Source organism: Dendrobates tinctorius, unplaced genomic scaffold (genome assembly GCF_039654945.1).
Source record: "Dendrobates tinctorius isolate UK_male_01 unplaced genomic scaffold, ASM3965494v1 ptg000098l, whole genome shotgun sequence".
NCBI lineage: Eukaryota > Metazoa > Chordata > Amphibia > Anura > Dendrobatidae > Dendrobates > Dendrobates tinctorius.
The window spans coordinates 32,694,766-32,838,944 of NW_027361766.1; positions in this window are offsets into that span (position 1 = coordinate 32,694,766).

Here is a 144,179-nt window from a genome sequence, read left to right on the forward strand (position 1 = left end):
CAATCACTTGCATGCCCTTCTGAAAGATGGTGGTGACCCGTGCCTATGTCATCACGTTGCCCACAGTGTCCGTGGATCCTGATTGGCTGAAAAAGAGCGCAAAACAAACTTTTGAAACGCGACTTTGGCGCGTAAGTCGCCGACCTCGTGGCCGACCTCATCCTAGGGTCGGGTTTCATTTCATGAAACCCGACTTTGCCAAAAGTCGGCGACTTTTGAATTTTTTCGACCCGTTTCGCTCAACTCTAGCGTCTATATATTCAGGAGTAGGGTTGAGCCACCCCGCTAGTGTTCCAGTTCGTTTTGGTTCGTCAAATACGAGGCAAGTTCGTAGAATGTTTGTCGAACGTTCGACGAACAACGTCGAACACCATTGAAATGGCAGGCAAACACAAACACATACAAACACATAGAAAACAATTACAAAACACCTTAAAAGGTGTCCCAAAGCAGACAAAATGCTCAGAATACAAAAATAACATGGAAAACTGCAACTACATATAGAAAAGAGGTGGAGGAGTAAAAGGAGGAGGAGGAGACACAGATAAAGGCATGTCATGCCCTTACGAAGTCAAGAAAGGCTGGAATAAAAATGTAAAATACCAAAAAACAGTAAAAATCTGAAATCGTAGACGATCATATACCGTCGGACTTCCCACCATAAATTAGGCCAACTGCTGATCAGGCGGCGTTATTCACACGAACCTCCGAACAGCGTCCATGAAGGCAAAGTGTTTGGTTTCCGGGGGCAGTATGATTGCAAAGTTGAACCTTAAAGGAATGTCCAGAAGGGCACCACCTGGAGTGGCGCCCGCGGCTTAATTCAACTCCACCTGGGAAACCTCAACCATGCCAGCTACAGAAAAGATTGACAGATTGCAAGCTTTGTTGATTCTGTGGGTGGTGGTGGATGTCCGTTTTTAGTTGTGCTAGCGATTTGTCAGCTTAATTCCGTTAACGAACGAGACTCCAGCATGCCCCCGCGGTACGCGTCAAGCTTACTAGAGGGACACGCGAGGCTCTGGAACGCGAGATCTATCAATAACAGGTCTGTCATGCCCTTACATGTCCGGGGCTGCATGCGCGCTACACTGAAAGGTCGAGCGTGTGTCGCTTACAGGTGCAGATGACCCGCTGAACCCCGTTAGTGATGGGGATCTGGGATTACAATTCTTCCCCACGAACGAGGATTTCCCAGTAAGTGCAGGTCAACCGGAATTCCGGAATTAGGCCTAACCGGCATTCCAGAAAAAATGAAAAAATTAAGTGTCCAAACCACAGGTGCTGTAGCTTGCTTAACAGCTGGGCTCCTATGCTGAGTAGCACCCAGTTCTTACATAAACAGGTGGCATAGCTTGGTTCACTGGTGGGCTCCTCTGCTGAGTAGCAGACAGTGCTACAAGGCAGAAAAGGATTTTCTGGACAAGATGCGGTAAAAAATAATTAGAAACACACACGGTGTAGCTCCTTGACAGGTGTACTACACCGCTTGCTACCACACACCGCTACTATGCCATGAAACAGTCTATTAACATTGAAAACCATTATTAATGTGAAAATGAAGTTACGCTTTTGGTGAACGAACCTTTTTCGAACGGAACCTCGAACAGCCGAATTTTAAGCAAAGTGTTCGAGTTCGACGAACGGCTCGAACACCGCCCAAAACAGCTGGAATTTTAACTTCGCTAACAGGTCGACTCGAACATCATCTCTAATCAGGAGGCAGACTCAGACGTTCTCAGGCCCAGTATGGATTCAACAAGATTGTAGAAATTTGAGAAAGGGTACAGTATCACCGGTAAAAGGTATATACAGTGGGGCAAAAAAGTATTTAGTCAGTCAGCAATAGTGCAAGTTCCACCACTTAAAAAGATGAGAGGCGTCTGTAATTTACATCACAGGTAGACCTCAAATATGGGAGACAAACTGAGAAAAAAAAATCCAGAAAATCACATTGTCTGGTTTTTTTTCATTTTATTTGCATATTATGGTGGAAAATAAGTATTTGGTCAGAAACAAAATTTCATCTCAATACTTTGTGATATATCCTTTGTTGGCAATGACAGAGGTCAAACGTTTTCTGTAAGTCTTCACAAGGTTGCCACACACTGTTGTTGGTATGTTGGCCCATTCCTCCATGCAGATCTCCTCTAGAGCAGTGATGTTTTTGGCTTTTCGCTTGGCAACACGGACTTTCAACTCCCTCCAAAGGTTTTCTATAGGGTTGAGATCTGGAGACTGGCTAGGCCACTCCAGGACCTTGAAATGCTTCTTACGAAGCCACTCCTTCGTTGCCCTGGCGGTGTGCTTTGGATCATAGTCATGTTGAAAGACCCAGCCATGTTTCATCTTCAATGCCCTTGCTGATGGAAGGAGGTTTGCACTCAAAATCTCACGATACATGGCCCCATTCATTCTTTCATGTACCCGGATCAGTCGTCCTGGCCCCTTTGCAGAGAAACAGCCCCAAAGCATGATGTTTCCACCACCATGCTTTACAGTAGGTATGGTGTTTGATGGATGCAACTCAGTATTCTTTTTCCTCCAAACTCGACAAGTTGTGTTTCTACCAAACAGTTCCAGTTTGGTTTCATCAGACCATAGGACATTCTCCCAAAACTCCTCTGGATCATCCAAATGCTCTCTAGCAAACTTCAGATGGGCCCGGACATGTACAGGCTTAAGTAGTGGGACACGTCTGGCACTGCAGGATCTGAGTCCATGGTGGCGTAGTGTGTTACTTATGGTAGGCCTTGTTACATTGGTCCCAGCTCTCTGCAGTTCATTCACTAGGTCCCCCCCCCCGCGTGGTTCTGGGATTTTTGCTCACCGTTCTTGTGATCATTCTGACCCCACGGGGTGGGATTTTGCGTGGAGCACCAGATCGAGGGAGATTATCAGTGGTCTTGTATGTCTTCCATTTTCTAATTATTGCTCCCACAGTTGATTTCTTCACTCCAAGCTGGTTGGCTATTGCAGATTCAGTCTTCCCAGCCTGGTGCAGGGCTACAATTTTGTTTCTGGTGTCCTTTGACAGCTCTTTGGTCTTCACCATAGTGGAGTTTGGAGTCAGACTGTTTGAGGGTGTGCACAGGTGTCTTTTTATACTGATAACAAGTTTAAACAGGTGCCATTACTACAGGTAATGAGTGGAGGAAAGAGGAGACTCTTAAAGAAGAAGTTACAGGTCTGTGAGAGCCAGAAATCTTGATTGCTTGTTTCTGACCAAATACTTATTTTCCACCATAATATGCAAATAAAATGAAAAAAAACATACAATGTGATTTTCTGGATTTTTTTTTCTCAGTTTGTCTCCCATAGTTGAGGTCTACCTATGATGTAAATTACAGACGCCTCTCATCTTTTTAAGTGGTGGAACTTGCACTATTGCTGACTGACTAAATACTTTTTTGCCCCACTGTATAGCATAGTGTACACCTGAAAAACCTATGTCTATATATCTGGAGGCAGACTCAGAGGGTCTCAGGCCCAGTGTGGATTTGACGTGATTGTACAAAGTTGAGAAAGGGTACAGTATCACCGGATAACAGGTATATATAGCATAGTTTAAACATTAACAACCTATGTCTATATATCAGGAGGCAGACTCAGAGGGTCTCAGGCCCAGTATGGATTTGACGTGATTGTACAAAGTTGAGAAAGGGTACAATATCACCAGATAACAGGTATATATAGCATAGTTTAAACATTAAAAACCTATGTCTATATATCAGGAGGCAGACTCAGAGTGTCTCAGGCCCAGTATGGATTTGACGTGATTGTACAAAGTTGAGAAAGGGTACAGTATCACCGGATAACAGGTATATATAGCATAGTTTAAACATTAAAAACCTATGTCTATATATCAGGAGGCAGACTCAGACGGTCTCAGGCCCAGTATGGATTCGACGTGATTGTAGAAAGTTGAGAAAAGGTACAGTATCACTAGATAGCAGGTATATATAGCATAGTTTAAACATTAAAAATCTGCGTGTCTATTTCTGGAGTCCGACAAAGACACTCACAGGCTCAGTATGGATTAGACAAGAATCTAAAAAGTAGAAAAAGGGCTATTTATTCGAAGCATACACCAGTATACACTGTTGGGGTATTTTTCAATCTTCATATATATTTCAGTCTCAGTAAGACAGTAAGGACTCTCCGCAAGAGGAAACAAGATGGATACAAGTACAGATGGAAAGTCGAGTGATTGCAGAAATTTTGGAATTACTAATCACGGTAAAAACTCCCGGGAGAATTCTCAGAGGCGATGCTGACCCTCAATTACTTTGTCTGTGGAGACAGCAAAAACAGTTCTTGTGAAGAAAGGTTTGCTGTATCTCAGTACCGTGGAACCTGTTATGAGCTCATTTTCTGCTCCACCAGCTGGGAGTTCTCCTTCCGTTCTCCCTCTGGTAGTGACAGGAGGTAGTGATGTTAGTTTAATTGGTAATGGTCTGCCACCTGACGAGGAGTTGGTTGACTCAGTTTTTGTGTAGTCAGCTAGCCCGGCTTGGCTGTGCTGTATTTCCACTCTTATTTATCTCTATTTGCCAATTTGCCTTTTTGTCCTTTATTAGATTGGCCTCTTTTTGCTCTGTCTCAGAATATTCCAGAGTGCTGATATAGTGGGAGAAGTCTAGTGACTTCAGGGTTAATTTTGTTATCAGAAGCGTTGGCCATTATTTTTGGTAGAGTTTTTTGGCAGATTGCAGACAGTATCTTTCCTTTCCTGTCCTTTCAAGTTAGTTTGGCCCCATCGTTTGCTCAGCCTATTTTTCTGCCTTTGTTTGTGTTTTCATCTTGCTTCACCGTCAATACATGTGGGGGGCTGTCTTTCCTTTGGGGTCTGCTCTGGGGAGTTAGTTTTCCTCTTTTCTTACTTTAGGCTTATTTAGCTCTCCGGTTGTGATGAGGCATCCAGGACCACCGTAGGCACGCTCCACGACTGCTTCTAGTTGTGTGTTAAGATCAGGGCTCTGCAGTCTGCATAGTTACCAACCTCTCTGGTTTTCTGAGACTTAGCGTGTGTTGCTTTTTTCCTCCTCGGTGACACATTCATTACAGAATCACCAGCCATACCGCAGATTCTAGGGTACTCAAAAGCAGGAAGGAATTGTTTAAGAAAAAAAAAAAGGGAAAGAAAAAAAAAGTGGCCGAATTTTTTTTTTTTAACATTTTTTCCTCTTTTTCTCTGGGGCCATAGGAGGATTTTTTTCTCTCCTAATGGACAATAAACAACTGTCTGATCGTGTGGAGCAACTTGCTGCTAAAGTGCAGGGAATTTCTACCTACCTCATTCAGTCACATGTTGCTGAACCCAAGATCCCTACTCCTGATGTGTTTTCTGGGGCTCGGTCTAAATTTCTGAATTTTAAGAATTGTAAATTATTTCTTGCCTTGAAGCCTAACTCATCAGGGAGCTCTGTGCAGCAGGATAAAATTGTCATCTCCTTGCTGCGTGGCGATCCCCAGGATTGGGCGTTTTCTCTGACACCTGAAAATCCTATTCTGTCTAATGTGGATGCATTTTTTCAGGCTTTGTGGTTGTTGTATGATGAACCTAATGCCGTTGATCAAGCTGAGAGAACCCTGTTGGCATTAAGCCAGGGTCAGGATCCTGCAGAGTTATACTGTCAAAGATTCCGAAAGTGGGCGGTCCTTACTACATGGAATGATAGTGCACTGGCAGCTTTCCTTCGGAAAGGGTTATCAGAGACCGTAAAGGATGTTATGGTGGGATTTCCTGTTCCCTCTGGTCTGGATGGCTCTATATCATTAGCCATTCAAGTTGATCGGCATTTATGTGAACGTAAGACTACACGGGAGGTGCTGCCACTTTCTGAACAAATGCCTGAACCTATGCAATGTGATGGGGTGTTGTCTAGGGCGCAACGTCAGGAGTTTAGAAGGCGTAATAAGCTGTGTTTTTTCTGTGGAGACACCTCTCATACTATTTCTGTCTGTCCTAAGCGAGAGAAACATTTTGCACACACATTTGCTGTGGGCAGTGTACAACCTAAGTTCCTTTTGGCAATTACTTTGATCTGCTCCTTGTCCACATTTTCCACAAAGGCTTTTGTGGATTCAGGAGCAGCTCTGAATCTGATGGATTTGGACTTTGCTAAATGTTGTGGCTTGTCCATGACGCCTCTGCAGACGCCTATTCCTTTGAGGGGTATTGATGCCACTCCTTTGGCAGAGAATAAACCTTAGTTTTGGACCCAGGTGATAATGCGAGTTGCCCCAGACCACCAAGAAAATTGTACATTTTTGGTTCTGCATAATTTACATGATACTATTATTTTGGGTTTCCCCTGGTTGCAAACTCATAACCCAGTTTTGGACTGGAAATCTGTGTCTGTGGTGAGTTGGGGTTATTAGTGTGTTCTTAGGGACGCTCCTGTTTTCTCCACCTCTCCTCAGTCTCATTATATTCCTGATTATCTGGTTGATTTCTCTGATGTATTTAGTGAGAGTATGTCTGCGTCTTTGCCTCCTCATAGAAGTTATGACTGTGCAATTGAGTTGATGTCTGGGTGTAAATTTCCCAAGGGTCGGCTTTTCAACTTATCAGTACCCAAACATGATGCTATGTGATCCTATATTAAGGAGTCGTTGGAGAAGGGTCATATTAGACCATCCTCGTTGCCTTTGGGCGCTGTTTTTTTTTTTGTGGCCAAGAAAGATAGTTCATTAAGACCGTGTATTGATTATCGTTCCCTTAACAAGATGACGGTTAAATAACAGTACCCGTTACCTCTGATGTCTGATTTATTCTCCAGAGTTAAGAGTGCCTGCTGGTTTACTAAGCTTGACCTCAGGGGGGCATATAATCTTATTCGCATCAAGCACGGGGATGAAACGAAGATGGCGTTTAATACTCCGGAGGGACATTTTGAGTACCTGGTGATGCCTTTTGGGCTCTACAATGCCCCTTCTGTCTTCCAGTCCTTTATGAATTATATTTTTCGAGACTTTGTAGATAAGTTTTTGATCATCTATCTGGATGATATTTTGATCTTTTCTAGTGATTGGGATTCCCATGTGGAACATGTCCGGACTGTGTTCCGGATTTTGAGGGAGAATTCCCTGTTTGTTAAGGGATCGAAATGCCTCTTTTGTGTACAGAGGATTTCATTTTTGGGATTTATCTTGTCTCCATCGACTATTGAAATGGACCCGGCCAAGGTACAGGCCATTTATGATTGGGTTCAGCCTACTTCGTTGAAGGCTCTCCAGAAGTTTTTGGGTTTTGCTCATTTCTATCGTAAATTTATAGGTAATTTTTCTAGTATTGTCAAACCACTGACTGATCTGACCAAGAAGGGAGCTGATGTGCTGAATTGGTCTCCTGAGGCTGTCTCAGCATTTCAGGAGCTTAAGCGGAGATTTACTTCAGCTCCAGTTCTACGGCAACCTGATGTCTCACTTCCATTTCAAGTGGAGGTAGACACTTCTGAGATTGGTGCAGGAGCTGTTTTGTCCCAAAAAGATCCTGTGACTTCTAAGATGAATCCCTGTGCCTTCTTTTCTCGAAAGTTCTCCCCATCTGAACGCAACTATGACATGGGGAATCGGGAATTGTTGGCCATGAAATGGGCATTTGAGGAGTGGAGACATTGGTTGGAGGGAGCTAGACATCAATTTGTGGTCCTCACCGATCACAAGAATCTGATTTATCTGGAGTCGGCTAAACGCTTGAATCCTAGACAGGCTAGATGGGCCTTGTTTTTCAGGCGTTTTAATTTTGTGGTCTCCTTTCTTCTGGGTACTAAGAATGCTAAGGCAGACGCCCTTTCTAGGAGTTTCTTTGCTGATTCTCTTAATGTGACTGAGCCTACTACTATCCTAGGTGAGGGGGTAGTTCTTTCTGCCATTTCGCCCGATTTGAGACACACCCTGGAGGAATTTCAGGAGGATAAACCTGAGCGTTGCCCTATAGGAAGATTGTATGTTCCTGACCAGTGGAGAAAGAGAGTGATGTCTGAAGTCCATTGCTCTGGTACCAGAGATTTGGTGAGTCAGTCATTTTGGTGGCCTGCCTTGTCTCGTGATGTCAGGAATTTTGTACAGTCCTGTGGGACTTGTTCTCGGTCTAAACCCTGTTCTCGTTCTAGTGGGTTGCTGATGCCCCTCCCGGTGCCCTGGAAGCCATGGACCCATATCTCAATGGATTTTATTTCTGATCTTCCTATCTCTCAGAGAATGACTGTTATCTGGGTGATTTGTGATAGATTTTCGGAGATGGCCCATATTGTACCACTCCCAATGTTGCCATCTTCCGCTGAGTTGGTGCCCTTGTTTTTACAACAGGTGGTTCGGTTACACGGGATTCCTGAGAACATTGTGTACGATAGAGGGGTCCAGTTTGTTTCCAGATTTTGGAGAGCCTTTTGTTCCAATCTGGGAATTCAGTTGTCCTTCTCCTCCGCGTTTCATCCCCAGACCAATGGGCAGACAGAGAGAGCAAACCAGACCTTGGAGTCTTATTTAAGATGTTTTATATCTTCTGATCAAGATGATTGGGTCTCATTTTTACCCTTGGCCGAATTTGCGCTGAACAATAGAGCTAGTTCTGCCACTTTGATGTTACCCTTTTTCTGTAATTTTGGGTTTCATCCTCGATTCTCTTCAGGACAAGTGGAGTCTTTGTCCTGCCCAGGTGTGGACACTGTGGTTGTGAGAATGCAGCAGATATGGGACCAAGTGGTGGATAAGTTGTCACGCTCTCAGGAAAAGGCCCAGCGTTTTTCCAACCGGCATAGGACCATTGGTCCCCGGTTTAAAGTGGGTGATATGGTTTGGTTGTCATCTAAGAATATTCCTATGAAAGTTGCATCTCCAAAATTTAAGCTAAGATTTGTTGGACCTTATAAGATTTTGGAGATTCTTAATCCTGTTTCTTTTCGGTTGGCTCTTCCAGTTATGTTCAAAATCCATAACGTATTTCACAAATCACTGTTGAAGAGGTTTGTTGAGCCAGTAGTTCCTGTGGCAGCTCCTCCTGACCCTGTTTACGTTAAAGGTAATGTGGGATATGAGGTAGAGAAAATATTGGATTCTCGCTTGGTCAGACGGGGACTCCAGTATTTGGTCAAATGGAAGGGTTATGGCCAGGAGGATAATTCTTGGGTCTCTGCCTCGGATATTCATGCCGATAGATTGGTTCGTGCTTTTCACCGGGCCCATCCTGATCGGCCTGGTGGTGTGGATGAGGGTTTTGTGACCCCTCCTCAAGGGGGGGGTACTGTTATGAGCTCATTTTCTGCTCCACCAGCTGAGAGTTCTCCTTCCGTTCTCCCTCTGGTAGTGACAGGAGGTAGAGAGGTTAGTTTAATTGGTAATGGTCTGCCACCTGACGAGGAGTATAGTGATTGGATCTCTGGAGTATCAGACTGGATATAAGACAGCCAACGCCCTATCCTGTTGCTGGTGATTCAGTCTGTTTCTCAGGTCTTGGACTTCAGCTCTGCTCTAGTCATCTCAAGTTAAGTTTGTTTTTTTGCTAATGTTCACACTTGCTCTTGTTGGTTAACTCAGTTTTTGTGTGGTCAGCCAGCCCGGCTTGGCTGTGCTGAATTTCCACTCTTATTTATCTGTATTTGCCAATTTGCCTTTTTGTTCTTTATTAGATTGGCCTCTTTTTGCTCTGTCTCAGAATATTCCAGAGTGCTGATATAGTGGGAGAAGTCTAGTGACTTCAGGGTTAATTTTGTTATCAGAAGCGTTGGCCATTATTTTTGATAGGGTTTTTTTGGCAGATTGCAGACAGTATCTTTCCTTTCCTGTCCTTTCAAGTTAGTTTGGCCCCATCGTTTGCTCAGCCTATTTTTCTGCCTTTGTTTGTGTTTTCATCTTGCTTCACCGTCAATACATGTGGGGGCTGTCTTTCCTTTGGGGTCTGCTCTGGGGAGTTAGTTTTCCTCTTTTCTTACTTTAGGCTTATTTAGCTCTCCGGTTGTGACGAGGCATCTAGGACCACCGCGGCACGCTCCACGACTGCTTCTAGTTGTGTGTTAAGATCAGAGCTCTGCAGTCTGCATAGTTACCAACCCTTTCTGGTTTTCTGAGACTTAGCGTGTGTTGCTTTTTTCCTCCTCGGTGACCCATTCATAACAGGAACCCATCACCGTTACTCATCTCCATCAAATTGTGATCACAGGGACAGATGTAAACATTGTCCTCACTGCCTATCATGATCTGTCAGGTAACTTTGGAGTGCAAAAGACACATGCCACAGGCCGTAGGCGATTCTATTGGATTGGCATGAGAGGACACATTTAAAAATGTGGGCAGGAATGTCACACGTCTGTGAGTCGGAAAACCATGAAAGCAGATGATAAACCACCACTGCATCTCACTGTGAGTTGACGTCCATAACAAATGGAAGCCATTGATCATCTGAAGATGGAGCCCAGCAGGACAGGGCATACCTACGTCTTAATCATCATCTATCATTTCACCAAATTTGTATTGGCAGTCCCAGTAAAGTATTTAACAGGCCTGACTACACAGTGGTGGAGCAGGGAGAGGTAAGTATTGCAAGTGCTGGTGCCCTGAGCAAGCAGGGGGGCCCACTCGTGGGCGGCGGTACTGGCATAGGGCCCCTCATAGTACGCCGGTGTGTCTGACGGCGGGTGTGCACCCACACCGTCAGAGACACTTGATCCTGCTATGAAGGACCTTGTGCCAGTGCCGTTGCCAAAGAGTGTGCCCACCCACCTGTCCAGGGCAATGGCACTCGCACGGGTGCATGCGCCAGGTGGTGACCCCGACCCTGTGGGGGGAGGCAGCCCAGTTAGGGAGGTGGAAAAATTGGCATATGTTGATGTACGACATTCAGCAGCTGCAAATGGAGTAATTGGAGAAGTCAGCGGAAGAGGAGGACAAAAGCAAGCCATTTTTCTGGCAATCTACGTGTCAGCAGGGGAGTGTGGGACAAAATCCTTTGAAACCCATGCATGGTTCATTTTAATGAAGGTTAGATCATCAACATTTTGGGTCGACAGACAGGTCCTTTTTTCTGTCAGGATTGATCCAGCAGCACTGAAGACTCGTTCAGATAACACACTATCAGCAGGACAAGCGAGCTCCTGTAAGGCATATTGTGCCAATTCAGGCAAGGTGTCAAGTTTACTGGCCCAATAGTCAAAGGGGAATGATCGGTGAGGGAGAACATCGATATGGGAGGAGAAGTAGTTTGTTACCATAGTTGACAACTGCTGTCACTTTCGATCGATGCAGTATTACCAGTCGTGTGAGCGGTAATTGAAAAATCAGTCCACAACATGGTCATGAAACCCCTGTGTCAACGCCACTTCAGCTGTGTGCACCACGAACACCTCTTCCATGTTGCCCCCTACGGCTCGTTGGAAAAACATCACCGCCGCTGTGTGCTGGGAATGCCTCAAACAAATGGTTTACCAGAGTTGCTTGTTTGTTAGCCAATATTAGCTCTAGGTTCTCCTGTGGCATGATGTTTTGGAATTTGCCTTTATAGCGTGGATCCAGGATGCTGGCCAACCAGTAGTCGTCATCGTTCATCATTTTGGCAATGCGGGAGTCCCTTTTTAGGATCTGCAAGGCATAATCAGACATGTGGGCCAATGTTCCCGGTGTCAATGATGCACTGCAAGTGCTGGGTGGAGGAGCACTTTCTGGCAAATCTAAACCCCTCCAGTCACGCACAAACCCTGTACCTGACCTTGCCACGCCAACATTTTTTCTTGCCCCCCTGAGAAGCATCCTCCTCCCCAAAATAATCATCCCCATCATCCTCCTCCTCTTCCTCTTCTTCCTCCACCTCATCCACGAGACTTCCCTGACCAGACAATGGCTGACTGTCATCAAGGCTTCCCTCCTCCTCTTCCTCCTCAGCTGCAGACACCTGCTCCTTAATGTGCGTCAAAGTTTGCATGAGCAGACGCATAAGTGGGATGCTCATGCTTATGATGGCGTCGTCTGTGCTTACCAGCCATGTGCATTCCTCAAAACACTGAAGGACTTTACAGAGGTCTTTCAGCTTCGACCACTGCACACCAGACAACTCCATGTCTGCCTGCAAACTGCCTGCCCATGCATCCTCCCACAAATGAATTACAGCCTGTCTCTGTTCGAACGGCCTATGAACCATGTGCAGGGTGGAGTTCCACCTTGTTGCAATGTCGATAATTATGCGGTGCTTAGGAAGGTGGAGCAATCGCTGCAGCTTCTGCATAAGACTGGAGTGTACCGGCGACTGGCGGATGTGCGAGCACAGTCTTCGAACCTTATGGAGCAGGGGTGTTAACTCCGGATAATTATTGAGGAAGCACTGCACCACCAGATTCAAGGTGTGAGCCAGGCAAGGTATGTGTCTGAGTTTTGAAAGGGTTATGGCTGCCACTAAATTCCAGCCGTTATCACTAACTACCTTGCCTGCCTCAAGATGTAGACTGCCCAGCCATGACTCAGTTTGTCACTGCAAGTAGTTGGCCAGTACCTCTGCGGTGTGTCTGTTGTCTCCAAAACACATCATTTTCAACACAGCCTGCTGGCGCTTACCACTAGTTGTTCGATAGTGGGACACCTCATGTGCAACACTGGCAGCTGCGGATGGAGTGCTTGTGCGACTACGCTCTGTGGACAAGCTCTGAAGGGTTAAATGTTTTCTAATAAACAAATTACCATATTTTACGCATTATAAGACACACTTTTTTCCTCAAAATTTGGGGGGAAAATGGGTGTGTGTCTTATAATGCGGATATACCATATTGGCACGCTGCTGCGCTGTGTCCCGGTGGCGGTGCCGCGCTGTGTCCCCGGTGGTGGTGATGCGCTGTGACCCTGGTGCTGCAGGGGGCTCTGCCAACATTTTGTGAAAGGCCAGAGCCTCTGGAAGTTCTTCCATGGTTTCTGGAGATGAGATTTCAGTGCTGAGATCTCATCTCCTGAAATCTTGATGCCAAGATTTCCATCTGTGCAAATGCTGTCTCCCGGCGGCCATTTTCCCGGAGACCACTGCACAAGAAACCATGGAAGATCTGCTCGGGGGTCTGACCTTTCACAAAACATCTGCAGAGCTTCCCTGCAGCACCAGGGACACAGCGCAGCACCACTACCGAGGACACAGCGTGGCACCGCCACCGGGAACACAGTGCGGCACTGCCACCGGGAAACATCGCGGCATCGGACACAGCGTAGCAGCGGCACCAGACACCCACAGAGGCGTGAAGGACATTGGAACATCTCCTCATTCCAGCCTGTGGCCTGCAGCAACGCTCCACTCTTGTCTCCTCCAACAGCGACCATGGGACCGCGCTTCACTGCAATAACCACCCCCAGTTAAGCAATAAGATAATAAACAAAACCATTTTAATAAAAAAGTTTTTTTCCAATTTTTCTCCTCAAAATTTGGGGTGTGTCTTATAATCTGGAGCATCTTATAACCGGAAAAATACAGTATTTTTTATTCACTTTCAGTTGACATTGAGTTATCTGGGACTCTTTCATCTATCCTTTTCACGATATGGGATTCCATATGTTTTCCCTCCTTAATTTGAACTTAAATCTGGCACCAATACAGAATCCTAGGGAGCAAGTCTATAAATACACACGTGGTCAAAATTGTTGGTACCCCTCGGTTAATGACAGAAAAACCCACAATGGTCACAGAAATAACTTGAATCTGGCAAAAGTAATGATAAGTCAAAAAATCTATGAGAATGAACAAATGAAAGTCAAACATTGATTTTCAACCATGCTTCCACAGAATTAAAAAAAAAATAAAACTCATGAAATAGGCCTGGACAGAAATGATGGTACCCCTGAAAATAATGTGACAAAATTGGCATGTTAAATCAAGGTGTGTACACTAATTAGCATCACATGTGTCTACAATCTTGGAATCAGTGAGTGGGCCTGTATAGAGGGCTACAAATAGTGTGCTGCTTGGTGACATGGTGAGCATCACACTCAACATGGTCCAGAGAAAGCAAAGGAAAGAGTTGTCTCAAGAGATTAGAAAGAAATTTATAGACAAACATGTTAAAGGTAAAGTTATAAGACCATCTCCAAGCAGCTTGATGTTCCTGTGACTACAGTTGCACATATTATTCAGAAATTTAAGCTCCATGGGACTGTAGCCAACCTCCCTGGATTTGGCTGCAGGAAGAAAATTGATGACAAATCAAAGAGACGGATAAGACAAGTGGTAACAAAAGAACCTAGAGAAACTTCTAAATAGATTAAAGGTGAACTTTAAGCTCAAGGAACATCAGTGTCAGATCGCACCATCCGTTGTTGCATAAGTCAAAGTGGCCTTCATGGGAGAATACTAAAGAGGACACCATTGTTGAAAAAAAAAATCATAAAAAAGCCAAACTGGAATTTGCCATTCTACATGTTGACAAGGCACAAAGCTTCTGGGAGAATGTTCTATGGACAGATGAGACAAAATGGAACTTTTTGGTAAGGAGCATCAGCTCTATGTTCACAGATGGAAAAATGAAGCATATCAAGAGAAGAATACTTTGCCTACTGTGAAACATGGAGGAGGCTCTGTTATGTTCTGGGGTTCTTTTGCTGCATCTGGCACAGGGTGACTAGAATCTGTGCAGGGTACAATGAAATCACAAGACTATGAAGGGATCCTAGAGAGAAATGTGCTGCCCAGTGCCAGAAAACTTGGTCTCAGTCACAGGTCATGGGTCTTGCAACAGGATTATGACCCAAAACATACAGCTATAAACACCCAAGAATGGCTAAGAGGAAAACATTGGACTATTCTGAAGTGGCCTTCTATGAGCCCTGAGCTAAATCCTATTGAGCATCTGGAAAAGGCAACCAAACACGAGACAACTGGAGCAGTTTGCTCTTGAGGAGTGGACCAAAATACCTGTTGAGAGGTGCAGAAGTCTCACTAACAGCTTCGGGAATCGTTTAATTGCAGTGATTGCTTCAAAAGGTTGTGCAACAAAGTATTAAGTTAAGGGTACCATCATTTCTGTCCAGGCCTATTTCATGAGTTTTATTTTTAAAACATTCTGTGGAAGCATGGCTGAAAAGCAATGTTTGACTTTTATTTGTTCATTTTCATAGATTTTTGATTTATTGTTATTTTTTTGCCAGATTCAAGATATTTTTGTCACCATTGTGGGTTTTTCTGTAAATAACGAGGGGTACCAACAATTTTGACGAAGTGTGTAGGTGGTTCACTTGGGAGGACCATACTCTGAAGAAGAAGAATCTTGTTTCCTTTGAAATGCATCATTTCTTTGGCCAATCCAAGAGCCTGTAACACTTTGCCAGTGATGTCACGCTCTGCCATGCCCCCTGCTTGTTCGCCAGTGATATGGAAGGGTTTATGTTTTTCCTCCTTGTTCTAGAATTTGTTTTTATATTAGGGTTGCAGCTTTATAGTCCCACATTCAAGGATTTTGTACTTTTTATCTCATATGCAATATTTTTAAGATTTTGCACAAATATGTTTTGGGTACATGGTAAATAAAGTCATCATGACCTGGGAAACGGATGGCTACATGAGCTACATTGAATTACATTGCTGTAAATGGTATAAGAGACAGCATTCTTGTGTGAACAAACAGAAAAAGTGACTTGCTCACAACAGGTGTGTATGCTTTTCTCCGAACACTCGTTATTTCAGGGCATTATCTCTTAATTTGGCCTCACTGGTGATTCGGCATATCTGACTTTGGGTCAGAACAAAAACAGCTACAACACCAGTCAAGCAGCATCACTTCCAGCCCCAGGTATGCACGCAAACAGGAGGACACTCCAGAAATACACCGCCCGCTCCATTAAGACCTTGCCAATATCCAATGCTAGGATGGAAGCTGCAACCTATTCATCACAGTAAGTGCCTCACTTTCAATAGCGATACTATACAGTATATGTGGAATTCTATATACACATTTCTAGTGGTTGACAGTCTTTTCTCAAACTGGTTCTAGTGAACATTTTAAGTACATTGATTTCCTTAGACCTGTTCACTTTATCTTCTCTGTGTTATGGTTTCCTTGTCTAGTGATGCTAATCATAGCACTAATATACTAATTTCTTGAATTATATACATATTTACCGGTAACACCGCAGTTGGTTATCCCTACATCGCAGATGGTTAGCCACAGTGAACAGCTGTGTTTATTATTTAGTTAACACAATCCTACAGGATTCATCCACTTTTTTGATCGCCATCACATATTGCCTTATCCAACTGGAACAGGATTAACTGATTATTGATATTGTGAAGTAGAGCTGTCATTTTTTCTTTGAAAAAAACTACCAGCAGCTTCAGGCTCCAGCAGCCTGTGAGCGTCAATGTATTTGTTTCTGGTTTTTTTTTACATCATTTAAACATATTTAACGTAACAAAAAGTTCTCATCGGAGAGTCGGTAACACTTTTATCTCTCATTTTCTGTGCTCATTCTAGCTGATTTATGACCACAAAATTGAGCTCTCACTTGATGTGGTTTATGGTCATATACCCAGAAAAAGACAGATGAGTTGCAAACTCTTCTTTCAGGTTGAGCTGTCTGATAGATTCACAAATGACTCAATTTGTAGCCAGCAATAGATGACAAACGATTGCAAAATTTTATCCTAAAATACATGTAAAAAATCATAAATTCTATACTGTCGATTAATTAAGATTAGCATTGCACAAGCTTGCGCTATGCCAGTCTTGACATAGAACATGGTGCATAATTAAATAAGAGACGCATGCTCCTTAATGAATTTAATTTCCCTAGTAAGTGACATTTGCCTCCCTGCTGTGCTACAGAAGCAGTAATTCTGTCATAAAAAACGATGGAAGATTTGTTGAATTCGACAGAGCCATGTCCCTGCTTCTCCCTACTTCCACCCAGACATTTTTGTGCAACTCCACCTTGTAGAAAAAATGTGTGGTTTTTCAAAACTTATCACGTAAAAGCTTTTAGAAATAGGTCCCTATCCCAAAGGTGTCCAAACTAGTAATGATCAAATCACTTTGACGAAAATTAAATTTATTGTTAATTTCACCTAAAATTCTGATTTTTCAGAATCCAATTTTTTTTTGCAATTTAGTTTGCGAAAATGCTGCAAAATGGCAGCCGTGGCAACATTTTTGTACATTCAAAAAGGCCAGGAAGGGATTATTTATAAATACCTGTCTTCTTTGGTTTAATTAGTGGTGCAGTCTTCTTTGGGCCACCTTTGTCATCTTCCAGGGATCAACATCTTTGATGTCTCCACCACTTACCATGCATATCAGGCAACATTATAATGTCACATCTTGGTCAGCAAAGAAGGTACCAATATACAATAATAAGAAAGAATACCCAAAGGATGCTGTAAACCGAAAGATGCAAAGTTGGCCTAGTAAAGACTTTACTAGTGACTGACCAGAAGAAGATGACAAGAACCTAGCTGGGCTCTGCAGCAGGATAGTATAATTTATGCACATTAATTTTTCTGTATGTCTATTATGCTCTTAGGTCTAGACAGACCTCAAAATTAGGGAACTGTGAAGTTCGGGGTTCATACCAAATACCTAGTGTCTGGTAACCAAATCTGAACATAGACTTTTTACCGGAAGTTCGAGTTACTGTTTGAGTTTGGATGCTGAATAAAGTTTGTTAAAAGGCTGCAGTGCAGTCAATGAACAAGCTTTTAGGCTGTGGGCACTTCTAGAATGGACACTTCTTTTTAATCTGTCTAGACATTGTTTTTTTTTTTTTTTTTAATTATTTTACTCTGCACCTGTATCTGTGGGAGTAGTGTGCCAAAAAATAAATTGTTATATTCTGATTAGGATGCCTAAAAGCAAATTATTCCACTATGTCCCTATGTCTGTGGGAATAATATGCAAAAAAGAAAAATGTTTTACTCTGCACCCTTGTCTGTGGGATTAGTGTTCCCACAGACAATCTTTTCTACTGTGCACCTGTGTCTGTGATAGCAGTGTTACTAGAACCATTTTTTTCTACTCTGCACCCATGTTTGTGGAAGTAGAGTTTCATAAAAGTGCCGTCGGCCACAGTTTTGTGCACTTCTGAAAAGAATGAAACCGCGGAACAGAGGCCAGGCGGAGTCCAGAGTAATTCTGCTGTCTGATTATAGTGAATGGATCCATCGGGGGTTTCATCTGAATCATGTCACTCAGAGATTTAGATGGAAACCACAAACTAAGTGCTCAACGTAGAGCGACTGATAATTGCGATCTCAAACATTATGTAAAATGTTCCCAATAAAAGCTTCCACTCAATCCGCAAAATAAAGCAGGTCACCACTCAGATCTGTCATCTGTTAATGGAAATATAGGGGCTTCCACGTTACTAGTAGCACAAAGGCTCTGGAAAAGCTAAATGGCTCCTCGCCCCCCCAAAAGAAACTCAGCAAATTCTCTGCTCCGAAATTCAAATGTCTCCCTTCCTTCTGAGCCCCAGTGTGCCTAAACAACATATAGTACCCACATGTTTGGCATTTCTGTAGTGACAAGAGCCCACCTAATTTACAGGTGCCTTTCTCCAGAAGCATGAACTAGGCATAATGTACTGGTCACTATAGTGTACTGGTCTCTACAACGGCAGTTTGCAATTTTCACTCAGCAACATCCACTGCTGCCTGTTTCTGAAAATCACCCATGGAGTCAAAATTGACACTACATCTGTAGATAAATTTTCTAAGGATTATAATTTCCAAAATGGGGTCACTTGAGGGGGATTCTGCTTTTCTAGCACTTAGGGGCTTTTATATGGAATCCACAAACTAGTCTAGGAAAATCTGCACTCCAGGAGGCAAATAGTGCTCTGTCCCTCCAGAGTCACTCCATATGGCAAAGTGGTACTGTACTGCCACATCTTTGGGTATTTCTACATTCAGCAGAAATTGTGGGACAAATTCCGCTGCCATTTTTACCCCTTTCCTAGTGTGAAAATGTAAAACTTGGGGTTAACATACAATCTTGGTGGTAAAAATGTAAATTAGTTTTTCTTCACTGCCCAATGTTATAAAAGTTTGTGAAACACCTGTGGTGTCAATATAACCACTACACCCCTACATGAATTCATTGAGAAGTTTAATTGGTAAAATAGGGTCACTTATGGGGAGTTCTGCTGTTCTGGCTCTTCAGGAGCTCTGCCAATGTGACATTGCACCCTCAAACAAGTGCAGCAAAATCTACACTGTAATATGGCGCTACTTCCCTTCTGAGCATTGCACTGTGCCTCAAAAGTAGTTTTCGACCACATATGGGGTATCGATGAACTCAGGAGAAATTGTACAACAAACTTTGGGATACATAACAACCCAGCAGCATAATCGGTGTTAATGGGTGAATGCAGAGTAAAAAGCCACCCAAACACCTAATACCAACTCCAATTAATCATGAAGACACGAGAGGACCAGGAATATGCAGTAAAAAATACTACAAATTTTATTTGAGACAATGCATACTATAAAAATACACACATGATAATAGAGTGAAACATGCTTCCAGGAACGTCCCAAAGACACGGGGAAAACCACCCTCAAAAAAGATATCAAACAATTCCATGATAATGAATCCCGTTATCATAAAGGGTTACTAAGTCTAAACAAATCTATATGCCATGAAAAGGTACGTGATAGTAGCTCCCTTATAGTGCCCATAATAAAGTGCAAAAAGGTATATGACAATGTAAACAGCGCATCAGGGAGAAAAAAGGAAGCTTACCGGTTAATAAGAGGTTAAGAGAGGGGACCCCACGCCAGATGTCACCCCGATGTGCGTTTCGCTGACCTCACACACAGCTTTCTCAAGGGGATGATTGTAAAATACACTTTGGGATCAATTTTTTCCTTGTACCCTTGTGAAAATACAAAATTTGTAGCTAAAAATGATTTTTGTGTGAAAAATGTGATTTTTTTTTTACATTTTCACGGCTTAACGTTATAAACTTCTGTGAAGGTGCTCAATACACAGCTAGATAAGTTCCCTAAGGCATCTTGTTTCCAAAATGGTGTCACCTCTTGGGAGCTTCCACTGTTTAGGCACATCAGGGTGTCGCATAGACTTGTCCTGTGTGACGCGACCCGTAGGTCGGTAACTAAAATGACAAGACAAACAAGGGAACACCAGGGACACAGTTACAACGGTTGGCCCTGAAATAGGGAAAGGGGACGTGGAGACCTCCTGCACTCCCCTGAGGCAGTGTCCCTGAACACACCTAATGTTCCCTATACAGGCTCTTCACCTGTCGCCGACCAGGATACCTGAATCCCTCACTAGCCCTGCACCTATCCCTTACTAGGGAACTGGTTAGTGTGGACACTGGTCCCACCGCTGTACTAGAATAACATTAGGGAAAACAACAAACAGGGAAAACACACAGCTTAGCTTTGCTCTGCTGCAAACGCTCCAAGCAACAGAGTACGGCACCCGGATACAGCTTCCACCTGAACAGCTGATACCCCAAAGCTCTGGATAAGCTGCAAAACACTGCTCCCAATAGCTCCTCTCTCCTCCAAGGTTGGATGATTCAGAGCACCTGACACCTTTTTATAGGAAGGAGGGAAGGGTGAACACCTGCTGGCTAATTTACACATGTAATAACCCCAGCGGCCACCAGGGGCAAAAACCCATTAGCAGCCACTAAGGTTGTAATAATATCAGCGGCCACCGGGGGCAAAACTAACATTAAGCCAGAAGTTTGAAGAAAAAAAAGGCTATATATGAGCCAGATCTGCCACAAACCAAACATGGATTGTGACACAGGGGCTTTCCAATCGCGACATGGCAACTGCTAATCATTCCAGCATACAGTATTTTGCATTCAAAAAGTCAAATGGCACTTCTTCCCTTACGAACCCTGTCTTGTGCCTAAACAGTAGATTTCCCCCACAAATGGAGTATCAGCATGCTCAGGAGAAGTTGTGCAACAAAATGTATGGTCCATTTTCTCCTGTTACCCTTTTGAAATTAAAAAAATTAGGTCTAAAGAAAATTTTTGTGATAGAAAAGTAAATGTTTATTCTTTCCTTCCACATTCCAAAAATTCCTGTGAAGTACCTGAAGTGTTAATAAACTTCTTAAATATGGTTTTGAGTACCTTGAGGGGTGCAGTTTTTAGAATGGTGTCACTTTTGGGTAACTTCTGTCACATAGACCCCTCAAAGTGACTTCAAATGTGATGTGGTCTCTAAAAAAATGGTTTTGTAAAATTTGATGAAAAACATGAAAAATCTCTGGTCAACTTTTAACCCTTATAACTTCCTAACAAAGAGAAATTTGGTTCCAAAATTGTGCTGATGTAAAGCAAACATGTGGGAAATGTTATTTATTACCTATTTTGTGAGAAAAAAAAGCCTTTTTGGACATGCGCACTCCCACTCCCATCAGCCACAGGTGATTTTAAGTAGTTAGCTGGTCCATTCCTGCCCCAAAAATTTGTTTACTTTTTTGCCCAGGAAAGGTGACAAATCAGGACAGTGACCCAACTTTCGACGGACGCCTTGACTTGGCAGTTGAGTTCACATATATTGGCCAATCTTTGCACTAAGTACCTTCTTTTTTTACTGTATTTTTCATAGCAATTTTTGCATATAAATATTTCATATATACATTATATAGCACTTTTCTTTTTTTTTTCACATTTTCTATGGCAGTAATGCAGTTTCAATGTTCTACTGTAGAGTAATCATTCTTGGTAAATCATGGTGCACCCTTAATCGTTTTTCAACTTATATGCTTTTTTGGTTGGTACCTGTTCACACTAGCTTTGAAGTGCTGGCCTTTTTCTCTATTTGTATTAATTTAAAAAGACAGCCATGTTCATGATGAGCTCATAGACGAACATTTTCTTTTTATTCTCTCAGTGTGGATTTATGTAGGCTATGTAGTAATAATCATCTGACTTATTTATAATATGTTGAATGCCAAGTAATTGCATGCGCTAACAAATTGTAGAGCTATCTACATAGACAGATAGGGTGTTCCAATATGAAGGGTTGCAACTGCTTTCCAAGAGCATTTATTAGTTTTCTCTCATTCAATTCATGTTACGCTAAAGTTACTAGGTGCATGATTTCAAAAATTACTTTCTTACATTCTCATAATGTGTTAAATAGTACAAATACATGTAAAAAGTGCATCAAAATGGCCTCCATTTTCTTTGGGTTAGTACAACTCTCTCTTACTTTTAATTGCGCCTGCGGTTTATTTTTTCATTGTTCTTCTTTGATTGGGTGCACGGCCTCGACTACCGTGAGTCCAATATTTACTGAGGCTCCCTTGCAATGAGAGGCTTTAAAACATCAATGCAGGTAAGTAAATGTGTTGACTTCATTTTATGTGACTCAAATAAAACAGACAATTTCAAATAAAAATATCCCAAGTAAGAATAAAAGGAAGGTCATATAAAGCGCTGAGAACTTTGTCTATGTGTAATAAGTTTCAGCACGGTTCCTAGATATTTATCAAGACATTATTATAAAGCCTCTTTAGCCAAGAGACAGGAACTTATAGATGACTTTATAGCGTATAATATCTTTTCCTTTATTTTCTAGTGGCCACTGAAGTGTTAAAGATGCAATCCATAGTACCTTATTTTAAAGCACTGAAGCGAAGTGTCAGGTTTTATCTGCTCTCGACAGCCGCTCTGCCCTGGAACAGTGTTGTGCAAGCTGTCAATAAGGTTTCCCATTAAATTAAATGGCTTATTGACTGAATGGAGCTGGTGCAAGCGGGATGATAGTGAAGTAGTTGTAAGGCATACTTTCCCAGACGCAAACATTCTCCCGGTCACTGCTCACTAAATCAGCCTATAATGGAGTTTGAAATCCCACTACCAGGCTTGTGTTCTTTTTTTATTTGTTTTTAATTTGTATCAATGGTAATTCTGTCTCCTTCAATTTATGTCATGGTTGGACATGTGCAGGCCCTGCTTTCTTTTCTCTTGAGCGATGCCTTTGAGGACTGCAAATCAGTCTTACTCTATTAAGTGTGCTTCGGCCCGCGCTGGACGTGAGGTGCTTTGGGGCATGTGTAATTAAACAGCTGCTAGAATAGGTACATAAATGATTACACATAAAATCCCAGCCATGGAAAGGGTATGCTACGCAACACGGCATTACCGTATTGAAGAATAAACAAATTGGGAATGATTCACAATCCCCTTAATTATGCATCTGCAAATGTGGGATTACGTCTATGGTGTCAACTAATAACTCTACGACAAGTCACGTCAAATCTTTCCATAGACATGAGAATGCTTATTATACTATTTATGATGTGTGCTTGTAAGCTTTGTATACTGCATGTCTTCAAATTAATAGCAGTTATGTAAACTGATTATCAGGCAATGTTTACATGCCAGGTATGTAATTAGTACATTTATAAATTCCAGCTTGTTCATTGGATTCCTAAATTATAATTTTTGGGGGATAAGATTGATGTAATTCAAATGTTTCAGGGGAGTAAATTTGGAGAAAAAAAAGATACTAACAATTACATGTAAAAATTGCCTGAATGGCATATAGTATAAGGCCATGCTCACATGTTCACTATTTGGTCAGTATTTTACCTCAGTATTTGTAAGCCAAAACCAGGAGTGGAACAATTATAAAATAATAGAAATATGTTAATCACTTCTGCATTTTTCCCCCAATCCTGGTTCGGGCTTACAAATAGAGTTGAGCGACTTTGGTCGGATCGGGTTTCGTGAAACTCGAATGAAACAAAATTTGAGTCGGATGAAACTGGTCCGACTAGGGAAAAAAAAGTTGGACATTCATCCACTCAATGCCGACTTTTATTCCCCATTGACTTGCATTGGGGTCGGGTTTCGGACGAAACTCCGACTTTTTTTTGCCCTAGTCGGACCAGTTTCATCCGACTCAAATTTTGTTTCATTCAGGTTTCACGAAACTCGATCCGACCAAAGTCGCTCAACTCTACTTACAAATACTGAGGTAAAAACTCACCGAATACTGAACACGTGAATGTGGCCTAAGGCTTCCTTCACTCGTCCGCTTAAAAAAGCGTACACATGAGAAGGTCTGTTTTTACTATCCGTGTTGTTTGCTGTTGACCATCTATGTGTACCATCCATTTGTCATCCATATGCAATCCGTTTGTACGTGTGTACCATCCATATGACACAAATCAGAATTGAATGCAGAATAGATAATTCAGATTTTTAAGTGATGTGCAGAGATAATAGATAGTTAGATAACTTGTAGTGCTATGTATTAAACCAAATAAATAATTAAATCAAAAAAAGCTATGTGGGTCCCCTCTATTTTTGGAAACCAGCCAAGGTAAAGTAGATAGTTGTGCGATTATATTATCAGGCTAGGGAGGTACCTGGTTATTGGGTCCTTCCCTATAATTACCGGCCTGCAGCCACCCCAGAAGTGGAACATCACATTGAATGCACCAATTCTGGCACTTAGCCTTCACGCTTCCTGATTGCCCTGGTGCGTTGGAAATTGGGGTAATGGTATGAAGTCAGCTGTGAATTATTAAAAAACACAGCTTACACCAAACCCTCGTGATAGTAATGGAGGGTGTCTCTCAAGCACCCCAATTTCTAACCCAGTACTATAAAGAAAGAAGCACATGCACAAAAATAATTTATTTACTCTTTCTCTGGTTCACCAATTTATAAAAAAAAACACACAGGTCCAATGTAGTCCAGGGAATCCGATGTAGTCCACAAGTGGAAACCTTAAAAAGAAAGAAACAAAAGCAAGACACTGTCCCTTGTGCACCAATTTTTTATACAAAAACGTTCCAACACAGATCTGGTTTAGTCCAGGGCTTCCCACAACGTTCCCCAAATCGGTCATCCAAAGCCTATGAAGCTTCGTTCTGAGGCTCCCTGGGCTTTAGCAGCAGCCACTCCCAGCTCATGCTGCACTCTGCAAGACCTGGCGAATGTGATGAGCAGTAATGTTACCAAAGTCATCACTGTTCAGAGGTGGCGGGTCTCTTAGAGCAGAGCGTGACTCAGCGACTCTGATGAGCGATGATGTCTATAACGTTAGTTCTCTTCACAGTCGCCGAGTCCTGCGGAGTGCAGCGTGAGCAAGAAGTGGCTGCTGCTAAAGCCTATGGACAAAAAACACATAAAAATCTTTATTTTCTATTCTGCATTCTATTCCAGTACATGTCACATGGACAGCACACTGATGTCACGCATATAGGTGCTTCTCACAAAAATAGAATATCATCGAAAAATTAATTTATTTCAGTTCTTCAATACAAAAAGTGAAACTCATATATAGAGTAATTACAAACAGAGTGATCTATTACAAGTGTTATTTCTTTTAATATTGATGATTATGATTTATAGCCAATGAATACCCAAAAGTCATTATCTCAGTAAATTAGAAAACTTTATAACACCAGCTTGAAAAATTATTTTAAAATCCAAAATGTTGGCCTACTGAAATGTATATTCAGTAAATGCACTTAAAACTTGGCTCCTTTTGCATCAATTTCTGCATCAATGCACCGTGGCATGGAGGCTATCAGCCTGTGGCACTGTTGAGGTGTTCTGGAAGCCCAGGTCACTTTGATAGCAGCCTTCAGCGCATCTGCGTTGTTGGGTCTGGTGTCTCTCATCCTCCTCTTGATAATACCCCATAGATTTTCTATGGGGTTAAGATCAGTCAAGTTTGCTGGCCAATCAAGTACAGTGATACTGTTGCTTTTAAAACAGATATTGGTGCTTTTGGCAGTGTGGACAGGTGCCATGTCCTGCTGGAGAATAGAATTTCCATCTCAAAAAAGCTTGTCAGCAGAGGGAGGCATGAAGTGCTCAAAAATTTCCTGGTAGACAGCTGTGCTGACTTTGGTATTGTTGATAACACACAGTGGACTTACACCAGCAAATGATGTGGCTTCCCAATCCATCACTGATTATGGAAACTTCACACTAGACCTCAAGCAGGTTGGATTGTTTGCCTCTCCACTCTTCCTCCAGACCCTGGGAGCTTGATTTCCAAACGAAATGCAAAAATTTACTTCCATTAGAAAAAACGCTGTGAAGATATGAGGTTGTGGGTTGTAATAATCTCCTAGGCAGGTTAACGATGCAACTATTTTTGTTCCATAAAATCCATGGTTGTACAACAAATCCATGTAGATGGTAAACATACAATGTCCTCAGTCCACAAGTTCCCAGTCTGAGATCTTAGATCTCCATAACTCCATAGTCCATCCATCCCAGCTCGGAACGTATCACATCGAAGTCACTCCTACCACTGCCTAATTCAACCATCTGTGTCAATTTCTCCTTCCACCTTAAACATTATTTAGCTCACAGAACAAAGCATATTCCATCACCTGAGGCTCTCCTGGGTCTTTTATTCCCATTCACACAATGGGACTAGGAGTGGGAGTACAATGTTGCGAACCCTTGAGATACAGAGAGGATTGATAGGATGATTGCTTTACATTTAACTTTAGCAATCTATTGTCTGGCCTTAGGTATACATAAGATCTAGCCTGCTGGTCTTCCTCTGCTTACTGTCACTGAATGGAACATTGATTCCTCAGGATGAACTGACAAACAAGCAAATCACTAATAAAACAGAGCAGGAAAATATCTAATAAAACACAACAATATCGGTGCTCCTTGCTGGAAAAAGTCTCTATCTCTTAGAGCTGTGGACTCGGCTCTATGTCCATTTACCCTATAGTCTTTAATATGTGGCCATAGCCTCACAAACACCTTGGACCACTGAGCAACAGTCCAGTTTTTTTTCTCCTTGGCCCAGGTAAGATGCTTCTGGGGTTGTCTACAGGTCGTAAGTGGCTTAACACAAGGAATGCGACACTTATAGCCCATGTCCTAGACACGTCTGTGTGTGGTGGCTCTTGAAACAATGACTCCAGCAGCAGTCCACTCCTTGTGAATCTCCACCAGATTTTTAAATAGCCTTTTCTTAACAATCCTTTCAAGGCTTTGATTATCCCGGTTGCTTGTCATCTTTTTCTATCCCACTTTTTCCTTTCACTCAACTTTTCATTAATATGCTTGGATAAAGCTCTCTGTGATCAGCCAGCTTCTTTAGCAATGACCTTTTTGGCTTACCCTCCTTGTGGAGTGTGTCAATGACAGCCTTCTGGACATTTGTCAAGTCAGCAGTCTTCCTTATAATTGAAGAGCATACTGAAACAGACTAAGGGACCATTTTAAATACTTAGTAAGACTTTGCAGGTGTTTTTTGTTAATTGTTCTAATTTACTGAGATAATGACTTTTGGGTTTTCATTTACTGTAAGCTAAATGTCACGACACAGCTGTCGGGTCACCCGGGACCAGGGTCTCCTTCCTTGTCCCTAAAACTAGCGGACGCCCTAGCTTGCCCAACTCCCCGGGATACTTCTGAAGGTGAAGATGCCATGGCCTCCACCCTTGCCTTATCTCCTGAGTTAGCCCTCCATCTGTTCTCTTCCCCCACCCAGGGAAGAGGGGCACTACTGTGCACCGTAGTACCCCAACCCGACAAACAAGGTAACACAAACAAAGATTAACAGAAAACGCCAGGCATACAAAATATTCACTCACATATAAGAGAGGAATGCACCAGGATGTGGAGGTAGGTTAATAAACCAAAATAGAGAAGGATAGGGAATTACCACACACACAAACCAAACAACAGTCACAGATAACTTCTCCAACCCTCCTTCTCATATGAAGTCCTCTCCCTCCATTAGCCATGCAGCAAATGCTTGCTCTGACAAGGATTTCTAACAGAGCCCAGATTAAAAAGGGGAGGAACACAGGTATTTTCAAAATGGCTGATTAACCCCTGTTCAGCCAGAAGAAATAAACATATTTAAAATGAAGGAAAAGTGCTTCTTTTCAGCATCAGAGGAGAAGCCATCAGACGCTGCGGTCTTCTGGCTCCACACTATCACGGTAACCCTGTGATACCATAATCATCAACATTAACAGAAATAAGCACTTGAAATAGATCAATCTGTTTGTAATGGCTCTATATAACATATGAATTTCACTTTTTGTATTAAAAATGGAAATAAATTAACTTTATGATGATATTCTAATTTTGTGAGAAGCACCCGTATATCATTCATGTGCTTGTGTGGTACGTATTGTCATCCGTACTGCTGGAAAAAATCTGTCCGATTTTGATGGCCGAGAATCGCACAAATGTTCCTCGAACAGTGATCTGTATGTAATGCGTTTGCAATGTGAGGATGCGATTTCCTCGCATCTAAGTATCCGTGTAACATCCGTATGGCATCCGTATGACATGCATATGGCGTGATTTTCTCGCAGCCTTGCAAAATGGACATATAACGGTTCCTTCACCTGAAATTAATTAAAATCATAATCAGCAACCTTATTTATTGGCTAAACAACAGGTGACAGCCTCCAATCTTTGCATTAGAGTCCCTGCTTGTGTTGTTTGTATTTCTGCTTTGTGTCAAACATGTCAGACAGGCTTACTTTCAACACTACTGAGCGGGTGCTTTTCCACTGGGTTTTGTCCCGATGTTTTGGGGAGACATACCCAGTGATTATGGATCCGGGGAGGTGGAGACGAATGTTGGTACATCCGCTTTTGGTGCGACAGCTGACTAAAGGTCATTTCCACAGTCTGTATGCTTCTCTACATAGCCATCCTGACAAGTTCTACCAGTATTGTCCGATGAGCCTGCCCACATTTGGCATTCTGATGGAGATTGTGCGCCCTGGGATCACCTTTAAGGACACAAAGATGCGCAAGTGTATTTCCGCAGAGGAGTGCCTTTTACTTACATTACGGTATGTATTCATCCTCTAAGCTGATGATGTATTTTGCTTTTTTTTTTTCTTTAATGCACTCATCCCTTCCATTTTTTGGTTCATGTTCTTTCATTATTTTTACTAGAACATTTGTCCTTTGACATCATATGCTGGTTTTAATAGGAGCAAAGGCAGTACATGTTGTTTAATGTTTTAAAGGCAGGGCTTATTAGCTATTGCCCATAACTTTTAGTAAGGACTAAACTGGTTTATGGCGGAATGGCTTCTTAATTTTTTTATGTTTAATCTTCCCTTATAGATTCTTTTCCACTGGGTTTTCGTATGCAGCACTGCATCTTGAATTTTTAATTGGCAAATCCACCATCTCAGGCATTGTCCGTTCAACCTGCTTGGAAGTATGGTCCCAACTACATTAATCGGTCATGTCTGAGCCCAAAATGGAAGACTGGCTGCGGATAGCCCGTGGGTTTGAAGAGAGTGCCAGCTTCTGAACTGTATTAGCGCACTGGATGGAAAGAACATCCGTGTGCGTAAGCCACCAAACTCAGGGTCCCAATATTATAATTATAAACAGTATTGTTCTGTAGTGCCCTTTTCCTTGGTCGACAGTGCCTACAGGTTTATAATTGTAGATATTGGGGCCTATGGCTGAACTGGAGACTCCAGAGTCTTCAATTCTTTCATTATGGGTCGGTGGCTGCACAATAATGATTTTGACCTCACACCCCCACCCCAGGGTCCACTATGGAAGCAGTGCTTTATGTGATGGTTTCAGATGAGGCCTTTTAATTAACACGCCATGTCATGAGGCCCTATCCACGTAGAGCCCTGGACCACCAGCGCAGAATATTTAATTTCTGCCTACCCCACGCATGACGACTAGTGGAGTGTGCTTTTGGCATTCTTTGTGCCAAATGGCGGGTCCTGCAGTCAGCCATTCAACTTAGTGAAGGAAATGTGAATGAGGTTATTAAAACCTGTGCGATACTTCACAACTTCACCAGAATCCATGACTGTTCCTCATATGATGGTGATGAAGTTGCAGTTGGAAATAATGGCAGGGCTAATACACATGTAATTCATACATGTCATCAGCCCTCTGGACTTAAAGCGCGGGATGTGTTTACTAATTATTTTGTTTCACCAGATTGATATATTCCATGGCAAGACAATGCACTTTCTATGTTGTGATTTTTGAGTTTTGGGGTATCAGAAATAAAGTAATGTTAATGTTTGCAGTATGTGTTGTGTTTGCGTAATAATGTCTGAAATAGGTAAACCAACACATCACCTAACTTTTCATAGCATCACAAAAGACTCATATTGATCTATTTTTTTTAACAAAAAAAAATCAGTACTTTCACAAAAATGCCATATTTGTGCCATATGGCATACTGGGCCTAGAAAACTTGACCTAAATTAAATGTAAAAAAAAAAATAAAAAAAGTCCAAAAAACATTTTATCCTACAAGTTATGGTGGTGATGGTGGGAAGGCATCTTGTGAGGGTTGCCTTGGTTGCTGTGAAACATCAATTTCACCCTGTGGGTTGGCAGATGCTGAGCCAGGATGATGTACCAAGGAAGGATCCTGTGGTGGAGGATAGTAGTGGCCAGTGGGGTACTGAAATGGGTACTCCTAGGTAGAGGCGTGCCCAATTGGTTCATACCAACCAGTATGGCCATGTCGACAACAGTGGTCTGATCAAGTGGCTATATTGGGCAGGTGCAGTATGGTCATAAAATTGGACCTGAGTTGGCCGATGTTGGTTTGGGGCAGGCTGCGGCTGAGGTGTAGGCATCCCGAGAGGAGTTGTCTCAGAAACTGATTGAGCCTGCACTTCTGGTAGTCCCAGCATTTGCAGTTGGTTGCTGCTAGACAATTGCCACCTTTCCAAAAAAGCAAATACCAGGTTAGGGTTATTTGGTGGTATGCGGGCATCAATAAAGCAGTACGCGAAACGTGTGTCCAGGGGGGTCTCCTGGGGATTCTTGCACTTGCAACTGATTATGGGTAAGCTTCTTTGAGTGGGTTATGGCAGATTGAATTGCACTATGCACTTTATGCTTTCTATTTCTAGTCAGTCTCTCCATTACATGGTTTCATAGATGTGGGATTGTGGCTGCCTCCATTTCATCTCCCACCAGTATTTAGCATCCCTATTGATTGTATCCCCAGTTGAGATTTTTGGAATCCTGCCTTATACTTGTATACTGATTCGTGTCTTTATTCTATGTAATTTGTATGAATAAAGTATATTTAATGCAATATCTCATGAAGTCAACACTCCTCTGTTTTTCCTTATATATCAATCAGGATCTGTATCTGTATTTCCAATCTGGCAGGCAGCCTCACCTCACGGGGAATTGGATGAAGGTACCATGCCTGACTGCGGGCACAAACTTACCTCCCATCATTATTTACAGTCCTGGCCAAATAGTCCAACACCCCACTGTCGACTTGCTTCCTGGTGCCTGTGGTTGTTTGCATTTTCCTGTGCCGGCCACACCATGTGATGGCGGCAGCCTGGGGTGAGGTATCCAGAGCAAGGTTGGGCTGCTACTGTTGCCCTGGTCCTCTGGATTTGCCTCATGTGGCGCAGATGCCGCTTGGTGGTGGTGGTTGGGGGCAGCTTGAAGGTGCAGAAGATGGGCCAGCCACTTCTTCACCTTCCCCCACTGGATCTATATTGGCCTCGGCATCCGATGCTGTCCCCCTCTCCATAAGATTTGACTCAGTTCTGTTGTAATAAAAAAAGATTAAAAAACTTTTAAGATTTGTGTAAAATGTGGTGCCATGCCTGCACTTACGGTCTCAGATCCATAACAGGAGCCAGAAAATGTAGATGATCAAAGCAGATATACTTTCTTTACGTGGGAGCTGCATCCCCACTCCTGGCCCGCTGCTGTCGCTCCCACCTGTATTGGTCCAGGCACCTGTATTGGTCCAGGCACCACCATCTTGTGACATCAGTGACTGCAACGTAACACAAAAAAAGTTTTAACATTCAACCAATGTGTTTGTATTGCAAAATGTAGTTCACATTTGTAATGTCCACACGTTATGAAGAATTCAAGGTATTAAACTTTAGATATGTTTTATTCTTCGTCCTCCAGCACACAGCATAACACTTGCATTCCCATGCTACCAGAAGTGAAACTGAAACTTCCCTTCTCATACCTCTTGTCTCCACCCTCCACGTCCCATAAGTCTGGCTTGCTTAAAGAGACAGATCTAATTATTATACATTACATCATCCCCTCTTTTTTTTTTTTTTTTTATAAATAATCTATATTACTGATAAATGCAACAACATGAAAACGTCCAAAGAAATCATATGTCCGTTTTGTCTTATTTGTTCAATTCTAAAACCAGAGAAACAAACAACAACAAAAAAACCAAACAAAACTGTAGTTACACTTCTTCAATAAGCCTCGATGGAGCTCTTCTCTCTCGTGTAGGATAACGTCTGAGTTCATTGAAAGAGTTCATTGTTGATGGACCAGCTACCTCTTGTTGGTCCTCTCCACCATCAGATACCAAATCTTCCACCAAAGAGAGTTCATTGTCATCATTCTGCGGTATGACTTTAAAATATGAAGAATTTCGCGTTATGGAGTGTCCATCTCGTTCAGCTGTGATCATGCTGCCTTTCCTTTTGGTAACATAATATTTTGCAGGACCATATACAGGTGAGGTCTTGTTGGTTGGTCTTTGACGTACCACCACGACATCCCCTCTTTCGATGGCACTTGACTGTGTCCTTCGCCTTCTGTCTGCATAACGTTTCATGGCTTGTTTGTTGGAGAAATCTGTGGATCTCACTGAGGAGTCACTCGGTCGGGGATGGCTGGTCACATCAGGGAGACGTATACGCAGGGTTCTGCTGAACATTAAATGAGCTGGAGCAGCATTAGTAGTGGAGTGTGGCGTATTGCGGTAATTATGCATGAATTTGTATAATGACTGTTTCAGTGGGATGTGCTCCAGACTCGCTGCCTTGATACGTTTCCCCAGAGTGCGCATAAAACGTTCCACAATTCCATTGGCTTGCGGCCAGCAAGGTGTGATTTTCCTGTGATTGAATCCCAAGTATTCAGAAAATTGTGTAAACACATGTCCATTGAATGGAGGTCCATTGTCTGTTTTGACCACTTTTGGAATACCATATGCCGAGAAAATGTCGTCCAGCTCTGGTATGACATTATTAGCAGATGTTGAAGAGATAAATGAAATGACAGGGTATCGAGAATATTCATCAATTGTTACGAGAATGTATTGGCCATTTGGCAATGGTCCATATATATCAACTGCCACTTCCTCCCAGACAGCAGTGGGTAACGGAGACATTTGTAATGGCTCTAAGTTTGATGATGGAGTGATTAATTGACAAGTAGAACAGCGTCTAATCTTTTCTTCCACCAAGTGATCCATATTTGGGAACCACACTTTTTCTCTGAGTAACTTCTTTGTGCCAACAATTCCTAAATGACCTTCATGTGCTATCTGTATGACTAAGTTATGCAAAGTCTTAGGTACAACTAGTTTGGTACCTCGAAGAATGAGGTGTTCTTCAGTGACTGATAATTCCTCATGTACGTTTGAGAATAGTTTTAACTCTTTCAGATTAATCTCAGAATCAGGAAATCTTTCTTTTTGAATTTCATGCCACCTTCGATTTTGGATAATTTGTATTAGGGCACAGAGTGTCTTGTCTTTTGTTGTTTCATTTATAAATTGATCAAGAGAAAGTGCTTTTGGCACGGCATGATCTGTAACAAAACGTAGGTATTCTTCAATGGAGGAATGCACAGGTATATCATCATTAGTAGGATGTCTTGAAAGATAATCAGCCGGATTGCTGTATTTTCCAGGTTTGTGAACAATTTTATAGTTGTAGTCCTGTAGACATAGGCCCCATCGTTCAATTCGTGCAGGCATTTTAGCTCTGGGATTTCCAAAAATTGTAAGAAGTGCTTGATGATCTGTGACAATGGTGAAGGGAGCTCCATAGAGAAATAAGTGAAAGTGTTCACATCCCCAGACAACTGCCAAGCTTTCTTTTTCAGGTTGAGAATATTTTCTTTCAGTGTTTGTTAAGCTCTTACTTGCATAAGAAATGATGTGAGGATTTTGATTGTTATCCTTGTATTGCGCTAGAATAGCACCCAGTCCCACGGGACTGGCATCCACAATCAGTTCAGTTCGAAGAGCTGGATCAAAATAAGCCATAGTGGTTGTCGAGCAGAGTTCATTTTTAATTGTTTCAAAAGAGGCCTGACAGCCTTGAGACCATTGAAAAATACAACTTTGTTTTGTAAGTTCCCGTAGTGGATTGCTGATTGTTGAAAAATTCGGAATATATCTAGCACAGTAACTTGCCATTCCAAGGAAAGAACGCACTTCACTAGCATCCTGTGGAATTGAGGCTGTTCTGATAGCTTCCACTTTCTTGGGGTCTGGTTGTACTCCTTTTGCCGAGAACATGTGACCATAGAATTCTAATGAACCCTTGTCAAACTCGCACTTCTCTTTGTTTAAAGTGAGTCCAGCAGAAAGCAGGCATTCGAAGATAGCATATAGAGCACGATTATGCTCAGCTTGAGTTTTACCAAAAACCAATATGTCATCACTGTAATTAAAGGCATTTGGGATGTGTTGAATGACACTCCTTATTGCATCCTGAAAAATTTCTGCTGCTGAGCAGACTCCAAAAGTCAATCTTTTGTATCTTCTGAGGCCCACATGGGTGGAAAATGTGGTCAAATATCGGGACTCTGGACTCAGTTCTAATTGATGATATCCCTTATTGAGGTCGAGCTTTGAAAAGACGGTGGCTCCATTTAATAAATGAATAATGTCATCAATCGTAGGTGAGATATGTCTTTCCCTCTGGATAGCGGTGTTGGGCAGGCGCATGTCAACACACAGTCTCACTTGATCAGGAGTCTTTGGTTTTGGAACTACCACAAGTGGAGAGACCCACGGAGTGGGACCAGTAACAGTTTCAATAACGTCCTCATCCATGAGCAATTGGAGTTCCTTTTCTACCTTCTGTCTCAGGTGAAATGGAATACGCCTGTGAGGCTGGGCTACTGGACGAACATTGTCATCCACATGAAGGTGTACTTGAGAGTCCTTTAGTTTTCCCAAACCACTAAATAGGGAGGGAAAGCTGTTCACCAAAGTTTGTACATCCATATCCGCAGGGTCAGTTATGGCATGAATAATCTGGATGAGCCCTAGCTCCAAGGCAGTGTGATAGCTGAGAAGACATCCTCCCGATCCTTGTAATGTGTGGAAAGTGGTTTTCTGCCTGTTTTCTTTATATCTAATTTCAGCATCAAATTGTCCCATTATAGCTAGAGGTGTTTTAGATCCATAAGGAAAGATTTGTCTGCACTTGTTGTAAGACTGGCCTTGTTTTCAATTGTTCATATGTAGTGCCATCTATGATATCCACTGAAGCTCCTGTATCTATTGTAAAGGTAATGTCAGTGTTGCAGATTGAGAGTGTAACACAGGGAGACTGTACTGAACCAGTGACAGAGGTAGTGAACACATAGTTCTCAGTCGCAGACATTTCTTCTGTGTCCTGATTTATCACTTTTACATCTGCAGATTTTGTCATAGGCAGCGGAGGCTTGTAGTGCGCTGATTTGCAAACAGCTGCAAAATGATTCCCTTTTCCACATTTACTGCAGGTTTGTCCCATAGCTGGACATTTGTTCTGGTGGTGAGGGAAATCCTGTCCACATCTATAACATTTCTTCTGTTTCTGGGCTTGTTTGTCTGGTAAATTTTTCTGTTTATCCCCATTCTCCATTACGGTAGCCTGATGATCTGCTATTTCTATAGCACGGGCCATTTTGCGCAAATCATGTAGAGAGATATCCTGCTGCAGAGCCTTACGCCTTAGGTTATTAGACGAGCAGGTGACAATTATTTGAGTTAGGATTTCATCATCTACATCTGTAAAGGCACATCCATGTGCTAACTCTTTCAGCCGTGTGACATAAGTGTCTATGGACTCTTCTGGAAGCTGCTTGGCAATCCTGAATTTATATCTTTCATATCTGATGTTCTGTTTGGGGTTGAAATAGCCAGTGAGAGCTTTAGTGCAGTTGCTGTATGTGTCTGTTTCTGCTGCAGGTAACGTACTGTATATGTCATAGACTCCTGTGCCTGCACAATGCAGGAGCAAAGCTCTCTTTCTTTTCTCCTCCTTTATGTCCATGGCTTCTAGGAAATTCTCAAATCTGTTTAGCCATTTTCTCCAGTTATGGGAGAGATTAATGACTTCAGTCATATCAAACTGTGGGAATGTGTGCAAGTTGTCAGCCATGATAGAGTCTCTCAGTGGTGCTGGCGTGTGAAGCGGTAAAATAGAGTCCGTACTCACAGCAGTAGGTGATTATATCCCATCCTCGTCGCCAGTTGTAATGTCCACACGTTATGAAGAATTCAAGGTATTAAACTTTAGATATGTTTTATTCTTCGTCCTCCAGCACACAGCATAACACTTGCATTCCCATGCTACCAGAAGTGAAACTGAAACTTCCCTTCTCATACCTCTTGTCTCCACCCTCCAAGTCCCATAAGTCTGGCTTGCTTAAAGAGACAGATCTAATTATTATACATTACAACATTGTAATGTGGCCTGCTACTTGGCAAGTGTAAAGTGTGAAATAGGCCACATATTATACAAAAAACATCACATATGACGATTTTCTGTTCATTTGGTGACATGTGTTACTAGTACTTTTTTAATGATTGCACTTACTAATTTGTTGCTGGGCCTCACGAGGTCTTTCCTCAAAGTCGGGGTACATTTGGGTGCAGATTCTCCTCCATGCTGCCTCCTTACGTGCCCGGTCAGCATAGTGTGTGTCCCATTGGTCCCATAGTTCTGGCCTCTCTTGCAGCAGAACTATGAGCATCTCCATATTAATGTGTGTGGCCATGATGCTGGACTTCGTGGAGGTGTTTCCTGGATTTTTCTAGAGGTTGTCAGGGAAATTTGCATGCCAAAGCTTCCTTACAATGCCTGATTCAATTTTCTGTCACCTGGAAAATGCTTGCGTATTTCTTGCAAGTCACACGCATGGTCCGTGTGTTGTCCATTTTTTTCTCACACCCTTAGACTTGCATTGGCGAGTCTCGTCCGATATACTCTGCAAATCGTATGCTGCGATTTTCACTCTCATGTATAATATGGACGAGAAAACAAACGGTGATGGGAACTGCCCCATAGATTAACAGTGGTCTGAGTGCTATGCGATTTTTTCTCGCATAGCACTTGTCCGTATTCCTCTCTAGTGTGACACCGGCCTAACTCAAATACTTAGTGGCAGACTTATCATTGGTGCAACATGTGTATCCATACGGGGGCACAAGAAGTAAAGGGACTCACTTTCAACTTCAAATCAGCAAGCAGGTCTTGTCACAGACACAAAGAGGGGGTAATGTTATGTTTTGGGTTTCCAAGGTTCTGGTGTGCACTTATGTCCCTAGTCCTTTTAAGGACTGCTCAAATTCCTGCATGCTGCCTGAGTATTCAGGTGTCAAGACCACACTACTTCCATGTACTGACAGTTTGTTTAGTTACAAGAAAAGCTCAGATTTGCTATTGCTGTGTCCTGCTGTCAGGAACACTGCACTGAACTTGCTCACTGAGCCAGTGCGCATGTCCTGAGTAAGACAAACCGTGCTCAGAGATACCTGTGGAGCAGGCAGCAGCAGAGAAGGTGCGTACTTCAGACCAGCAGGACCTGAAGCACGTGACTGCTGGGGGCATGGCCTAAACCTCAGAGAGCTAGGAGCTGCAGGAAAACTCCTAGCAGGGTAACTACGGGACAAAGTTACCAAGAGGCATAGACAGGGACATAAACAGATCAGGCCGGGGTCAAAGCATGAGATAGCACAACAAAACCAGAGGATTAGACAGAATGGATAGTCAGGACTTAGCCAATGAGTAATACACTGAGATAGCTGCAAAGTACAAGAGGGGTGAGCAGAGAATAGTCAGGTCACAGGCAATGAGTCTTGAGGAGATCATTTGCATATTCCCAGTGCCTTCTGGGATAAGTGAAGAGTCTCCGCGAGCTCAACGATCACTGGGTTTTGGCCGTTGCAGCTGAAAAGAGGAAATCGGAAAACCAGGGGAAGAGTCTTGAGGAGATCATTTGCATTTTCCCAGTGCCTTCTGGGATAAGTGAAGAGTCTCCGCGAGCTCAACGATCACTGGGTTTTGGCCGTTGCAGCTGAAAAGAGGAAATCGGAAAACCAGGGGAAGAGTCTTGAGGAGATCATTTGCATATTCCCAGTGCCTTCTGGGATAAGTGAAGAGTCTCCGCGAGCTCAACGATCACTGGGTTTTGGCCGTTGCAGCTGAAAAGAGGAAATCGGAAAACCAGGGGAAGAGTCTTGAGGAGATCATTTGCATATTCCCAGTGCCTTCTGGGATAAGTGAAGAGTCTCCGCGAGCTCAACGATCACTGGGTTTTGGCCGTTGCAGCTGAAAAGAGGAAATCGGAAAACCAGGGGAAGAGTCTTGAGGAGATCATTTGCATATTCCCAGTGCCTTCTGGGATAAGTGAAGAGTCTCCGCGAGCTCAACGATCACTGGGTTTTGGCCGTTGCAGCTGAAAAGAGGAAATCAGAAAACCAGGGGAAGAGTCTTGAGGAGATCATTTGCATATTCCCAGTGCCTTCTGGGATAAGTGAAGAGTCTCCGCGAGCTCAACGATCACTGGGTTTTGGCCGTTGCAGCTGAAAAGAGGAAATCGGAAAACCAGGGGAAGAGTCTTGAGGAGATCATTTGCATATTCCCAGTGCCTTCTGGGATAAGTGAAGAGTCTCCGCGAGCTCAACGATCACTGGGTTTTGGCCGTTGCAGCTGAAAAGAGGAAATCGGAAAACCAGGGGAAGAGTCTTGAGGAGATCATTTGCATATTCCCAGTGCCTTCTGGGATAAGTGAAGAGTCTCCGCGAGCTCAACGATCACTGGGTTTTGGCCGTTGCAGCTGAAAAGAGGAAATCGGAAAACCAGGGGAAGAGTCTTGAGGAGATCATTTGCATATTCCCAGTGCCTTCTGGGATAAGTGAAGAGTCTCCGCGAGCTCAACGATCACTGGGTTTTGGCCGTTGCAGCTGAAAAGAGGAAATCGGAAAACCAGGGGAAGAGTCTTGAGGAGATCATTTGCATATTCCCAGTGCCTTCTGGGATAAGTGAAGAGTCTCCGCGAGCTCAACGATCACTGGGTTTTGGCCGTTGCAGCTGAAAAGAGGAAATCGGAAAACCAGGGGAAGAGTCTTGAGGAGATCATTTGCATATTCCCAGTGCCTTCTGGGATAAGTGAAGAGTCTCCGCGAGCTCAACGATCACTGGGTTTTGGCCGTTGCAGCTGAAAAGAGGAAATCGGAAAACCAGGGGAAGAGTCTTGAGGAGATCATTTGCATATTCCCAGTGCCTTCTGGGATAAGTGAAGAGTCTCCGCGAGCTCAACGATCACTGGGTTTTGGCCGTTGCAGCTGAAAAGAGGAAATCGGAAAACCAGGGGAAGAGTCTTGAGGAGATCATTTGCATATTCCCAGTGCCTTCTGGGATAAGTGAAGAGTCTCCGCGAGCTCAACGATCACTGGGTTTTGGCCGTTGCAGCTGAAAAGAGGAAATCGGAAAACCAGGGGAAGAGTCTTGAGGAGATCATTTGCATATTCCCAGTGCCTTCTGGGATAAGTGAAGAGTCTCCGCGAGCTCAACGATCACTGGGTTTTGGCCGTTGCAGCTGAAAAGAGGAAATCGGAAAACCAGGGGAAGAGTCTTGAGGAGATCATTTGCATATTCCCAGTGCCTTCTGGGATAAGTGAAGAGTCTCCGCGAGCTCAACGATCACTGGGTTTTGGCCGTTGCAGCTGAAAAGAGGAAATCGGAAAAACCGCGCGCCTATCGGCGCGCGAATTTGGACTCATCTTTCATCGTTTTTAAGAAATCTCAAGATGGAAGAGGCCAGGAGCCATTTGGTGAGCTGCATTTCTTGCTACATGTTCACAGACTTACCAGTGGAAAAGCCAAACTTCACATGCCACAAATGTAAGCTTGTGTCCCTGTTGGAGGAAAAGTTGCAAAATCTCGAAGAGAGGTTAGCTACGTTGAAGATCATTAAGGAAGGTGAAGAGTTCTTGGACAGAGCAGAATTATCTCTTCATGTTACAGAAAGAGAAGAAATTCGAAGTGCACCTGAAGAAACAGAGGAATGGAGACATGTGACCCAGAGAAGCAGGAGGATCAGGAGGCAGTCAGCACCCATACTGCTCAGAAACCAGTACCAGGCTCTCACGCAGGAAAACAATGAAGAAATACATCAGGATAAGACTTTGCCAACAAGCAGCAACCTTGTACGCCTTCAGAGTCCTCCTGGATGGAGAAAGAAAAATGTTGTGAAGAAGAAACGGAGAGTGGTGGTCATGGGGGATTCCCTGTTGAGAGGAACTGAGGCCGCTATCTGCAGACCAGATATAACTTCAAGAGAAATGTGTTGTCTTCCAGGTGCAAAAATTAAAGATGTGTCTGACAGGATATCAGGACTCTTCAGACCTACAGATGACTACCCATTCCTGCTACTACATGTGGGGACAAATGACACTGCAAGAAACGACCTGGAAACCATCTGCAGAGACTTTGAAGACTTAGGCAAGAAAGTGAAAGAACTGGGAGCGCAGGTGGTCTTCTCTTCCATCCTCCCAGTGGATGGCCATGGAACAAGGAGGTGGAATAAGATTCTGCAGGTGAACAACTGGCTACGTCGATGGTGCCGTCAGCAACGATTTGGATTTCTGGATCACGGAGTGAACTACTTATACGATGGACTACTTGCTAGAGATGGGGTGCACCTTACGAAGACTGGTAAGCATGTATTTGGAAGTCGCCTTGCTACACTTGTAAGGAGAGCTTTAAACTAGAACAACATGGGAAGGGAAGCAAAAGACCAGAAAAAGCCATACACCTGACAAATGCTATTGAGAACTCTGCTATTAGAAGTGGAAAGGAAGAACAAAGACGAAAGAATCTAATTAATAAAAATATTGGAGAAAGAGAAACCAATCACAAACTAAAATGTTTCTATACTAATGCACAAAGCATGGGCAACAAACAAGGAGAATTGGAACTACTAACACAGGAAAAGAAATATGATGTCATTGGAATCACTGAAACTTGGTGGGACAATACACATGATTGGAATACAAGACTAGAAGGATACAACTTATTTGCAAGAAACAGACTTGATAAACGAGGAGGGGGTGTCGCATTGTATGTTAGAAACGCGTATATCTGCACAGAGATTGAAGCTTCAGAGACTGGGAGTTCTGTGGAAACTGTTTGGGTAAGAATACAAGGACAGAACAATGGAAAGGACACCATTGTAGGCATTTACTACAGGCCGCCTGTGCAAGCTGAAGCTATGGATGAAATCTTTATGCATCAAATGGCCAAGTTCTCCAAAAAATATGACATAGTTGTCATGGGAGATTTCAACTATCCAGACATTTGTTGGGAATCTCTCTCAGGCAAAACTAACAGGTCAAGGAAATTCTTATCCTCTCTTGCTGACAACTTTATCTTCCAAAAGGTAAGGGAGAAAACAAGGGGAACTGCTACCTTGGATCTAATCCTTATAAACAGGGAGGAAATGGTTGAGGAGGTAAAAGTGGCTGGGACCCTAGGAGGTAGCGACCATGCTATTTTAGAATTTTGGATAACTAGAGGCGGAAGACCTGTGAAGACTCAGACGTCAAGGTTAGATTTCAGAAAGGCAGATTTTAAGGGATTCAGAAAGAGAATTGGAGGGATCCAATGGCTGGATATCCTTAAAGACAAAAATGTCCAGGAAGGATGGGAAATCTTGAAAAATGAAATTCTCAAAGCACAGTTGTTAACAATTCCGAAAAGAGGGAAGAATAGGAAGCAGTTAAGGAAACCAGGATGGATGAACACAGAACTTAAGCACATGCTAAAAAGGAAGAAAAAAATGTTTATAAAATGGAAAGAGGGAGGCATATCTAAAGAAGAATATAATGCTGTCTGCAGAACCTGCAGGGCACAAATCAGATTACTAAAGCTGAAAATGAATTGAGGCTTGCAAGAGATGTCAAAAGCAATAATAAAGGATTTTGGGGATATGTCAAAAGTAAAAGAAAAGTCAAAGATGCTATAGGATTTTTACAGGATGAAAATGATGAAATGGTAAGACAGGATGTTGAGAAGGCTGAACTTTTAAATTCCTATTTTGCATCTGTTTTCTCTCAGAAAGGAAATGTAACATCAACTGTTATTCACTGTCCTATTAAGGGAATAGAAGAATCCAGGATATCTATAAACAGAAAGATAGTGAGGAAACACTTAGCTAGCCTAAATGAATTCAAGTCTCCAGGTCCAGATGAATTACACCCCAGAGTACTGAAGGAGATAGCAGAAGAAATTTTTGAACCCCTCTCTATAATCTTTGAAAATTCTTGGAGAACAGGAGAAGTGCCAGAAGACTGGAGAAGAGCAAATGTTGTTCCTATCTTCAAAAAGGGGAAGAAGGTGGACCCAGGTAACTATAGGCCGGTGAGTCTGACTTCTATACCAGGAAAGATCTTTGAACAAATTATTAAACAACATGTATGTCAATACCTGGATAAGAATGAAGTGATTAAACAGAGTCAGCATGGGTTTGTAACTAATAAGTCATGTCAGACTAACTTAATTTCCTTCTATGACGGTATCACTGATTGGGTGGATCAAGGAAATGCTGTAGATATAGTATATCTTGACTTCAGCAAAGCATTTGACAAAGTCTCTCATACAATCCTTATTGAAAAAATGATTAAGTATGGAATGGACAAGGCAACTGTTAGGTGGATTCATAACTGGCTTAGTGATCGGACCCAAAGAGTGGTCGTAAATGGCTGCACATCCAGTTGGAAGAATGTCTCAAGTGGGGTACCACAGGGCTCTGTCCTGGGCCCTGTATTGTTCAACATCTTTATCAACGATTTAGATGAAGGAATTGAGGGTAAACTGATTAAATTTGCTGATGACACAAAGCTAGGAGGGATAGCTAATACTAGAGAAGAGAGAGAGAGGATTCAAAAAGATTTAAATAAACTGGAGAAGTGGGCAGCAACTAACAGAATGGTTTTTAACAGGGAGAAATGCAAAGTACTACATCTGGGCAATAAAAATGGAAAAAGCATATATAGAATGGGAGGAATAGGGCTAAGTGACAGCACATGTGAAAAAGACTTGGGTATACTAATAGATCACAGACTGAATATGAGTCAACAGTGTGATGCAGCAGCAAAAAAGGCAAATGCAATTCTAGGATGTATTAACAGAAGCATACAGTCTAGATCACGTGAAGTCATTATTTCCCTCTACTCCTCTTTGGTCAGACCTCATCTGGAATATTGTGTCCAGTTTTGGGCACCACATTTTAAAAAAGACATCAACAAACTGGAGCAAGTTCAGAAAAGAGCGACCAGAATGGTGACCGGTCTGCAAACCCTGTCTTATGAGGAAAGGTTGCAGGATTTGGGAATGTTTAGTTTGCAAAAGAGAAGACTGAGAGGAGACTTAATAGCTGTCTACAAATATCTAAAGGGCTGTCACATTGTAGAAGGATCAACTTTATTCTCATTTGCACAAGGAAAGACTAGAAGCAATGGGATGAAACTGAATGGGAGGAGACACAGATTAGATATTAGAAAAAACTTTTTGACAGTTAGAGTGATCAATGAGTGGAACAGGCTGCCACGAGAAGTGGTGAGTTCTCCTTCAATGGAAGTCTTCAAACAGAGGCTGGACAGACATCTGACTGGGATGATTTAGCGAATCCTGCTTTGAGCAGGGGGTTGGACCAGATGGCCCAGGAGGTCCCTTCCAACTCTACGATTCTATGATTCTATGAGTCATACACAGAGAGGGTAGCACAGTACAGAATCAACAGGCAAACTCACAACAGGGGACAGAACCGGGTCAGAACCATATAAGCAAGCTATAAGACAACAAACAGGCACAGGCACACAGGGTTCAACACACTCGGCCAAAGGCAAAAGTATAACTGACGGGGATTGGAGTTTCCCAGGGCTATAAGAAGCTCTCCCTGAACCAAAGAGAGGCCACAATAATTAACCCAAGACGTGCAGGTCAAAGCCTGCACTGGGCTCCAGACATTAACACCTGACGTGCAGGTCAAAACCTGCACTGGGATCATGACAGTACCCCCCTCTCAACAGGGGCCTCTGGACCCCCAGGCTTCCCCGGGTATTTGGCATGGAAAGCCCGAACCAGGCGATCTGCATGTACAGAGTGAGCAGAGACCCATGAGCGATCCTCTGGTTCATATCCCTTCCAGTGGACCAGGTACTGCAAGGAGCGGCGCACCCGCCGAGAGTCCACAATCTGTCCGACCTCATACTCCAACTGACCCTCCACCAACAATGTAGGAACAACAGACTTGAAGTCCTCCTTGACAGACCCTACGGGTTTCAACAGAGATTTATGGAACACATTGGATATTTTTAAGGAGGCGGAGAGACGCAACCTATATGCCACTGGGTTGACTATCTCCATAATCTTGTACGGACCAATGAACTTTGGTCCCAATTTAGCTGATGGTACCTTTAAGTTGATGTTACGTGTTGAAAGCCAAACCTTCTCCCCCTCCTGAAACATGTCTCCCGGGGCTCTCTTTTTATCAGCAAAATATTTGTACCTCTCCTGGGCAAGAGAGATATTACGCTGGACTGCAGCCCAGAGGTTTTTTAAACGTTGAACAGACCCCTGGACAACCGGAATCCACCCGTGAAAACTCCCCAAAATGAGGATTAAACCCATAATTAATCAGGAATGGGGACATGTTAGTGGACTGACTCATCCAGTTGTTAATAGCGAATTCTGCCAACGGTAGCGTATCACGCCAATCCTCCTGTCTGGCGGAGGTCAGACACCTGAGAATTTGTTCCAGGGACTGATTGGTGCGTTCCGTCTTATCATTACTCTCCGGGTGATATGCCGACGAGAAGGAGAGTGAGATGCCCAATTTCATACAGAATGCCCTCCAAAATTTGGCCACAAACTGCACACCTCTGTCAGACACAACATTCAGGGGTACCCCATGCAATCGGACCACATGCTGCACAAACAACCTTGACAATGTTTCTGCTGAGGGTAATGCTGCCAAGGGAATTAAATGGGCCTGTTTCGAAAACCTATCCACCACCACCCAGATCACGGTATTGCCCCTGGAAGGTGGAAGGCTGGTAATAAAGTCCATGGAGAGATGAGTCCATGGCCTATCAGGAATCGGTAAAGGTATGAGTTCCCCAGCCGGACGGTAATGCGAGCTTTTGGAACGGGCACACACACCACAAGCAGAAATTAATTTCTTGACATCGGACCTCAGTGAAGGCCACCAAAAACCCCTGGCTACTGCCTCTCTAGTGGCCGTGATACCAGGATGAACACTCAGCCTAGACTCAGGAAACTCCTGCAGAAGTCTAGGCCGCAATAAATCTGGAACAAACAATTTATCCCCTGGCCTGGTTGCCGGAGCTAGAGCCTGAGCCCTTAAAATTTCTTGTTCCAACTCTGATGAGATCCCCGCCACTACCACCCCTGGGGGAAGAATGGAGGACGGCGGCTCGGGAGGAGGCATTGGGTCAAAACTTCTGGACAGGGCATCCGCTTTAACATTTTCGGACCCCGGTCGAAAACTAATGGAGAATTGAAATCGTGAAAAAAAAGTGACCAACGGACTTGTCTAGGAGTAAGCCTCTTAGCAGATTCAAGGTGTGCCAAATTTTTGTGATACGTGATAAAAGTGATAGGGTGAGCCGCCCCTTCCAAAAAGTGCCTCCATTCCTCGAATGCCAGCTTGACCGCCAGAAGTTCTCTATTGCCTACATCATAGTTTCTCTCTGCTGAAGAGAACTTTTTGGAGAAGAAGGCACAGGGTTTGAGATTAGTAAGGGTGGCCGGACCCTGGGACAGCACAGCCCCCACTTCAGAAGCATCCACCTCCACAATGAATGGTTTGGACGGGTCTGGTTAGACCAACATCGGGGCGGACATGAAACATTTCTTAAGAGCTGAGAAGGACTCCTTAGCAAGTACAGACAAATTTTTTACATCAGCCCCCTTCTGGGTAAGATCCGTGAGTGGTTTAACCACTTGTGAGAAACCTTTAATGAATCTCCGGTAATAGTTCGCAAATCCTATGAAGCGCTGGAGCCCCTTGAGATCTCGAGGCTGAACCCAGTCAGCGATCACCAGCACTTTCTTAGGATCCATACGAAACCCCTCACAGGACACAATCAGCCCCAAAAAAGACAGTTCCTGTACGAAAAACGAACACTTTTCCAAGTTAAACAATTGGTTCTCCCTGAGTCTCTGGAGATCTGTCTGTAGATGTTGCAAGTGAGACTGACTGTCCGGGGAATACACCAAAATGTCATCCAAATAAATGATAACAAAACGGCCTATCAGGTCAGAAAACACAACATTGATAAAATTCTGGAAAATAGAGGGTGCATTAGTTAACCCAAACGGCATTACCAGGTTTTCAAAGAGTCCTTCTGATGTGAGGAACGTGCTATGAACGGGTAGCCGAGGAGGAAATAAAAGAAACAATACAAGCTAAGTCTCAGAAAACCAAAGAGGTTGTTAACTATGCAGACTGCAGACCCCTGATCCTAACACGCAACTAGCAGCAGTCGTGGAGCATTCCTACGGTGGTCCTAGACGCCTCGTCACAACTGGAGAAGTAAATAAGCCTAAAGCAGGAAAAGAGGAAAACTAACTGCTCCAGAGCAGACCCCAAAGGAGAGACAGCCCCCCACATGTATTGACGGTGAAAAAAGATGAAAACACAAACAAAGGCAGGAAAATAGGCTGAGCAAACGATGGGGCCAAACCAACTAGAAAGGACAGGAAAGAAAAGACACTGTCTGCAGTCTGCCAAAAAACCCTACAAAATGTCCAACACAACTGATAGCAAAATTAACCCTGACGTCACTTGACTTCTTCCACTATATCAACACTCTGAAATATTCTGAGACAGAGCAAAAAGAGGCCAATCTAATAAGGGACAAATGAAAGGCAATTTGGCAAATAAGAGTGAAAATTCAGCACAGCCCAGCTGGGCTGGCTGACAACACAAAAAACTGAAAAGACCAACAAGAGCAAGTGTGAACATTAGCAAAAAACAGACTTATCTTGAGAAGACTGGAACAGAGCTGAGTCCTAGACCTGAGAAACAGACTGAATCACCAGCACTAGGATAGGGCATCGGCTGTCTTATTTCCAACCTGATACTCCAGAGATCCAATCATTATCTTCCTCACCAGGTGGCAGATTACTACCACTTAAACCAACCTCACTACCTCCTGTCACCACCAGAGGGAGAACGGAAGGGGAACTCTCAACTGGTGGAGCAGAAAATGAGCTCATAACAGGAACGCAGTTTTCCACTCGTCCCCTTCCCGAACCCTTATCAGATTGTAGGCGCCCCGGAGATCTAACTTGGAGAACCATTGGGCCCCAGCTAACTGGTTACATAAGTCTGGGATGAGGGGAAGCGGGTAAGAGTTCCTAACCGTTATCTTGTTAAGTTCCCGAAAGTCGAGGCACGGCCGCAAACCACCATCTTTCTTCTTCACAAACAAGAATCCTGCTGCCACAGGTGACACAGAAGGCCTGATATGCCCTTTGCGGAGACTCTCAGCTATGTACTCCTTCATGGCTTGGCACTCAGGCCTGGACAAATTGAACAATCGAGCCTTAGGTAACTTGGCTCCGGGTACTAACTCAATGGCACAATCGTATGGTATATGTGGTGGCAGCGCCTCAGCCTCACTTTTGGAAAAAATGTCTTTGAAATCCTTCAGGTACTCCGGAATACCTTCCAGACCGACAGATGACACAGATAAGGATTTAACAGAGTTAACAAGAGGTCCCAGGTTACAACATTTATCCTTGCATTCCCATTGAGTGATCTCCCCTGTTATCCAATCAATGGTAGGATTATGGCATTGAAGCCAAGGCATCCCCAGTACCAGTCCTGCAGGCAAATTATCTAACACAAGACAGCTTAATTTTTCCACATGAGTGGGACCCACTTTTAGAGAAAAAAGTTCAGACCTGAAACATATACCATCCTGGGTAAGAGGGGATGAGTCAATTGCCACAAGTTTAACAGGATCCTGAAGCCTGACTGTCCCTATCTTATTAAGAGTAGAGTTGAGCGACTTTAGTCGGATCGGGTTTCATGAAACAAAATTCGTTTCAGATGAAACTGGTCCGACTAGGGCAAAAAAAGTCGGAGTTTCGTCTGAAACCCGACCCCAATGCAAGTCAATGGGGAATAAAAGTCGGCATTGAGTGGATGAATGTCATCAATACAGTCCTTATGTGGGTAAAATTTATATTTGTCCATTCCTGTTTACTTTGATTGCGATCCTAAGGCCTGTGTGAGTTTTATTAAACAATGTATCAAACATTTCGAACTCTGCCCTTAACAATTTCTTAAAATCTGTCAAAAGTGAACATTCTTTTTTTTTTGCTGTCCAGTAAAGTCTTAACCAGGGCCAAACCTTGTGGGAATTGCATGATCCTTTGATGCATTTCATAGCGTAATTGATGAATTAAGTCAATTTCCCTCTGCAGCTGATTTTCTTGCTATAACAAGGGACAACTTTTGTGGGACAATATTCCATCCCAAATACTGAAGCTAGGTCCACCTATATTATTAAGAACTTGTAGAGGGGATTCAAATGGAAATCTACATTACTTGCCTGAGCACACTTTTTCTGTCCAAAAAAGAAAGTTGATCTTCCACCATGCATGGGGATTTAAATAAAATCAGCTTGAAAGACCGGTGTGTCGCCTATTATTTCTGAGCTCTTAAATTGAATTAAGGGTACCTAGGTCTTCATTAATTTGTCCTGCATGGAGCCTTCAAACTATATGATATAAAAAAGGATGACAAATAGAAAGCGTTCCACTCCCTAGTTGAACACTATGAATATTTTTTCATTTCCCTCAGGCTGTGCAATGCTCTGACCATGCTCCAGCACTTTACCAAAGGGAACCTGTTATCTAGTTTGTGCCACCCAAACCTTCCGGAGAATGAATCAAATCGAGGCTGCACAATTTCAGCAAGGTATACTGTATGTTGCTCAGATATGCTCCAGAGTTTCAGAGAAAATATACTTAAGACTATACGCAAAGGTGTGAATAATCTGGCTTCGTCCCGGATGGCTTCTCCAAGGCCACTCCAGGTGATTCACTGATTTTTCCCTCATGTGTATCTATGAAGAGAACTGTCAATCAATTCCAGCAGCACTAGGAAGAGCCATAAAATATTTTTTGTCTGAAGATGAGGGAGCATTTAAGTGACAAATATACTTTTCTGCAATCAGGCTCTGATTTATGCAGCCCAAACTCGGGGCAGATAACAGGTTCTTTTTAGCGAAATCTTCTGGGAAGATCTTTACCAGTAAGTTTTAGTCTGTCTGGATAACAAATAATTCTTCTCCAAATATATAGATTGCCACTGACTTCATGTCCGCTTGGTGTTAAAGAGACTGCACTGAATATGCCAAGTTTGAAAAAATGTCTTTTTCAGCTTAATGAATTTCCAAATATCTTGGCTTTTCCACCTCTTCTCCAGCTATTACCATGAGTTGATCATGGATTATTTTCAAGTTTTATTTCCTCTTATTAGCCAACTCAGTTCAGGTGTACAAAGGTGCTACCTGTTATCTGCTCAAGGCACTATCTACATCAAGGTGCCGGTGTGTTGTCCGATCTCTGCTGTTCCCTCATACCGTCCAAATATTCATCTTTGCTACATTAAGATGCATTTCTTCTATCTCAGCTTATGTGTTCACCAGTTCTTCTTAATCAGTATGGTCTATGATTGTTACTTTAAAGAGAAACCCTGGTTAATATTTTACCACATTACTTTGAAAATAAAGTTTAGACTATTTTTACATAAGTAGAGTAACTTCTGTTTTTAAGGGAAAACCCAAAGGGTTCTGTCAATATTCTCATCTTTTTCCATAAGAATAGCATGCTTTGCTTATTTTGCAGTCAGAAGTGACAGAATTGCTAAGAGTGGAATGGAACCCTAAAAAGCAGAACGAATGCAGGGAGTAGAAGACAGATTTCTGTTTTGCAAACTATCAAAAAATAGAAAATATAGAGACCTGTTTGCAAATATTGCAGAATTGTTATGGTCTATAAATATACATACATCCGTAACAGGATCTAGTGATTCCCCTAGGTTTAACCACTTAGTGACCACTAGAGTTGAGCGAAACGGGTAGGTCAAATTCAAAAATAGCCGACTTTCGCTAAAGTCGGGTTTCGCCGATCGAAACCCGACCATAGCGTGAGGTCGGCCATGAGGTCACTGAGCCGAGCCCCAAAGTCACATTTCAAAAAATGATTCCAGCGCCTTTTCTCAGCCAATGATGGAGGACGCACACTGTGGGCAATGCGATGACATGCGCAGCAGCTACCACCATCTTAGAGAAGGGCATTGAAGTGATTGGCTCGCTTTGTGAGGCATCACAGTGGCTATAAAAGGCCATGACCGCCGACCGCCATCTTACTTCTGCCGATCTTAGAATAGGGAGAGTTGCTGTTGCTGCTGCTGATTCTGAATAGGGAGAGCGTTAGGCAGGGAAAAAGAAAAAAACTTGTTTCTGCTGATAGCGCTTCTCACTGTACAGTTAGTGTGCAGTGAAAGGGGAGGATTTTTGTTTTGTGCAGCAGCGCTAGTGGTGATTAGGCTGCCTTTTAAGGCTACCTGATAGCTGCATTGGTGTGTGCACTGCACACTGCTGTTCAAACTGCTTTTTCAAAGCACTCCAACTTTTATTATTTTGTTCTGGTGAGTTACTGAGCATTCATTTTTTCACACATCGTATTGTGGTGTACGCGCCTCACACACTACTGTGTACCGGCTGGTATCATGGACAAATAGAAGCTATCTGGGTGTGCCTCTGGAAAAAAAAGCCAAGGAGTTTTTCCATTTTTCCAGACCTACACCTTATAGAGCTGTCCGCTTTTCAAACACTGAAGCTATCTGTGTGTGACTCTGGAAAAAAAAGCCGAGGAGTTTTTCCTTTTTTCCAGACCTACACCTTATAGAGCTGCCCGCTTTTCAAACAGTGAAGCTATTTGTGTGTGACTCTGGAAAAAAAAGCAGAGGAGTTTTTCAATTTTTCCAGACCTACACCTTATAGAGCTGCCCGCTTTTCAAACAGTGAAACTATCTGTGTGTGACTCTGGAAAAAAAAGCCGAGGAGTTTTTCCATTTTTCCAAACCTACACCTTATAGAGCTGTCCGCTTTTCAAACAGTGAATCTATCTGTGTGTGACTTTGGAAAAAAAAGCTGAGGAGTTTTTTCATTTTTCCAAACCTACACCTTATAGAGCTGTCCGCTTTTCAAACACTGAAGCTATCTGTGTGTGACTCTGGAAAAAAAAGCCGAGGAGTTTTTCCTTTTTTCCAGACCTACACCTTATAGAGCTGCCCGCTTTTCAAACAGTGAAGCTATCTGTGTGTGACTCTGGAAAAAAAAGCAGAGGAGTTTTTCCATTTTTCCAAACCTACACCTTATAGAGCTGTCCGCTTTTCAAACACTGAAGCTGTCTGTGTGTGACTCTGGAAAAAAAAGCCGAGAAGTTTTTCCATTTTTCCAGACCTACACCTTATAGAGCTGTCCGCTTTTCAAACAGTGAAGCTATTTGTGTGTGACTCTGGAAAAAAAAGCAGAGGAGTTTTTCAATTTTTCCAGACGTACACCTTATAGAGCTGTCCGCTTTTCAAACAGTGAAGCTATCTGTGTGTGACTCTGGAAAAAAAGCCGAGGAGTTTTTCCATTTTTCCAGATCTACACCTTATAGAGCTGACTGCTTTTCAAACAGTGAAGCTATCTGTGTGTGACTCTGGAAAAAAAAGCCGAGGATTTTTCCAGAACTACACCTTAGACAACTGTCTGCTTTTCAAACAGTTTTGTATATCTGCTGTTTGATTACGGTCAAAACTAGACAGAGACAGCGTGTGTCAGTCTGTATACAAATAGACGGAGATTGACAATTTTCCATACACACACAGTATAGCGGTGTACGCGCCTCACACACTACCGTGTACTGGCTGGTATCATGGACAAATAGAAGCTATCTGGGTGTGACTCTGGAAAAAGAAGCTGAGGGGTTTTTCCACTTTTACAGACCTACACCTTATTGAGCTGACAGAGACAGCGTGTGTCAGTCCGTATAAAAATAAATGGAGATTGACAATTTTCCATACACACACCGTATAGAGCTGTCGGATTCTCAAACAGTATTGTTTATCTGCTGTTCGCATTACAGTCACATCTGTACAGAGTCAGCGTGTGTGTGTGAGACACTCCGTAAATACATATACGGAGATTGTTAGTTACACAAAAAACGTATACAGCTCTACACTTCTGACACAGTTCCGTATATCTGCTTGTTGGATTAAGGTCAAATACATACTGGGAGAGCGTCTGTGACTAACAAAATATATCCGTAGATTTAATTTTTTGAATACACCTTACACAGGTGGACGCTCCTCATTCAGTACTATCTCTCTGCTGGTATTTTTGGTACATTTTCCCAAACATGAGGGAGTATGGTGGAAGAGGCCACAGACGTGGGCAGGGGGGCACAGCTGGTACTGATGGTGGTGGTGCATCGGCTGGTTCTGGCAAAAGCACAATAGCAGCTAAGGCAGGAGGTGTTGAGTGTGCGTCATCATCTGGCTCAAGAAGGCCTGTAAGGTTCCTTTTTCTTGGAGTAGGAAAACCGCTTTTAAAGCCGGAGCATCAGGGACAGGTTTTGGTGTACATTGCTGAAAAAGCCACCAGCTCTATTGTCTCCTCTTCTGAACGTTCGAAACCTGCAAGCATGGAGTCGTCAGTGCAGGGATCTGTTCAGGAAAAACACCTTTCCTTGTGTCCTTCACTCCCACCAAAAGTTAAGGATGCGGCAGCCCACACTTCAGATTACTCTATGGAGCTCTTTTCACATACCATGCCTGGGTTATCCAGTCAAATCCTGAATTCCCCAGTCCAAGAAGAATCTGACATGGAGTGCACTGATGCACAGCCACTGCTAGATGATTCTGCTGGTACATTGACCCAGAGCACTACATTGCCCTCACAGTCTATTGAGCCAGAATCTGACCCTGATGAAACTCAGGTGCCCCTTCCCGCATACTATACCACCTTACACGGTGACACAGATGAAGGTAAAGAGGAAGGTGCAAATGACTTTGAAGAGGAGGTGATGGATGACCCAGTTCTTGACCCGGATTGGCATCCATTGGTGGAGGAGGGTGGCGCTGGCAATAGTTCAGATAAGGAGAAGGATCCGCAGCAGGCATTGACATCTCAGCAGCTGTTATCTGGCAGGCCCGTAGCTGTCCAAAAACAAGGGGCAAAAACTAAAAGAGTTGCAGGACAGCTTGGCCAGACGGTCAACTTAGCACAGCGTGCAAGGCCAGAAAATGTATACCATAGTAGGAAGAGTGCAGTGTGGCACTTCTTTGTCCAAGATCCTACTGATGAGGCAAAGGTTACCTGTAAGAAGTGCAGAAGGACCTTCAGCCGAGGTAAACAACTCAGAAATTTGAATACCAGTTGCATGCTTAGACATTTAATCAACATGCACTTGCAAGAGTTGACGGACTACTAAACCTCAGGTAGCACATGTGCACCTGCTCCGACTGCAGGTAGCCAGCAACGCTCCATCGCTTCCCCCACTGTAAGACCACAGCCAATGCTAAGCACACCACCAGCACTAAATGTGGAGGTGTTGTCGCAAGGCCAAAGCACTCAGGGAATCACAATGGTTTTACAACACAACACTGAATCTAGGCCATCACCACCAATACCATCACCAACCCCTTCTCACTCCGTCCGGTACACAGCAACTTCCCCCATATGCAGCTCTCCAGTCCAGCTCACCCTACCAGACACTCTGAGTAGGACAAGAAAGTACTCATCCTCTCATCTGCGTACACTGTGTTTGAACGCCTACATTGCCAAACTAATCTCATTAGAGATGATGCCCTACCGTTTGGTTGAAAGCGAAGCTTTCCACGAGCTCATGTCCCACGCTATGACCTACCCAGTCGGCACTTCTTTTCTTGAAAAGCCATCCCTGCCCTCCACCGGCATGTGAAAGACCACATTGTCCATGCACTAAAACAGTCAGTGAATGGAAAGGTGCACCTCACAACAGATGCATGGACCAATAGGCATGGCCAAGGCCGTTACGTGTCCATCACTGCGCACTGGGTTAATGTGGTGGATGCAGGCTCCACAGAGGACAGCGGCGGTGGAACAGTGCTGCCTAGCCCACATTATAGTAAACAGTTGGCTGTAGGCTTTCGACCCTCCTCCATCAGTGAAAGCTCATCCACAGACCGCAGTCGCACGAGCACTCCATCCGCAGCTGTCAGTGTTGCACACGAGGTGTCCCACTATCAAACAGCTAGTGGTAAGCGTCAGCAGGCTGTGTTAAAGATGATGTCTTTGGGTGACAACAGACACACCGCAGAGGTACTGGCCGACTACTTGCAGCGACAAACTGAGTCATGGCTGGGCAGTCTACATCTTGAGGCAGGCAAAGTAGTCAGTGATAACGGCTGTAATTTTGTGGCAGCCATATCCCGGGCAAAACTCTCACACATACCTTGCCTGGCTCACACTTTGAACCTGGTGGTGCAGTGCTTCCTTATTAATTATTCGGAGTTAACATCCCTGCTACATAAGGTGCGAAGACTGTGCTCGCACATCCGTCGCTCAAATGTCCACTCCACTCGTATGCAGAAGCTGCAGCGATTGCTCCACCTCCCCAAGCACCGCCTAATCATAGACGTTGCAACAAGGTGGAACTCCACCCTGCACATGGTTGAGAGGCTGTGCGAACAGAGGCAGGCTGTAATGAATTTGTGGGAGGATACACAGACAGGTAGTTTGAGGGAAGACATGGAATTTGTTGGGTGTGCAGTGGTCAAAGCTGAAAGACCTCTGTAAAGTCCTTCAGTGTCTGGAGGAATGCACACGGCTGGTAAGCGCAGATGACGCCATCATAAGCATGAGCATCCCACTTATGCGTCCGCTCAAGCAAAGTTTGATGCACATTAAGGATCAGGCGTCTGCATCGGAGGAGGAGGAGGAGGGAAGCCTTGATGACAGTCAGCCATTGTCCGGTCAGGGAACTGTCCTGGATGAGGTGGAGGAAGAAGAGGAAGAGGAGGATGAGGGGGATGATTATTTTGGGCAGGAGGATGCTTCTCAGGGGGCAAGAGAAAATGTTGGCATTCCAAGGTCAGGTACAGTGTTTGTGCAGGACTGTAGGGATGTGGATTTGCCAGAAAGTGCTCCTCCACCCAGCAGTGGCAATGCGGCATTGACACCAGGAACATTGGCCCACATGTGTGATTATGCCTTGCGTATCCTAAAAATGGACTCCCGCATTGCCAAAATGATGAGGGATGACGACTACTGGCTGGCCAGCATCCTCGATCCACGCTACAAAGGCAAATTACACAACATCAAGCCACAGGAGAACTTAGAGATAATATTGGCTAACAAACAAACAAACAAACAAGCAACTCTTGTAAACCGCTTGTTTGAGGCTTTCCCAGCACACAGCAGCAGTGCTGGTTCTCCCACAAGTCGCAGTGGAGCAATGGAAGAGGTGTTCATGGTGCACACAGCCAAAGTGGCGTTGGAGAGAGGGGTTTAATGACCATGTTGTGGAATGGTTTCTCAAGTACCGCTCACATGACTGCTAATACTGCGTCGATTAAAAGTGACAGGAGACAGCAGTTGTCAACTTTGGTTACAAACTACTTCTCCTCCCATATTGATGTTCTCCCTCACAGGTAATTCCCCTTTGACTATTGGGCCTCTAAACTGGACACATGGCCTGAATTGGCACAATATGCCTTACAGGAGCTTGCTTGCCCTGCTGCTAGTGTGCTATCTGAAAGAGTCTTCAGTGTTGCTAGATCAATCCTGACCGAAAAAAGTACCCATCTGTCAACCCAAAATGTTGATGATCTAACCTTCACTGAAATGAACCATGCATGGGTTTCAAAGGATTTTGTCCCACCTTCCCCTGATGACACATAGGTTGCCAGAAAACTGCCTCGCTTTTGTCCTCCCCTTCCTCGGACTTGCCCAATTCTGCCCTTTGCAGCAGCTGAATGTCCAGCCTACACATCAACATATGCCATTTTTTAAACCTCCCTAAGTGGGCTGCCAACCCACCTGGCTGGGGTCAACACCTGGCACACCCGGGCAAGTGCCGTTGCTCTGAACAGGTGGATGGGCCCACTGATGGCCGACGGCACTGGCACAGGGCCCCTCATAGTACAATACAGTGTCTCTGACGGTGGGGGGGCCCACTCGACGTCAGACACACCAACGTACTATGAGGGGCCCTGTGCCAGTACCGTCGACCACGAGTGTGCCCCCCCTGCTTGGTCATGGCCACAGCACTTGCAAGTTGCAATACTTACCTCTCCCTGCTCCACCGCTGTGCAGTCTGGGCAGTTAAATCCTTCACAGGGACGGCCACTAGAAATTTGGAGTATTGATCGATGATGGTTAAGATGTAGCTATGGCCTGTCCTGCTGGCCTCTACCTTCAGATGATCAATGGCTACCATTTGTAATGGACGTCAGCTTCCAAGCAGATGCAGAGGTGCTTTATGATCACCTTTCACAGTTTTGACAGTCACACACGTGTGACATTCCTGTCACCATTTTTCAATGTCTCCTCTCATTCCAATCCAATAGAATCGCCTACGGCCTGTGGCTTCTGTGTTTTGCACTCCAAAATGACCAGACACATCATGATAGGCAGTGATGTCCATGTCTACATCTCTCCCTGTGATCACAATTTGATGGAGACGAGTAGCGGTGATGTGATCCACGCTACTGCGATAAAGCAATCCTTTCTTCACAAAGAACCGTTTTCGCTGTCTCCACAAACACAGTAATTGAGGGTCTGCATCACCTTTGCAACATCTACCGGGAGGTTTTCCCGCTATGAGTAATTCCCAAATTTCTGCTAACACTCGACTTTCCGTCTGTACTTGCATCCATGTAGTTTCCAGTAGCGGAGAGTCTGGACTGGCTTACTGAGATTGAAATATATACAAAGATTTAAAAGTACCACAACACTGTAGACTGTTGTAAGCTTCGACTACCTTTCCCTTTTTCTACTTTTTAAATTCTGGTGTAATACATAGTGAGCCTGTGAGTGTCTGTGTCTGACTACGGAAGTATATATGGAAATTTACAATTACACCTACACTGGATACACCTGGTATGTGCTGATACAGTACCTTTGTTCACAATTTTGTATTACGGTATCATCCATAGTGAGTAAGCGTGTGTGGTTTATGCCTTCTATATATACGGTGAATCGGAGATACCAATTTTTAACCTATACTCGACACAGCTTGTATCTTGTTATACAGTACCTTTGTTCGACATTTAGTATTACGGTCAAATCGATACTGAGTAAGCATCTGAGAGTGACTACGGGACTATGCGTGCAGAGATTACAATTGCACCCTATATTATATACTTGCCATCTTGTTATCCAGTACTTTTTTACAACATTTTTTATTATGGTCAAACCCAGATAGAGTGAGCGTCTGAGGGTGACTCCGGAAACATATACCGATATTTCAAATTTGGCCAACACTGTATACAGCTGTACGCTTCTGATACAGTAACCTTTTAAGCTATTTAGATTCTGGTGTAATCCATAATGAGCCTGTGAACGTATGTCTGTTACTCTGGCAATATATTAGGAGCTTTAAGATTACCTCAACACTGTATACAGCTGTACGCTTGTGCTACATTACCCATTTGCAGCTTTTCATATTCTTGTGTAATCCATACTGGGCCTGAGAGCGTTTGTGTCTGCCTCCTGAAATGTATACGGAGATTCAGAATGTTTACACTATACTATATATACCTTGTATTTGGTGATACTGTACCCTTTTTCAACTTTTTATTTTATTGAGTAATCCATACTGAGCCTGTGAGCGTCTGTGTGTGACTCATGAAATATATATAGAGATTTACTGTTATCCCTAGACTGTTTAGAGCTGTATGCTTCTGATACAGTACCATATATCTGCTGGTATTTTGGGTCCATTTTCCAAAACATGAGGAAGTATGGTGGAAGAGGATGCGGACCAGGGCGAGGGGGGCCACCTGGAACTGATGGTGGTGGTGGTGCATCTGCTGGTAGTGCCAAAAACACAATAGCAGCTAAGGCAGGAGGTGTTGAGCCTGCATCATGGTGTAGCTCTGGAAGGCCTGTAAGGCTCCGTTTTCTGGGAGTAGGTAGACTGCTTTTAAAGCCGGAGGATCAGGAACTGTTTTTGGGTTACATTGCTGAAACAGCCTCCAGCTCTATCACTTCTTCTTCTGAAGTTTAAAAAAATGCAAGCACTGAGTCATTAAGTGCAAGCTTAGGGTCAGGAGCAACCCCTTTCCTTGTGTCCTTCTCCCACACCAAAAGTAAAGGATGCGGCAGCCCACACTTCAGATTACTCCATGTAGCTCTTTTCACATACCATGCCTGGGTTAATTAAAAATGGGGCCCATCATATACTGGAGCATTCCAAATGGGGGACATCAGACACTGGAGCAGCATTTACAGGGCCCATTATTCACTGGAGCATTGGAAAAAGGGCCCATTATATATGGAGCATTATTAGGGCCCATCATACACTGGAGCATCATCCATGAGGCCCATCACATTCTTGAGCATTATAAATGGGGCAGATCAGACACTGGAGCAGCATCTATGGGGCACATGATACACTGGATCATTAGAAATGGGGCCCATTATATATGGAGCATTATTAGAGCCCATCATACACTGGAGCATCATCCATGAGGCCCATCATATACTTGAGCATTATAAATGGGGCAGATCAGACACTGGAGCAGCATCTATGGGGCACATGATACACAGGAGCATTAGAAATGGGGCCCATTATATATGGAGAATTATTAGGGCCCATCATACACTGGAGCATCATCCATGAGGCCCATCATATACTTGAGCATTATAAATGGGTCAGATCAGACACTGGAGCAGCATTTATGGGGCACATGATACACTGGAGCATTAGAAATGGGGCCCATTATATATGGAGCATTATTAGGGCCCATCATACACTGGAGCATCATCCATGAGGCACATCATATACTGGAGCATTCCAAATGGGGCAGATCAGACACTGGAGCAGCATCTATGGGGCACATGATACACTGGAGCATTAGAAATGGGGCCCATTATATATGGAGCATTATTAGGGCCCATCATACACTGGAGCATCATCCATGAGGCACATCATATACTGGAGCATTCCAAATGGGGCAGATCAGACACTGGAGCAGCATCTATGGGGCACATGATACACAGGAGCATTAGAAATGGGGCCCATTATATATGGAGCATTATTTGGGCCCATAACACACTGGAGCATCGTCCATGGGGACCATCATATACTGTAGCATTATGTGGAGCTCATCATGAACTGTATGGAACATTATATGTGACCACTTATTCTGTATGGAGAAATATATGGGGCTCATTAATCTGTATGGCGCACAATGTGGTGGCCATAATACTTTATGGAGTAATATACTGTCCTTTTTTTAAGCTATTGTACAATTTAAAATAGATCAATCATGTGACGTCATGTAAGCAGTGAAGTATTTGTCATTGTACTATACCTATATTTCTGTGCCGTATCGGAGCATCATGAGTTGCGGTATGTGTTAAAGGGGCGCACTGCCACTCTTTGGCCCAGGGCACCCGAAAACCTGGAGTCAGCCCTACCCCCCACAACTTTAGCCAAATAAGCCCCAGTTTTCAATGCGTAACTATTATTATGAAGTAAATTAAGGTTGACAAGCTTCAGTAATAAGAATTCATGTTTTTGGCATTGAAATGGGCACTGTAGGTGTGTTTACTGTCCTTCACTCCCTGCCGACTTTTCTTCCCCTTTGACTTGCATTGGGTTTCGTGTTTCAGTCGGCCTTCGACTTTTCACGATAATCGGCTGATTTCGTTTGACCCGACTTTTGCGAAAGTCGGGTTTCATGAAACCCGACTCGACCCTAAAAAAGGCAAAGTCACTCATCTCTAGTGACCACCAATACGTCTTTTTACTGACCTCACATATTAGACAATGGCATCCCCTGCCTGGTGAAAATCCATCAGCTGTTGGCTGACAACTTGCTGCATCAGCCTCGACTGGTGTTGGCACCAACCATGGCTTTTTAACCCCTTAGATGCTGCTGTCAATAGTGACTACGGCATCTAAATGGTTAACAGAGTGTGGGGTGGGGGGCTCCCTCTTTTACACTATTGACACCTGAGATCATGATTGTGTGGTCCTGATGTTTGCCATGGCAATTTCCAAACAAATAACGGCCTTAGAGACTACCAGTTATACTGACCTGTTCATAAGTTAGCAACATTTAAATGCTAAAAATTACATTTTTCCTTCCTCTTATGCAACTTTTTTTGAATTCCTGAAAAGTAGCTGAATGGTTAATAAACTACCTGACAGCAGTTTTGAATATTTAAATTGTCTAACTTTTGGGGATTTTATGACATATAGATTCACCAAAGTCACATCAAAACTGAATAGGTCCCTAAAAAACTAAGTTTTGTAAATTTCCTTGAAAATATGAAAAAATACTGCTACAGCTTTAAATCTTCTAACATCCTAACAAAGTAAAAAGATATTTTAAAAATGGTGCTTGCTGATATAAAGCAGACATGATGGAAATGTTATTTAAGAACTATTTTATGTGGTATGACTATCTGTATTAAAGGGATAATCATTTAAAGTTTGAAAATTGCTAACTGTGGGAATTTTTTGACAAATTTCTGATATTTTTATAAATAAACACAGAAAATAACGATATAAATTTACTATTAACATAAACTACAATGTGTCATAAAAAATCAGTCTCAAAATCAATTAGAACTGTTACAGCGTTCCACAGTTAATACCACATAAAGTGACAGTGATCAGATTTGAAAAATTTGGCCCGATCACTAAGGTGTTTAATAATATTTATTCCATTTTACATTATAAAGAAAGCAACCAATGATACAAAAAATACAAAGTTACAATTTAGTTTAATGGAAACTAAGATATACTGAAATAAAAAGGAACAAGTGAATTTGAACCTGCTGTTTCACATGACTTTTCAGAATGATGCATTGTGTGAATACAAAAGGAATTACACGATATCTGGCAATTATGTCTTGAATCCTGCAGTAATCATCAGTTTTCCCCTCTGAATGCTCTACCTCTGTTTTTCAGTAGTCTCTGAGATGGATCTATTTTGTCTCATACACAGTACACATAAACATAAGGGTTTTCTTCTCGCATGTCTCTATGTAGAACCCATTCAGAAACAGCAGCACAAAGTGGACATTATATAAGCAGAATTACTGTATATAAATCTCTGCGATGAAATAAAACACTTACTAGAAATCTGCAGCAATCTATTTGTACCTGTGCCTCTTTTGCTCACTCTGCTCCTTCCCCTTCCCTTTCTATAGACTTCAATATGTAGTTATAATCTGATTCCTCTGTGAGATGGCACCCTGTCTTATCTTTAGAAAGTTGGATAGCAGATGTTTTTCAAAGGTGAATATTATAGAGAACCTTTCATGTCAAATAAGGCTATTAACCTACAGATATGGGGTCAATCTGCAGGTTAATAGCATTCTGACACTGTGTGGTTCTGGCACTGAGATTCCTGCTGCCAGGAGGAAATTACCTTTATTTCCTCAGCACTATTGAGCTTCCAGTCACAGGGGTGGCTTCAGTCACCACTCAGTGCATAGTGAGCATTTACGTGAGCATTTACTGTAACCGAACCACAGACACTGAATGACAGCAGGATCATCATTAGAGCCTGTTGCTGTCAGTACCAGGAACATGGTTACAGCCACCACTCTCTATACACTGAGTAGTGACTAAAACTCTGTCGACACGACCTCTATGACTGAAAGCCAAACGCTGTCAGGGGAAGTAAAGATAATTTCCTCCCGGCAGTGCCACACATTAACCTGCAGATTAACGTCACATAAAAACGTTATTTTGCATGACAAGTTCCCTTCAAGTTCAGAAGGCAAGAGAGAGGAAGAAGTGGCTCAAAGTGAAGAAAAAAACATGTTTCTTTGATAACATATACTGTATTTTATAATGATATAACTAATGACAATTCAATTATATTTAAGAATTGTCCAAATTTGGAGAAAAGGCCAAAGCAGGATCAGTAGTAAAATGCCTTGCCAAAATGGATGTCTAGTAGAACAAGTCTCTCATGTGAGGAAATAGATGCCATTCTACTCACATTCCTTCTCACAGGAGTCAGATTTTGATACCTTGTTTTTACAAATGCTGGATTTCAGAATATATCATTTAAAAAAGATTTATGGAGTTATTGTTCTATTCCCATAATTTATTGTTGTGAAAAATATTGAAAATATAATTCCACGTCAATCATTTGTATCCTATTTGACATGGGATTATAAAAACGCCTTCAGTGTGCTGTTGTAACAGAACATCTAGCAGCAGTGAGGGGGGTCCAGAGTCAAAAGGCTGTGAGTGACAGATCTCACACCTTGACCACCTCAGCACAGAACAAATGGCTTGCTGCCATGTGGATATCATGCGGTCTAAATAGTTTTGTTAAGTCAGATATGATTCCATAAGAAGTTATGGAGATACTATACATCCTAGCCATGCATTGTGTATATTTCCAAGATCCCCAGACCAGACCAAACACATTCCAGAGTCTCAATCCATTCTAGCATCCCAGGGTGAGGAGTTACATAGAACAGCTACTAGAAGCCAGGTAGCAAAGGTGTGCTTGGTCTTATCGCATAGCAAAGTCCAGGCTGGATCCAATGGCACCAGAACCGCCACCCTAGGACCATCCAAAAAGGAGTTATGATCTTTCATAGGTTTTGGGAGATTTAGCTACAAACCTCGAATGGAGGGTTATGTACAGTAACGTGCTGTGGAGGACCTAGGACCCAGCTGGAAGCTGATGCCCAGCACATCCATGAATAACATCACTTATAAATTTAAATATTTTCTGCTTATATCTTTTGTGCTACCACTATCTGTATTTGCATATCTGACCATTATATATTTATAACTTTTGTGTATATAGTGTATTGTGTAGTGTGCCCTTAAGGTGATTAAATATATAATTTAACCTTGGGCTGCTCATTTATCACCATTCACAAAGCCACACATCCATTTCTCGGTTTAACTTTCCATGCTACAGGGGCTGGTTTCTGGCCCGATATAATTCCTGTTAACGGGATGAGGAATTGGTGGCAGTTCTACCAAGGTGAAAAGGTTCTGTTTCACTGAAGCTAATATAAGTGGCCTATCAGCCTGGGTTGTGGGTGAGTGTGGTGTCACGTTAGTGACAGTGTGGGCCACCTTCTCTCACTCCCTGTGCCTTCCTGGGCTTGTGTGAACAGGGAGTGTTTGTAAAACTGTGCCAAGCTGACCTTACGTGCCTCCAGGGAGTGCGGATCGTCACATTTGAAAAATGGGGATACCTTGCCATGTGATCCTGCTGACGTAATATTGATGTCAGGCAGGGTGGCAAGGTACAGATCCTTCACATGTAATGGCAGCAGTGGGATTCTGTGTGATCTCCCTAGTGTCATACTTCACAATTGTAAATTAAGTATTAAAATCTTGCTTCAAGTATAATATTTAAAATGTTTTTTTCCTCAAACCATAGATGAAAATTAGTCAGTGTAGACTTCACATTTAAGGTCATTCCATAGAAAGAACAGTTGTAAATTCTCAGACCCCCACTGATGATCTGCCATCATATGCATAAAAATGTTGTACTGCAATATAATTTCTCACATTAGCATTTTGATATAACACACAATCAATTCCCGTGAGTAACATGCATTCAGTCTACCATCAGCCACTGGATTACTAAGAGAAATTATTTTATCTGCACACTCTTTCTCCAATGAGCTGGACATAAATCTTGAATAAATTAAATCCTGCACATTACATGTTTACTGCTTTCTAGAAAAAAAATAGTTTAACAATAAAGAACATATGTTGCACGCTATAACTAAAGCATATCAGACTAAATCACTTATTTTCTTTGATGCATTTTGTGAAATAGTAATGACCACTAGAAAGCAAAAGTCATAAAGAATTTATAAGTAAAAGAGTTGAATTATATTTTTAATAAAACCAAATATAATAATTACATTCTGTGGTTATCAAAATGTTTAATTTATTTTCTACTTATCTAAAAAAAATGCAAATTCAATCAGCTTAAAATCTATACAATAGTACTAATAAATATCCTTCTGAAGGCTTGTCCGTTATAAAAACAATTGCTATTTTCTATAAACTTTGCCATATTTCAATAAAATATGCAACTAATTCGCATGTGACGTAATTTGTGTTTAATAGTGATGAGCGAGCGCTAAATTGGAATGCTCAGGTACTCGACCCGAGCAACAAACCCAATGTAAGTCTATGGGAAAAACCGAGTATTTTTACCGCACCCCCCCTCCTCCCCGAGGGTCCTTCTAAAGTCTAAAAACATCTGAAAATGATGGAAACAGTGCTCAAATGACATGGGAACATCATGGGGAATGCCCCTGGAAGCATTTATGACTCAGCTGTGAACAATGTTGTCAGAGTCTTATGCCATTTTTACAGGCGCACCAAAAAACATACAGAAACAAAACCAAAATGGATTTTCCTGAAGGAATATCCTTTCCAGAGTAATGACTATTATATAAGCAAAATAATTAACGAAAAACAAAAAGTTTCCTCCACCACTTGGGCTATGATCACACGTAGCGTTTATGATGCGTTTTTCAACTTTAGCATTGCTTTCAACCAAGACAAATGCATTCACTGGGAAATGTCATTTTAACAGTTTACAACCTTCTTTGGCCATGTATTGTGTGGCATATCATCAGACACATCCTGTCTCATTTATGAAGGAGGGACTCTGAAAGTCACAGTCTATTTTTAGAAGGCCAGCAGTCAGCCCTCACTATTCTTAGAGAGTCGTCAGCTGGCTATGCTTTGTTGTTCCCATTATTAAACATTGGGTCTCTGTATACTGTTATTGTATATGCAGTGAGTGGCAGGGCTGCCCAAAATTTGGACTCACCCAAACCATTGAACAGACGTCATGGATGACCACATGCAACCATAGTTTCCAGTATTCATTTGGTACTCCCATACTGTTTGCTTATGCATTGAATGGAAAGCCTACCCTGCACCAAAGTTGCATGCACCCCAATAAGCCTTTGAAGCCACATAAGGGATGGCCACATGCAACCATAGTTCCCAGTATTCATTTGGTACTCCCATACTGTTTGCTAATGCATTGAATGCAAGACCTGCCCTGCACCAAAGTTACATGCACCCCAATAAGCCTTTGAACCAAGATACTGGATGGCCACATGCAATCAAAGTTCCAAGTATTCATATGGTACTCCCATACTTTTTGCTAATGCATTGAATGCAAGGCCTGCCCTGCACCAAAGTTACACGCACCCTAATAAGTCTTTGAACACACATACTGGATGGCCACATGAAACCAAAGTCCCCATTATTCTAATTTTTTTAAGTCACCTAAAGTTTGCTCATGAAGTGAATACAAGGTCTGCCCAAAATTTGCACACACTCCAAACCCCAAGGAAGAAATGTGGAGGATGGTCTCTGCAAAATGTTTTTCCAGTTTACAGGAGCCGGTCTCGTATACTTGTAATGCCCATACACTAAGTGTATGGGCTAACAAACATTTCCCCCTGGGAAACCTACTGTGTTTTTTTTTTACCGCCATCATAAACACCCTTGCAAAAAAGTATAGTGGCTGTTGCATCACAGACCACAATTACCCTGGTGATCTAGTGGTGGTGTCGGAAGAGAGGTAGAGGATGGCCTACTAAAACCGTTTTCACAGTTTACAGTAGCAAGTCTCCTATATTTGTAATGCCCATACACTATGTATATAAGCTGAAAAACATCTTCCCCTGGGGGGGGGCACCTCAACATAGAGTGTAAACATTTTTGAAACGGGCATCATAAACACCCTTGCAAAAATTTCTAATGGCTGTTGTATCACGGACCACGGTCACCATGGTGATCTAGTGGTGGTGATTGATGAGGATGAGGAGAAGGAGGAATATAACAGCAAATATCCCAAATCAGGAAGCATATACCCATGTGTGAGTGTGAAGAGGTTCATGGGAATATACCTCACAAAAAAGACACTGGATTTGAAGTAAGGTTTCACTGTTATCATGCGGTGGTGTACAGAAGTGTGCCCCAATCCAGCCCTTGGTTATTTTTATAGGAATCAGCCTGACTGCATTTTCAGTTGACAGGCGGATGCCCTAATCACTTATGATTCCACTAGCGGCACTAAAAGCGCGCTGTGACAAAATGCTAGCGGAAGGACAGGCCAGGACCTCCAAGGCATTCCCAGTTCATGTCACGTATCCAGCTTTGAGACCCAATAATTAAAAGGCACAGATGACTCTTGGAGGAATTTGGTACAGTCAGCAAGTTACTCCCTTACCATCTTCCAAAATTTTGAACACCTTGTGAGAGTATGCCACGCGTCACGGCCACTTCGATGGGAGGATCTGAGAAAACTCTCCCAAAATGTTGCCAGTGTTCCCGTGCCTTTGCTGGATTGAAGTTGTGTCTCTCTCGGCTGTACTCCTTGGTTGTCCAGCGAACTGTGACCTCTGCCATCAGCGTTTTCAGATGGGAATTTTTTTTAATAATTCCGCAACAAGGGCATTCTGGTACTGTACCATTTTCCTCTGGAAGAAGAGACTGAAATCTCTCCTTGTAGCATGGGTCTAGAAGTATAACAATCCAGTAATGACTGTTAGCCAAAATTTTGACAATACGAATGTCACGAGAAAGGCAGCGCAGCATAAAGTTTACCTTACATGACAGACTGCTAACAGTCAAGACTTCCATGTCCTCACCAAGAGAATGACTGATCATGCTCTCCTCCTCCTCTCCTCCTCCTCCTCCCTGTCCTCATGCCATCCATGCTGATCAGAAAGTATGACAGTTGTGCTTGTAGTACTGTCTACAGCGCATGAATGTAGCTCCTGTTCTTCCTCCTCCTCTTCCTCATTGTCAAGCAATCCACGATGGGATGACATGAGGCTGGGCTGTGTGTAATCACCCTGTATGCTTCCTTGCTCCATCCCATCGTGTCCTGGGTAGCTTTTGAGAAACCGTTCAACAACGAGGTTAAGCGCATGGCCCAGGCATCGTACGTGTGTGTGCCCGCCTCATTTCAGAGCTGCCACCAAATTCAGGTCATTGTCACATACGACCATGCCTGGCTGTAGGTTCAGCAGTGTTAGCCACACATCTGCCTGCTTTTTTAGAGCTGTCCACAACTCTTCAGCATTGTGCGGTTGGTCACCTAAGCATATTAGCTTCAGTACAGCCTGTTGACGCTTGGCTGAGGCAATGCTGCAGTGTTTCCAGCTTGTGACTGATTTGGTCATTTCGGAGATAGAGGCTGAAGAGGAGAAAGAGGAGGATGAGGTGCAGTCCTCGGTGTCAGGAGGACATGTTGAATTCCAAGGTCCATCTGGGTCCCAGCTTCCATTATGTTAATCCAGTATTCCGTCAGCGAGATGTAGAGTCCCTCCCCACAAGCACTTGTCCATGTGTCCGTGGTTAGGTGGACTTTCCCAGAAACAGCATTGTTCAGGGCACGGGTAATGTTGAGGGACACGTGCTTGTGTAATGCCGGGATGGCACACTGGGAGAAATAGCGGCGGCTGGGGACCTAGTACCTTGGGACAGCCGCCGCCATCAGGTTGCGGAAAGCTTCCATCTCCACAAGCCTAAAAGGCAACATTTCAACCGCAAGCAGGTGAGAAATGTGTGAATTTAATTCTGTGGCCTGTGGGGCGTTAGCTGCGTATTTACGCTTGCATTCCAATGACTGAGGTATGGACAACTAAAGGCTGCACTGTGACAAGAACGTGGACGTGCTTGATGATGGTGATAGTTGAGTATGGGCAATTACAGGTGCAGGGCATGAGGCATCTTCATATGCACTGTGGACAGGGGATTGGCTTACATGCACAACAGTGGAAGAAGCAGTGTTTTCACCCACAGACACTGTTCCTTGAGCCTGAGGTTCGGCCCACAAAGACGTGTGCTTTGTTGCCATGTGCCTGATCATGCTGGTGGTGGTCAGGCTGTTAGTTTTGCTACCCCTGCTGATGCAGGCATGGCAGGTGGTGCAAATGGCTTGTTTGGGGTTATCAGCAGAGTTTTTAAAAAACAACCAGACTCGGGAAAACCTAACATTTGTACTGCCAACTTCCGTCATGTTGGTGTTATGAGAAAGGGTTGCCCGCCATCTGTCTGTGGTCACCACGCTGCTTCTTCCAGCCTGTTGGGGTGCTACACTTCCCTCCCCCTGTATGCTGCTGTCCTCGCTCTGCATGTCCTCCTGCCAGGTTGGGTCAGTTACTATAGCATCCACCACCTCGGCTTCCACTTCCGCACCCAGGACCTCCTCCTGACTTGCTGGCAATTGTGTCTCATCAACATCCACCTCTTGTGACATGTTCCCACCACTGTCTTCGCATGACCATGGCTGCTCAAGTATTTGGGCATCGCTACATGCGATCTCATCTTGCCTCGCTTCAAGTGGACCAGGCAAGAGGCCCAAATCTATAAATGGAAAAGTGAACAGCTCTTTGGAGTGTCCAAGTGTGAGATCAGTTGTCTCCTGGCACTTGGCATGGTGGGAGGACGGAGGATCAGGGTGAGAAATATGCGGTCCACACTCACAGCTATGCAGACTTAACAATGGGGAAGACAGCGTGGTAGTGGTGGTGGTGGCCAACTGACAGGAAGCATTATCTGCTAACCAACCAACAACTGTTTCATACTGCTCTGATTTCAATAGTGATGTCCTGCTGCAGGCCCCTAATAAATGGGTCATGAAGACGGGCGAGAAGATGTGGATGTTTGCTGTGGCACAATTTCAGCTTCCCCACGACCTCGGCATCTGCATGCACCGTCACCATCACATCCACTTCCCCATCCTTTGCCACACACCTTGCCCATTTTAAATGGACTACAATATTTTCCACATTTACTACAAATGGCTGAATTGTTATCTAACTTGTATGTGATCTGTGTATGGGAAAACCACACTTTAAAATATCTGGACTGTAGGTAAAAATGTATTTTTGGTTATCAAACTGGTTTCAATAACTAGGGTAAGACATAGCAAAACAGTAGAATCTAGGCCTGAAATGCCACAATTTGTAACCCACAGATAGATCAGCTGTCTGACGGAGTTATCACACTGTTCAATATGTGGCCTACTGTATATGTTATTTTTTTACAGAAAAATGATGTACAAAATTATGGTAAGACACAGCCAAAAAAGAATGGAGGCCTGAAATGCCACAATTTGTTGCCCACAGATAGTTCAAGCGTCTGACGGAGATGCCACACTGTTCAATTTGTGGCCTGTATTTATTTATTTTTCAACCCAAAATAGTGTATAGACCTAGGGTAACAGACAGCAAATACTAAAATGGAGGCCTGAAATGCCACAATTTGTAGCCCACAGATAAATCAGGCATCAGATGGAGATTCCACACTGTTCAATATGTGGATTGTATGTTTGTTTTTTACAGAAAAATACTGTATAGAATTACGGTAATGGGTCGCCCTCCCAGGGCTGTGGGGTACTCGGTACCGGGCCAGTGTCAGGGGGATGTGTCACAGCAGCGGTGACCCAGTCCGTGGCCCTGGGCGCCCAAGTAATGGGGAAATGTAGTTAATGGAATGGAATAGTTCGAGACGCCACCTGTGGTGCTTGGCAAGGGAGATGTTAAGCCGACGCTGCAGACAGATCCGCTGGGACTAATGGTATGGTGCAGCAAAGATGTAATAGCTCCCCACAGGTGAAGCTATAGTCCCAGGGCAGAGTAGATGTGGTTGGCACGGGATGTAGCAGTGCCGGAAAGGTACGAAGCAGACAAGATACAGCGGGGTGCAATTTCTGTACCTTTACTTGATAACTGCAGTCCAGGGTCCTGATTACAGATGGTAACAGAGCAGGCTAGCCTGGAAGCAACTCAGGGATTCTCTCTCAGCAGACGGGCTGTGCAGTCTCCTTCCTAACGCTTGTTTGAATGAAGCACTCCAGTACTAAGCTATTCTGAAGTTCCTCCTGTCAGATGTTCCCAAGAACCGTGCTTGCACGGCAGACAGCTGTAGCCTCTCTCGGGGACTCCCTTCTCTGAGTCCTGGCTTTCTATCCAAGCTGCTGTTGTGCCTCAAGTCTTAGATGGGAGTAGGGCATTTACAGCCTTCTACTCCTCTGGTATCTGCTGTAGGACCCCTAGTATCCGTACAGCCGTGGAGACCAGGCTCCAGTTCATGCGTTCTCAAGCTGAGGGAGCTCTCCTTCCTAGCTCAACCTCCAGCTTCTCTCTACACGTCTGCAAACTTCACCCTCCACAGACTAACTAACTCCCCTTCCTCCTGGCCCTCAGAGAGCACTCCTCCCCTTAATCCTGGTTCAGAGTTCCCCCTGCTGGTCTGGAGTGGATCTGTGTTGCATGTATCGATTGACTGCGAGAGAGACCCATCATTGCCTCCAAGCCTGGCATTACCCTCCCCTGGAGGAAGGCAAAGCTACTGTGGCGGCCATACTCCTGGGGGCGCCACATTAAGACACAGCCAAAGGAGAATGGAGGCCTGAAACGCCACAATTTGTAGCCCACAGATAGATTAGGCATTTGACAGAGATACCAGACTGTTCAATATGTGAACTGTATTCTTTTTAATTTTTTTGCCCAACTAAATTGTGTCAACAAGTAGGCTATAATAAGACACAATGAAAAAAATTCTATGGAGGCCTGAAATTGCACAATTTTGAGCGCAATGATATGCGATCCGTGTGTCGGACAAAACACGTTGTAAAATATCTGCCCTGTAGCTAAATATTTTTTTGGCAGCTAAGTATTTTTTGGGCAGCAAAATGGTGTCAAGAAATTCTATAAGACACTCCAAAAAAATTTAACAGTTCCACAAAAATGTTAGAAGTTTCTGCTCACTCAGATGTGATGGATGGGATGGGCAACCCCTTTTAAAATAGCTGGATTTTCACGCTGTACTATGAAAAGGCTCTGACTGTATTCTGCTGTGTCAACAAGCAAATGGAGAAAAAAAGGTAGCTCTGGATTGCTTTGGAATAAAATAATAAGGATTAAGATGCCAAAAAAATTATTCCTGCCCACTGATACCTAGGGCTATATATATATACTGTCAATATATGTAATAGGCAGCAGCAACAGCAGCAGGCAGTAATGGAATGAATCCTCTTGATGTATGTAATGATATCTATATACCCACATACATTGCCTACATGCCTTGCACTGATGTGTAAATAGCCATATGCACTCACCTGCCTACCTAGCTCTGCAATCTATATACCATTTAACTAGTCCTTAGGCTTGGATCACACATGCGAGAAACTCAGAGGAGTCTCGCATCTTAATACCTGGCACTGCCGCCGACACTCGGGACGGAGCATGCGGCTGCATAGAAATACATGCAGCTGCACACTCCACTACTGACAGGCGCTGCTGCAGGCTCTCTCAGAGCCTGCTTTCAGCAGGATTCAGTGATGGTATACCCACACTAACTAATAAAAGCACAAATCTCTCCTTATCTCAGCAGCAGCTCTCCCTACACTGTCTGATTACAGAGGGGACTGAGCCGAGCAGGGGGCGCCAGATCTGATATAGACCTGATGACGCTGTGCGGCCAGCCAATCACTGTAATATCACAACAAAAATGGCTGTGGCATTAAAGTGCTTGGCAGACAATCCCTGCATGTTGATTGGCGCTCTAAAGAGCGCCAAACTTGCAGGGCAGAGGCCCAAGCGCCCACAGAATAATTCCGGAAATGCTCGGTGCTCGCTGAATACCGTGAACACTGTGATACTCGGGTGTGAACCGAGTAGTGGCAAACATGCTCGCTCATCACTAGTGTTTAACCCCTTTCAGACATCAGACGTACTATCTCGTCCACGGTATCCGGCCCATATGACCGGGGACTGGATAGTACGTCAGTGCGTTCAGCAGCGCCCCCTAGGAGGAGCGCCGCTGATCGCAACCAGGTGTCAGCTGATTATCACAGCTGACTCCCGGCACTATGTGTCAGGGGCGGTCATGGACCGCCCCTGGCACAATAACCCCTGGCACACTGCGATCAAACCTGATTGTAGTGTACCGGGTGCATAGGGAAGCATTGTGCAGGAAGGGGGCTCCCTGCGCGCTTCCCTGAAACCCCCTGAGCAGAGCAATGTGCTGCACTGCTCCGAGGGTCTCCTTCCTTGATCCAAGATGGCTGTGGGGGCTTTCGGGGGCCTGCAGGGAGGTGGCTTCCTCAGCTCGGAGAAAGCCTGCAGCAGCACCTGTCAGATCGCTGATCTGACACAGCGCTGTGTAAAGTACGATCAGCAATCTGACACTAGACAGTGATGTCCCCTCCTGGAACAATAAAATAAAGTGAAAATAAATACAAAAACATGTGTAAAAATAATTTATAAAAAAATCCCTAAATAAATTAAAAAAAAAAAATATTCCCTAATAATTTCATTTTTTGGAAATAAAAGAAAACAAACAATAAAAGAACACATATTTAGTATCGCTGCATCCGTAACGACCCACCCTATAAAACTGTCCCACTAGTTAACCCTTTTAATGAACCCCTTAAAAACTAAAAATAACAAAAAGCAAAAAACAATGCTTTATCATCATACCGCCGAATAAAAAGTGCAATAACACACGATCAAAAAGCGTATATAAATAGACTTGGTACCGCTGAAAACGTCATCTTGTCCCGCAAAAAACGAGCCACAAAACAGCATCATCAGCAAAAAAATAAAAAAGTTATAGCTCACAGAATAAAGTGATGCAAAAATAATAATTTTTAATATAAAATTGTTTTAATTGCATAAAAGCGTCAAAACATAAAAAAAATATAAATGAGGTATCGCTGTAATCATACTGACCCGAAGAATAAAACCGCTTTATCAATTTTACCACACACGGAACGGTGTAAATGCACCCCCCAAAAAAAATTCATGAAATGCTGGTTTTTGTTCATTCTGTATCCCAAAAATCAGAATAAAAAGCGAGCAAAAAAAGTCACATACCCGAAAATGGTACCAATAAAAACGTCAACTCGTCCTGCAAAAAATAAGACCTTACATAACTCGGTGAATCAAAATATGGAAAAATTATAGCTCTCAAAATGTGGTGATGCAAAAACTATTTTTACAATAAAAAGCATCTTTTAGCGTATGACAGCTGCCAAACATAAAACCCAGTTAAAAATAGTAAATCGACCCCCCCTTTATCACCCCCTTAGTTAGGGAAAAATGATAAAATAAAAAAAGGAATTTATTTCCATTTTCCCCTTAGGGTTTGGGTTAGGGCGAGGGTTAGGATTAGGGTTACGGTTAGGGTTAGGGCTATGGCTAAGGCTGAGAATAGGGTTAGGGGTGTGTTGGGGTAAGAGTTGGAGTTAGAGTTGGGGAGTTTCAACTGTTTAGGCACATCAGGGGCTGTCCAAAAGCAACATGGTGTCTGATCTCAATTCCAGCCAATTATGCATTGAAAAAGTCAAGCTGTGCTCCTTTCCTTCCAAGCTCTGCCATGCGCCCAAACATTGGTTTACCCCACATATCAGCCTACTCAGGACAAATTGGACAACAACTTTTGGGGTCCAATTTCTTCTGTTACCCTTGGAAAAATAAAAAAATTGGGGACTAAAAGATCATGTTTGTGGAAAAAATATGATTTTTTATTTTCACGCCCGGGCGTTATAAACCTCTGTGAAGCACTTGGAAAAAAAATATGATTTTTTTTTATTTTTATGGCTCTACGTTATAAACTTCAGTGAAGCACTTGGGGGTTCAAAGTGCTCACCACACATCTAGATAAGTTCCTTGGGGGGTCTAGTTTCCAAAATGGGGTCACTTGTTGGGGGTTTCAACACATCAGGGGCTCTCCAAATGTGACATGACACCCGCAGACCATTCCATCAAAGTCTGCAATCCAAAACATCACTACTTCCCTTCCAAGCCCCGACGTGTGTCCATAAAGTAGTTTTCTCCCACATATGGGGTATCAGCGTACTCAGGACCAATTGGACAACAACTTTTGGGGTCCAATTTCTCCTGTTACCCTTGTGAAAATAAAAAAAATTGGGGACTAAAAGATCATGTTTGTGGAAAAAATATGATTTTTTTATTTTCACTCCTGGGCGTTATAAACCTCTGTGAAGCACTTGGGGGTTCAAAGTGCTCACCACACATTTAGATAATTTCCTTGGGGGGTCTAGTATCCAAAATGGGGTCATTTGTGGGGGTTTCCACAGTTTAGGCACATCAGGGGCTCACCAAAGGTAACATGACACCCGCAGACCATTCCATCAAATATCTGCATTCCAAAACGTCACTACTTCCCTTCCGAGCCCCGACGTGTGCCCATACAGTAGTTTACTCCCACATATGGGATATCAACGCACTCACTACAAGTTGGGCAACAACTAGTTTCCAAAATGGTGTCATTTGTGGGGGGTTTCCACTGTTTAGGCACATCAGAGACTTTCCAAACATGGCATAGCGTCAGATCTCAATTCCAGCCAATAACGTCAAATGGACCTGCTTCCCTTCCAAGCTCTGCCATGTGCTCAAATAGTGGTTTACCCCCACATGTGGGGTATCAGCGTACTCAGGACAAATTGCACAATAAATTTGGGGTCCTGTTACTCTTGAGAAAATAAAAATTGGGAGTGAAAAGATCATTTTTGTGGAAAAAAATGATTTTTTAATTTTATGTCTGTACATTATAAACTTCTGTGAAGCCCTTGGGGGTTAAAAGTTCTCAACACACATCTAGATAAGTTCCTTGGGGGGTCTAGCTTCCAAAATAGTGTAATTTGTGGGGGGGTTTCCACTGTTTAGGCGCATCAGGGGATTTCCAAACGCGACATGGAGTCCGATCTCAATTCCAGCCAAGAAGTCAAATGGCGCTGCTTCCCTTCCAAGCTCTGCCATGCGTCCAAGTAGTCGTTTACTCCCACATATGGGGTATCAGCGTACTCAGGACAAATTGCACAATGTCTTTTAGCATCCTGTTACCCTTGGGAAAATAAAAATTAGGGGTGAAAAGATCATTTTTGTGGAAAAAATATGATTTTTAAATTGTACGGCTGTACGTTATAAACCTCTGTGAAGCCCTTGCGGGTTCAAAGTTCTCACCACATATCTAGATAAGTTCCTTGGGGGGGGGTCTAGTTTCCAAAATGGAGTCACTTGTGGGGGATTTCCACTGTTTAGGCACATCAGGGGCTCTCTAAACGAGACATGGCGTCCAATTTGAATTCCAGCCAATTTTACATTGAAAAAGTCAAACGGCGCTCCTTCCCTTCTAAGCTCTGCCATGTGCCGAAACAGTGGTTCCCCCCCACATATCAGGTATTAGCGTACTCAGGACAAATTGCACAATAACTTTTGCAGTCCAATTTCTCCTGTTACCATTGGTAAAATAAAAAAAATTGGACCTGAAATAATTTTTTTGTGAAAAAAAAGTTAAATGTTAATTTTTTAAACATTCAAAAAATTCCTGTGAAGCACTTGAAGGGTTAATACACTTCTTGAGTGTGGTTTTGAGCACCTTGAGGGGTGCAGGTTTTATAATGATGTCACTTTTGGGTATTTTTTATCATATAGACCCCTCAAAGAGACTTCAAATATGATGTGGTCCCTAAAAAAATGGTGTTGTAAAAATGAGAAATTGCTGGTCAACTTTTAACCCTTATAACTCCCTAAAAAAAAATTTGGTTCTAAAATTCTGCTGATGTAAAGTAAACATGTGGGAAATGTTACTTATTAAGTTTTCTGTGTGCCATGTCTCTGTGATTTAAAGGCATAAAAATTCAAAGTTGGAAAATTGCAAAATTTTCAATATTTTTGCCAAATTTCCGTTTTTTTCACAAATAGACGCAAATTATATGAATGAAATTTTACTGCTAACATGAAGTACAATATGTCATGAGAAAACAATGTCAGAATCACCAGGATCCATGGAAACATTCCAGAGTTATTGCCTCATAAAGGGACAGTGGTCAGAATTATAGAAATTGGCCAGGTCATGAACGTTCAAACCACCCTTGGGGGTAAAGGGGTTAAGTGACAAGGACCATTTTGGTTGTGATTAGTGCTGTAAAGTAAAGTTTTGTATCATTTAGACTACATTGTGATTCAACTCATTATGTAAAGTTAGAAATAGCAAAAAAGAGAAGACATTGCATAACAAGGCTTCATTTAGAAGTTAGGTTTTCTCATGTATGAGAAAAATTTACAGTGTTATCAAGGATTTTTACCTGATGAAACCGTGACATCAAATTTTCAGAGTTTAGTCAGTTTCTAAAAGAAAATTTCTACCATCTGTCTAGAGAAAATGGACAGCATACAGAAGGTATTCGAATGCTGTCTGATTTTTTTCATGGACAGATAGACTTGCATGGCCGATTTTGATCCAACATTTGGATCAATATCAGACATGTTTCCACAATATTGCACTGACCACTGAGTCCGAGGAAAAAAATTGGACACGTGAAAATCCCCATAGACTTTCAAACCTATTAGTGCTATCTGTGAAAAATATAGATAGCACTTGGGCGTGAAAAACTAACATCTCAATGAGGCCTAAAGGGAAATGAATTAAAAGATATGATTATATTTCATTATAGACAAAGAAAATAAACACTAATACAAAAAATGTACCCCTTCATGACCGGAGATATTTTCGTTTTTACTTTTTCGTTTTTTGCTCCCCTTCTTGCTCCCCTTCTTCCCAGAGCAATAACTTTTTTATTTTTCTGTCAAAATGGCCATGTGTGAGGGTTTGTTTTTCGTGGGACAAGTTGTACATTTGAACGCCACCATTGGTTTTAACGTAATGTGTACTGGAAAAAGGGAAAAATATTCCCGGTCCGGTGAAATTGCAAAAAAAAGTGCAATTCCAAAATTGTTTTTTGTTTTGCTATTATACTATGTTCACTAAATGCTAAAACTGACCTGCCATTATGATTTTCCAGGTCATTATGAGTTCACAGACACCAAACATGTCTAGGTTCTTTTTTATCTAAGTGGTGAAAAAAAATTCCAAACTTTGTTAAAAAAATTGCGCCATTTTTCGTTACCCGTACCGTCTCCATTTTTTGTGACTTCGGGTTGGATGAGCGCTATTTTTTGTGCACCAAGCTGATGTTTTTAATGATATCATTTTGGTGCAGATACGATCTTTTGATCACCCGTTATTGCATTTTAATAAAAATTCTCGCTACGCCATCTAGCAGTTGGGTTAAATATTTTTTTATATTGATAGATAGGGTGATTCTGAACACGGCGATACCAAATATGTTTATGCATGTTTTTTTAATTGTTTTATTTTGAATGGGGTGCAAGGGGGGTGATTTGAACTCTTAAAATTTTTTATTTTTTTAATCTTTTTAAAAACATTTTTTTACTTTTGGCATGCTTCAATAGTCTCCATGGGAGACTAGAAGCTGCCATAATCTGATCGGCTCTGTTACATACAGGCAGGGCCGGACTGGGACAAAAAAAGCAGCCCTGCCACACAAATACCACCAGCCCACATACTATAACACTCCCCCCACACCCAATCAGTGGATTTTGCTATATTTTGTCGTGCCCTTCAACACGCCTCTTAAAGGCGTTATTTGAAGAGCCATGTGTGAATGCCTCTGCAGTGTGCATGATCGACCTCTTCTTTAGAGCGCTGGTTCTCGGGATCATGGGGATCCCAACGTTTGGACCCCAGAGACTACATAGGTCTCATGATAGGGGATTACTTGGCATAATCAATTTAAATGGGTTTTCCAATATATACACCACATTTTTCGGACTATAAGATGTACCTAGGTTTTAGAGGAGGAAATTTTGGGGAAAAAAAAGCTGAAGCAAAAAGTGTGGTCATTCTGTACTTAATATCTCCTATCCTGGTAAATATGGTCCCCTCATCCCCACTCTGATACACATGGCCCCCTCATCCCTATCATGGTATGCTTGGCTCGCTCATCCCTATCCTGGTATGCATGACCCTCATCCTCATCATGGTATGCATGCTTCCTCATCCCTGGCCTGGTATGCATGGACACCTCATCCCTATCCTGGCAAGAATGATCGCCCTCATCCTTATACTGATATGCAGGGTCCCCATCTCATCCTAGTATGCTTGGCCCCATCCCTATACTGGTAAGCAGGGCCTCATCCCTATTCTGGTATGCAGGGCCCCATCTCATCCTAATATGCATGGCTACTCTTCCCTATCCTGGTTGGAATGATCCACCTCATCCTTATCCTGGCAGGATTGATCACCCTCATCCCTATATTGGTATGCAGGGTCCCCATCTTGTCCAAGTATTCTTGGCCCAATCCCTATCCTGGTATACAGGGCTCCATCCTTTACCTGTTATGATTGACCCCCATTCCAGTCCTGGTATGCATGGCCCATCCTGATCTTGGTATGCAAGGGATGAGGAGACAAGGAAGGGGATGAGGGCCATGCATACCAGGATTGGAATGAGGAGTCATGCATACTAGGATGAGCTGGGGCCCTGCACACCAGGATAGGGATGGGACCCTGCATACCAGGATAGGGATGAGGCCATGCATACCAGGATAAGGAAAAGATCATATCAGGACAAGGATGGGACCAATCATGCTAAAAAGAAATGAATATTCATTGTCCTCCAGGCCCATGTGGGTAGAATGCAGTGAAAATTGATTTCTCTTTTGCAGCGGGCACAGGAGTTAGCTGCAGCCGCCGGCTCCTGCCTCTGTAACCCACTGCTCTGCCAATGCTGCTCTCCCACCTCCCCACCACAGCCGGTTCATCCGGGCTGCAAGACACACCCCATTTTCCTCCACATTTTAGGAGGAAAAAAGTGCATCCGAAAAATACGGCATTTTTTATTTTCTCATAGTATTCATGAAAGTAATAAACCAATATTAACCCTCCCAAAGACCAATGTCACCTCTCCAACAACAGGAAAGGAGTGGTACTGTACAGTGTATATATACAGGACAGGAAAAGTGGTACTGAGCAGCAGGACTGCCACTAGGAATTTCGGGGCCCCATACTGGCAATATTTTCGGGCCGCATCAAGGCTCCGCCCAGGCTCTACCCCAGCTCCGCCTCCACCCTTCGAACCTTCCACAGTCCCACGGTTCACTCTTGGAAAGACTCAACTTCACCACGTCCTCATCAGATATTAACAGTTCCCATCAAACACCAGATCACATACAGTACATAGCCAGCAGCTTTTGTTCTGGCCAAAAGATTTTTTAAGCCGCCACCACGACACGGTAGACTCTTTTGGCCAGACCCTACTCTATTCTAACTTATTAAATATAAATATATTTTTATGTATTTTTCTTTAAGGGAATGAGTCACATACCTTTTTTTTAATTGACCATTAATACAACATACAAGGGACAAATGTAAAAAATATCACCACACTATGACCGGACCACATAGTACCACCACATAGTGACTGAATACTACAATACTGATCATTAATAAAAAATAAAAAAAAACACAATACTAAGTGACAATATACACAGGAATTCTGTATTTACTGTCAGTGTACAGGTAATACAGTGATCACTGGTGACTAGTGTTGAGCATTCCGATATTCGCGGTATCGGAATTCCGATACTGAGTTCCAATAATTTTTGCATATCGAACACCGGAATCAGAAGTTCCCATAATGCTATGAGCCAGTTTGATTTGATTCAGCCAATGAGGAATCCTAAGAAGTGTGGGCACATCCTGTTAGGCATGTAGGCATGTTAACTAATGGCATGGCTGTGATTGGCTGCTGAAATGATCTCATGATGCACTATAAAAGCCGCTGCCGCCGCCATTTAGGGTTCACTCTGCTGTGAATTCAGTTAGGGACAGGCTGCTGTTCAAGACTCTGATGGACAGTTAGAGATAGCGATTTGCTATATAATATTGTGCTTTACCCAGGCTACATTATCAATTACTGTAGCTTTCTTTTGCCTTGCAGCGCTGTACACAGCTGTCTGCAAGGTCTGTGTGAGTGCAGCTCACGCTGTAGTGTGTCCTGCAGCCACCTCTGGTTGTAGGCCGCTCAGCGTGCATCACTGCCTCATACATATTTATTTTTGTTTTATTGCTGCTCATTTTTCATTAATTCTCCTTTTAGTGTGCATCCATCTGTATCCATCTACATTGGTTGCAAACACTATAGGAGTAGACAACGGAGCCTTTCTGCAGCCTTTCAGTGCTAGTGCCCAGTTCTCTGCACTGTTCACGGCTGTCTGTGAGGTCTCTGTGTGTGAGTGCAGTTCACGTTGTAGTGTGTTCTGCAGCCACCTCTGGTTGTAGTGCGCTCAGCGTGCGTCACTGCCTCATACATAGTCCTTGTTTTATTGCAGCTCATTTTTCCTGATTTTTTTCTCCTATTAATGTGCTTCCATCCGTATCCATCTACATTGGTTGGTTGCAAACACTATATAGGAGTAGATAGAGGAGCCTTTTTTCTGGCTTGTGCCCTGCAGCCGCAGCCAGATTAGTATTAGCCTATTTTTGGAGCCTCATCTATTGCATTGTTGGTTACCTTCCTGCATTGTAATAGCTCCAAAAAGTTTGTGACACTATCGCTTTCACATCTTTGGTCACATCCTTTTTGTTCTTTTGAAAAAAAAACACGTAATAAAGTTCACCAAACACTCCACTTGACAGTTGTGTAGGCCACATTAGCTAATATTAAAGTGTAGTCCACACACTTTATATAATTAGTGTTTCTTATACCTGTTAGCAGCTGTTCAGGAATAAGCACACTAAGCGCCCCCCTTTGTACTTTTCTGCCTATCTTTATCAGTCTACCAAGATGAAGAAGGCAGGGAGTAAGGCTCGTGGTCGTGGTCATGGGCGTGGAGTTTCAGCAGGGAGAGGACGTGGGGATTCTGTGCTTGCTGCAGGCACCAGTGACTCAGCATCCCCCAGTTTTACCAGGGAACAGTCCTTTGTGCGCAGCTTTGTAGGACCTCGCCGTACACCACTGCTGCGGGACGAACAAATTGAAGCCGTTGTCGGATGGATGGCAGCTAACGCATCGACTTCAATTACTTCCACATCCTCTCAGGGCCAGAGCACTGAAGAGCAACCATCTGTCTCTTCAGCACCTGCCAAATTGCCCAGGAAGTCAGAGAGCCCTGGACAGGAGCCATCTCTACTTTTGTTTTCTGAATCTCTTGGCTTGGAAACAGGGGGCCAGCCAAACAGCATTCAAGAATGTGAAGAAGAGGGAGTATGCAGTGATGCGCAATTGCTTTGTCTCTCTGAATCTGAAGAGGCGGGTGGGCCAGTGCCTATGGTCAGCACACCTCAGTACGCATCAGATGATGAGACTCAGGTGCCACTTTCTGGTGCGTACTGTGCTGGCAAGACTACCCAGGAGAAGCAGGTGTTGAAGAGGGGAGTGTAGATGATGAGGTCCTTGACCCATCATGGCATGAGGAACAGGAAGGTGATTGGAGCAGCTCTGAGGAAGAGATTCCCCGAACGGCCAAAACAGGAGAGAGAGGGAGGGGGCAGACTTGGTTGCTATAGCCTCCACTTCTGCACCAGTTAGAAGAATTCTTCTTCCAAAACCCAAAATGAGCGCTCCCAGGACTAGCAGTGTGTGGTCCTTTTTTGAGACAGTTGCAGATGACATTTGCTTTGTCAACAACCTGAATACCACAAATATGTGGAAACATGTGCAGACCCAGCATGTGGTGGAGTTACAAAGACACACTGAAGACGTAGGCCAACCTACAGCACCACCTACCACATCTTCAGCTCGTGTTTTAGCCTCTTCCTCCAGCTCACACACAGCTTGTTCGGCTTCCTCACAGGATCGCCATGGAAGAACCTCTGGCACTGTTGTTCAGAGACCCAGTGACATTCCACCCACAGCACCATGTTCCCTGTCATCCTCACACTCCCAGGCCACTTTACAGCCATCGGCAGCACAGGCATGGGAGAAAAGGCGGCCATACTCGGCAAACCATCCCCGAGCACAGGCTCTGAATGCTGGCATTGCAAAACTACTGGCCCTTGAAATGCTCTCATTCAGGCTGGTTGAGACTGACACCTTCCGTAACTTGATGGCATTGGCAGTCCCACAATACACCGTGCCCAGCCGCTTTTATTTCAGCAGGCAAGCCGTCCCTGCCCTGCAAAAGCATGTGGAGGGAAAAATTAAACATGTGCTACTAAATGCCATCAGTAGCAAGGTCCACCTGACCACCGATGCGTGAACCAGTAACCATGGACAGGGACGATACCTTTCCCTCACTGCCCATTGGGTCAATGTTGTGGAGCCGGGTACAGTTCTTGAGAGTGGCGCTGTACGTGTTCTGCCAACTTCAAGGATTGCAGGAATCCAGTCTGTACACATTGACTCCTCGTCATACTCCAGTTCCTCTGAATCAGCGCTGCAGGAGCCTGTTACGACCGATATGAGCACAGCCGTGGCCAAGTGTCAAAAGGCCATATTGAAATTAATTTCTTTGGGGAACCGAAGCCACACAGCGCAGGAGCTCAGGAATGCCATCAAGCAGGAGAGCGACGTGTGGTTTGTGCCAGTGAATCTCCAGCCAGGCTCGGTAGTGTGTGAAAATGGCAGAAATCTGGTCGCAGCTCTGGGACTAGGCAACCTCACTTACATCCCATGTCTGGCACATATGCTCAACTTGGTCATGCAAAGCTTTCTGAGGGACTATCCGGATCATGATGCACTGCAGCACAAGGTCCGCAAAGAGTGCGCTCACTTGCGGCGTTCCAGCATGGCAAGATCACGCATTGCAGCTCTGCAGCGCCGTTTTCGCCTTCAGGAACATCGCATCATATGTGACCTACCCACCAGGTGGAATTCAACGTTACATATGTTGGAGCGGTTGTGTGAGCAGCAGGCAGCAGTAATGGAGTACCAGCTGCATCAGGTGCAAACAAGTCGCACTGTGCGCCGGTCACACTTCAGCACCACTGAGTGGGCCTCTATGAAGGACATCTGCCACGTTTTGCGTGCCTTCAATGATTCCACGCGGATGGCGAGTGCAGATGATGCACTAGTCAGCATGACTGTCCCCCTTATCTGCCTGCTTAAATAAACACTGCAAGCACTAAGGGAGGAGGTTTTGGAAGAGGTGGAGAATGAGGAGTCACAAATGCCATCTGCTTCTGGACAGTCTGTGCAACGTGGTTCCTCACAAAGGCCTAAGCAGGGAACACTTTGTGAGGAGGATGAGGAGGAGTCAATGGAGGAGGAAGACATCTCTCCAGAAGAGGGAGGTACACAATGGTCTTGTAGTCAGTATGTAGAGCGAGGGTGGGGTGATGCAGAGCAGGCAGAGATGACACCTCAAGCTGGGGACAGCGTTTCTTGGGCAGTTAGGAGTCTGCAGCACATGGTTGATTTCATGCTGCAGTGCCTGAGAAACGACCGCCACATCGCCCACATTCTCAACACGGCTGATTATTGGGTGTACACCCTCCTAGATCCTCGCTACCGGGACAACTTACAAAGCCTCATAACACTGTTGAACCGGGAGCGTAAAATGTGGGAGTACCAAGACACACTGGTGCATTCCATCATGTTCTCCATTCCACCCGAGAGCAGTGCTGCTAGTGCTTTACAAAGCAGCTCTGTGCGTAGAGGCAGTGGAGGAAGCTCTGCACAAAGAGGGAGCAGAGGCAGTGCCTCAGCACAAGGCAAGATCAGTATGGCCCAAATGTGGCAAAGTTTTGTGTGCCCGTCACAAATGTCTACACCATCACGGATGGCTCCAGTCAGCAGGAGGCAATGTTTCCTTCAGATGGTGACAGACTACATGTCTTGCCCTGTCAGTGTACTCCCAGACGGCTCTTCCCCCTTCAAGTTTTGGGTCTCTAAGCTGGATACATGGCCAGAGCTTAGCCAGTATGCATTGGTGGTGCTGGCTTGCCCTGCTGCTAGTGTATTATCGGAACGCATCTTTAGTGCCGCAGGTGGTGTACTAACAGACTGTTGCACGTGACTATCCTCCAATAACGTTGACCGGCTTACTTTTCTGAAAATGAACAAGGCCTGGATCTTGCCGGAATTTGCCAGTCCTCTTCCAGAATAAATATTTGGTTGGCAACCATATCCAGGTCTCCTGTTGTGTTCATGTTTTTACCACCTGAACTGTAATCCCTGGGCTCCAACACCATTAGCTGTTGCTCAGAAGTGCCGTCTGCACAGAGAAAAACACTAGCTCCTGTGTTAGTGGGGTTCAATAATGCCAGCTGCTCCCCTGCTGTGTGTCCCGCAAAGTCTCCTGCTGCCTCCACATTCAAACTACATCAGATTTTACACTTGCTCCAAGAAGGCCTCAGCCTACTCCATGATTGACCCTGGGCTCCAACACTGCCAGTTGCTGCTCAGAAGTGCCGTCTGCACAGAGAAAAAAACATGCTCCAGTGTTAGTGGGGTTGAGTAACGCCAGCTGCTCCCCTGCTGTGTGTCTGGAAATATCTCTTCCTCCCTCCACATTCAAACTACATCAGATTTTACACTTGCTCCAAGTAGGCCTCAGCCTACTCCATGATTGACCCTGGGCTCCAACACTGCCAGTTGCTGCTCAGAAGTGCCGGTTGCACAGAGAAAAACACATGCTCCAGTGTTAGTGGGGTTCAGTAACGCCAGCTGCTCCCCTGTTGTGTGTCCGGCAAAGTCTCCTGCTGCCTCCACATTCAAACTACATCAGATATAAAACTTGCTCCAATTAGGCCTCAGCCTAAACCCTGATTGAACCTGGGCTCCAACAACGCCAGTTGTTGCTCAGAAGTGCCATCTGCACAGAGAAAAACACATGCTCCAGTGTTAGTGGGGTTCAGTAACGCCAGCTGCTCCCCTGCTGTGTGTCCGGCAATGTCTACTGCTGCCTCCACATTCACACTACTATTGATTTCAAACTTGCTCCAATTAGGCCTCTGGCTCCACTCTGTCTCTAGTATTTACCCTGGCCTCCAACACCGCCAGTTGCTGCTCAGAAGTGCCATCTGCACAATCAACACTTGTTCCTGTGTTACTGGGGTTCAGTAACATCAGCTGATCCCCTGATGTGTGTCCGGCAATGTCTCCTGCTTGGTCCACTAGTAGTGGGAATGTGGACAGAGCAGGAGACATTGTCGGACACACATCAGGAGATAAGCTAACATTACTGAACCCCAGTAACACAGGAACAAGTGTTGATTGTGCAGACGGCACTTCTGAGCAGCAACTGGCGGTGTTGAAGGCCAGGGTAAATACTAGAGACAGAGTGGAGCCAGAGGCCTAATTGGAGCACATTTAAAATCAGTAGTAGTCTACAACAGATATTAAACTTGATGAAATTAGGCCTCAGCCTACACCCTGATTGACCCTGGGCTCCAACATCGCCAGTTGCTTCTCAGAAGTGCCGTCTGCACAGTCAACATATGCTCCAGTGTTATTGGGGTTCAGAAATGTCATCTGATCCCCAGCTGTGTGTCCAGGAATTTCTCCTGCTCTGTCCACACTCACACAGCTACAGATTTTAAACTTGCTCCAATTAGGCCTCTGTCTCCACTCTGTTTGTAGTCTTTTCCCTGGGTTCCAGCACCGCCAGCTGTTTCCCGGCATTGTCTTTGGCACAGGTACTCCCTCCTGCCCAGCCTGGTTCCAGCACGCCTGCTGTTTCCTGGTAGTGCCAATGTCACTTTGCCACCAATACGTTGTCCTGTCGTGTTGCGGTTGGGTTAGCCGAGTGTATGGTGCCTGCAGTTTATGGGCTTCCTATGTGGGCTGCGGGATCTGGCAACAAAGGCTGGTTCCGTAGTGCCAATAGGACAAGCACCCCTGTAGGACTGTGGGCTTCGGTAACTGCGGCCGGCTCGCAGCCTTGCAACTTTGTTTTTCATGGGTACCTTCTGCTACCCATCCGGGTTCCAGTACTGTCAGCTGGTTCTCGGCAGTGCCTTTGGCTTTGGTGCCTCCTTCTCTGTATCCGAGCTCCAGCAATGTCTGCTGGTCTTTGGTAGTGCTTTCTAGCACAGGTACCTCCTGCTTAGTAACCGGGTTCCAGGACCATCAGCTGGTTCTCGGCAGTGTCTTTGGCATGGGTACTCACTCCTGCCCAGCCTGGTTCCAGCACGCCTGCTGTTTCCTGGTAATGTCAACGAACTTTGCCATCAATACATTGTCCTGTCGTGTTGCGCTCGGGTTAGCCGAGTCTATGGTGCCTGCAGTTTATGGGCTTCCTATGTGGGCTGCGGGATCTGGCAACAAAGGCTGGTTCCGCAGTGCCAATAGGACAAGCACCCCCTGTAGGACTGTGAGTTTCGGTATCTGTGGCCGGCTTGCGGCCTTGCAACTTTGTTTTTCATGGGTACCTTCTGCTACCCATCCGGGTTCCAGCACCGTCAGCTGGTTCTCGGCAGTGCCTTTGGCTTAGGTGCCTCCTGATCAGTATCCAAGTTCCAGCAACGTCTGCTGGTCCTTGGTAGTGCTTTATAGCACAGGTACGTCCTGCTTAGTAACCGGGTTCAATCACGTCAGCTGGTCCTCGGTAGTGCCATTGGCTCTTTTTCCTTCTGCTACCCCTCCGGGTTTCAGCACCGTCAGCTGGCTCTCGGCAGTGTCTTTGGCACGGGTTCTCCCTCCTGCCCAGCCTGGTTCCAGCACGACTGCTGTTTCCGGGTAGTGTCAACATCACTTTGCCGCCAATACATTGTCTTGTCATGTTGCGGTCAGGTTAGCCGAGTCTATGGTGCCTGCAGTTTATATACTTCCTATGTGGGCTGCGGGATCTGGCAACAAAGGCTGGTTCTGTAGTGCCAATAGGACAAGCACCCCCTGTAGGACTGTGGGTTTCGGTAACTGCAGCCGGCTCACGGCCTTGTAAATTTGTTTTTCATGGGTACCTTCTGCTACCCATCCGGGTTCCAGCACCGTCAGCTGGTTCTCGGCAGTGCCTTTGGCTTAGGTGCCTCCTTCTCAGTATCCGAGCTCCAGCAACGTCTGCTGGTCCTTGGTAGTGCTTTCTAGCACAGGTACCTCCTGCTTAGTAACCAAATTCCAGCACCGTCAGCTGGTCCTTGGTAGTGCCATTGGCTCTTGTTCCTTCTGCTCTTCCTCCGAGTTCCAGCACCGTCAGCTGGTCCTCGGTAGTTCCATTGACTCTTGTAGCTTCTGCTACCCATCCGGGTTCCAGCACCGTCAGCTGGTTCTGGGCAGTGCCTTTGGCTTAGGTGCCTCCTTCTCGGTATCCGAGTTCCAGCAATGTCTGCTGGTCCTTGGTAGTGCTTTTTAGCACAGGTACCTCCTGCTTAGTAGCCGGGTTACAGTACCATCAGCTGGTCCTTGGTAGTGCCATTGGCTCTTGTTCCTTCTGCTACCCATCCAGGTTCCAGTACCGTCAGCTGGTTCTCGGCAGTTACTCAGCCTTCTTATACCTTCTGCTACATTTCCAAGTTCAAGCTTTTGGAAATGGTTTTTAGTTATCACTCTGGATCTCCCTGATGATGACCCTGAAGACCACCCCGAAGAAGACGACGACCACGAAAGCGATGACCCTGAAGACGACGACCCGAAAGACCACCCCGAAGAAGACCAAAAAGATGACCTTGAAGAAGATGACCAAGAGGACAAAGAACATGAAGACAACCACCAAGATACAGAACAACAAGAGACAGAAGACCAAGAAGCAGAAGACCAAGAAGCAGAAGAACAAAAAGCAGAAGAACATTAAGTATAAGACTAAAAATCAGAGCAAAAGATATTATCTAAATTATAAGCAGAAGAAGACTAAGCAGTGTATGGAGGTGAGTCCATTCCTCCTTGTGGTGCCCCTGGAAAATGGCTGCTGCAGGCCAAACTGAACGCGAACAAATCCTGTTGTAAATCTTTTGTGACAGGCAGAACGGAAGGTGTAATCTTCAAACTTTTATAGATAACAACTACAGGAATGCTAAACCTCTATGCCTTTAATGTCTCCTCCACCTCCCCCAATACATTCTACATTATTATTAGTTGTTTTTCTTCATGTAGAATTAACCTACAAGGAAAGAAAGGGTTTATTTTAATTTCGATATTTCTGTCCCATTGACTTGCATTGGTTTCCGGTATCGGAATTGGCAATATCCGATACTTTTTGGGTATCAGTCCGATCCAATCCGATCCGATATATCACAATATCGGATGGTATCGCTCAGCACTACTGGTGACATTATACACAGGAGCTCTGTATATAGTGTACCGGTAGTGTTGAGCGATACCTTCCGATATCGTGAAATATCATATCGGATTGGATCGGACCGATACCCAAAAAGTATCGGATATCGCCGATTCCGATACAGATAACCAATGCAAGTCAATGGTAAATACCCAGGGTAAATACTACAAACAGAGTGGAGACAGAGACCTAATTAGAGCAAGTTTAAAATCTGTAGTTGTGTGAGTGTGGACAGAGCTGGAGAAATTGCCGGACACACAGCTGGGGATCAGCTGACCTTACTGAACCCCAATAACACTGGAGCATATGTTGACTGTGCGGCACTTCTGAGCAGCAACTGGCCGTGTTGGAGCCCAGGGTTAATAGTACAAACAGAGTGGAGGCAGAGGCCTAATTGGAGCAAGTTTAAAATCTGTAGTTGTGTGAGTGTGGACAGAGCAGGAGAAATTGCCGGACACACAGCTGGGGATCAGCGGAATCGGCGCTTCAGAGTTGCAATGCGTGATCTTGCCATGCTGGAACGCCGCAAGTGAGCGCACTCTATGGGGACCTTGTGCAGCAGTGCATCAAGATCCGGATAGTCCCTCAAAAAACTCTGCATGACCAAGTTGAGCACATGTGCAGACATGGGATGTGAGTGAGGTTGCCTAGGCCCAGAGCTGCCACCAGATTTCAGCCATTGTCACACACTACCATGCCTGGCTGGAGATTCGCTGGCACAAACCACAAGTCGCTCTCCTGCTTGATGGCATTCCATAGCTCCTGCGATGTGTACCTTCGATTCCCCAAAGAAATTAATTTCAATACGGCCACGGCTGTGCTCATATCGGTCGTAACAGGTAAGCGTTCACGTGTCTATGTGGAGGTAGACTGTGACGGCTCCTGCAGCGCTGATTCAGAGGAACTGGAGTATGATGAGGAGTCAATGTGTACAGACAGGATTCCTGCAATCCTTGGAGTTGGCAGAACACGTACAGCGCCACTCTCAAGATCTGTACCCGACTCCACAACATTGACCCAATGGGCAGTGAGGAAAGGTATCGTTCCTGTCCATGGTTACTGGTCCACGCATTGGTGGTCAGGTGGACCTTGCAACTGACGGCGTTTAGTAGCGCATGTTTAATTTTTCCCTCCACATCCTTTTGCAGGGCAGGGACGGCTTGCCTGCTGAAATAAAAGTGGCTGGGCACGGTGTATTGTGGGACTGTCAATGCCATCATGTTACGGAAGGTGTCAGTCTCCAAAAGCCTGAATGAGAGCATTTCAAGGGCCAGTAGTTTTGCAATGCCAGCATTCAGAGCCTGTGCTCGGGGATGGTTTGCCGAGTATGGCCGCCTTTTCCCTCATGCCTGTGTGTTATGATAGAGTCACCGTAGGAGGCAGACACAAAAATAGAAGCAACGTCCAGAAAACTAGAGATGTTGGCAACTATCAGATTGCAGACCCCTGAACCTATCTACACAACTAGCAGTAGCCGTGGGGGGTTCCTACGGAGCCCTAGACCCCTCGATCACAGCCGGAGAGATAAATAGCCTAAAGACAGAAAAGGAAATCTAAACTGCCCCAGAGCAGACCCCAAAGTAAAAGGCAGCCCCCAACATATAATGACGGTGAAGCAAGATGAAAAAACACTCACAAAGATAGAAAGATAGGCTGAGCAAACGATGGGGCCCAAGCTAACTAAACAGGACAGGAAAGGAAGGTTGCTGTCTGCAATCTGCCAAAACCCTATCAAAGACATAAGCCAACAGGCTGATATGGAAAAAGACCCTGAAGCAGCTAGGCTTCAAAAACTATATCAGCACTCAGGTATTTTCTGAAGACAGAGCTAAAGGAATTCAGCTCACCCCAGTAGGGAATGGCAGAAATCCAGAAAAACAAAGCAAAAACAAAGTCAAAGCACAAATGCAAAAAGCTGAGCAGAAAACTTAGCTTTAGAAGAGCAGGAATTCAGACTGGTCTCCAAGGATCCCTCAGAGAAATCACCCGCAGGGCAGAAGGGCGTCGGCGGCCTTATATCCAGTCAGTAACTCCACTCAGCCAGTCATCATCATTAGTCTCAGGGTGATCAGGGTGAGCCCGATGAAAGGCACGCACCAATCTTTTGGCATGAATATCAGAGGCAGAGACCCAGGAATTATCCTCCTGACCATAACCCTTCCACTTAACCAAATACTGGAGTCTCCGTCTAGCCAGACGGGAATCCAGTATTTTCTCTACCTCATATTCCATGTTACCTTCAACCAATACAGGGTCTGGAGGTGCCACCCCCGGAACAACAGGTTCAACAAACCTCTTCAACAAAGACTTATGGAACACATTATGGATTTTAAATGTGACAGGAAGAGCCAAATGAAAAGAGACCAGATTAATAATCTCCAAAATCTTGTAAGGTCCAATAAATCTAGGCTTAAACTTAGGAGAAGCCACCTTCATAGCAATATTTTTTGATGATAATCACACCATATCACCAACCTTAAACTGGGGACCAATGGTACTATGTCGGTTGGAAAACCGCTGGGCCTTTTCCTGGGAGAGAGATAACTTATCCACCACTTGGTCCCAGATCTGGTGCATTCTCTCCACCACAGTGTCAACACCTGGGCAGGCAGAGGGCTCCACCTGCCCTGAAGAAAATCGAGGATGAAACCCAAAGTTACAAAAAAAAGGTGACATCAAAGTGGCAGAACTAGCTCTATTATTTAAAGCAAATTCGGCCAAGGGCAAAAATGAAACCCAATCATCCTGATCAGCGGAAATAAAACATCTCAAATACCACTCCAAGGTCTGGTTTGTTCTCTCTGTCTGCCCATTGGTCTGAGGGTGAAAAGCAGAGGAGAAGGACAACTGAATTCCCAGCTTGGAACAGAAAGTTCTCCAAAATCTAGACACAAACTGAACTCCTCTGTCAGATACAATGTTCTCAGGAATCCCGTGCAAGCGAACCACCTGTTGCAAAAACAGGGGCACCAACTCAGAGGAAGATGGCAACTTAGGGAGTGGTACAAGATGAACCATCATAGAGAACCTATCACAAATCACCCAAATAACAGTCATCCTTTGAGAGACCGGCATATCAGAGATGAAATCCATTGAAATATGGGTCCATGGCCTCTTGGGGACAGGCAAAGGCATCAACAACCCACTAGAGCGAGAACACGATTTAGACCGGGAGCAAGTCCCACAGGACTGCACAAAATTCCTGACATCACGAGACAAGGAGGGCCACCAAAAAGACCGACTCACCAGATCTCTAGTACCAAAAATACCTGGATGACCAGCCAAAGCAGAGCAATGAACTTCAGACATCACTCTCTTCTTCCACTGGTCAGGAACATACAACTTTCCACTGGGACAATGCTCAGGTTTGTCCTCCTGGAACTGTTCTAGAGCACGTCTCAAATCGGGCGAGATGGCAGAAAGAACTACCCCTTCACCTAAGATGGTAGCAGGCTTGGTCACCACAGGAGAATCAGCAAAGAAGCTCCTAGAGAGGGCATCTGCCTTGACATTCTTAGTTCCAGGAAGAAAAGAAACCACAAAATCAAAACGTGTAAAAAACAAGGCCCACCTAGCCTGTCTAGGGTTCAAGCGCTTAGACGACTCTAGGTAAATCAAATTCTTGTGGTCAGTGAGGACCACGACTTGATGTTTAGCTCCCTCCAACCAATGTCTCCACTCCGCAAATGCCCATTTCATGGCCAACAGTTCCCGATTCCCCACATCATAGTTACGTTCAGATGGAGAGAACTTTCAGGAAAAGAAAGCACAGGGATTCATTTTCGATGTTACAGGATCCCTTTGGGACAAAACAGCTCCTGCACCAATCTCAGTAGCATCCACCTCTACCTGGAACGGAAGTGAGACATCAGGTTGCCGCAAAACCGGGGCGGAGGTGAATCTTCGCTTCAGCTCCTGAAAGGAAGAAACAGCCTCCGGAGACCAATTTAACACATCAGCACTAGAGTTGAGCGAAACGGGTCGAAAAATTTCAAAAGTCACCGACTTTTGGCAAAGTCTGGTTTCATGAAACGAAACCCGACCCTAGGATGAGGTCGGCCACGAGGTCGGCGACTTACGCGCCAAAGTCGCGTTTCAAAAGTTTGTTTTGTGCTCTTTTTCAGCCAATCAGGATCCACAGACACTGTGGGCAACGTGATGACATAGGCACGGGTCACCACCATCTTTCAAAAGGGCATGCAAGTGATTGGCTTGCTTTGGTGGGCGTCACAGGGTGTATAAAAGGGCGTGCACGCCGACCGCCATCTTACTTCTGCCGATCTTAGCATAGGGAGAGGTTGCTGCTGATTCTGTAGGGAGAGTGTTAGGCAGGGAAGAAAAAAAAAAAACTGCTTCTGCTGCTAGCGATTGTGCCTGAACAAAACACCAGTCACTGTGTGTGCAGTGCAAGGGGAGGCTTTATTGTGGTGTATCAGTGGTGTTGGTTGTTGGGCTGCCTTCTAAGGCTTCCTGACAGCTGCATTGCTGTTTACCCACTGCTCTGCAAACTGCTTTTTTAAAAGCAATCCCAATTTTTTTTTTGTCCTGCTGAGGTACTGAGCTGCAAACTGCTTTTTTAAAAGCAATCCCAATTTTTTTTTTTTGACCTGCTGAGGTACTGAGCGTGCATTTTTTCACACCATACAGCGGTGTACGCTCCTCACACAGTACCGTGTAACGGCTGTTATCACAGCCACAGTGAAGCTATCTGTGTCACTCTGTGAGAATAAGTCGAGGACATGTTCCGTTCTTACAGACCTGCACTCTAGGGAGATTCCTACTCTGCCCAATTCTACATACACCTTGTAGTTTGTGATACACTAGCCAATTTCTGCCTGTGACATAGCGCTGTGATATTCATTGGGCCTCACACAATCCAAAAGTGTCCAGTGTCCACAAGTGTCTGCAGAAATTCAAAATCTCCCTTATCCTCTAGTCACTTTGGTCACAGCTGTGCCATCGAGCCTGTGACATAGCGCTCAGATATTCAGTGGGCCTCACACAATCCAAAAGTGTCCAGTGTCTGCAGAAATTCAAAATCTCACTTATCCTCTAGTCACTTTGGTCACAGCTGTGCCATCGAGCCTGTGACATAGCTCTCAGATATTCAGTGGGCCTCACACAATCCAAAAGTGTCCAGTGTCCACTAGTGTGAGCAGAAATTAAAAATCTCACTTATCTTCTAGTCACTTTGGTCACAGCTGTGCCATCGAGCCTGTGACATAGCTCTCAGATATTCAGTGGGCCTCACACAATCCAAAAGTGTCCAGTGTCCACAAGTGTCTGCAGAAATTCAAAATCTCACTTATCCTCTAGTCACTTTGGTCACAGCTGTGCCATCGAGCCTGTGACATAGCGCTCAGATATTCAGTGGGCCTCACACAATCCAAAAGTGTCCAGTGTCCACAAGTGTCTGCAGAAATTCAAAATCTCACTTATCCTCTAGTCACTTTGGTCACAGCTGTGCCATCGAGCCTGTGACATAGCGCTCAGATATTCAGTGGGCCTCACACAATCCAAAAGTGTCCAGTGTCCACTAGTGTGAGCAGAAATTCAAAATCTCACTTATCCTCTAGTCACTTTGGTCACAGCTGTGCCATCGAGCCTGTGACATAGCGCTCAGATATTCAGTGGGCCTCACACAATCCAAAAGTGTCCAGTGTCCACAAGTGTCTGCAGAAATTCAAAATCTCACTTATCCTCTAGTCACTTTGGTCACAGCTGTGCCATCGAGCCTGTGACATAGCGCTCAGATATTCAGTGGGCCTCACACAATCCAAAAGTGTCCAGTGTCCACTAGTGTGAGCAGAAATTCAAAATCTCACTTATCCTCTAGTCACTTTGGTCACAGCTGTGCCATCGAGCCTGTGACATAGCGCTCAGATATTCAGTGGGCCTCACACAATCCAAAAGTGTCCAGAGTCCACAAGTGTCTGCAGAAATTCAAAATCTCACTTATCCTCTAGTCACTTTGGTCACAGCTGTGCCATCGAGCCTGTGACATAGCGCTCAGATATTCAGTGGGCCTCACACAATCCAAAAGTGTCCAGTGTCCACAAGTGTCTGCAGAAATTCAAAATCTCACTTATCCTCTAGTCACTTTGGTCACAGCTGTGCCATCGAGCCTGTGACATAGCGCTCAGATATTCAGTGGGCCTCACACAATCCAAAAGTGTCCAGTGTCCACAAGTGTCTGCAGAAATTCAAAATCTCACTTATCCTCTAGTCACTTTGGTCACAGCTGTGCCATCGAGCCTGTGACATAGCGCTCAGATATTCAGTGGGCCTCACACAATCCAAAAGTGTCCAGTGTCCACTAGTGTGAGCAGAAATTCAAAATCTCACTTATCCTCTAGTCACTTTGGTCACAGCTGTGCCATCGAGCCTGTGACATAGCGCTCAGAAATTCAGTGGGCCTCACACAATCCAAAAGTGTCCAGTGTCCACAAGTGTCTGCAGAAATTCAAAATCTCACTTATCCTCTAGTCACTTTGGTCACAGCTGTGCCATCGAGCCTGTGACATAGCGCTCAGATATTCAGTGGGCCTCACACAATCCAAAAGTGTCCAGTGTCCACTTGTGTGTGCAGAAATTCAAAATCTCACTTATCCTCTAGTCACTTTGGTCACAGCTGTGCCATCGAGCCTGTGACATAGCGCTCAGATATTCAGTGGGCCTCACACAATCCAAAAGTGTCCAGTGTCCACTAGTGTGAGCAGAAATTCAAAATCTCCCCTGTCCTATAGACACCATGTACCTTGTTTTACATTACTATATAGTTTGTTGGATTTTGTCTACATTTCTACCAAAAATGAGGAAGGCTGGTGGAAGAAACCGTGGAATTGGGCGGGGGTTGGCAGCTGGTAATGATGGTGTTGGTGGTGGATCTGATGATAGTGGCAAGAGCAAAATAGGACCGAATGCAGGAGGTGTTGAGCCTGCGTCATCGTCTGGCTACATAAGGCTTCGAAGGCTTAGTTTTCTAGGAGTTGGCAAACCGCTTTTAAAGCCAGAGCATCAGGAAAAAGTTTTGTCTTACATTGCTGACTCAGCCTCCAGCTCTATCGCCTCCTCTTCTTCAGTTGTAAAAAGTAAAAGCACTGAGTCGTCATTGGAGGCTCATGTTCATGAACCACACCTTTCCTTGTGTCCTTCACCCCAACCAAGATTGAAGGATGACGCAGGCCATACTACTGATTACTCCATGGAGCTGTTTTCACATACCATGCCTGGATTATCAAGTCAAATGGTGAATTACCCAGGCCAAGATGAATCTGACATGGAGTGCACTGATGCACAGCCGCTGATGGATGATTCTGCTGGTACATTCACTCAGAGCACTACATTGTCCTCGCAGTGTACAGAGCCAGATTCTGACCCTGATGAGACTCAGGTGCCCCTTCCCGCACACTATACCACCATACACGGTGACACAGAGGAAGGTGCACATGACATTGAAGAGGAGGTGATGGATGACCCAGTTGTTGACCCAGATTGGCATCCATTGGGGGAAGAGGGTGCTGCTTCCAATAGCTCAGATGAGGAGCATCCACAGCAGACATCGACATCGCAACAGCTGTTATCTGGCAGGCCCGGAGCACTCCAAAGACAGGTTCCAAAAATCAAAAGAGTTGCTGGACAGCTTGTCCAGAGGGTCAAAAGATCACAGCGTGCTAGGCCGCAAAATGTCTGCCAAAAATCTGAAAAATTTGAATACCAGTTGCATGCTTAGACATTTAACCAGCATGCACTTGCAAGCGTGGACACAACACCAAACCTCAAGTGCCACATGTGCAACTGATCACAACGAAGGTAGTCAGCAACGCTACATTGTTTCCCCCACTGTAAGCCCACCGGTTAGCACAGCAGCAAATGTTGAGGTGTCGTTGCAAGGCCACAGCAGTCAGGGAATCCCACTGTTATATCAACGAAAGACTGATTATAGGCCATCAGAAAGAACACCAACTCCATCACCATCATTAACCCTCTCTCTGTCCGCCCTGTCCACCGCTACTTCACCATATGCAGCTCTCAAGTCCAGCTCACCCTCCCAGACATTATGAGTAGGTCAAGAAAGTACTCAGTCTCTCATCCGCGTACACTGGGTTTAAACGCCCACATTGCCAAACTAATCTCGTTTGAGATGATGCCCTTTCGGTTGGTGGAAAGCGCAGCTTTCCGCGTACTCATGGCCTATGCAGTACCACGCTATGACCTACCCAGTCGCCACTTCTTCTCTTGCAAAGCCATCCCAGCCCTCCACCATCATGTGAAAGACCGCATTGTCCATGCACTCAAGCAGTCAGTGAGCGGAAAGGTGCACCTCACAACTGATGCATGGTCCAGTCGGCATGGCCAGGGCCGTTACGTGTCCATCACTGCGCACTGGGTTAATGTGGTGGATGCAGGGTCCACAGGGGACAGCGGTGGTGGGACAGTGCTGCCTAGCCCACGGTATAGGAAACAGTTGGCTGTAGGCGTTCGACCCTCCTCCTCCTCCTGCTCCAGAAGCGAAAGCTCGTCCACAGAGCGCAGTCGTACGAGCACTCCATCTGCAGCTGCCACTGTTACACACGAGGTGTCCCCCTATCGAGCAGCTAGTGGAAAGCGTCAGCAGGCTGTGTTGCAGATGATGTGTTTGGGCGACAGACACACCGCCGAGGTGCTGGCCGAGTACTTGAAGCGACAAACTGAGTCATGGCTGGGCAGTGTACATCTTGAGGCAGGCAAGGTAGTTAGTGATAACGGCCGTAATTTTGTGGCAGCCATAGCCCTTTCAAAACTCAGCCACATACCTTGCTTGGCTCACACCTTGAACCTGGTGGTGCAGTGCTTCCTCAAAAATTATCCGGCGTTAACAGCCCTGCTCCAGAAGGTGCGAAGACTGTGCGCGCACATCCGCCGGTCGCCTGTACACTCCGTTCGTATGCAGAAGCTGCAGCGATTGCTCCACCTTCCCAACCACCGCCTCATTATCGACATTGCAACAAGGTGGAACTCCACCCTGCACATGGTGGAGCGGCTGTGCGAGCAGAGGCAGGCCATAATGCATTTGTGGGAGGATACACGGCCAGGCACTTTGAGAGCAGACATGGAGTTGACAGGTGTGCAGTGGTCGAAGCTGAAAGACCTCTGTAAAGTCCTTCAGTGTTTTGAGGAATGCACACGGCTGGTAAGCGCAGACGACGCCATCCTAAGCATGAGCATCCCACTTATGCGTCTGCTCATGCAAACTTTGACGCACCTTAAGGAGCAGGCTTCTGCAGCCAATGTTAATGAGTAGGAAGAGGAGGGAATCCTTGATGACATTCAGCCATTGTCTGCTCAGGGACCTCTCCTGGACGAGGTGGAGGAAGAAGAGGAGGAGGAGGAGGAGGATGATGGGGATGATTACTTAGGGGAGGAGGATGCATCTCGTGGGGCAAGTGAAAATGTTGGCGTGGCAAGGTCTGGTACAGGGTTTGTGCGTGACTGGAGGGATGTGGATTTGCCAGAAAGTGCTCCTCCAACCAGCACTCGCAGTGCATCATTGACACCGGGAACATTGGCCCACATGTCTGATTATGCCTTGCAGATCCTAAAAAGGGACCCCCGCATTGCCAAAATGATGAACGATGACGACTACTGGTTGGCCAGCATCCTGGATCCACGCTATAAAGGCAAATTACAAAACATCATGCCACAGGAGAACCTTGACCTAATATTGGCTAATAAACAAGCAACTCTGGTAAATCGGTTGCTTGAGGCATTCCCAGCACACAGCAGCGGTGATGGTTCTCACACGAGCCGTACGGGCCGGGGTCAGCTTGACAGAGGTGTTCGTGGTGCACACAGCAGAAGTGGCATTGGAGACAGGGGTTTCATGACAATGTTGTGGACTGATTTTTCAAGTACCGCTCACACAACTGGTAATACTGCATCGATGGAAAGTGACAGGAGACAGCAGTTGTCAACTATGGTTACAAACTACTTTTCCTCCCATATCGATGTTCTCCCACACAGGTCATTCCCCTTTGACTATTGGGCCGCTAAACTGGACACCTGGCCTGAATTGGCACAATATGCCTTACAGGAGCTCGCTTGCCCAGCTGCAAGTGTGCTATCGGAAAGAGTCTTCAGTGCAGCTGGATCAATCCTGACAGAAAAAAGAACCCGTCTGTCAACCCAAAATGTGGATGATCTAAACTTCATTAAAATGAACCACGCATGGGTTTCCAAGGATTTTGTCCCACCTTCCCCTGATGACACATAGGGTGACAGAAAAATGGCTTGCTTTGGTCCACCTCTTCCTGGGACTTGACCTATTTCACCTTTTGCATCAGCTGAATGTCCAACATCAACATATGCCACTTTCTAAAACTCCCTAACTGTGCTGCCTCCCCCCCCATGGCTGGGGTCACCACCTAGCTCACGACACCGTGCGAGTGCCGTTGCCCTGGACAGGTGGGTAGGCCGACTCTTGGGCGCGGGCACTGGCACAGGGTCCCTCATAGTGCAATCAAGTGTCTCTGACGGTGGTGGTGCACACCCGCCGTCAGACACACCGCCGTACTATAAGGGGCCCAGTGCCAGTACCGACGCCCACGAGTGGGCCCCCCTTGCTTGGGCAGGGCCCCAGCATTTGCAATCTTTACCTCTCCCTGCTCCTCCGCTGTGTAATCTGGGCCGTCAAATCCATACTGTGCCTGACACTGTTTGAGCCTGCCTCCTGATGTATAGACATATATTTTGAATGTGTACGCTATCCATACATGTTATCTGGGGATACGGTACCCTTTCTCACCTTTGTGCAATCACGTGCAATCCATACTGGGCCTAACACCATCTGAGCCTGCCTCCTGATGTATAGACATATATTTTGAATGTGTACGCTATCCATACATGTTATCTGGGGATACGGTACCCTTTCTCACCTTTGTGCAATCACGTGCAATCCATACTGGGCCTAACACCGTCTGAGCCTGCCTCCTGATGTATAGACATATATTTTGAATGTGTACGCTATCCATACATGTTATCTGGGGATACGGTACCCTTTCTAACCTTTGTGCAATCACGTGCAATCCATACTGGGCCTAACACCGTCTGAGCCTGCCTCCTGATGTATAGACATATATTTTGAATGTGTACGCTATCCATACATGTTATCTGGGGATACGGTACCCTTTCTAACCTTTGTGCAATCACGTGCAATCCATACTGGGCCTAACACCGTCTGAGCCTGCCTCCTGATGTATAGACATATATTTTGAATGTGTACGCTATCCATACATGTTATCTGGGGATACGGTACCCTTTCTAACCTTTGTGCAATCACGTGCAATCCATACTGGGCCTAACACCGTCTGAGCCTGCCTCCTGATGTATAGACATATATTTTGAATGTGTACGCTATCCATACATGTTATCTGGGGATACGGTACCCTTTCTAACCTTTGTGCAATCACGTGCAATCCATACTGGGCCTAACACCGTCTGAGCCTGCCTCCTGATGTATAGACATATATTTTGAATGTGTACGCTATCCATACATGTTATCTGGGGATACGGTACCCTTTCTAACCTTTGTGCAATCACGTGCAATCCATACTGGGCCTAACACCGTCTGAGCCTTCCTCCTGATGTATAGACATATATTTTGAATGTGTACGCTATCTATACATGCTATCTGGGGATACGGTACCCTTTCTAACCTTTGTGCAATCACGTGCAATCCATACTGGGCCTAACACCGTCTGTGCCTGCCTCCTGATGTATAGACATATATTTTAGATGTGTACGCTATCCATACATGTTATCTGTGGATACGGTACCCTTTCTAACCTTTGTGCAATCGCGTGCAATCCATACTGGGCCTAACACCATCTGAGCCTGCCTCCTGATGTAAAGACATATATTTTGAATGTGTACGCTATCCATACATGTTATCTGGGGATACGGTACCCTCTCTAACCTTTGTGCAATCACGTGCAATCCATACTGGGCCTAACACCGTCTGAGCCTGCCTCCTGATGTATAGACATATATTTTGAATGTGTACGCTATCCATACATGTTATCTGGTGATACGGTACCCTTTCTAACCTTTGTGCAATCACGTGCAATCCATACTGGGCCTAACACCGTCTGAGCCTGCCTCCTGATGTATAGACATATATTTTGAATGTGTACGCTATCCATACATGTTATCTGGGGATACGGTACCCTTTCTAACCTTTGTGCAATCACATGCAATCCATACTGGGCCTAACACCGTCTGAGCCTGCCTCCTGATGTATAGACATATATTTTGAATGTGTACGCTATCCATACATGTTATCTGGGGATACGGTACCCTTTCTAACCTTTGTGCAATCACGTGCAATCCATACTGGGCCTAACACCGTCTGAGCCTGCCTCCTGATGTATAGACATATATTTTGAATGTGTACGCTATCCATACATGTTATCTGGGGATACGGTACCCTTTCTAACCTTTGTGCAATCACGTGCAATCCATACTGGGCCTAACACCGTCTGAGCCTGCCTCCTGATGTATAGACATATATTTTGAATGTGTACGCTATCCATACATGTTATCTGGGGATACGGTACCCTTTCTAACCTTTGTGCAATCACGTGCAATCCATACTGGGCCTAACACCGTCTGAGCCTGCCTCCTGATGTATAGACATATATTTTGAATGTGTACGCTATCCATACATGTTATCTGGGGATACGGTACCCTTTCTAACCTTTGTGCAATCACGTGCAATCCATACTGGGCCTAACACCGTCTGAGCCTGCTTCCTGATGTATAGACATATATTTTGAATGTCTACGCTATCCATACATGTTATCTGGGGATACGGTACCCTTTCTAACCTTTGTGCAATCACGTGTAATCCATACTGGGCCTAACACCGTCTGAGCCTGCCTCCTGATGTATAGACATATATTTTGAATGTGTACGCTATCCATACATGTTATCTGGGGATACGGTACCCTTTCTAACCTTTGTGCAATCACGTGCAATCCATACTGGGCCTAACACCGTCTGAGCCTGCCTCCTGATGTATAGACATATATTTTGAATGTGTACGCTATCCATACATGTTATCTGGGGATACGGTACCCTTTCTAACCTTTGTGCAATCACTTGCAATCCATACTGGGCCTAACACCGTCTGAGCCTGCCTCCTGATGTATAGACATATATTTTGAATGTGTACGCTATCCATACATGTTATCTGGGGATACGGTACCCTTTCTAACCTTTGTGCAATCACGTGCAATCCATACTGGGCCTAACACCGTCTGAGCCTGCCTCCTGATGTATAGACATATATTTTGAATGTGTACGCTATCCATACATGTTATCTGGGGATACGGTACCCTTTCTAACCTTTGTGCAATCACGTGCAATCCATACTGGGCCTAACACCATCTGAGCCTGCCTCCTGATGTAAAGACATATATTTTGAATGTGTACGCTATCCATACATGTTATCTGGGGATACGGTACCCTCTCTAACCTTTGTGCAATCACGTGCAATCCATACTGGGCCTAACACCGTCTGAGCCTGCCTCCTGATGTATAGACATATATTTTGAATGTGTACGCTATCCATACATGTTATCTGGTGATACGGTACCCTTTCTAACCTTTGTGCAATCACGTGCAATCCATACTGGGCCTAACACCGTCTGAGCCTGCCTCCTGATGTATAGACATATATTTTGAATGTGTACGCTATCCATACATGTTATCTGGGGATACGGTACCCTTTCTAACCTTTGTGCAATCACATGCAATCCATACTGGGCCTAACACCGTCTGAGCCTGCCTCCTGATGTATAGACATATATTTTGAATGTGTACGCTATCCATACATGTTATCTGGGGATACGGTACCCTTTCTCACCTTTGTGCAATCACGTGTAATCCATACTGGGCGTGAGAACGGCTGGCGAGCTGTTAAGCAAGCTACAGCACCTGTGGTTTGCACACGTAAGTTTTTCATTTTTTCAGGAATGACGGTTAGGCCTAATTCCGGAACTGCGGTTGACCTGCACTTACTGGGAAATCATTGTTCGCGGGTAATAATTGTAATCAGTGTTCCCCATCACTAACGTTGTTCAGCGGGTTATCTGCACCTGTAAGCGACAAACGCTGGCCTTTTCAGTGTAGCGCACATGCAGCCACGGACATGTAATGGCATGACACACCAGTTATTGGCCAATCTCATGTGCCAGAGCCTCACGTGTCCCTCTAGTAAGCCGGACTCGGACCGCGGGGCATGACGGAGTTTCATTCGTTAACGGAATTAAGCTTGCAATGTGTGCATCTGTTCTGTAGCTGGCATGGTTGAGGTTTCCCAGGTGGAGTCGAATTTAACCGTAGGCTCCACTCCTGGTTGTGCCCTTCTGGACATTCCTTCAAGGTTCAGCTTTGCAACCATACTGCCCACGTAAAACAAACACTTTGCCTTCATGAACGCTGCTTGGAGGGTCATGACTCGTGGGAATAACGCCGCCCAATCAGTTAACCTGCTAGAGAGATCGTTCGTTGCTCCCAAGCATGACATCACACTCCCTAGGAAGAAGGTAATGCCACTGTGGCGACCGTACTCCTGGGGGCGACACAAGTGCACTGATGCCCAGCCACTGCTCGATGAATCTGCTGGTACATTGACCCAGACCACTACATTCCCCTCGCACGCTACACGGCCTGAATCTGACCCTGATGAAACTCAGGTTACCCTTCCCATATACAGTTCCATCTTACACGGTGACAAAGAGGAAGCTGCAGTTGAAAGTGCAGGTTCGGCCCACCCGCCATCAGACACACCACCGTACTATCAGGGGCCCTGTGCCAGTGCCGTCGTCAACGAATGGGCCCCCCCCTGCTTGCTCAGGATCACAGCACTTGCAAAGTTGAAATACTGTGCAGTGAGATGGAAGATGGGGACGACGAGGAGTCCAGACAAGTACAGGGATTCCCTAGCGAGGAGACTTATTTGATTTTCAATGTTGGGACAGCAATTTTTGGGGAGCACTATACTCTGGAGAATGATAGATGGGGCCCACCATACACTGGAACATTCCAAAGGTGGACATCAGACACTGGAGCAGCATTTACAGGGCCCATTATACACTAGAGCATTAGAAATGGGGCCCATTATGTTTGGAGCATTATTTGGGCCCATAAGACAGTGGAGCTTCATCCATGGGGACCAACATATACTGTAGCATTATGTGGAGCTCATCATATACTGTTTCAAACATTATATGGGACCAATGATTCTGTATGGAGAAATAGATGGGCCTCGTCATGAGATGTAAAAAGTGAAGTATTTTTCATGGTACTATACCGCTATTTCTCTGCCGTATCGGAGCATGATGAGTTGTGGTATGTGTTAAAGGGGCGCTCTTTCGCCCAGGGCACATGAAAACTGTAGCCAAATAACCCCCATTTTTCAGTGCGTAACTTGTATTATGAAGTTAATTAAGGTTGACAAGCTTAAGTAAGAAGAATTGATGCTTTTAGCATTCAAATGGGCACTGTTGGTGTGTTTCCTGTCCTCCTCTCACTGCCGACTTTTATTCCCCATTGACTTACATTGGGTTTCGTGTTTCGGGACGACCCCGACTTTTCCCTATAATCGGACGATCTTGCTCGACCCGACTTTTGGAAAAGTCGGGTTTCACGAAACGAAACGCGACCCTAAAAAACCAAAAGTCGCTCAACTCTAATCAGCACCCTTCTTAGTCAAATCAGTCAATGGCTTGGCAATACTAGAAAATTTTGCTATAAATTTCCGATAAAAATTAGCAAAACCCAAAAACTTCTGGAGGGCCTTCAAAGAAGTGGGCTGAACCCAATCGTAAATGGCCTGTACCTTGGCCGGGTCCATTTCAATAGTTGACGGAGACAAAATAAATCCCAAAAAAGAAATCCTCTGAACTCCAAAAAGGCATTTAGATCCTTTGACATACAGGGAATTCTCCCTCAAGATCCGAAACACAGTCCGAATATGTTCCACATGAGAATCCCAATACTTGGAGAAGATCAAAATATCATCCAGATAGATAATCAAAAATTTATCGACAAAATCTCGGAAAATATCGTTCATGAAGCACTGGAAGACAGAAGGGTCATTAGTGAGCCCAAAAGGCATCACCAGGTACTCAAAATGTCCCTCCGGAGTATTAAACGCTGTCTTCCATTCATCCCCATGCTTAATGCGAATAAGATTATACGCCCCCCTGAGGTCAAGCTTGGTAAACCAGCAAGCACCTTTAACTCTAGAGAATAGATCCGAAATCAGGGGTAACGGATACTGATATTTAACAGCAATTTTGTTGAGGGCACGATAATCAATACAAGGTCTTAATGATCCATCATTTTTGGCTACAAAAAAAAACCCGGCACCTAAGGGTGACGAGGATGGTCTAATATGACCCTTCTCCAACACCTCCTTAATATAGGATCGCATAGCCTCGTGCTCGGGTACAGATAAATCGAAGAGCCGACCCTTGGGAAATTTACACCCCGGGCTCAGTTCAATTGCACAGTCATAACTCCTATGAGGAGGCAGAGACGCAGACTCATTCTCACTAAATACATCATAAAAGTCCGCCAAATAGTCAGGAACATCATGCGACTGAGGAGAGGTGGAAAACACCGGAGCCTCACTAAAGGCACACTGACAACCCCAACTCACCACAGACACAGATTTCCAATCCAAAACTGGATTATGAATTTGCAACCAGGGAAATCCCAGAACAATGGTATCATGCAGATTATGCAACACCAAAAATCTGCAATTTTCTTGATGGTCTGGGGCGACCCGCATTACCACCTGGGTCCAAAACTGAGGTTTATTTTTTGCCAAAGGAGTAGCATCAATCCCCCTCAAAGGGATTGGCGTCTGCTGGGGTGTCATCGGAAATCCACAATGTTTAGCAACATCAGTCCAATCAACCAAGTCCATTAGGTTAAAGGCTGCTCCCGAATCCACAAAAGCCTTGGCGGAAAATGTGGACAGGGAGCAGATCAGAGTAATAGCCAGAAGAAACTTAGGTTGAACACCACCAACAGAAAACGTGTGTGCAAAGCGTTTCTCTCGTTTAGGACAGACAGAAATAATATGCGAGGCATCTCCACAGAAAAAACACAACTTATTACGCCTTCTGAACTCCTGACGCTGCTCTCTGGACAAAACTCTATCACATTGCATAGGTTCAGACACCTGTTCAACTGGTGGCAACACCTCTCGTGCAATCCTGCGTTCACGCAAACGCCGATTAACCTGAATGGCTAATGACATAGAATCGTCCAGACCAGAGGGAACAGGAAATCCCACCATAGTATCTTTTACGGCTTCTGACAAACCCTTCCGAAAGAGAGCAGCCAAGGCATTATCATTCTAGGTAGTAAGTACCGCCCACTTTTGGAATTTTTGACAGTACAATTCTGCAGAATCTCGACCCTGGTTCAATGCCAGTAGGGTCTTTTCAGCCTGATCAATAGCATTAGGTTCATCATACAACAACCCCAAGGCTTGAAAAAATGCGTTCACATTAGTCAGAATAGGATCATCTGGTTTCAAAGAAAATGCCCAATCCTGGGGATCGCCACACAGCAAAGAGATGACAATTTTAACCTGCTGCGCGGAGCTCCCTGACGAGTTAGGCTTCAAGGCAAAAAATAATTTACAATTATTTTTGAAATTCAAAAATTTAGACCGATCCCCAAAAAATACATCAGGTGTAGGAATCTTTGGTTCAGCAGCATGTGAATGAGCAAGGTAGGCGGAAATTCCCCGCACTTCCGCAGCAAGCTGCTCCACACGATCAGACAATTGCTTTATCTCCATTGAGAGAAAAAAAAAATTCCCCCTACGGCCTCAGAGATATAGAGGAAAAAATATGCACACTTTTTTTTTTTTTTTACAATTCTTTCCTTCTATTGAGTACCCTAGGATCTGCGGTATGGCGGGTGATTCTGTTATGATAGAGTCACCGTAGGAGGCAGACACAAAAATAGAAGCTACGTCCAGAAAACCAGAGACGTTGGCAACTATCAGATTGCAGACCCCTGAACCTATCAACACAACTAGCAGTAGCCGTGGGGGGTTCCTACGGAGCCCTAGACCCCTCGATCACAGCCAGAGAGATAAATAGCCTAAAGACAGAAAAGGAAATCTAAACTGCCCCAGAGCAGACCCCAAAGTAAAAGGCAGCCCCCAACATATAATGACGGTGAAGCAAGATGAAAAAACACTCACAAAGATAGAAAGATAGGCTGAGCAAACGATGGGGCCCAAGCTAACTAAACAGGACAGGAAAGGAAGGTTGCTGTCTGCAATCTGCCAAAACCCTATCAAAGACATAAGCCAACAGGCTGATATGGAAAAAGACCCTGAAGCAGCTAGGCTTCAAAAACTATATCAGCACTCAGGTATTTTCTGAAGACAGAGCTAAAGGAATTCAGCTCACCCCAGTAGGGAATGGCAGAAATCCAGAAAAACAAAGCAAAAACAAAGTCAAAGCACAAATGCAAAAAGCTGAGCAGAAAACTTAGCTTTAGAAGAGCAGGAATTCAGACTGGTCTCCAAGGATCCCTCAGAGAAATCACCCGCAGGGCAAAAGGGCGTCGGCGGCCTTATATCCAGTCAGTAACTCCACTCAGCCAGTCATCATCATTAGTCTCAGATGCTTGATAATCAGGCTCACTACCTTTCTCCACCAGAAGAGGGAGTTCATCGGGCCTCAGTGGTGGAGGGGAAAATGAACTCACAACACCTGTGCTACCGATGGCTGTAGAGTGGCCTGGGACTGTGAGGATGACAGGGAACATGGTGCTGTGGGTGGAATGTCACTGGGTCTCTGGACAACAGTGCCAGAGGTTCTTCCATGGCGATCCTGTGAGGAAGCTGAACCAGCTATGTGTGAGCTGGAGGAAGAGGCTACAACACGAGCTGAAGAGGTGGTAGGTGGTGCTGTAGTTTGGTCTACGTCTTCAGTGTGTCTTTGTAACTCCACCACGTGCTTGGTCCACACATGTTCCACATATTTGTGGTATTGAGGTTGCTGACACTTTTCCCTCTTTTGACTGTATGATTACACAGCTTGCATTTGACAAAGCAAATGTCATCTGCAACTGTCTCAAAAAAGGACCACGCACTGCAAGTCCTGGGAGCGTCCATTTTGGGTTTTGGAAGAGGAATGCTCCTAATGGGTGCAGATGTGGAGGCTACAGGCAACCAAGTCTGCCCCCTCCCTCTCCCTCCTGTTTTGGCCATTCAGGGAATCTCTTCCTCAGAGCTGCTCCCACCACCTTCCTTTTCCTCACGCCATGATGGATCAAGGACCTCATCATCTACACTCCCCTCTTCAAACACCTGCTTCTCCTGGGTAGTCTCGCCAGCACAGTACGCACAAGAAAGTGGCACCTGAGTCTCATCATCTGATGCGTACTGAGGTGTGCTGAACATAGGCATTGGCCCACCTGCCTCTTCAGATTCAGAGGGACAAAGCAGTTGCGCATCACTGCATACTCCCTCTTCTTCACATTCTAGAATGCTGCTTGGCTGGCCCCCTGTTTCCAAGCCAAGAGATTCAGAGAACAGAAGTAGAGATGGCTCCTGTCCAGGGCTCTCTGACTGCCTGGGCAATTTGGCAGATGGTGAAGAGACAGATGGTTGCTCTTCAGTGCTCTGGCCCTGAGAAGATATGGAAGTAATTGAAGTCGATGCGTTAGCTGCCATCCATCCGACAACGACTTCAATTAGTTCGTCCCGCAGCAGTGGGGTATGGCGAGTCCTACAAAGCTGCGCATAAACGACTGTTCCCTGGTAAAACTGGTGGATGCTGAATCACTGGTGCCCGCAGCAGGCACAGAATCCCCACGTCCTCTCCCTGCTGAAGCTCCACGTCCACGACCACGACCACTTGCCTTACTCCCTGCCTTTTTCATCTTGGTAGACTGATAAAGATAGGCAGAAAAGTACAAAGGGGGGCGCTTAGTGTGCTTATTCCTGAACAGCTGCTAACAGGTATAAGAAACACTAATTTTATAAAGTGTGTGGACTACACTTTAATATGAGATAATGTGGCCTACACAACTGTCAAGTGGAGTGTTTGGTGTACTTTATTATGTGTTTTTTATCAGAAAAGCAAAAAGGATGTGACCAAAGATGTGAAAGCGATAGTATCACAAACTTTTTGGAGCTATTATAATGCAGGAAGGTAACCTACAATGCAATAGATGAGGCTCCAAAAAATAGGCTAATACTAATCTGGCTGGGGCTGCAGGGCACAAGCCAGAAAAAAAGGCTCCTCTATCTACTCCTATATAGTGTTTGCAACCAATCTAGCTGGATATAGATGGAAGCACACTAATAGGAGAAATTCAGGAAAAATAAGCAGCACTACAGCAAAAAAGAACAATGTATGAGGCAGTGACGCACGTTGAGCGAACTACAACCATAGGTTGCTGCAGAACACACTACAGCGTGAGCTGCACTCACACACAGAGACCTCACAGACAGCCATGAACAGTGCAGAGAACTGGGCACTAGCACTGAAAGGCTGCAGAAAGGCTCTGCTGTCTACTCCTATAGTGTTTGCAACCAATGTAAATGGTTACGGATGGATGCACACTAATAGGAGAATTAATGAAAAATGAGCAGCAATAAAACAAAAATAAATATGTATGAGGCAGTGTCACACGCTGTGCGGCCTACAACCAGAGGTGGCTGCAGGACACACTACAGCATGAGCTGCACTCACACAGACCTTGCAGACAGCTGTGACCAACACTGCAAGGCAAAAGAAAGCTTCTCACAGGGGTTGCTAAACTAGCCTGGGTAAAGCACAATCTAGCAAATCGATATTTCTAACTGTCCCTCAGAGTCACAAGAGCAGCGTCCTGTCCATAACTGAATTTACAGCAGAGTGAACCCAAAATGGCGGCGGTGGCTTTTATAGTGCATAATGACATCATTTCAGCAGCCAATCACAGCCATGCCATTAGTTAACATGCCTACATGCCTAACAGGATGTGCCCACACTTCTTAGGATTCCTCATTGGCTGAATCAAATCAAACTGGCTCATAGCATTATGGGAACTTCCGATTCCGGTATTCGATATGCTAAAAGTATCGGAACTCAGTATCGGAATTCTGATACCGCGAATATCGGCCGATACCCGATATTTGCGGTATCGGAATGCTCAACACTATGTACCGGTAATACAGTGATCACCAGTAACATTATACACAGGACCTCTGTATACAGTGTCAGTGTACAGAGAATATAGTGATCACTGGTGACATTATAATCAGGAGCTCTGTACAGAGTATACAGTGTATAGCCTTTGTCTACAGGTAACACACTGACCCACCAGTGTTGTCTCTAGCTGAAGTCCTGCTTTTCTTTTTCAAGAAGTGCAGACCGCCATCACCTCTTCCAGTCAGAACTCATCTCTGCATAAAATAACACATAGTTACCTAAAGCACGGCTTCCAGAGCACATTCCCCACTTTTTTCCCTTTCTTCTACACTACACATCTGAATACAGATATGCACCCACCATTAATATATAACTGGTTATTATGCAACCCAACATTCCAAATATAAATTATAATATACCACTGAGCCCCTTCTAACTATACATAGCCACTTTCCAAGTGACATTATACTCAGAAGCTCTGTGCATAGTATACGGTGTCAGTGTACAGGTAATACAGTGATCACTGGTGACATTATATACACGAGCTCTGTATATATTGTACCAGTAATACAGTGATCACCAGAAACATTATACACAGGACCTCTGTATACAGTGTCAGTGTACAGAGAATATAGTGATCATTGGTTACATTATACACAGAAGCTCTGTACAGAGTATACAGTGTATAGCATTAGTGTACAAGTAACACACTGACTCACAAGTGATGTCTCTAGCTGAAGTCCTTCATCTTTGCTTTTCTTTTTCATGCAGCGCAGACCGCCATTACCTCTTCCAGTCAGAACTCATCTCTGCATAAAATAACACATAATTACCTAAAGCACGGCTTCCAGAGCACATTCCCCACTTTTTTCCTTTCTTCTACACTACACATCTGAATACAGATATGCACCCACCATTAATATGTAATAGGTTATTATGCAACCCAACATTCCAAATATAAATTATAATATACCACTGAGCCCCTTCTAATTATACATAGCCACTTTCCCCACCTAATATATTAATTAATTAGCATCTGTACTTTTCCCCCCAATTTATTACCAGTCACAGCATACTCAACACCCCCACTATGTACCTCCTGCTCCCCCGACTTATATTTACATGCCCCTTCCACCCCAATTCATTGTCATTCTTCTCTCTTCCACCCTCTATTCATTATCAACAACTCTACCCCCACATTCAATACATTATTTACTCCCTCACCCTCAAAATTAATTATTTGCTCTCTCCCCAGATCATCATTTGCTCTTCCCACCCTCAATTCAATTGCTGTCCCTCTTCCTTCACTCTCAATTCATCATTTCCAGTCTCCTATCCCCTCCCCCCACTTAATCATGCGCAATCCCCTTTATCCTCCCCTCTCCACATCATCATGTGCAGTCCCCTTTACCCCCATGTCATATTTTGCAGTTTCTTTTAACCCTCATATCATGTGCAGTCCCCCTTTAACTACCCACATCATCATGTGCAGTCCCATTTAACCCCCTCTCCACATCATCATGTGCAGTCCCCTTTACCCCATGTCATCCTTTGCAGTTCCTTTTAACCCCCACATCATGTGCAGTCCCCCTTTAACCCCCCCACATCATGTGCAGTCCCCCTTTAACCCCTCTCTACACATCATTATGTGCAGTCCCTCATTAACCCACCTCCCCACATCATCATGTGCAGTCCCCCTTTAACCCCCTCTCCACATCATCATGTGCAGTCCCCCTTTAACCCCTTCCCACATCATGTGCAGTTCCCCTTTATCCCCCCTCCCCACATCATCATGTGCAGTCCACCATATATACATCAGCCCAGGCCCCCCAGCCCCTGTATATACATCATCAGCCCAGGCAGGCCCCCCAGCCCCTGTATATACATCAACAGTCGAGGCCCCCCAGCCCCTGTATTACATCAACAGCCCAGCCCCCCAGCCCCTGTATATACATCAGCCCAGGCAAGCCCCCCCAGCCCCTGTTTATACATCATCAGCCCAGGCAGCCCCCCCAGCCCCAGTTGTATATATATCATCAGCCCAGGCATGCCCCCAGCCCCAATATATACATCAGCCAAGTCAGGCCCCCAGCCCCTGTATATACATCTTCAGCCAAGCCAGGCCCCCCAGCTCCTGTATATACATCATCAACCCAGTCATGCCCCCCCAGCCCCTGTATATACATCATCAGCCAAGCCAGGCCCCCCAGCCCCTGTATATACATCATCAGACCAGCCATGCCTCCTGCCTCTGTATATACATCAGCCAAGCCAGGTCCCCCCAGCCCCTGTATGTACATCAGCCAAGCCAGGCCCCTCAGCCCCTGTATATGTATCAGCCCAGGCAGACCCGCAGACCCTGTATATACATCATCAGCCCAGCCAGGACCCCAGCCCCTGTATATACATCAGACAAGTCATGCCCCCCAGCCCCTGTATATACATCATCAGCCAAGCCAGGCCCCCAGCCCCTGTATATACATTATCAGCCAAGCCATGCCCCCCAGCCCCTGTATATACATCATCAGCCAAGCCAGGCCCCCCCAGCCCCTGTGTATACATCATCAGCCCAGCCATGCCTCCAGCCTCTGTATATACATCAGCCAAGCCAGGCCCCTCAGCCCCTGTATATGTATCAGCCCAGGCAGGCCCCCAGTCCCTGTATATACATCATCATGCCCAGTCAGGACCCCAGCCCCTGTATATACATCAGCCAAGTCAGGCCCCCCCAGCCCCTGTATATACATCATCAGTCAAGCCAGGCCCCCAGCCCCTGTATATACATTATCAGCCAAGCCAGGCCCCAAGCACCTGTATATACATCATCAGCCCAGCCATGCCCCCCAGCCCCTGTATATACATCATCAGCCAAGCCAGGCCCCCCAGCCCCTGTATATAAATCATCAGCCCAGCCATGCCTCCTGCCTCTGTATATACATCAGCCAAGCCAGGTCCCCCCAGCCCCTGTATATACATCATCATGCCCAGTCAGGACCCCAGCCCCTGTATATACATCAGCCAAGTCAGGCCCCCCAGCCCCTGTATATACATCATCAGCCAAGCCAGGCCCCCAGCCCCTGTATATACATTATCAGCCAAGCCAGACCCCCAAGCACCTGTATATACATCATCAGCCAAGCCAGGCCCCCAAGCACCTGTATATACATCATCAGCCCAGCCATGCCCCCCAGCCTCTGTATATACATCATCAGCCAAGCCAGGCCCCCCAGCCCCTGTATATACATCATCAGCCAAGCCAGGCCCCCCAAGCCCCTGTATATACATCATCAGCCCAGCCATGCCCCCTAGCCCCTGTATATGCATCATCAGCCAAGTCAGCCAGCGGCCCCCACAGCCCCTGTATATACCAGGCAGGCCCCCCCAGCCCCTGTATAACTCACCCCCGGCCACACGACTTGGCGTCACTGATTCTGAATATACTAGTACTACCACAGCGCTGAGATTGCATTGAACTTACTGGGCTGTCTCTCTCAGCCTGAGCCAGCGAGTGCGGGTAGGAGAGCTCAGAGCTCCTCCAGATACATGGGTCAGTGATAGGTCAGTGCTGCTTGCAGCCATGAACGAAAGAGCAGAGCGCGCTCTCTCCGGCTCTCCGCCCTCAAAGAACATCGTACGACGTGCATCGTCACGTTCTTAACCCCTAGGTTGCCGTCCCCCCAGCCTTGTTGCCACTGACTGATGCATGCTGCACGCACCTGTAAAACCGCCGCCATGCCCAGAGATTTAAAGGGCCGGCGGCAGGAAAAACAGGATGGTGGCCGCCGCATCAGCTGGCAAGCAGCTAGAGGAGTGGGCGCCGCCAGCCAGCAGCCCATAACTGACTAATACATAGTGGCCCAGTGGGAAAATGCCTGGTTGGGCAGGTTATCAATCCGGGCCTGCATAGGCGATGATCAGATCAGATCACCTGTATGTAGCAGAATTGCTGACTTGCTATGAGCGCTGATCATTGGGTGGTGCTCATAGCAATCTGGCAGTGACAACCATAGTGTTCTGCTGGAGACCTCTGGTTGTCATGCCGACCAATTAGTGACCTGTGATCACCAATGGGCGGGATTTCTGGCGCCCTTGCCGGAACCGCGTGTTAAATGACAGCGGCATTTAATGGGTTAACAGCCGCAGGTGAATCGTGATTCCACCGGTGGCTATTAGAGGCACATATCAGCTGTTCAAAACAAGTGCCAGAAAAGATGTGAGCTCAACGCCGGAGCCCACATCAAAGAGAGGGTGTCCAACATGGGCATATTATTGTGCCAATATGATAAAGGGGTTAAATAGGCCCAAAAAAGAAGGGTTAAAAAAGGGTTACAGCGTATTCAAGTAGGATATGATAACCCAAGGGAATTACCTAAACCAGCAGCAATATTTAAATTGATATGTAAATTTTCAGAGCAACTACAATTACATCCCCATAAAACCAACTAAATAATAATGCCCACCTGAAAATTAGGCAATTAGATAAATGCCATATCCAGCAGATGTAATCCTACATAAACACACGGAGCCATTGTAAGATAAATGGTGAACCTAGTAAAATAGATATAATAATCATAAATCCCACAAAAAACATATTGAGCCAAATGAGGCAAAGTAACATATATGAATATAGCATCCAAAGTAGTACTGTATGTACAGTATTTAGAACAAGGCAAAGGAGAACGTGAAGTGTGCTACAGCTGCTTTATAGGATTGCATCTGCTTTACTATGTTTACTATTTATTCTCATTAGTTGTTTTTCCTTGAACATATTATCTTTCATTCTTTACATACCAGTTTATTTATTGCATTTTACATACGGTATTACGGTATTTATTTAATGGCTCAGTTTTCAGTAGGGCATAATTATTTATTATTTTTCCATTAATTTGGATTTTGTTACTGATCTTGGTGTTTCTAAGGCTACGTGCGTGATTTGGCCGCGCGGATTCTGTAAAATCCGCAGGTAAATCCGCAGGTCAAAAGACCTGCGGATTGCTCTGCGGTTCTGCACTGCGGTTTTTCATCTCCACAATGGAGGAGATGGCAAACTGCAGCGTAAACCGCAGAAAGAATTGACATGTCAATTTTTTCTACGGTTTCCAAACCGCGCGGAAAAATCCGCACCGTCTGCACTGTGGTTTTTTATTCCCAGGGAATAAAGGTACTGTACACCGCAGCAAAAACTGCTGCGGACCAGCAGCGGCCAAATCCGCTGCGGAACGGCAGCAGAATCCGCAGTGTGTGCACACACCCTTCCTTAGAGTATATTATAGCCTACCTGTATGCTTTATAGTCTTTCTTCTAGGACCATTTTTAATTGTTTTTATTAGTGCTTTTATTTATTTGTGCGTGCCTACAATAATCCATTTTACTATATAAGTCCGTTTACTGTCTGCTAAAAAATTGGAGAGCATATGGACATTTCACATCGATGTACAAATTCTGCCTGCTACACCCAATGGTGGTGCAAGTGGATTTGTGCACCCACTGTGCCGCAGGATTGGGCCTGCTTAAGAAGAGGGGTAGCTAAGCGGCTACTTGGTGTTCACTGGAGGTCCTGATGGTGGAGACAGACAAGGCTGCCGATAGCCAGAAGTTACCACTCCTATACAGATTTCAGTACTGCAGCTGCTGACACCTGGGGTAAGGATCACTGCCACTGAGATGGGCAAAGTACAGACACACTAGTCTGGGATACTAAATCAGGAATTGGCTGCACATGAACCGCAGGACAATGTTCAGGCATTTTCTGCTCACGGACCAGGGAATGAGGTTTAGGCACTGGCCGCTCACAGTCCTGGAGACGAGGTTCAGTCACTGGCCACTCTTGGACTAAGGGATGTGTGCACTATAGAAGAAAGCAGGAAGACCACACCGTGGGAATGTTGGCGTCCCTGCATTTAGGAGGAAGGGGACCCATTGAAGGGGCACTGGCCATAGTGCTACTTAGCCTTAGAAAAAAAAATTAAATAGCAGCATTGCTACTTGCCATTATGCTGATTTTTCCAGGTTGGAGATGACAGAACCATCATCTTTTTAATCCAGCAAATTAAAGCTGACCATTAACATTATATTGCAGATACCATAAATTCTCACAATTTTGTCTTCCACATCCTGACAATTTTAGCACAATTGATGTTAGAGAAAAATAGATTTTATTTTCCTGGTCTGACAGTCTGTATGCTACTCCACTTACCTCCATAACCGTATCATGTACACGACTCCAATAAAAGAGAAACACGTTAACAAACAATTAATTAGAGAGTAGAGATGAACGACTTTGCCTTTTTTCGGGTCTAGTCGGGTTTCATGAAACTGATTATCGGCTGATTATCATGAAAAGTCGAAGGCCTACTGAAACACGAAACCCAATGCAAGTCAAAGGGGAAGCAAAGTCGGCAGTGAGTGGAGGACAGGAAACACAACACACCTACAGTGCCCATTTTAATGCCAAAAACATCAATTCTTATTACTTAAGCTTGTCAACCTTAATTTACTTTATAATAATAGTTAGGCATTGAAAACTGAGGGTTATTTGGCTAAAGTTGTGGGGGGGTAGGGCTGGATCCAGATTTTCGTGGGCCCTGGGCCAAAGAGTGTCACTGGGCTCCTTTAACACATGCCACAATTCATGATCCTCTGATACGGCAGAGAAATAGCGGTATAGTACAATGAAAAATACTTCACTTCTTACATCTCATGACTGATATCCATCTTAAATTCTCCATTAGCTCCAAAAACGGACAGTATATTTCTCCATACAGTATTATGGCCACCGCATAGTGTGCCATACAGAGTAATGAGGCCCATATATTTCTCCATACAGAATCACTGGTCCCATATAATGTTTGAAACAGTATATGATGAGCTCCACATAATACTACAGTATATGTTGGTCCCCATGGATGAAGTTCCACTGTCTTATGGGCCCAAATAATGCTCCATATATAATGGGCCCCATTTCTAATGCTCCAGTGCATAATGGGCCCTGTCAATGCTGCTCCAGTGTCTGATGTCCACCTTTGGAATGCTCCAGTGTATGGTGGGCCTCATATATCATTCTCCAGAGTATAGTGCTCACCAAAAATAGCTGTCCCAACGTTGAAAACAATTAAATAAGTCTCCTCGCTAGGGAATCCCTGTACTAGTCTGGACTCCTCCTCGTCCCCATCTTCCATCTCACTGCATTTGGACTGTTTAGGCAGAGGGCGTACCGGCGTGATGTCATCGCGCTCTCTGACCAAAATGTCACTGTCAGTTAACGCGGAAGACGTCACGGCGGTGGAGCAGGGAGAGGTATTTCAACTTTGCAAGTGCTGTGATCCTGAGCAAGCAGGGGGGGCCCACTTGTTGGCGACCGCACTGGCACAGAGCCCCTCATAGTACGGCGGTGTGTCTGATGGCGGGTGGGCCCTCCCACCGGCAGAGACACTTTTGCATACTATGAGGGGCCCTGTGCCAGTGCCGTTGCCCATGAGTATGCCCCCCCACCTGCTCAAAGAACCTGCACTTTCATCTGCACCCTCCTCTTTGTCACCGTGTAAGGTGGTATAGTATGCGGGAAGGGGAACCTGAGTTTCATCAAGGTCAGATTCTGCCTGTGTAGAGTGCGAGGGGAATGTAGTGGTCTGGGTCAATGTACCAGCAGAATCATCTAGCAGTGGCTGGGCATCAGTGCACTTGTGGCGCCCCCAGGAGTACGATCGCGACAGTGGCATTACCTTCCTCCTAGGGAGTGTGATGTCATGCTTGGGAGCAATGAAGGATCTCTCTAGTAGTTAAACCATCACACAACACAGTTCCCACTCCAGGCCAGCAGGGAGACCTCTGAACCTGACTGTTGAGGAGCTGCTCTCTGTGGTCGGGAGGAGGGAAGTTAGGGCAGTCTGTGTAGGGAAGGGGAAGTGTGTGGATGTGAGAAGGGAAGCTGGAGGATGAGCAGAGTTAAGGCTCACTCCTAGCTGGAGCACATGGTCGGGATTCCGGTCTCCGAGTTTGTAGGGACACTGACGGTCCTGTAGCAGAAACCGGAGGAAGTAGCAGCTGTAAATGCTCTGTTCCCAACTAAGGCTCGGAGGCCCCAGCAGTGATGTGTGTGAGCCAGAAGGAAAAGGCTATGGCTGCCTGCCATACGAGAAAGTTCCAAAAGAGAGTCAACAGGGGGAACTTCAGTGAACTCAGTACTGCGAGTACCTCAGATAAGCGCTAGAACGGAGGCCACACTAACTATCTGCAGAGAGAGAATTCCAAATTTGCTTCCAGGCTGACCAACTCCTTCTCCATTTGTACTCTGGGTCCTGGATGGCACTTGCCAAGTACAGGTAAAAGAACTGCACGACTGTGTCTGTATTATTTTTCCTGCGCCTGGCGCACGGCTCTTCTACATCCTGCACTGCACACCATCTACCAACTCTTTCATCTGCCCTGCGACTATGGCCTTACCTGTGCTGGGCTTCTACATCTTAGCTGCACCACAACATCTGTCCCAGAGAAGAGACACTGCAGCGTGAGTCAATGTGATCAGAAACCACAGGTGGCGTCACATATCACTCACCTATAAACGTTATTCACCCCTTTGCATGGATGCCCAGGGCCACGGAACGGGTCATCACCACCAACATGACACATCCCTTTGAGACACCGGCCTGGTACCGATTAACCCCACTGCCTTGGCTGGCTACCCACACTCCATGTCAGATTCATCTTGGACTGGGGAATTCACGATTTGACTTGATAACCCAGGCATGGTATGCGGGAAAGAGCTACATGGACTACTGTGAAGTGTGGCCTGCTGCAACATTCACTTTTGGTGGGGGTGAAGGACACAAGGAAAGGGGTTCTTGTTATGATTGAGTCACCGTAGGAGGCAAAAACAGAAATGCTAGCTAAGTCCAGAAAACCAGAGAAGTTGGCAACTATCAGATTGCAGACCCCTGAACCTATCAACACAACTAGCAGTAGCCGTGGGGGGTTCCTACGATGACCTAGACCCCTCGATCACAGCCGGAGAGATACATAGGCCTAAAGAAGGAAAGGGGAAATCTAACTGCCCCAGAGCAGACCCCAAAGCAATAGGCAGCCCCCCACATATAATGACGGTGAAGCAAGATGAAAACACTTACACAGACAGAAAGACAGGCTGAGCAAAGACGGGGCCCAAAAACTACCTAGATAGGAACGGATAGGAAGGCTGCTGTCTGCAATCTGCTAAAACCCTATCAGAGACAAAAGCCAACAAGCTGATATAAAAATGGCCCTGAAGCAACTAAGCTTCAAAAACTAAATCAGCACTCAGGTACTTTCAGAAGAAAGAGCTCAAGGAACACTGCACACTCCAGAAGGGAGTGGCAGAATCCAAAAAGCAAGAAAAACAAAAACAAATCTTAAATGCAAAAAGGCAAAACAAAAAACTTAGCTTTAGGAGAGCAGGAATCAGACTGGTGTCCAAGAGTCCACAGAGAAATCACCAGCAGGGCAGAAAGGGTGTAGGCTGCCTTAAATCCAGTCAGTGACTCCACTCAGCCAATCGTCTTCATTAGTCCCAGGTGCCTGATAATCAGGCTCACTACCTTCCTTCACTAGAATAGGGAGTTCACCAGGCCTCAGTGACGGAGGGGAAAATGAACTCACAACAGTACCCCCCCTTGACGAGGGGTCACTGAACCCTCAACAACGCTACCAGGGCGATCAGGGTGAGCCCGATGAAAGGCACGCACCAATCTTTTGGCATGAATATCAGAGGCAGAGACCCAGGAATTATCCTCCTGACCATAACCCTTCCACTTAACCAAATACTGGAGTCTCCGTCTAGCCAGACGGGAATCCAGAATTTTCACTACCTCATATTTCAAGTTACCTTCAACCAATACAGGGTCCGGAGGTGCCACCTCAGGCACAACTGGCTCAACAAACCTCTTCAACAAGGACTTTTGGAACACATTATGGATCTTAAATGTGACAGGAAGAGCCAAACGAAACGAGACCGGATTAATAATCTCCAAAATCTTGTAAGGTCCAATAAATCTAGGCTTAAACTTAGGAGAAGCCACCTTCATAGCAATATTTTTGGATGATAACCACACCATATCACCAATCTTAAACTGGGGACCAATGGTCCTATGTCGATTGGAAAACCGCTGGGCCTTTTCCTGGGAGAGAGATAACTTATCCACCACTTGGTCCCAGATCTGGTGCATTCTCTCCACCACAGTGTCAACACCTGGGCAGGCAGAGGGCTCCACCTGCCCTGAAGAAAATCGAGGATGAAACCCAAAGTTACAAAAAAAAGGTGACATCAAAGTGGCAGAACTAGCTCTATTATTTAAAGCAAATTCGGCCAAGGGCAAAAATGAAACCCAATCATCCTGATCAGCGGAAATAAAACATCTCAAATACCACTCCAAGGTCTGGTTTGTTCTCTCTGTCTGCCCATTGGTCTGAGGGTGAAAAGCAGAGGAGAAGGACAACTGAATTCCCAACTTGGAACAGAACGTCCTCCAAAATTTAGACACAAATTGAACTCCTCTGTCAGATACAATGTTCTCAGGAATCCCGTTCAAGCGAACCACCTGTTGCAAAAACAGGGGCACCAACTCAGAGGAAGATGGCAACTTAGGGAGTGGTACAAGATGAACCATCTTAGAGAACCTATCACAAATCACCCAAATAACAGTCATCCTTTGAGAGACCGGCATATCAGAGATGAAATCCATTGAAATATGGGTCCATGGCCTCCTGGGGACCGGCAAAGGCATCAACAACCCACTAGAGCGAGAACAAGATTTAGACCGGGAGCAAGTCCCACAGGACTGCACAAAATTCCTGACATCATGAGACAAGGTGGGCCACCAAAAAGAGCGACTCACCAGATCTCTAGTACCAAAAATACCCGCATGACCAGCCAATGCAGAGCAATGAACTTCAGACATCACTCTCTTCTTCCACTGGTCAGGAACATACAACTTTCCACTGGGGCAACGCTCAGGTTTGTCCTCCTGGAACTCTTGCAGAGCAAGTCTCAAATCGGGCGAGATGGCAGAAAGAACTACCCCTTCGCCTAAGATGGTAGCAGGCTTGGTCACCACAGGAGAATCTGCAAAGAAACTCCTAGAGAGGGCGTCTGCCTTGAAATTCTTAGTTCCAGGAAGGAAAGAGACCACAAAATCAAAACGTGTAAAAAACAAGGCCCACCTAGCCTGTCTAGGGTTCAAGCGTTTAGCCGACTCTAGGTAAATCTAATTTTTGTGGTCAGTGAGGACCACAACTAGATGTTTGGCTCCCTCCAACCAATGTCTCCACTCCTCAAATGCCCATTTCATGGCGACCAGTTCCCAATTCCCCACATCATAGTTATGTTCAGATGAAGAGAACTTTCGGGAAAAGAAAGCACAGGGATTCATTTTAGATGTTACCAGATCCTTTTGGGACAACACTGCTCCTGAACCAATCTCAGAAGCATCCACCTCTACCTGAAACGGGAGTGAGACATCAGGTTGCCGCAGAACCGGGGCGGAGGTAAATCTACGCTTCAGCTCCTGAAAGGAAGCAACCGCCTCCGGAGACCAATTCAACACATCCGCACCCTTCCTGGTCAGGTCAGTCAATGGTTTGGCAATACTAGAAAATTTTGCTATAAATTTCCGATAAAAATTAGCAAAACCCAAAAACTTCTGGAGGGCCTTCAAAGAAGTGGGCTGAACCCAATCATAAATGGCCTGTACCTTGGCCGGGTCAAATTCAATAGTTGATGGAGACAAAATAAATCCCAAAAAAGAAATCCTCTGTACTCCAAAAAGGCATTTTGATCCTTTGACATACAGAGAATTCTCTCTCAAGATCCGGAACACAGTCCGAATATGTTCCACATGAGCATCCCAATCCTTGGAGAAGATCAAAATATCGTCCAGATAGATAATCAAAAATTTATCGACAAAGTCTCGGAAAATATCGTTCATGAAGCACTGGAAGACAGAAGGGGCATTAGTGAGCCCAAAAGGCATCACCAGGTACTCAAAATGTCCCTCCGGAGTATTAAACGCCGTCTTCCATTCATTCCCCTGCTTAATGCGGATAAGATTATACGCCCCCCTGAGGTCAAGCTTGGTAAACCAGCAAGCACCTCTGACTCTAGAAAATAGATCCGAAATCAGGGGTAACGGATATTGATATTTAATAGTAATTTTATTGAGGGCACGATAATCAATACACGGCCTTAAAGAACCATCTTTCTTGGCCACAAAAAAAAAACCGGCACCTAAGGGTGAAGAGGATGGTCTAATATGACCCTTCTCCAACGCCTCCTTAATATAGGACCGCATAGCCTCGTGCTCGGGTACAGATAAATTGAAGAGCCGACCCTTAGGAAATTTACACTCCGGGCTTAGTTCAATTGCACAGTCATAACTCCTATGAGGAGGCAAGGACGCAGACTCATTCTCACTAAATACATCATAGAAGTTCGCCAAATAGTCAGGAACCTCATGCGACTGAGGAGAGGTGGAAAAAACTGGAGCCTCACTAAAGGTACACCGGCAACCCCAACTCACCACAGACACAGACTTCCAATCCAAAACTGGATTATGAATCTGCAACCAGGGAAACCCCAGAACAACGGCATCATGCAGACCATGCAACACCAAAAATCTGCAATTTTCTTGGTGGTCTGGGGTGACCCGCATGACCAACTGGGTCCAAAACTGAGGTTTATTTTTAGCCAGAGGGGTAGCATCAATCCCCCTCAAAGGGATAGGCGTCTGCAGAGGTGTCAATGGAAATCCACAACGTTTAGCAAAATCCAAGTCCATTAGGTTTAGCGCTGCTCCCAAATCCACAAAAGCCTTGGCTGAAAATGTGGACAGGGAACAGATCAGAGTAATCGCCAAAAGAAACTTAGGCTGAACCCCACCAACAGAAAACGTGTGTGCAAAGCGTTTCTCACGTTTAGGACAAACAGAAATAATATGTGAGGCATCTCCACAGAAAAAACACAGCTTATTGCGCCTTCTGAATCCCTGACGTTGCGCCTTAGACAAAACTCTATCACATTGCATAGGTTCAGACGTCTGTTCAACCGGTGGCAACACCTCTCGTGTAATCCTGCGTTCACGTAAACGCCGATCAACCTGAATGGCTAAAGACATAGAATCGTCCAGACCAGAGGGAACAGGAAATCCCACCATAGTATCTTTTACGGCTTCTGACAAACCCTTCCGAAAGAGAGCAGCCAAGGCACTATCATTCCAGGTAGTAAGGACCGCCCACTTTCAGAACTTTTGACAGTACAACTCTGCAGATTCTCGACCCTGGTTCAATGCTAACAGGGTCTTTTCAGCCTGATCAATATCATTAGGTTCGTCGTACAGCAACCCCAAGGCTTGAAAAAATGCGTTCACATTAGTCAGAATAGGGTCATCTGGTTTCAAAGAAAACGCCCAATCCTGGGGATCGCCGCGCAGCAAAGAGATGACAATTTTAACCTGCTGCGCGGGGCTCCCTGACGAGTTAGGCTTCAAAGCAAAAAATAATTTACAATTATTTTTGAAACTCAAAAATTTAGATCGATCCCCAAAAAATACATCAGGTGTGGGGATCTTTGGTTTAACAGCATGTGAACGAGCAAAATAGGCGGAAATTCCTCGCACTTCAGCAGCGAGCTGCTCCACACGATCAGACACTTGCTTTATCTCCATTGAGAGAAAAAAAAAATTCCCCCTACGGCCTCAGAGATATAGAGGAAAGAATATACACACTCCTTTTTTTTTTTTTTTTTTTAAACACAATTCTTTCCTGCTATAGAGTACCCCAGGATCTGCGGTTTGGCGGGTGATTCCGTTATGATTGAGTCACCGTAGGAGGCAAAAACAGAAATGCTAGCTAAGTCCAGAAAACCAGAGAAGTTGGCAACTATCAGATTGCAGACCCCTGAACCTATCAACACAACTAGCAGTAGCCGTGGGGGGTTCCTACGATGACCTAGACCCCTCGATCACAGCCGGAGAGATACATAGGCCTAAAGAAGGAAAGGGGAAATCTAACTGCCCCAGAGCAAACCCCAAAGCAATAGGCAGCCCCCCACATATAATGACGGTGAAGCAAGATGAAAACACTTACACAGACAGAAAGACAGGCTGAGCAAAGACGGGGCCCAAAAACTACCTAGATAGGAACGGATAGGAAGGCTGCTGTCTGCAATCTGCCAAAACCCTATCAGAGACAAAAGCCAACAAGCTGATATAAAAATGGCCCTGAAGCAACTAAGCTTCAAAAACTAAATCAGCACTCAGGTACTTTCAGAAGACAGAGCTCAAGGAACACTGCACACTCCAGAAGGGAGTGGCAGAATCCAAAAAGCAAGAAAAACAAAAACAAATCTTAAATGCAAAAAGGCAAAACAGAAAACTTAGCTTTAGGAGAGCAGGAATCAGACTGGTGTCCAAGAGTCCACAGAGAAATCACCCGCAGGGCAGAAAGGGCGTAGGCTGCCTTAAATCCAGTCAGTGACTCCACTCAGCCAATCGTCTTCATTAGTCCCAGGTGCCTGATAATCAGGCTCACTACCTTCCTTCACTAGAATAGGGAGTTCACCAGGCCTCAGTGACGGAGGGGAAAATGAACTCACAACAGGTTCTTCCAGACCAGGAGCCAGCACTTCACGACTCAGTGCTTGCATTTTTTGAAACTTCAGAAGAGGAGGGCATATTAGCTGGAGTCTGCTTTGGCAATGTAAGCGAAAACCAGTTCCTGATGCTCCGGCTTTAAAAGCCGTTAACCTACTCCCAGAAAAGGTAGCCTTCCAGACGTTCTGGAGCCAGACAATGATGCAGGCTCAACACCTCCTGCCTAAGCTGCTATTGTGCTTTTGACACTACCAGCAGATGCACCACCACCATCAGCACCAGCTGGCCCACCCACATCTGTGGCCTCTTCCATCAAACTTCAAAATGTTGCAGAAAATGAACCCAAAATAACATCAGATATATGGTACTGTATCAGAAGCGTACAGCTCCATACAGTCAAAGGATGATTGTCAATCTCCCTATATATACCATCAGTCACACAGAGACACTCATAGGCTCAGTATGGATTAGACAAGAATATAAAAAGTAGAAAAAGTGTACAGTATCATCAGATAGCAGGTATATATAGTATAGTTTAAACATTCTAAATCTCCGTAGATATTTCAGGAGGCAGACTCAGACGTTCTCAGGCCCAGTATGGATTCGATAAGATTGTAGAAAGTTGAGAAAGGGTACAGTATCACCGGATAACAGCATAGTTTAAACATTAAAAACCTATGACTATATATCAGGAGGCAGACTTAGAGGGTCTCAGGCCCAGTATGGATTTGACGTGATTGTACAAAGTTGAGAAAGGGTACAGTGTCATATAGCATAGTTTAAATATTAAAAATCTGCATGTATATTTCCGGAGTCCAACAAAGACACTCACAGCCTCAGTATGGATTAGACAAGAATCTAAAAAGTAGAAAAAGGGTAATGTATTCAAAGCGTACACCAGTATACACTGTTGGGGTATTTTTCAATCTTCATATATATTTCAGTCTCAGTAAGACAGTAAGGACTCTTCACAAGAGGAAACGAGATGGATACAAGTACAGACGGAAAGTCGAGTGATTGCAGAAATTTTGGAATTACTAATCACGGTAAAAACTACCGGTAGAATTCTCAGAGGTGATGCTGACCCTCAATTACTTTGTCTGTGGAGACAGCGAAAACAGTTCTTGTGAAGAAAGGTTTGCTGTATCGCAGTACCGTGGAACCCATCACCATTGCTCATCTCCATCAAATTGTGATCACAGGGACAGATGTAGACATTGTCCTCACTGCCTATCATGATCTGTCAGGTAACTTTGGAGTGCAAAAGACACAAGCCACAGGCCATGGGTGATTCTTATTGGATTGGCATGAGAGGACACATTTAAAAATGTGGGCAGGAATGTCACACGTCTGTGAGTCGGAAAACCGTGAATGCTGATGATAAACCACCACTGCATCTCACTGTGAGTCGACGTCCATAACAAATGGAAGCCATTGATCATCTGAAGATAGAGCCCAGCAGGACAGGGCATAGCTATGTCTTAACCATCATCTATCATTTCATCAAATTTGTATTGGCAGTCCCAGTGAAGTATTTAACAGGCCAGACTACACAGTAGTGGAGCAGGGAGAGGTAAGTATTGCAAGTGCTGGTGCCCTGAGCAAGCAGGGGGGCCCACTCGTGGGCGGCGGTACTGGCACAGGGCCCCTCATAGTATGCCGGTGTGTCTGACGGCGGGTGTGCACCCCCACCATCAGAGACACTTGATTCTACTATGAGGGACCTTGTGCCAGTGCCGTTGCCAAAGAGTGTGCCCACCCACCTGTCCAGGGCAATGGCACTCGCACGATAAATGAGTGCGCTAGGTGGTGACCCCGGCCCTGTGGGGGGAGGCAACCCAGTTAGGGAGGTGGAAAAATTGGCATATGTTGATGTTGGACATTCAGCAGCTGCAAATGGAGTAATTGGAGAAGTCCGCGGAAGAGGAGGACAAATGCAAGCCATTTTTCTGTCAACCTACGTGTCAGCAGGGGAGGGTGGGACAAAATCCTTTGAAACCCATGCATGATTCATTTTAATGAAGATAGATCATCAACATTTTGGGTCGACAGACGGGTCCTTTTTTCTGTCAGGATTGATCCAGCAGCACTGAAGACTCGTTCAGATAACACACTATCACCAGGGCAAGAGAGCTCCTGTAAGGCATATTGTGCCAAATCAGGCCAGGTGTCAAGTTTACTGGCCTAATAGTTAAAGGGGAATGACCGGTGAGGGAGAACATCGATATGGGACGAGTAGTTTGTTACCATAGTTGACAACTGCTGTCTCCTGTTACTTTCGATCGATGCAGTATTACCAGTCGTGTGAGCGATACTTGAAAAATCAGTCCACAACATGGTCATGAAACCCCTGTGTGTCCAACGCCACTTCGGCTGTGTGCACCACGAACACCTCTTCCATGTTGCCCCCTACGGCTCGTTGGAAAAACATCACTGCCGCTGTATGCTGGGAATGCCTCAAACAAACGGTTTACCAGAGTTGCTTGTTTGTTAGCCAATATTAGCTCTAGGTTCTCCTGTGGCATGATGTTTTGGAATTTGCCTTTATAGCGTGGATCCAGGATGCTGGCCAACCAGTAGTCATCATCGTTCATCATTTTGGCAATGCGGGGGTCCCTTTTTAGGATCTGCAAGGCATAATCACGTGGGCCAAAGTTCCAGGTGTCAATGATGCACTGCGAGTGCTGGGTGGAGGAGCACTTTCTGACAAATCCACATCTCTCCAGTCACGCACAAACCCTGCACCTGACCTTGTCACGCAAACATTTTTTCTTGCCCCCTGAGAAGCATCCTCCTCCCCAAAATAATCATCCCCATCATCCTCCTCCTCCTCTTCTTCCTCCACCTCATCCACGAGACTTCCCTGAGCAGACAATGGCTGTCATCAAGGCTTTCCTCCTCCTCTTCCTCCTTGGCTGCAGACGCCTGCTTCTTAATGTGCATCAAAGTTTGCATGAGCAGACGCATAAGTGGGATGCTCATGCTTATGATGGCGTTGTCTGCGCTTACCAGCCGTGTGCATTCCTCAAAATACTGAAGGACTTTTTAGACGTCTTTCAGCTTCGACCACTGCACGCCAGACAACTCCATGTCTGCCTGCCCGTGTATCCTCCCACAAATGAATTACATCCTGCCTCTGTTCGCACAGCCTCTGAACCATGTGCAGGGTGGAGTTCCACCTTGTTGCAACGTCAATAATTAGGCGGTGCTTGGGAAGGTGGAGCAATCGCTGCAGCTTCTGCATATGACTGGAGTGTACGGGTGACCGGCGGATGTGCGAACACAGTCTTTGCACCTTATGGAGCAGGGCTGTTAACTCTGGATAATTATTGAGGAAGCACTGCACCACCAGGTTCAAGGTGTGAACCAGGCAAGGTATGTGTCTGAGTTTTGAAAGGGCTATGGCTGCCTCAAAATTCCAGCCGTTATCACTAACTACCTTGCCTGCCTGAAGATGTAGACTGCCCAGCCATGACTCAGTTTGTCGCTGCAAGTAGTCGGCCAGTACCTCCGCGTTGAGTCTGTCGCCAAAACACATCATCTGCAACACAGCCTGCTGAAGCTTACCACTAGCTGTTCGATAGTTCGGGACACCTTGTGTGCAACACTGGCAGCTGCGGATGGAGTGCTCGTGCGACTGCGCTCTGTGGACGAGCTTTCGCTTATGGAGGAGGAGGAAGGTAGAATGCCTACAGCCAACTGTTTTCTATACCGTGGGCTAGGCAGCACTGTCCCACTGCCGCTGTCCCCTGTGGACCCTGCATCCACCACATTAACCCAGTGTGCAGTGATGGACATATAACGGCCCTGGCCATGCCAACTGGACCATGCATCTGTTGTGAGGTGCACTTTTCCACTCACTGATTGCTTGAGTGCATGGACAATGCAGTCTTTCACATGCACGTGGAGGGCTGGGATGGCTTTTCGCGAAAAGAAGTGCCGACTGGGTAGGTTATAGCGTGGTACTGCGTAGTCCATGAGCTCGCTGAAAGCTTTGCTTTCAACCGACCTGTAGGGCATCATCTCTATCGAGATTAGTTTGGCAATGTGGGCGTTCAAAGCCAGTGTACGCGGATGAGAGGATGAGTACTTTCTTGTCCTACTCAGAGTCTCTGTTAGGGTGAGCTGGACTTGAGAGCTGCATATAGTGGAACTAGCGGTGGACATGGAGGACTGAGAGAGGGTTGGTGATGTTGATGGTGTTGGTGGTGATGCTGATGACCTAGATTCAGTCTTTCGTAGCAATAACATTGTGATTCCTTGACTGCTTTGCCCTTGCGATGACACCTCGACATTTGCTGCTGGTGGTGTGCTAACCGGTGGGCTTACAGTGGGGGAAGTGATGTAGCATTGCTGACTACCTTCATTCGGAGCAGGTGCACATGTGGTATGTGAGGTTTGGTAGTCCATCCACACTTGCAAGTGCATGGTGGTTAAATGTCTAAGCATGCAACTGGTATTCAAATTTCTCAGATTTTTCCCTCGGCTAAAGGTCTTTGCCCACTTCTTACAGATAACTTTTGCCTGATCATTAGGATTTTGTTCAAAAAAGAGCCACACTGCACTCTTCCTACTATGGAAGATATTTTGAGACCTTGCACGCTTTGCTAATTTGACCGTTTGGCCAAGCTGTCCTGCAACTCTTTTGGTTTTTGTAACACGTTTTTGGACTGCTACGGTCATGCCAGATAACAGCTGTTGCGATGTCGTTGCCTGCTGCGGATCCTCCTCCTCCGCTTCTGAGCTATTGGCAGCGGCACCCTCTTCCTCCAATGGATGCCAATCTGGGTCAACAACTGGGTCATCCATCACCTTCTCTTCAATTTCATGTGCACCTTCCTCTGTGTCACCGTGTAAGGTGGTATAGTATGCGGGAAGGGGCACCTGAGTTTCATCAGGGTCTGATTCTGCCTCAGTACACTGTGAGGACAATGTAGTGCTCTGAGTGAATGTACCAACAGAAAAATCTAGCAGTAGCTGTGCATCAGTGCACTCCATGTCAGATTCATCTTGGACTGGGGAATTCACGATTTGACTTGCTAACCCAGTCATGATATGTGAAAACAGCTCCATGGAGTAATCGGTAGTGTGGCCTGGCACATCCTTCACTTTTGGTAGGGGTGAAGGACACAAGGAAAGGTGTTGCTGCTGACCCGGGGCCTCCACTGATGACTCAGTGCTTTTATTTTTTGAAACTTCAGAAGAGGAGGCGAGAGAGCCAGAGGCTGTGTCAGCAATGTAAGGCAAAACTTGTTCATAAACCTCCGGCTTTAAAAGTGGTTTACCTACTCCCAGAAATGAGAGCCTTCGAGGCCTTGTGGAGCCAGACGATGACGCAGGCTCAACACCTCCTGCCTGAGGTGCTATTGTGCTTTTGCCACTACCAACAGATGCAACACCACCACCATCGGGACCAGTTGGCAACCCCCGCCCACTTTCATGGCGTCTTCCACCATACTTGCTCATTTTTGTGAAAATGTACCCAAAATACCACTAGCTATATGGTACTGTAAAGCAAGGTAGAAGGTGTATCTACTATTGGTGACATTTTGAATCTCACTATAGATTTGAGGACGCTGAACTATTGTCTCAGGTCCAGTAGAGATTACACCTCAATGTAACAGGCTGAAATTGGATGGTGTATGACAATCTTTAGGGTGTCTATAGGATTGCTGAGAATTTGAATCTCACTATAGATTTGAGAACGCTGAACTATTGTCTCAGGCCCAGTAGAGATTACACCTCAATGTAACAGGCTGAAATTGGATGGTGTATGACAAGGTGTAGGGTGTCTATAGGATTGGTGAGAATTTGGATCTCACTAGAGATTTGAGGACACTGAACTATTGTCTCAGGCCCAGTAGAAGTTACACCTCAATGTAACAGCTGAAATTGGATGGTGTATGACCATATGGAGGGTGTATATAGTATTGGTGAGAATTTGAATCTCACTGTAGATTTGAGGACGCAGAACTATTGTCTCTGGCCCAGGAGAGATTACACCTCAATGTAACAGGCTGAAATTGGATGGTGTATGACAAGGTGGAGGGTGTCTATGGGATTGGTGAGAATTTGGATCTCACTAGAGATTTGAGGACGCTAAACTATTGTCTCAGGCCCAGCAGAGATTACACCTCAATATAACAGGCTGAAATTGGATGGTGTATGACAAGGTGGAGGATGTCTATAGCATTGGTGAGAATTTGGATCTCACTAGAGATTTGAGGACGCTGACAATGATGCCCTCAGTCCAAGTATGGACGCAGGCAGCCTAAGAAGCAGGACTGCTGCACAGTGCACACACAAAAGGGTGGAAAAATGAATGCTTGGTAACTGTGCAGAAAAGAGGAAGAAAAGTATTTTTGCTTTTAAAAAAGCAGTTTGCACAGCAGTGTGCAAACAGCAATGCAGCTATCAGGGAGCCTTATAAGGCAGCCTAATAACCAACAGAGCTGATGCACAAAAATAGAGCCTCCCCTGTCACTGCACACAAAGTGTTGTGTTGTAAGTGGAAATCGCTAACAGCAGAAGCAGTTTTTTGGTTCTTCTTCCCTGCCTAACGCTCTCCCTACAGAATCAGCAGCAGCAGCTCTCCCTATGCTAAGATCGGCATAAGTAAGATGGCGGTCGGCGTTCGCGCCCTTTTATAGCCCCTGTGACGCCACACAAAGCCAGCCAATCACTTGCATGCCCTTCTCAAAGATGGTGGTGACCGATGCCTATGTCATTGCATTGCCCACAGTGTGCGTCCTCCATCATTGGCTGAAAAAGGGCGCTTGAAGCATCTTTTGAAACGCGACTTTGGCGCTCTGGTCGCCGACCTCGTGGCCGACCTCACGCTATGGTCGGGTTTCGTTTCATGAAACCCGACTTCAGCGAAAGTCACCGACTTTTGAATATGACCGACCTGTTTCGCTCAACTCTATTAGAGAGTAATAAATTCATCATTTTTCACTAAAAAAGTTTGCAACATGTTTAGTCTTCCCATCTCCACAGACCCATGCACACTGGGTAAACACATTTCTTGTACTAGTGATGGGCTGTTGGGTTTATTGATGCACAGAGAAGGAGAGTCTCATTGATTTCTAGTTTTCAAATATAAAGTATTAGGCACTTAATGGTGTGGAAAAGTTTTTCTCTATATATTTTTAAGGTTCCAATAATTGATTCTGGTAATATTCCTCAACTTGAACATTTGTCAACAGAATAAGAGATGCGGAGGAAGATTCATGCTTTGCTCAATCTGTACTTGGTCATTGTCAGTCGAAATTATTCTCAGCTGTAGCGAAGCTACTTTACAATAAATAAATGACGCTTTATCGTCTTGATAAGTTTTGATTTGTTGCATTGTGAGTAGATTTAGTGCTTTTGGAAATATACAATAACTTTATGCTGTGAACAAGTTTATCTATAAAAAGTGCAATCGTATAAGAAAACCTTTATATCCAACAGTAGATATCACTTGATATAAAATAAATAGCTTTTTCTCTCCTTTCAACAAATGTTGTGTCTCATGGGGCTGTGGGTCACCATACTGTAAATCAGTGGTTAATGGATTCCGGACTCCATACTCAAACCTTCTGTACATTTTTTATTTGCTTTTAATTTGTATTGATTTTCTTTCTTTGCCGTCAATCTCTCAAGTGTCGACAAGGTTAGAGAGAGCTCTGTATTTCTGCCGGAAGACTGAAGAACAGAATATCCGTGTTCAGATATAATCGAGTCCCTTTCAGGTCTCAAGACACATCTATAAGAGCAATTATAGCAATAAAGAAGAAAGAAGCCAGCGCTGCTTGTGGTTAGAACGCATAACATGAAGTGCATATGCACATATTAACATCTAACTGTATTCAAAATGAGACATTTGGCAAAATATTGATCAATAAATTGAGCCACCCAGCCGCGCCAAGGCAATCTCATGTGGGGGGTCCTACTCTACATTATTATTATTCACTGTGCCATTACGGCCTCCTAAATATTTTAAAAGCAAGACCATATCAAATGCAATCCATACCTGAAGCATATCTGCATCACTCTCGTGCTGGGTTATGTTCGCCATTTTTGCTGTGTTCATTGTGATGGATCTAAGCTGCTGTGCGCACACACAGCAGTCCTGCCCTGCCCCAGGCTTTATTTAATTTGTGCACCTGTGTCTGAGCCTGCATCGCCCTTCATCTGTGTTTGCTGGTCAGGCAGTGTGTGGAGGTCAAACCTGAGATGTCTATGTTCAGACCTTTATCTGCACTTGCTTCATCTGGCTGCACGGGAGATAGCAAACATGGTCCCAGGCAGCACATGGGGTCCCAGGCAGCACACAGGGGCGCCAGGCAGTGCACAGGGCTCGAGAAAGCATGCAGGAGTCCCAGGCAGCCCACAGGACCCAGGTAGCACACAGGTGCCCCAGGCAGTGCACAGGGGCCCATGCAGTGCACAGGGGTCCCTGACAGTGCACAGGGCCCCAGGCAGCACTCAGGGGTCCTAGGCAGCACACAGGACCTCAGGCAACATACAGGGGCCCCAGGCAGTGCACAGGGCCACAGGTAGCCCATGGTCCCCAGACAGAACACGGGATCCCAGTTAGCACACAGGGGCCCCAGGCAGCACACGGGGGTCCCAGGCACTACACAGGGGCCCCTGACAGCACACAGGGCCCCAGGCAGCACACAGGGGCACCAGGCAGCATACAGGGGCCCCAGGCAGCGCACAGGGGCCCCAGGCAGCATACAGGGGCCCCAGGCAGCATACAGGGGCCTCTGGCAGTGCACAGGGAGCAGAGACAGTGCACGGGGCCCCAGACAGTGCACATGGGGCTGAGACAATGCGCAAGGGGGCAAGAGATAGCGTTCTTCCCCCAGTGTGCTGCCTGGGATCCCATTTGCTGTCTCTGCTCCCCCGTGTGCTGCCTGTGGCCCAGGGGGCTGCCTCAGGACCCATTTTTGATGGTTCTGAAAGGCGTGAAACATCTGATCTACAGCAGCTATGGTATATTCTGATCCGGAGAGGTATAATCTGGCCTAGGCCACTTTAACATTGGGTATGTTCTGGGAGGGGGGTTAATCTGGCCTTTTACACCGGGAACTGCTCCCATCTACATAACTCCTTTGCTGCCTAAATATTCCAAATCTTACATCTATCCTATATTCTAACTCTAATGTGCCCCACTTATTTTACTTCCCTATAATCCTGCACTACCTACTAATCTATCCCTAAGCTAAGGCACAATACACAACACATTAAACTACTAAGGTGCCATATTAGACACAGGTGAACAGCATCAAGAATGGGAAGGCACGTGACCTACCCAATCACCCCCTTACATATGTTCTGGGGCTATTTTGCTGCATCTGCCACAGGGTGTCTAGAATCTGTGCAGGGTACATTGAAATCTCAAGACTATCAGGGGATTCTAGAGAGAAATGTGCTGCCCAGTGACAGAAAGCTTGGTCTCAGTAGCAGGTCATGGGTCTTGCAACAGGATAATGACCAAAAAACACACAGCTAAAAACACCCAACAATGCTAAGAGGAAAACATTGGACTGTTCTGAAGTGGCCTTCTATGAGCCCTGACCTAGATCTTATTGAGCATCTTTGGAAAGAGCTGAAACATGGCTTCTGGAAAAGGCGACCTTCAAACACGAGACAACTGGAGCAGTTTCCTCTTGAGGAGTGGGCCAAAATACCTGTCGAGAGCTGCATAAGTCTCATTGACAGTTAGGCTAAGTGCACACGTACCGGAACTCTCGCGGAAATTACTGCGAGAATTCCGGAATTCCAGTCCGCGGGAAAACCGCATTTTAAATTCCCGCGATTTTCCCGCGGAAAAACTAGCATTTTGCAAGCGTATTTAGCTTGCAAAATGCTAGCGTTCTCCAAGCGATCTGTAGCATCGCTGGGAGAACTGATTGACAGGTTGGTCACACTCGTCAAACATAGTGTTTGACGAGTGTGACCAACTTTTTACTACTGAGGCTGCCTATGCAGCATCAGTAGTAAAAGATAAAATGTAAAAAAAATAAAAAATGGTGTTATTCTCACCCTCTGACGTCCTGCGCAGCCGTTCCCAGTAATCCTTTGCAAAAATGCCCGCGATGACGTCCGTTCTCACGGGATCGCGATGTCTCGCGATGTCTGACTTCGTGATCCCGCGAGAACGGACGCCATCGCGGGCATTTTCGCAAAGGATTACTGGGACTGGAGTGTGGAGAGAAGCGGGAAGACTGCGCGGGACGTCAGAGGGTGAGAATAACAATATTTTTTATTTTTAAATTCTATTTTTTACAGGGATATGGTACCCAAAGCCCGGAGGAGTGTCCTCTCCTCCGGACCGTGGGTACCATCCGCCATTGTTCTGCTTACTTTCCGCATGTTGTGCACAGCCACATGCGGAAAGTAAGCGGAACAATGCATTCCTATGGGTGCGGGATCGCCGCGATTCCGCAAATTAATGAGCATGCTGCGGTTTTTACCGCGAAGCGATTCTGCCGCGATAAAAACCGCAGCATTAGCACAGCATTGCGGAATCCCATAGGAATGCATGGGATGCTTATTTTTCGCGTTTTCGCGGCAAAATCGCACGGTTAAAACAGCCGCGGAAACGCGAAAAAAACGCCACGTGTGAACGCAGCCTTACAGGAATCGTTTGATTGCCGTGATTGCCTCAAAAGTTTGTGCAACAAAATATTAAGTTAAGGCTACCATCATTTCTATCCAGGCCTATTTCATTACTTTTATTTATTTTTTTTTAATTCTGTGGAAGCATGGTTGAAAAGCAATGTCTGACTTTCATTTGTTCATTTTCATAGATTTTTGATTTACTATTACTATTGTCAGATTTAAGTTATTTCTGTCACCATTGTGGGTTTTTCTGTCATTAAACGAAGGAAACCAGCAATTTTGACCATTTGTGTCCAAAAAATATTAATTCAAAGTTATGCTGTTCCGTAATATATATCAGTAATTGCACTTGAGTTAGTAAAAAGTAATAAACCCTGCATGTGCTCCTTATCCCCACTATGTAGTGCGACAGTGTAAGGTCCTTCAATTGTGATTCCAAAAGTGAAGCTATCTTGCCAAGCTTGTCCTTGTTATTAGTTGTCCTTTAGTGTACTTGAGTTTGAGCTCTATATGGGAGTGTGTGCAAGCGCAGTACACAGGCTAACAACTATTATGTGTAATAAAAACAATGCAGGGTTTATAACATTTTACTGAAGAAAATACACTAACTGATATACTTTACATATAACTATGAATTCTCTGTTTATAAACTTTGATCTCTATTGGTGAGACAGTCCCTTTAACAATATTGGATCCACATTGACAGACTCATATATATACAGTATGAGCTATGTTATCATAAAAAACACTAAATTAAAAATGACAAGATATCTAACATTAAACAAGTTTGATAGGTAAAAAGTCTATTCTATATAGACGTACATTTGCCACTGCAGTGGAATCATAATGACATAGATATCATATTACTGCTCTGTAATTAGGAAGAAAATGGTTCATTGAACCATCAAACTGATTATGTAGCTTATCGTGAGCCTTCATTCCGCTACCTGTCACATCCAATCGAGTCTTCACTAACACTCTTGAAATAGTCATGCAACATAGCTAAATAGAATTTATGTTAGGAAATGGCATTTAATTAAATTGTGCAACTTGATATATTTCTATTTAAAGAAATAATTTATATTTCAATGGAGATTTAGACAAAATCGGCCTGTCAAACGCAGGTTTGGAAAGAGCACATATTTTCATTGGCTGTCAGGAGAAAATGATGTCAGATGATGACATCAGTGTGAACTCTATAATCAGAAGATTTAAATCGTAATAGTGGACAGCACAGGAACACAAATCACATGGCCTAGATGACTAGGTTAAATGAGCAATCTTTCTTCTGCTTCGGTAGTGAACAAGGTAATAGCTCTCATCATTCATTAGTGGCAAAGAAAGTTGCATTTGATGGAGTACAAGTAGTATCAAACATTAGTAAACCTGTCAATTATAATATATTTTAAGCAGAATTTGTCTGTTTTAATGAACGTAAAAGAATTTAGTGAAACATTTTTAAAGGACAAAAAAAAGTTTGCTGAAATGTTTCTTTTCTGGACTCTATTGGGCAATTGGAAAAACTACTGTAAAAAAATACATATATACTTTATTTAGATTAACGAGGTACAGTAACATTAGAAAGCATTGTACAAACGAGTAATGTCATTCCTCATAATGAATATACTGCAGTAAGATACAACCATAATGGAGTTCTATCGATTTCAATAGAACTTGTAAGCTTCAGCAAAAAGGAAAAGAGAAAAATTTTGTTACATTACCCAAAAAGAAATATACCCCTACATAACTATCGGGGCAATATGTTCTTAATCTAGTAGTGTATGTAATGGTGCATGTCTGAAGTATATACAGTTATGATACTGTTAAATTTAAACTTTTATAGTATTATATCCTGACAATTTTAAACCCGTTTACCCCCAAGGGTAGTTTGATTGTTAATGACCAGGCCAATTTTTACAATTCTGACAACTGTCCCTTTTTGAGGTAATAACTCTGGAACACTTCCATGGATCCCGGTGATTCTGACAATGTTTTCTAGTGACATATTGTACTTCATGATAGTGGTAAAATTTATTTGATATGACTTGCGTTTATTTGTGAAAAAGATGAAAATTTGGTGAAAATTTTGAAAATTTTGCAATTTTCCAACTTTGAATTTTTATGCTTAAAACAGAAATATGTCACACAAAATAGATAATAAATAACATTTCCCTCATGTCTACTTTACATCAGCACAATTTTGGAACCAAATTTTTTTTTGTTAGGACATTATAAGGGTTAAAGTTGACCAGCGATTTCTCATTTTTACACCATTTTTTTTTAGGGACCACATCACATTTGAAGTCACTTTGAGAAGTCTATATGATAAAAAATACCCAAAAGTGACACCATTCTAAAAACTGCACCGATGAAGTTGCTCAAAACCACATTCAAGAAGTTTATTAACCCTTCAGGTGCTTCACAGGAATTTTTGTGATGTTTAAAAAAAATGAACATTTAACTTTTTTTTCACCCAAATTCACTTTAGATCCAATTTCTTTTATTTTACCAAGGGTAACAGAAGAAATTGGACCACAAAATTCGTTGTACAATTTGTCCTGAGTGCACTGATACCCCATATACAGTACAGACCAAAAGTTTGGACACACCTTCTCATTCAAGGAGTTTTCTTTATTTTCATGACTATGAAAATTGTAGAATCACTCTGAAGGCATCAAAACTTTGAATTAACACATGTGGACTTATATAATTAACAAAAAAGTGTGAAACAACTGAAAATACTGTATGTCTTATATTCTAGGTTTTTCAAAGTAGCCACCTTTTGCTTTGATTACTGCTTTGCACACTCTTGGCATTCTCTTGATGAGCTTCAAGAGGTATTCACCGGAAATGGTTTTCACTTCACAGGTGTGCAGTGGCAAAAACCATCAAGCACTACAAAGAAATTGGCTCACATGAGGACCGCCACAGGAAAGGAAGACCAAGAGTCACCTCTGCTGTGGAGGATAAGTTCATCCGAGTAACCAGCTTCAGAAATCGCATGTTAACAGCAGCTCAGATTAGAGACCAAGTCAATGCCACACAGAGTTCTAGCAGCAGAAACATCTCTTCAACAACTGTTAAGAGGAGACTTTGTGCAGCAGGCCTTCATGGTAAAATAGCTGCTAGGAAACCACCGCTAAGGACAGGCAACAAGCAGAAGAGAATTGTTTGGGCTAAAGAACACAAGGAATGGACATTAGACCAGTGGAAATTTGTCCTTTGGTCTGATGAGTCCAAATTTGAGATCTTTGGATTCAACCACCGTGTCTTTGTGCGATGCAGAAACGGTGAAAGGATGGACTCTACATGCCTGGTTCCCACCGTGAAGCATGGAGGAGGAGGTGTGATGGTGTGGGGGTGCTTTGCTGGTGACACTGTTGGGGATTTATTCAAAATTGAAGGCATACTGAACCATCATGGCTACCACAGCATCTTGCAGTGGCATGCTATTCCATCCGGTTTGCATTTAGTTGACCATCATTTATTTTTCAACAGGACAATGACCACAAACACACCTCCAGGCTGTATAAGGGCTATTTGACCAAGAGGGAGAGTGATGGGGTGCTACGCCAGATGACCTGGCCTTCAAAGTCACCAGACCTGAGCCCAATCGAGATGGTTTGGGGTGAGCTGGACCGCAGAGTGAAGGCAAAAGGGCCAACATTTGCTAAGCATCTCTGGGAACTCCTTCAAGACTGTTGAAAGACCATTTCTGGTGACTACCTCTTGAAGCTCATCAAGGGAATGCCACGAGTGTGCAAATTTGTAATCAAAGCAAAGGGTGACTACTTTGAAGAACCTAGAATATAAGACATATTTTCAGTTGTTTCACACTTTTCGTTAATTATATAATTCCACATATGTTAATTCATAGTTTTGATGCCTTCAGAGTGAATCTACAATTTTCATAGAAATGAAAACTCTTTGAATGAGAAGATGTGTCAAAACTTTTGGTCTGTACTGAATGCAGGTAAACCTCTGTTTGGGTGCATGGCAGAGCTCGGCAGGGAAGGTGCGCCGTTTGACTTTTCAATGCAAAATTGGCTGGGATTGAGATAGGACACCATGTCGTTTTTGGAGAGCCCCTGATGTGCTTAAACAGTAGAAACCCCCCACAAATGACACCATTTTGGAAAGTAGACCCCCTAAGGAACTTATCTAGATGTGTGGTGAGCATTTTGAACCCCCAGGTGCTTCACAGAAGTTTATAATGTTGAGTCGTAAAAATAAAAACTCTTTTTTTCACAAAAATGATTTTTCGCCCCAATTTTTTATTTTCCCAAGGGTAACAGGAGAAATTGTACCCCAAAAGTTGAGGAGCAATTTGTCCTGAGTATGCTGATACCCCATATGTGGGGTTAAACCCCTGTTTGAGCGCATGGCAGAGCTCGGAAGGGAAAGAGCACCATTTGACTTTTTCAACGCAGAATTGGCTGGAATAGAGATCAGACGCATGTCGCGTTTGGAGAGCCCCTGATGTTCCTAAACAGTGGAAACCCCCCAATTCTAACTCCAACCCTATCTCCAACACACTCATAACCCTAATCCCAACAGTACCATAACCCTAACACACCCCTAACCCTAATCCCAACCCTAACCCTAACTTTAGCCCCAACCCTAACCCTAACTTTACCCCAACCCTAACCCCAACCCCATCCAAAACCCTAACCCAAATGGGAAAATGGAAATAAATACATTTTTTTATTTTATTATTTTTCAATAACTAAGGGGGTGATGAAGGGGGGTTTGATTTACTATTTATAGCGGGTTTTAATAGCAGGTTTTTATGTTTGGCAGCTGTCACACACTAAAAGACGATTTTTATTGCAAAAAAATAGTTTTTGCAACACCACATTTTGAGAGCTATAATTTTTCCATATTTTGCCCCACAGAGTCATGTGAGGTCTTGTTTTTGCAGGACGAGTTGACGTTTTTATTGGTACCATTTTCGGGTACATGACATTTTTTGGTCGTTTTTTTTCTGATTTTTAGGAGGCAGAATGAACAAAAACCAGCAGTTCATGAATTTCTTTTGTGGGGGCGTTTATACTGTTCCGCATGTGGTAAAATTGAGTTTTATTCTTCAGGTCAGTATGATGACAGCGATACCTCATTTATATCAATTTTTTATGTTTTGGTGCTTTTATGCAATAAAAACTATTTTATAGAAAAAATAATTATTTTTGCATCGCTTTATTCTAAGAGCTATAACTTTTTTATTTTTTTGGTAATGGAGCTATATTATGGCTTGTTTTTTGCGGGACAAGATGATGTTTTCAGCGGTACCAAGTTTATTTATATCCGTCTTTTTGATTGCGTGTTATCCCACTTTTTGTTCGGCAGTATGATGATAAAGCATTGTTTTAAACATGGATTACACACATACAGCACATATACAGCACACAGACGGTAGGTTTACATGGATCCATAGACTTGTATTGGCCCTTGTCATCTCTGCAGCTGGGAAAACACGGACACGGAGTGTGGGAACCAAGGCTTTCTGACTGTGGGGGATGATTTCACCGCCGATCAGAAGCCCTTTGCTGGTGTTTTCCACATTGTCACACAGTGTGGGAAACATCAGCTTTTGTGCTGAGTATGATCTGCTATATTTGGCGATTTAACCTATGATTAAATCAGTGAATATTGCAAATTCAGTGATTGTGAGCCGAACTGAACATTGAAATATTCGCTCATCTCTTGTCCTCATCTCCTTGGCACACGCAATGCTGAATAGGGGCTGGTAGAGTTCTTACTAGCCGATCGACCACCACCCTCTCCACCATTTGGAAAGGGGTTAAGGTCTAAGACTGAAGCCAATTTTTTACAAGCTGTAGTAAGTCATATGCCTGAGGCCTGGCAGGTTGGGCCTCCACAAAGTACCAGTGGAACACCCGCTGGGCCCACACATACTTATTAATCTCCAGTCGGGTAAGAATCTCACCTTTCAGTTTCTCATAGTCCAGGGCATCTTCCCGGCTGACATCTCCTGTCAGGAAGAGGGGAATCCATTCAGCCCAGTGGAACATCAGAAAGCTCTCCCGCTCTGCTGTGGGCTTCACCACGTTGAGGAAAGACTCCAAATCATCCTCAGGACTCATCTTCCTCAGCGCTGATAGGACTTTGTACTGGCCCCCAAATGGATAAGGGTGGCTGGTGGGGGTGCCCGGCAGAATCGCAATCTGTTGCAGAATGAGGTCATTAGTCTTCTGCTGCAGCGGAAACAGCATCTACTGCTGCTGATTGTGCTGATGTTGCTGCTCCTGCTGCTGCCGGTGAGTGAGGACCAACTGTTTCAGGATTTCCTCCATTTTGTCGACAGACTTAATCATGCAGCATGATTTGGGTATGCCACAGTTCCCACCGCCGCATTCTCCAACCATATGTAGTGCAGTGGGGTTGGTGCAGTGCGACACATAGGCAGGGACCACAGAAAGTTCAACATAAACAGTGTCTTTATTGCAAACACACACAGGAGTGGTATCCGGGTTTCCATATATACAGTCCGTGTTTTGAACCCTTTGCCGTGGACAATAACACCGCCATGTCTCTTGGGTGCATCAGCCACCTTACGCTCCCTGGCTCTGTGTTAGCTCCGCATAGTCCAGGATGCACAGAGCCACCTGCTCTGCAACTTGCAGACTCCAAACTGACACACCCAAGGCAAAACTAAGAGATTTAAATGGAATAGTGGCCATAGAGCTACTTCCAAAACCCGGAGTGGAGAGAGGGATTTGACTCAGTACTAAACTGGCAAATCCCTCTAAAAATAAAATTCCTTACTGGGTTTCCTAAAAATCTCACTGAGTAACTACTTGGATCCAACCCTTTCTTTTATTTTGCCTTGTGAATCACAGGTGTCCTGCTTTGAACACAAGTCACTCCAGTGGGTTAAATATGACTCTGTCTGCATCCTGGAGGACACAGATCGACCCTCGCATATGATTCCCCTCACTGCCTGACAATACTGTGGTAGGATGACTCACTCGACTTCTTAATGAGGTAGACATGGGAACAGTTGCTATTTAAAGTGCAAACTGGTTTATTGCAGTATTCAAAAACCATGTCACCAGAAAATGTAAATACAGTCTTTGTCCGGCAGAAGGTAAAACATAAAGTAAAAAGTCTATACAATAGTGCTGGTTAGCTCACCTGGCTTAGATTCCAGCTTCTAGAAAACTGGGTATTTATCCTCTGGACTCCTTCCACTCTACAGTTGTTCAATTATCCTAGCACTAAACATGGTTGATTAACCCTCTCATCAATTTATGTATGATTTTCTTAGGTTTATATTACTGAAGGTAACAACCTCGGTGCCACTGTAGAACTTTGCTAGTGACATTGTCACATATCCCCCCTCTGCCCAAAGCTGAGGTTTGTGTACCTACAATCACCAAAACAGAGAAGTGTAGATGGGGCATCTGTGTTTCCATACAGCTTCCCAGGCCTGTGTTCCATATGAAAGTTGAAGTCATGTAGCCATCAGTTTCAACTCTTGGAATGCCATCTCTGCTTCAAGAGACCATTTGGCCATTGATGTCTTTGTGCCATTAAGAAGGTCCTTAAAGGCTGTGGCTGTCATGGTGAAATTTGGTATACTCTGCTGATAGTATCCCACTATTCCTAGAAATGCCTGAACCTGTTTCTTGGGAACTGGTTTCTTCCAATTTTGGATTGACTCCACCTTATTCACTTGCAGCATTACTTTGCCTCTTCCAATGATGTAGCCCAAGTATTTTTCTTTCTTGTTCCCCATGGCACACTTCTTTGGGTTTATGGTAAACCACTCCTTCCTCAGTGCATCCAGCACAGCCTGGACCTTCTGCAGATCACTTCACCAATCCGAGCTAAATATCATAATGTCGTTGAGGTAAGCTATGACATATTTTTTGTGAGGGGCTAAGATTCGGTCCATAGCCCTCCTGGAGGTAGCTGGGGCTCCTTACAGCCTAAATGGAAATCTGGTTTACTGGAAGCAATCATCAGGGGTAGTGAAGACAGTCTTCTCCTTTGCACTGTGAGAGAGAAGGATTTTCAGTAACCTTTTGTAAGGTCCAGGGTGGTGATGTATCTGGCTGACCTTCTCTATGAGATCATTGACAATGGGCAAAGGAAACACATCACATTTCAACACCACATTTAGTTTCCTGTGGTTGTTGCAGAAACGCAACTTTTCCCCAAGTTTTCGCACAAGGACAGTGGGGTTGGATCTGTTGCTTTCTTATTCCTCAATGACACCGAGGTTCAACTTTTTCCTCACCACCTTTGAAATCACCTCGTGGCGGAATTCTGGGATTCTATACAGCTGTTGGTTCACCCACACATGTAGTTCCATCAGGTTTTCATGTTCAACCACCTGCATGCGTCCTGGCAACTCCGAACACAGGTCCCAGTTCCACTGAAGCAGTTCTCAGCACTGATGTCTCTGTCCATGAAAAATCTTACCCGTGGGGTATCCTTGATCATGAGGAAGGTGAGAGATCAGTCAAGAACTACACGGGGGGAACTTGTTAATGATCTCAAGGCAGCTGGGACCACAGTCACCAAGAAAACCATTGTTAGCACATTACACCGTAAAGGTTAAAACTCCTGCAGTACCTGCAATGTCTCCCAGCTCAAGAAGCAAGAAGGCAAATGTGCAGTCCCATCTGAAGTTTGCCAATGAGCACCTGGATGATTCTGTGAGTGATTGGGAGAAGGTGCTGTGGTCAGATGAGACAAGAATTGAGGTCTTTGGCATTAACTCAACTCGCCATGTTTGGAGGAAGAGAAATGATGTCTATGACCCTAAGAACACTGTCCTCACTGTCAAGCTTGGAGGTAGAAAAATTATATTTTGGGGGTGTTTCTCTGCTAAGGGCACACGACTACATCACCGCATTAATGGGAGAATGGATGGAGCCATGTACCGTAAAATGCTGAGTGACAACCTCCTTCCCATCACCAGGACATTAAAAATTGGTCATGGCTGGGTCTTCCAGCAAGACAATGACCCAAAACATACAGCCAAGGCAACAAAGGAGTGGCTCAAACTTAAGTACATTAAGGTCATGAAGTGGCCTAGCCGGTCTCAAGACCTTAATCCCATAGAAAACTTATGGAGGCAGTTCCAAGTTGCCAAGTGACTGCCTTAAAATCTTAATGATTTAGAGATGATCTGCAAAAAGGAGTGGACTAAAATTCCTCCTGACTTGTGGGCAAATCTCATCATCAACTACAAAAAACGCCTGACTGCTGTGCTTTCCAACAAGGGCTTTGCCACCAAGTCTTGTTTGCCAGAGGGTTCAAATGATTATTTCTCACTTTAAAATGCAAATAAATTTATTTCATTTATACAATGCGATTTCCTGGATTTTATTTTTGATATTCTATCTCTCAATGTCAAAATTAACCTACCCT